Source organism: Octopus bimaculoides, chromosome Z, assembly GCF_046866305.1.
Source record: "Octopus bimaculoides isolate indiv1 chromosome Z, ASM4686630v1, whole genome shotgun sequence".
In the NCBI taxonomy this organism is placed as follows: Eukaryota; Metazoa; Mollusca; class Cephalopoda; order Octopoda; family Octopodidae; genus Octopus; species Octopus bimaculoides.
The window spans coordinates 34,430,176-34,574,354 of NC_142944.1; the positions used below are offsets into that span (position 1 = coordinate 34,430,176).

At 36.5% G+C, this 144,179-nt stretch overlaps 4 protein-coding genes across 13 annotated transcripts in view; 1 reads left to right on the top strand and 3 right to left on the bottom strand.

Moving 5' to 3' along the window:
• Positions 1 to 4,171: 4,171 nt before the first annotated feature.
• LOC106868888 (endonuclease V) lies at positions 4,172 to 53,720 on the bottom strand. The gene is made up of 9 exons (XM_014914346.3): positions 52,040 to 53,720; positions 46,718 to 46,762; positions 24,760 to 24,928; positions 21,618 to 21,752; positions 16,833 to 16,872; positions 15,200 to 15,312; positions 12,607 to 12,678; positions 10,930 to 11,058; positions 4,172 to 9,346 (listed from the first exon to the last, which is right to left on the bottom strand). Exons 1-9 carry the CDS (start codon positions 52,090 to 52,092, stop codon positions 9,299 to 9,301), a joined length of 804 nt encoding a protein of 267 aa, XP_014769832.1. The 5' UTR covers positions 52,093 to 53,720; the 3' UTR covers positions 4,172 to 9,298.
• A 465-nt stretch (positions 53,721 to 54,185) lies between these two features.
• Positions 54,186 to 82,926, top strand: LOC106868885 (uncharacterized). Of its 4 annotated transcripts, none has more exons than XM_014914337.3 (9): positions 54,186 to 54,868; positions 60,992 to 61,116; positions 62,511 to 62,652; positions 65,275 to 65,396; positions 67,915 to 68,022; positions 72,400 to 72,445; positions 74,890 to 74,950; positions 79,687 to 79,777; positions 82,777 to 82,926. In XM_014914337.3, exons 1-9 carry the CDS (start codon positions 54,754 to 54,756, stop codon positions 82,909 to 82,911), a joined length of 945 nt encoding a protein of 314 aa, XP_014769823.1. In that variant the 5' UTR covers positions 54,186 to 54,753; the 3' UTR covers positions 82,912 to 82,926. The 4 variants fall into 4 exon arrangements, with proteins under 4 accessions (XP_014769823.1, XP_089221300.1, XP_089221301.1 ...); XM_089365174.1 differs by lacking the exon at positions 54,186 to 54,868 and adding an exon at positions 56,931 to 57,207; XM_089365175.1 differs by lacking the exon at positions 54,186 to 54,868 and adding an exon at positions 57,494 to 57,750.
• Positions 82,927 to 98,084: 15,158 nt separating this feature from the next.
• LOC128249579 (uncharacterized) lies at positions 98,085 to 107,622 on the bottom strand. Its single transcript, XM_052973471.2, has 3 exons — positions 107,468 to 107,622; positions 99,908 to 100,216; positions 98,085 to 99,147 (listed from the first exon to the last, which is right to left on the bottom strand). Exons 1-3 carry the CDS (start codon positions 107,499 to 107,501, stop codon positions 98,972 to 98,974), a joined length of 519 nt encoding a protein of 172 aa, XP_052829431.1. The 5' UTR covers positions 107,502 to 107,622; the 3' UTR covers positions 98,085 to 98,971.
• Positions 107,623 to 122,300: 14,678 nt separating this feature from the next.
• Positions 122,301 to 144,179, bottom strand: part of LOC106868886 (uncharacterized) — a 113,158-nt gene continuing 91,279 nt past the window's right edge. For 3 of the 7 annotated variants that reach the window (XM_052973591.2, XM_052973593.2, XM_052973592.2), the window contains exon 10: positions 122,301 to 122,573. In XM_052973591.2, coding sequence (XP_052829551.1) covers positions 122,469 to 122,573 — 105 coding nt within the window. In that variant the 3' untranslated portion in view covers positions 122,301 to 122,468. Of the gene's footprint in view, positions 122,574 to 125,807; positions 125,947 to 130,286; positions 130,344 to 143,325; positions 143,375 to 144,179 lie in introns of those variants that run through there. The other 4 variants (XM_014914340.3, XM_089365176.1, XR_001409349.3 and 1 more) reach the window with 3 other exon arrangements.

Below are 144,179 nucleotides of genomic sequence, written 5' to 3' on the forward strand. Positions count from 1 at the left end.
CACACACACACACACACATACATCATATCTGACACCAAATTATTATGATAATTCAAGTGTTAAGTCACACTATTATTTCTTCCTCTCGTTTATATGTGTGTATATATATATATATATATATATAACTGAATGAAGAACCTATTTGTGGTTTGATAACATGTTGACTGCACACAGTGTATAGCTGCAGAGATTGAACCTATGCCAAATTTAGTAAAACTGCAAATCCTATTTGGTGCCCATTACCTGTGAAATAACTTGGCTTGAAAAATAGCATTCTGGGTGATTCAAGCACCAGTAAATTTTGTAGATACTCACTGGTACGACTACAATTAACCCTTTTATCACCATATTTTGTTTCAATGAATTTTGAAAATAATGAGGAGTTCAGAAAAATAACTTTGTCACTATTAAGCTAATGTTTGGATTGTAAATTAATATGGAATTTTGATGGGAAGTTTTAACTTAGACCAATTTATCTTTTACTTGCTTCAGTCATTAGACTGTGGTTCTGCTGAGGCACTGCTTGAAGATTTTTAGTCAAATGAAGTGACCCCAGTACTTTGTTTTTTCTTAAGCCTGGTACTTATTCTATCAGTGTCTTTTGCTGAACCGCTACATCAACATTAGTTGTCAGGCGATGATAGGGAACAAACTCAAACACACTCACACACATATAAATTAGGTCATCCCATAAACAATGTGATTTCTTCAATTGTATAAACTAAAAGTTGGAGGGATGTGGGATAAACTACCTGCATCAATTTACTATAAAAGCAGGTAGTAATTATACCTTGTACTTATTCTTAGTGTAAGTTATGGGGAGTGCAGTTCGATTTTAACAGTTATTATTTCAAAGATATAATGGAAGTGACAATGGAACAAATTCAACATATTTTGCTTTATGAGTTCAATAAAGGCAACAGAAAGTACAAGGAATATTAATGCAGTATATGGGGATTATACAATAAATGTAAGCTGGTGTCAACAGAGGTTCCAAAAATTCTGAGCCGGAAAATACAACCTAGAAGACAAGTCTCATCCTAGAAGATCTGTAGAGCTCGACGAGAATGTCCTGTAAACCCTGATGGAACAAATTCCCATTGTATCTGTTGAGGAACTAGTAGAGAAGCGTGAATTTGGTCATTTAACCATTCATCGATACCTGTGCTAGAAGAAAAATGATCATACTCTTTTACTTGTTTCAGTCATTTGACTGCGGCCAAGCTGGAGCACCGCCTTTAGTCGAACAAATCAACCCCAGGACTTATTCTTTGCAAGCCTAGTACTTTTCTATCGGTCTCTTTTTGCCGAACTGCTAAGTTACGGGGACGTAAACACACCAGCATCGGTTGTCAAGCAATGTTGGAGGGACAAACACACACACACACATATATACATATATACGACAGGCTTCTTTCAGTTTCCGTCTACCAAATCCACTCACAAGGTTTTTGTCGGCCCGAGGCTATAGTAGAAGACACTTGCCCAAGGTGCCACGCAGTGGGACTGAACCCGGAACCATGTGGTTGGTAAGTGAGCTACTTACCACACAGCCACTCCTGCGCCTAGTTTAGTTTCAAGACGAATTTTGTTCTTCCATCCAGATAATTCTTGGCTACGTACAGCGAGGATGACATTCCAAAGTCTGGACCAGTTTGAATGGGAAACGAATACCCCCACCCCATTACATTTGGCACATATTGCCCCATCTGATTATCATTTATTCCACAGTCTTCCTGCATCAATTTACTATAAAAGCAGGTAGTAATTATACCTTGTACTTATTCTTAGTGTAAGTTATGGGGAGTGCAGTCTTCAGAATCAGTTGGATGGAAAAAATGAGTTCTGTAAACAAGGTATAGCATGTTTGTTTATTTCTTGTTTGTTTGTTCTCTTTCTGTTATGTTTGGTCCCTTGTTCGTTGGCTTGCCGCTTCCTTGCGACTCCTGCTGCTGGTACCACCAGAGGGGACCTATAATATCATTCAAGGTACAAAGTTGCGTTTGGCCCTCTGGCTGATAACTGAGGAGAATTTGGTGTCCTTCTGTGTCTGTTTTCGCATTTATTGTATGTATTTTAACTTTTCATTTAATGGAACACCATGTACTCTTATTTTGTTTACAGTAAGTGTTTATATATATATATATATATATATATATATATATATACACACACACACGAGGATTCTTTCAGTTTCTGTTTATTAAATCTCCCCATAAGGCTTTATTTGAACTCAGGCTATAGTGGAGGACACTTGGCCCAAGGTGCTGTACAGTGTGACTGAACCAGACCACATGGTTGTGAAGAAAGCAGACGCTCCTATCTGGTGATAAATATAAACAAGGCCCTCAGGTTCTGCGTTGGAAGCTCAATCATTTGTACATTAAAATACATGGTGTAGTGGTCAGGATGTTCAGCTCATGATCATAAGGTCATAATTTCTATCCTCAGTGGTGTGTTGCATCCTTGAGCAAGACTCATTATTTCACGTTGCTCCAATCCAGGGGTTTTCAAACTTTTTGACTTGCGGACCCCTTTATATTTCAGGCTCTACCCTCTTATAAACGCTTATGAAATTTATACATAAATATTTGCTTAAAATAACATATATTTTTACATTTATTTATTTAACAGTATTTAACAAATAGGTTTATTGTCAATTAAAAGATTTCGATTAAAAAACATATATAAAATCAAATTCCCCATAAAAAGTATTTGCTGTTCACGGACCCCCTGTCTTGTCCGCGCGGACCCTCTGTGGTCCGGGGACCACAGTTTGAAAACCACTGCTCCAGTCCACTCATCTGATAAAAATGAGTTGTAGCTGTGATTCAAAAGGCACTCTGTGTCATGTTGAATCTCCCTGAGAACTATGTTTAGGGTATGTGTGTCTGTGGAGTGCTCAGCCACTTGCACATTAATTTCATGAGCAGGCTGTTACATTACTGGATCAGCTAGAACACTTGTCATCATAAATGCCTGAACATAAAACAAAATGCTAAACAGTATTTCTTACAGCTCATTACATTGAGTTGAAATCCTGCCATGGTTTACTTTATTTTTCATCCTTTGCAAGTCAATAGAATAAAGTAACAGTCAAAGACTAGAGTCTATGTAATAAACTTAAGTCCTCCTAATTAAAATTGTTTACCTTGTGCCAAAATTTGAAATCATTGTTATTTGTACAGAAGTAAAAAAATGAAAGTAAAAGGAAATAAAGAAAGCTTCTGACAATGCAGAAAGTCTTACAAAGAAACCTTTATATTTTGGGCACAAAGGCTTATCTTCAGGAGGAAGCAGTCCAAGAAATGTGTATTTACATCGATTTTGTTATTTTTAACTGCTGTCTTTGGGTTTGCAACAGCAGCAACTCTCCAACTATGCCTGAAATATAAAGAGTTTTTGTAAAACTTACTGCATTGTTAAAAGATTTCTTTATTTACCTTTTTTTTCATTTTCTACTTCTGTACTACAATGCTTCAAGCAAACTACAACACTCTTTGAAGTCTAATGTCGGCTCTATACCAATTAGATAATACAGTTCTATATTTGAGAGGTGAGGAATTATGCACATTATTTACGCTTGATGGATATTTGTCCTCATCTTGTTTGTTGTTAACACAATGTTTCGGCTGATATCCCTCCAGCCTTCATCAGGTGTCTTGGGGAAATTTCAAACCTAGGTTCTCATTCCTAAGGTATTTTTCAATGTTATTATTATCATTATTCAGGTCACTGTCTGGAATTGAACTTGGAATCTTGGGGTTAAGAGTGCGGGCAACTAATCCCATGATTCCGAGTTTGATTCCAGGCCATGACCTGAATAACAACAACAATAATAATAATAATAATAATAATAACATTGAAAAATATCTTAGGAATGAGAACCCAGGTTCGAAATTTCCCCAAGACACCTGATGAAGGCTGGAGGGTATATCAGCCAAAACGTGCTAACAAACAAGATGAGGACAAATATCCGTCAAATGTAAATAATGTACAATGCTCTTGTTATTTATAGAGTTTGTATTATTGTACCTGAAAATGCTGACTTGAACACCACTTTGATAATGGAGTCAGTAAAACAATCAGTGAAAACAAAAGATAAATTAAGCAATGTTAAATTTGTAGAAAAAACAGTAACATTTTAATGAAAAAATACAGAAAAACAATGACTTGTTAACAATTTTATTTGTATTAAAAAGATTAGTAAACTGCCTTTATTTTGAACAGAATGAGGAATTTAGTTAAATAATTTTGGTAGAAGGGGTATAATTTAAGTCACTTTAAAACAGAAATTTTGTATTATAGAACCAGGGATGGTTATGAAACTTGTCTTAAACAAACTTTGAAATGTAAATGATATCAAAATATATGTAAGCTCACCAGACATAAATATATAAAAAAAACACATTTCTGTTTGTTATTATTAGTAAAGCATTTTGAAAAATATATTCTGTTGTTCTGTTTTGCTACATATTTACACTCATTGGTGGATACAAAATTCAAGACTGTTGTGAACTACAATATAAAAAATATTCATCACAGGCCCTCTATTCCCTGTAATAATGATCTGAGAAGTAGTACTTATAATACATACTTGTAACTGAAAACTTCCAGTTAACTTAATATCTTTAAACTTATGATTATTTCATAATTTATAATGATAGTGAAATAGCAATCAGAAGAAGCCAGGCTTTTGTATGTTACAGTTTACCTGTTCGATAAAAATAACATGTACTCTTATTTAAGTTTGGTAGTTGAGAAGTCTCAACAAAAAAGGACAGAGATTGAATTTACAAACTTCATACAAATATGGTAGGGTTTCAAATATGTTATTATATAATAGTAACTTTTCTCTCTTGGGGCAACTAAAATCTAAAGAATAAACACGGGAGATAATTCCAATAAAAACTTTTTTGTTCCTTTGACATAATATAAAATACAGACTGGAATGAATCTGACTTTTTAAAACCAAGTTTTAACAACAGACATGTTTCTGTCTTATTAGGTCTTGTCAACAAAGAAATATTCTATTTAGCTAGCAAGTCTAATGTGTGTGTGTGTGTGTGTGTGTGTGAATGAGATCCAATGAGTAAGTTTCACTTTATACATATTGATATAAAAATGTACAGACAAAATTTTGAGTGTGTAACATAATTATTATACTATATAAAGAAATTTACGAAACAGCTATAATTATATGGTGATCATACAGAGATGATAAATTCAATGCTCATATATATATATATATATATATATATATATATATATATATATGATAATAATATTAGGGATAAAAATCCAAATTTACAGGTAAAAATTCAATTCACAGTATATAATTTAGAGAAAAGAACCACAGTTCCTGAACTCATCCATGAAAATCCACAGTCACATATAGAAAAATTTAATCAACTAAATACACTAAAAGGAACTATAATAAAATACAAAGTAATAATTATTAAAATAATAAAATGACTACATGTGTTTCATAACCAAATTTTCAAATAGAAAATAAAATAAAATAAAATCGATTAAAATAAATCGATCGAAAATCAATTCTATTAAAAAATATAGCTAATCTTCGGGTCAAAATACAACAACAATAATAATAAAATGAATGTATATATATCAACCAACAATAAATAACAAATGAATTTATATAAAAATACTTATTTAATCAATAAGTAAAAGTACTTATTTTAACAATAAATAAAAGAAAAATATTTAATGATATTATTCTTATCGAAGCTTTAGTTTAAACTAAAATTTAAACGTTATACTATTAGCATATCACTTATTAGAATATCAGCTAATAATATATAACAAATGAATTTCTATAAAAATACTTATTTTACCAATAAATAAAAATATGTATATATATATACATATATACATATATTTGATGTTATAAGAATTTTATAAAATTTCAAGAGAACATGAAATAACTCTTTTTTGGAATATCTCAAAACACACATAAGACTATAGATAATAGCTTCTAAATATTGGGGTTCAAAAAGTCCTTTTTGGATAGAAAAAAGGGTATGTGTGTGTGTGCTTATAAAAATATATAATATATATATATATATACAAAAGGAATGTTATGACATTGATTAGGAATATCTTCAAAATGGTTAAGGCAAATATCTCAATGGAAGGTTCTGCTTGCTAAAATCAAACTTTCCAGTTGGTAGCCATGGTCAAAGCATTTTATGAAATCTACTCAGACTGCTACCACAAGATGGATGAAATGTCAACCTCAGTACAAAAACAGAAATTCAAGTCTTTTAGACAAATTTTTATCCATATTAGATGAGGTGGTCGGTGGGTTGTTTATTTGCCGATGCAATTATTTTTTAACAACTGAACGTATGTTTCATCATTTAACCCTTTAGCATTTAAACTGGCTATATCAGGCCCAAATATTCTACTTTATGCTCAAACTAGCCATATTCAGCCTCTCACACTTAACTAGCAATGTTATATTCTACAAATAAACAATTACATCATTGAAATCTCAAAACTGAGATAATGCCTGATTAATTCAAAACAATGTGAATTAATAAGCAATGCATTTGACAGAATCTGAATGCTAAAGGGTTAATACTTAATTGTGAAAAAGATTGAAACAAACCATGGATTGCTGTTGTGTGTGTGTGTGTGTGTGTGTGTGTGTGTGCATGTGTGTGAGTGAGCATGCATGTGTGTGCGTGTGTGTGTATGTATCTGTGTGTGAAAGAGAGAGGTGGGCAGAGAGTCAAGAAACTAGAGCACATAGAGTTGTCTCATGTATTTAGTAGTATAATTAAAAACAATAAACAAATTTTTAGATCGGGTCAAATACGTCTGGGATACATCTGGTCTGTTAAAAAGCTATTTTCACTGCTGTTTGCCTTGGAGAAAAATAATGGCTTTAAGAAAAAGGGGTAAAACAGCAACAGTCATTTCAGAGTGCCCTCTTTGGATTAATATATGTATTTTGAACTGATTATGCTATCATCAGTATTCGGGACCAAACAGGACAGCACTGAAATGGCTGGAAATCTTGGCTTCCTTAGAGAGAAGCAGTAGAAATTATTCACCGACTGTATGTTGTGACCACCAGGCCAGAACAAAATAAATGACCTTTTTCCAGATCAAATATGTTCCAATCACATTTGAAGTGGCGTAAATGTTTGTTTATTTTACATTTGTTTAATGTCTATATTCAATTATATTAACCCAGTATTTGACTGGTACTTCATTTTATTGAGTTTGAGAAACTGCAAGGTATATTTAGCCCTAGTATGATTAATTAAAATAATATTCATTACTGACTAATAGACTCACTATATTATTATTTCTAGGCAACATTTTCAATGCAGGGAGCATTTAATACACTAACTTAACTAAAGCTATATATATTTTGTAACAATCTCACTGGCTAACTGTGACATCAGCATCTGTTCTGACACTGTTATTCTATATATCACTGATGAAGAGATGAGTCACAGCTATTTCTAGTTGTCAAACATCATTGATAAGACCAAGAAAATCACATGAACTGGTGGTCTCGGCACTGGAGTTGTGGGGATTTTATTTTCCCATGAGCAATATAAGCAGGGGTGCATTTTGTATCAAAAGCAAATATGAAAGTATAAATTGTTCTGACAGAACATCCATATTTCAGTGGGGATAAACTTAAGCTATGTACCATATCCAAGATCAACTAAACACTTTGGATCATATCTGCTTCAACTACAGCAACAGAAACTTCAAACACCTTTTTCCGATGAAGGTCATGCAGCTTTTGTCTCTTTTAACAATAAAAAGACACAAAGAGTATGCTTATCAAGAAATCTTTTGTCACACCAATTCCATTGCCATGACATGAACATCATGCCACTAGAGCTCTCACAATCACTTCAAATGCTAGGTTTCCCCATCTCTGGATCTCCCTCAACAAACACTCTTATACAACATTGCAAATACAGCATCTTAAAAAGTGGTCTTCTTCCTCAGAGCCAGAAAAAAAAATAAAACACCTCACCCCCACCAAAAACTACTAAATCTGTACCCACAATGGAATACTGCTCCAACATCCGGGTCAGTAGATACTGAAAACTGCATCTGAAAAATAGGTCATTTGACTTCAGTCACTCCCCAATAAACACTCTATCTTTTGGCCCATGGATATACTATGTCCTCTCTTTACCTTTTCTAACGCTACTACAATGGCCTCTGCTCTTAAGGCACTATCTAGTTTCACCTCCCACACACACTGAATCACCTTTCTTTCCAGGCCTCACCCAATCCTTCCTCCCCTGCCCCAGAATGTTCATCTCTTTGGAATATAAATTCTTTGCACATATTATTTTCCTGCAGCTGTGTACTTCAAAAACTGTCCAAGAAGGATGCTAAAGAAGCATCAGTTTTACCAGTCTGAAAGAACAGTGGAAGCCACAATCACAGCCTCTTTGCCCTGACCAAACAAATAATACAAAGATAAGCAATACAATGATAGTAGTAAGGTTGTCCAGTACCTTAAATTCACAGCCACTTACTATGATGTATAAAATAATTTTGTTTTAAAATACATGGTTGATTTTTATAAAAAAAAATCTTTTAAAATCATATTAAGAAAAATATTTGTTTATTTTTGTTTTTGTGTTTTTATAAGCTTATAAAAAAATAACAAAATTTTGGAATTGTATTTGATTGACAAGTAAGATGATCAGTGACCAATTTTTTAAACAGAAGCAATTACGAAATTATGGAAGGGTTATTTTAGCCATTTAAGACCAATTAATCGATGTTATATTCTCTTTCCATATATATTTCTTAATAATACTGTCTATTATAAATTGCAAAATAAACTTGCATCTCATTCCGTGGAATTATATCAGTGACCAGCCCAAAGAAATACAATGGAATTTTGACACTGCATAAAAGACAGTATCACCATCATCATTTAAGATCCATATTCCATGCTGACATGAGTTAGAAGGTTTGACATAATCCAATGAGCCAGAGGACTGTACCAAGCTCCAGTGTCAACTTGACATGGTTTCAATGGCTGGATGTCCTTCCTAATGCCAACCACTTTGCAGAAGGTACTGGGTGAGATTTTTTTGTGGCAGCAGCATTAATGAGGTTGCCAAGTAACTTGCAAGACTAGCAAAGTAAAAGCAACAAAAAAACCCTCGAAAGTATCTTTTATGAAATAAACATGGAATAAAATATGTTAGTTTTTTTCCCAGAAAAATGTTTTTTTTTTCTTTTAAAAAAATAATATTGTAGCAAACATTGATATTTCAGTTCATTATGAAGTCTGTGATTCTCTGATAATTTTTCTGGAATACTGGTCGGCCTTTAAAAGGAAAAAGAACAAAACAATTAAAATATTGCTTTTAAAACCTCCTCTTCTTTTTCCTCCACCGCCGCTGCCGCCTCCACTACTATCATCACTATTATTTAAATAATATTTATTACTTATTTTCTCTGAGATAATACTTGGTAAATCTGAGTTGAGAGCATTGCCAAAGGATATAGTGACATGCCTGTTATTACTAGAGATAAGTATGTTAATATCTCTGAAAAAATGAGAAGTTAATATGTGTCAAAGTCTAGTTTCATGGTGTTAAGCAAATGTGAGATAAGTGGCCACTCAACCAAAAGCAGCATTTCTCTAGATAATCTGGTACATTTTCCTAACAATTAAGTTAAAGGAAACATCATCATCATCACCATCGTTTTAACATCCACTTTTCCCTCCTTACATGGGTCAGATGAAATTTGTTGAGGCAAATTTTTCTGTTGCCAGGTGCTCTTCCTGTTACCCAACTGTTTATTTCCAAGCAAGGTAATATTTCTTCATAGCCAGAGACATTTTTCACAGAAGACTGGAAACAAACATCATCATTTGTGTGATAAGGAAGCTAGTTTGCAACCATCACATGATACCAAGACAAAGGTACACACAAATACACTCACACATTCTTTAATTCTTTTATTCTTTCACATGTTTCAGTCATTTGATTGCAGCCATGCTGGAGCACTGCCTTAAATGGTTTTAGTCAAACAAATCGACCCCAAGACTTGTTCTTTGTAAGCCTAGTACTTATTTCATTGGTCTTTTTTTGCTGAACTGCTAAGTTACAGAGACATAAACAGAAACAAAGACACACATATATAAATACATATATATTACAGGCTTCTTTCAGTTTCCATCTACCAAGCTTGCTCACAAGGCGCAGGAGTGGCTGTGTGGTAAGTAGCTTGCTTACCAACCACATAGTTCCGGGTTCAGTCCCACTGCATGGCACCTTGGGCAAGTGTCTTCTAATATAGCCTCGGGCCGACCAAAGCCTTGTGAGTGGATTTGGTAGATGGAAATTGAAAGAAGCTCGTCGTATATATGTATATATATATATATATATATATATATATATATATATATATATATATGTATGTGTGTATATGTTTGTGTGTATATGTTTGTGTGTCTGTGTTTATCCCCCCAACATCGCTTGACAACCGATGCTGGTGTGTTTACATCCCCGTAACTTAGCGGTTCGGCAAAAGAGACCGATAGAATAAGTACTAGGCTTCCAAAGAATAAGTCCTGGGGTCAATTTGCTCGACTAAAGGTGGTGCTCCAGCATGGCCGCAGTCAAATGACTGAAACAAGTAAAAGAGTAAAAGAGTAAAGAGTAAGGCTATAACTTTGTCATTATTAAGCTGATGTTTAGACCATGACCAACATGACCAACCTTCCATTCTAGAGTTTTTCAGGACTACATATTTTAATGTCTTTCCTGTATCAAAGAATATTGGGTGCTATTTGAAGGAGATTTAATTGCAATTCCTAACAGTTCATTATTTCATTATTTAATTTTTAGTTTTAACATTAAGTTACACTCTATATTAAAAGTTCTACTTTTCATCACTTACCATACGAACTGGTTCAGGTATTCTGTACTTACAACATTGCTTCACAAGCCATACTGCAGTTGATAGAGATACCTTATAACCTTGGGATATATAAATGGGTTTCTTGGAATCTTTCGTACTTTTAAGAGCCTAAATTAAAGCAATACAAAATCGATATTACAATGCAAAGTATTATATCTTCAAGTGGATCTAAAATTCACATATAAAAATACTAAGTGTTTTCAGCAGCATTGATATACATATATATATATATATATGTATGTATATATGCATACATGCATGCACACGCACGCATGCACGTACACACACACACAAACATACACGTATACATACACAGAGAGAAACCACTACTTGCAGGATGGAGGCAGTAAAAAAGACCTTCTTCTTGGTTATAGAGCAAGAGAGAGAGAGAGTAATTGTCCCATCTCAGTCTCACTGCATCCTCCAAGATGACATCAAGCCTCTGGAGATCTTCCTTAATCACATCCAGTCATCTAGTACAAGGCCTCTTCCAACTGGCAGTTGCTGCGTCGAACAAGAGTAAGAGGCCCTGGTAGGATGATCTGGTGGGAAGTAGAGAACATGTCTGTACTGATGCTTGTGGTGGATAGCTATGAGGTGGGAAGCTGTGGGGGTGATGCGAGCGCAGTTCATCATTGGAAACATGATGGTACCATCTGATGTTCCCAATGGTTCTCAGGGATTTGCTATCAAAGCAGTTGATCCTCTTTACCAGGGTCTTTTTGAGGGGGCCATGTTTCTTCTCCATGAGGAGCATGAAGAGAACTGATATGTTGTAGATACAGAGTTTTGACTTCCGAGAGATAGAGCAGTGGCACCAAAAGGGCTTCCATAGGGAGTACATAACTATGGCAGCCAGACCACATCTGTGATTGATTTCCATTACTGGTGTCTGTAGAGCCCAGGTAGATGTAGGAGCTGACAAACTCCATGACGTCAGGGTCAATATGGAGAGGAGGAGGGTTTGGACCATCGTCAACATGCATCAGCTTGGTCTTCACCCAATTCACCTGAAGGCCAAACTTTGGTGATTCTTCTCTGTAAATGATCAGTGCATCTCTGAGCTGGTTGATCAAGTCACTGAATAGGGTGGTATCATCTGCATACTCCAGGTCTGTAAGGTGGTAGTTCCCAAAGTTAATGTCAGACACTCACTCACAGACTTTGGTCATCAGATGATTGATGAGACAGCTGAAGAGGTCAGGGGCAGCTATACAGCTTTGTCTGATTCCACTGTTGATGGAAAACCAGCCGGAGCTTCCCATTCACCCACACACAACTCTTGGCACTGCTACAGAGCTGTTGGGACAAGGTGGTGATCTCGACAGACATGCTGACAAGCTTGAGAATTTTCTAGAGGGGTTCATGGTTGACCATGTCAAATGCTGCTTTAAGGTCAACAAAGGTAATGTAGAGGTAGTGATATTTGAAGAACTCCCAAGATCTTTCAATAATGAGACAAAGGGCAAAGATATGGTTGGCAGTAGATTGATTTAACACAAATGCAGCTTGTTGTAGGTGGCACCTGCTTCTAAGGGCAGGAAGAGCATGGCTAAGGATGAAAATAAAATGATAGATACGTTCAGTGTTCTAAATATGAGGATGAAGAATGGCAGGAAAAGTGAAAATAAATAACGAAGTAAATTAAAGACTTACATAAGCAATAGTTTTGTTGTCATGTTCTCGAACTAAAGGGAAACTATCTCCACCATCTTTCATGTTCTGTACCTGAAGAACACAGGAAATGAGTTGATAGCTATACTGTAATGTTGTGAATTCTAAGTGTGAGAGCAAGTATATATATGTGTGTGCAAATGCCAGTGTTTTAATGGTGGCAGCTGATGAAGGATATGTTCTCTATGTGGCCTGCGTGTTTTTTGTACCTTGTTTATCATTTTGTCTATGTTTTTTTGCAACGTCATGTACCCAGATATGTATCTATATGTACATGTAGATGAAGGTATGTACATACATGTACATATATATGCATATACTCATATATTGTTTATATATATATATATATACATACATACATATATATATACATATACATCTTATAGTAAAAATGGATACATAAGGGTGGAAAATCACAGGAACAATACCATATGTCCAACGTAAGATACAATATGTGTGTTCAATTATATGTATTCTTGGGTGGGATCAGTATATTTCTGGGGAAAAATGGAAAAACGACATTTGGGAATCTCTACTAGAAATATACCGATCCCACCCAAGAATATATATAATTGAACACACATATTGTATCTTACGTTGGACATATGGTATTGTTCCTGTGATTTTCCACCCTTATGTATCCATTTTTACTATAAGATGAATTCTAGCTCATGCTGAGCACTTCAACTCTAGGAAGGGCATCCAGCTGTAGAAACTCTGCCAAATTTAGATTGGAGCCTGGTGTTGCCATCCGGTTTCACCAGTCCTCAGTCAAATCGTCCAACCCATGCTAGCATGGAAAGCGGACGTTAAACGATGATGATGACACACACATACACACATTTGAGAACTCTGATGAGAAAATACATGATGAAAATATTAACCAGGCACCCTGTGAATTGATCACATACTGAAACAGTAAATTTATTTACATATCTTAAATTTCCTGAAGTCACTACACATTAAACTCCAATTGATAATACATTATCATTTATCTTATATGTGTACTAGTATGTGCCTGTTTTTGCAGTATGGTGTACATGTGTACAAAACAGGTGTGTCTGTTTGTGTGCATGCATGTGTAAATTTTGTAATAATTTAAATTTATTTACTTGTATATTCCATTCTACTGTTTATTTTTTCACTATGCTAATTTTTATTGTTTCAATTTTTGAATATGTATTCTAGAGTTAGTATACTGTATGTGTACATGTGTGCATGCATGCAAATGTGAATATATACAAATGCACATGTGTGTGTGTGTGTGTGTGTGTGTGTGTATGTGTATGAATGCATGTTTGTATGTTTCTTTTATTGAATAATACACATGTAAAGAATTTATTTACTTAAATATAAATGTCCAACAGAATGCAGCAAACATTTGGAATCTTTTTGCTGACACTATAACCACACTCATTTTATTTTCAAACAAATAATGAGCTTGGGTTAACCAATATCTTGTGAGTGGAATTTGGTAGACAGAAACTGCACAGAAGCCTATCATCATTCTTCTCTCTCTCTCTCTCTCTCTGTCCCCTTCGTTGATATATATTGGCAAAAGATGTAAACATGAACAAAAAAACTGAAGAACCAATGCTCTTTTAATGAAGTCCTCTGTAATATTTGTCATGCACTAAGTTACAAACACTCCCTTGTCACACTCACCATCAGAAATACAATATATCTAAAGCTGGGTTTCCCAATCAGGGGTGTTTCACACCTCTTGGGGGTGCAAGCAAGGCTGGATTTATAGGAGGTCAAAGAAGGTAACTGCCCTGGGCACCTTTATTCTTATACAAATTATTATTTTAAGGGGTGCAAGAACATATTAAAAGTTTTTAGGGGTGTGGGGCATAACAAAGGTTGGGAACCACTGATCTAAATAATGGGTTTTTGAAAATTTGTAATCAGCAGTACTTGTCCCCGGGTTCAGTTCCACTGCGTGGCACCTTGGGCAAGTGTCTTCTACTATAGCCTCGGGCCGACCAAAGCCTTGTGAGTGGATTTGGTAGATGGAAACTGAAAGAAGCCCGTCGTATATATCTATATATATATATATATGTGTGTGTATGTGTGTGTTTGTGTTTGTCCCCCTAGCATTGCTTGACAACCGATGCTGGTGTGTTTGTGTCCCCGTCACTTAGCGGTTCGGCAAAAGAGACCGATAGAATAAGTACTAGGCTTACAAAGAATAAGCCCCAGGGTCGATTTGCTCGACTAAAGGCGGTGCTCTAGCATGGCCGCAGTCAAATGACTGAAACAAGTAAAAGAGTAAAAGAGTAAGTGGTAATGTAAAAAAATATCATAAGTACTCAATAAGTTAACCAACTACCAAACAAATTTGACAGAAGTACTCATTGATCCTTTTTCAGCTTCAGAATTAAAATGTCATGGCAGAAAGGGAGACAGAAGTAGTAAAGACTTCATATATTAAAATTGTTTATTACATATCAATTGTGATCATCACAACTATCGATTTCTACTTAGTTTAATTAGTGCATAGAATTGTTAAAAATATCAAAACTAAGGGCAACTGACAATAAGTTAGAAAATGGAATTATTGAAAATTACAAACCTTTTCATAGAAACTGCTGTCCTTCTGAATTCCATGGCAATAAAAAAGAGATTTAGCAACACCAATACTAGGTATATCCAAGTCTATTCCAACATGGCAAGCTAAACCAAGATCTGAAAGGAAGAAAGATGGTTATCAATAGGGAGAGAGAGGGGGAAAGAAAGGGAGAGAGAGAGAAGGAAGGAAAGAGAGAGAGGAGAGAAAGAGAGGGACAGAAGGATATATATATATATATATATATATATATATATATATATATATAGAGAGAGAGAGAGAGAGAGAGAGAGAGAGAGAGAAACAGAGAGTGTGTAAAGGACATCTTACAGAGTACAGCTGGATGGAACAACTCTACAGAAAATAAGAATGGCTAAATCTTAACACTGATCAACTACTACTACAACTGATAACAAAAGCAATGATGATAATGATGATGATGATGATGGCAGTGGTGGCATAATGTGTTCCTGAGCCACACACTCAACCATCAAGTGTCCAGTCGATCTAATTGTAAGTAGGCATCACAGAATGTGGTATAGTTCACTATACTGTATCCATGACCAACACTCTTGTCAGCAGTCCAGTCTATCAAGCTGTAAGTAGGTACCACAGTGTGGTATAGTTCACTGTACAGTGTCAACAATCCAGTCTAGTTAGTTATAAATATGTATAGCAGGAATAGGTGGAGGCACATGGCCCAGTGATTAGAGCAGTGGACTTGTGATTAGAGCAGTGGACTCGTGATTAGAGCAGTGGACTCGTGATTAGAGCAGTGGACTCGTGATTAGAGCAGTGGACTCGTGATTAGAGCAGTGGACTCGTGGTTGAGGGATCGCGGGTTTGAATCTCAGACTGGGTAATGTGTGTATTTACGAGTGTAAAAATACTTAAGCTCCACATGGCTCCAGCAGAAGGTAATAGTGAACGTCTGCTGACTCTTTTGCCACAACTTTCTCTCACTCTTTCCTCTTGCAGCTCACCTATGACAGACTGACGTCCTGTTCAGGTGGGGAACCTATATGCCAATGAAACCAGGAAACCAGCCCTTATGAGCCAGGCATGGCTCGGGGAAGGAACAAACATACCAGTAATGGTATGTTTGTTACCAGTAATCATATAAATTTATATAATCCATCATCTTAAGTAGTGGTATTTCTATGAAATTCTCAGCTGATTCATTGCCTTGCATTGTAACTTTCAATGCCGCCAATAAAAATGTTTTCCTTTGATAGAATCAACCATTATCAGTAGGAAGATTTGCCTATCACTGACACTGCACCTAATACTACTATACTTTGTTTTGGTGTTAAGCACTGGTCTTATCTATCATTGTGATTTTATAGGAAGAATGCATGTAAGGAAAATAATTATTGATTTTAAAACTTTGGCACAAAACCAGTAATTTCAGGGGAAGGGGTAAGTCTGGTACTCATTTTATAGACCCTGAAAAGATGAAAGGTAAGAGTCGACCTTGACAGAATTTGAACTCAGAATGTGAAGACAGATGAAACACCACTAAACATTTCACCTGGTGTGTTAACAATTCAGCCAGCTCACTGCCTTAATAAGGAAAATAATTATTGATAATAATTTAAATTGATTGGTGACATGATGTTTTGAGGGGATTATTTCTTACCTCTTGGATGTAGAATACCATTTCCATCAATCATAAGAACCTGTTGAAGAAATATATAATGAGATTTTTGATAAATTCTAAAACTGTTAGTGTTAGATGTTGTTGTTGTTGATTATATTGTTGTTGCAATATATGTCACGTTAGGTGCACAGTTGACAAGAAAATTGCAGTATCATGGATATATGAAAGAACTACATCACTGACATACATTGTTGACCAATAGTAACAACTAGCGAGAGGTGCTTGTGACAAGGAACAATAAAAAAGAACATAACAGTGATGTCATTGTTACACAAATTTGGGTAGCACTGCAAATAACCTGATCAAAGTTACTTAAGGACAGCAAGTGAATTTTTCATTGATACTGTATGAAATGAAAAACCAATAACTTCTAGATGTGTGCATATGAGATAACAAAGAAGTTTCTATGTGGTTGTTGCTAACCTGTTAGAAATAGCAACCAAATCTCCCTCTGTGATTTATATGATTTGACAATGAGACAAGAAAATATTGATTTCAAATTTTGGCACAAGGCTAGGATTTTTGAAGGATGGATTATTGAGCTTGAAAGGATGAAAGGCAAAGTCAACCTTGGTGAAATTTGAACTCAGAACATAAAGATGGGTGAAATACAGGTATGTATTTTGTTCAGCATGCTAACAATTCAGCCAGCTCCCTGCCTTATGAGATAAGAAAATGTTGTGAAACACTATTTTTTGTTTTGCTCTTTTTAAAACAATTATATTGTCTCCATACCGAGATGGGAGTCTGTACATAGCAAGGCTAACGAGAGAAGGGTTCAGGTGGTATATCAGTCCAGGGATCAGATATTTAAGGGAGTGGCTGAATATCCAAGAATTGGTCTTGTGAATTTCTGATGGGTGAAAGAGGTCACCACCCACTTTGAAGGTAGAAGTCTCAAAGCAACCTCATTCTGCCTTGCAAAATTTCTCTTGGACTTTGGACGCCCTACTACATAGCCATTCAATCTGTTAGACGTAATAACAACCAAATATCTCTTAAAATACAGCTTGCAAACTTCAAAAAACAGGGAGGACAAATTGAATATAAAGTAATTCCATATATACAACACCTAAAATAAAAATGGTAAATTCAATGCAGGTATTCTATTAATTGTAGTTTTACTCAAACAGGATTGGTCTGATGCTAAACAACAACAACAACAGCAACAACGACAGCAGGAGCAGCACTGATACCCACTACTACTGCCACCGCCATTGTCATCATCATCAATCTCAGCCCTCGCCTGATGCCATACAGTTGCAAAACAAAATCCTCCCCCCACCACCACCACCTCACAGCCACACCTATGCTTATACAACTTATGCAGGTGCTCCAAGACATTGTTTTAAGTTAATTTATGAAATATTTATTTTGAGCTCAGCCTTAGAATAAATCAGTCCCAAAATTCCCCATTGATGTACTATAGTTAACACAGCTGTAATTGAGATGTTGTGGCATTCATTATTTACCAGGAGAGAAAATGTCATATTAAGGATGTCATGGATGTTGATGTTGTGACAGAGTCTTATCCACTTCCTGGATTGTTTCTCTGACATTCAGCTTATCTTGGAGCATCAACAGTGCATTGGTGAGAGAGAGAGAGAGAGAGAGAGTGTGTGTGTGTGTGTGTGTGTGTAAGTGCATATACATGTTAATGACTTAAGAAAAACAGCAAAGCCAATAAAATTTATGAAAGAAGGCAACATCTGGATGTTAGTTTTCTGTGGTGAATGTGAAACTTATACAAAAGAACACTGAAGCTTACACTAATCTCTCTCTGTGTCTTTCTCTCTCTGTGTCTTTCTCTCTCTGTGTCTTTCTCTCTCTGTGTCTTTCTCTCTCTGTGTCTTTCTCTCTCTGTGTCTTTCTCTTTCTCTTTCTCTCTGTCCTTCTCTCTGTCTTTCTCTCTGTCTCACACATACTGTTGACTATTCAATATATCACCGAAAACGGACAGTTATGTAACACTTTAACAAAACAACCCAGGGAATTACATTGAAAATATCATAATGTGACATTTTACAACCACATTTGCACAGAAAGAAAGAAAGAAAGAAAGAGAGTGAGTGAGACAGACAGACAGATACACATGCACTTCCACATATACATGTGGTGGTGGTGGTGGTGGTGGTGGGAGAGAGAGAGAGAGAGACAGGGAGAGAGGGAGAGAGAGAGAGTTAGTTATTCATTTCTTTCTTCAGTTGTCTGCACAAAGACCAATCAAACATTTATCTTTGCTTAATGTTTGAACATAGTTTACAGATAGTTATGAATTGCTTTGTACAATTGGTCAGTCGGCATTAACCATCATGAATCACCACTTGCTACCATCATCACTGCAACCACCACCATTGCCACCGCCACCAATAGTACAACATCTCCACCTTCACCACAACTCCACCTCGCCACCATCATAACCATCACCACTGCTGCTACAGATCCCTTTGATTACTATTCTATTCTGGTGGACTCCCATAACCTTTCAATGTTTAAAAACTAGTTTTATAGGTATTCTTTCAAAATTCCTATTTTGCTTTTCACACATTCACTTTATAGGTTTGCAAAGGATTCTCTGAGAGAACATGTTTCACTGACTGCAAACACGCTGAGCTATGTTGAGTATTAGAGTAAGTAACCTAGCTGTTTCTTGCAATACATATATATATATATATAGGCGCAGGAGTGGCTGTGTGGTAAGTAGCTTGCTTACCAACCACATGGTTCCGGGTTCAGTCCCACTGCGTGGCACCTTGGGCAAGTGTCTTATACTATAGCCTCGGGCTGACCAAAGCCTTGTGAGTGTATTTGGTAGACAGAAACTGAAAGAAGCCCGTCGTATATATGTATATATATATATATATTATTTAAAAGAGTTCCAACTCTGTCTGTTTTTTATGTTTTATTTATATTCTTATAAAATTAATGTGGGATATAGAATATGGAATATATAATATAAATAGTAAAATGAAATGAAGTATTGAATGTCTTATTGAATATATGAAATATTGAGTATTAAATATAGAGTATTAAATATATAAGGACTAGTATACTTTCCTGCCTCATGGCATTCATCAAGGTCCCATGTATCTGTCAAACAGGGACCTTGATGAATGCCATGAGGCAGGAAAGTATACTAGTCCTTATATATTTAATACTCTATATTTGATACTCAATATTTCATATATTCAATAAGACATTCAATACTTCATTTCATTTTACTATTTATATTATATATTCCATATTCTATATCCCGCATTAATTTTATAAGAATATAAATAAAACATAAAAAACAGAGTTGGAACTCTTTTAAATAATATATTCCTCTAAACACGATCATACAAAACCATTTTTTATATTTTTTAATTTTCATTTTTATTCACATATATATATAAATTTATATATATATATATATATATATATATATATATATATATATATATATATATATATATGTTCATATGATGATATCTCCACAATGTGTTGATGAGATAAACATGTAATCGCTACCAAAATAGCAAGAGATTTCTCCTCAAAGGTCTATAGTAGACTCTTTATGGATCGATCTCCTTGGCTATATATCTTGGTTATATATCTCATTTAAATTTTTGATATATATATATACATACGTATGTGTGTTTGTGTGTCTGTGTTTGTCCCCCTAGCATTGCTTGACAACCGATGCTGGTGCGTTTACGTCCCCGTAACTTAGTGGTTTGGCAAAAAGAGACCAATAGAATAAGTACTAGGCGTACAAAGTATAAGTCCTGGGGTCGATTTTCTCGACTAAAGGCGGTGCTCCAGCATGGCCACAGTCAAATGACTGAAACAAGTAAAGGAGTAAAGAGTATATGTCCAAAGAAAAATTTTCCCATGTACCTAAAATACTACTGTAGATCCCCAATCTATTATTTTGCTTGCATGAACCCCTTAAAGTTCTTTATGGACCCCTCAGAGGTCATATAAATCCCAGTTGAGAACCACTGTTCAGCTAATACACCAGGTAAAAGACGAGTAATTTTATGACTGGTGGGGGTAGGGGTGGGCATTAATCAATTACACTGCCCTCAGTAGTTAACTGGTACTTTATTTTATTACCCCCCCCCAAACCAAAGAAATGAAAAGTAAAAATAATCTTGACAGGATTTGAACTCAGAATGGAAGAAACACAATAGCAGCAACAGGAGGAGGAGAAGAAGAAGAAAAAGAACTTCAACAAGAACACAAACAACATTTATTCTCCATGTGACTAATATAATATGAAAAATTGCAACAATGGAAACACAAACAAGAGCCTCAACAATAAGAACAACAACAAAGACCATTATTCAGACAACACTAAGCTGGATTACACTAAAAGCTGAGCTGAGACCCCCTTCGGTCATGAATGACCATGGAATTGCACCTAGAAAGTTACTCTCCCAGGCACAAGTCCGGGCAAGTCGCCCATGCATACCAGCCTCCCCTATCCATGCCACAGTGTTATCCAAGGGAAAGGCAAAGGGGCCGATACAGCTTGGCACCTGTGAAGTCGCAACTCATTTCTACAGCTGAGTGAACCGGAGCAACGTGAAATAAAGTGTCTTGCTCAAGAACACAACATGCAACCCAGTCTGGGATTCGAACTCACAACCTCACGATTGTAAGCTCGACGCTCTAACCACTGAGCCATGCACCTTCACTCAATAAAAGCAACAACAACAAATAGACATATATCACATATAAACATCAAAGTTGGTTTTTGTCTGCGTGTTTTCAACTTACGTGTGGAAAAAAGGGCAGGTTTTCTTTTTTCATATCATTGAAAAGACTCTTAACACAAGGGCCTTCACGGAAGGCGAGGAAACTTGGGATATATTCCAGTAGATTATCAAAGTGTTTATATTTGGTGTAAACAACCTGAGGGAATATAAAAAGAGAAATAAAAGTGATAGACAAAGACATGGATGGTTGTGCAGTTAAGAAATTCACTTCACAACCACATGGTTTCAGGTTCAATCTCACAGCGTGACACCTTAAGGAAATGTCTTTTGTTGTAGTTCCAGGGCTGATGAAAGCCTCATGAATAGATTTGTTAGATGGCAGCTGAAAGAAACCTGTTGTGTGAGTGCATGTGTGTGTGTGTGTGTGTGTGTGTGTGTGCATGTGTGTGTGTGTGTGTGTGTGTGTGTGTGTATTGTAATTTTCATTTCATTTCAATTTCAGCCAGACTCCCATTCCTGTTGCAAAATGCTTATGAAATAAACTTATTGATTAAAAATGCACATGTATATTAATTTAGTATTAATATTTTAATGATAAGAATAATAATTATTATCAAATACTACAGCTCTCCTTCCGTGCCTGAACTAACTATATGGTGCATAGGCTTAGTTTACACTAGGGCTGTTCAGTGTACACCAGCAGCATCTTTCATATATTTAAAATACATTCCCAAATATCTTTTGTTTCCCTTGCTGATGCTCTTGAATCAACAACTTGCTCATTTGCAATTTCTTGAATCAACAACTAAGGTTTTTGTTATTATTATTCCAATGTGAATTAGTCAATGAATCTAGGATTCCCCCATTTCTTTCAATATCTAGTTGCTAAGGCCATATGTAATTTTCAATTCATTTCAGTTTCAGCCAGACTCCCATTCCTGTTGCAAAATGCTTATGAGATAAATTTATCGCTTAAAAATATACATGTATGTTAATTTAGTATTAATATTTTAATGATAAGAATAATAATTATTATTAAATACTATGGCTCTCCTTCCATGTCTGAACTAGCTAAGTATAAGAATAAGCTAAGAGGAAATAAAGAAATTCATAAACGTAACATAGGTTATTTAAATTTTTTTAATAATTATACTAATGACTGTGATAACACTAAAGATGATAATATATGGTTCATAGTCCCTTTTGGTAGAAATATTAAATCTAATTTGATTGCACAGTTTAGAGAGGTGATAAGTAAAATATTTCCCAAAGAATTCACACTATGGTAAAATTATTAATACACATAGCATTAGGCTTGGTTTCTCAAACACTATGAACTTAGCCCAAATAATTGCAGCTCATAATTTTAAAATACTTAAATCAAAGGGAATTGGGGAGGATAGTGATGAGAACCCTGATATGAATAATAATAATAATAATAATAATAATAATAATAATAATAATAATAATAATAATCATACTATGATTACAGTAATAGAGGTTAACCCCAGAAGACTGAAGTTTGAAGGCCCTAATGTGAGAATGAGGAATGTAGTTTATCAATATAAGGTAAAGACTCAGACAGATGTTAGCCTATACGTGGGGTGTTCTTCGGGACAAATCTGTGGAAGAATATCTAATCATTATAGTACCTTTAGAGATAGAAGTAAAATAGGGAGTACTAGTCTTAGTAAATTCATTTGAGAACTGAAGGAACAAAAAAAGCAATATTCGTTAGAATGGTCGATTATCGGGAAACCTTTCCCTTATGACAAAGGTAAGAGATATTGCTTGCTGTGTAATCTAGAATTATATTTTATATTATTCTCTAAGGGTAAGTTAGTAAATAAACTAACATACAATGCTTTCAGATGTAGCCATTATCTTAGACATACATTTTTCTGGTTTAAATAAATTATAAATTTCAGTATGATTGGGTATCATAGTATAATATTAGGTTTAAAGGCAGGGTATATTAATGTATAATTTACCAATAATTTACCAATACCAATAATATTAAAATTGTATTTGTGTATTTGCTAAAGTTTCTAGAGATAATATAATATAGATTTCTATCGGTTTAGAATTTATTACCAGGAATCAATAATTTGTAATACGTGAGTGTTTATAATTAATAATATTATGAGGGTTTTCTCCCTTACATGGACCTTTATTTAAGGAGGAATTTATTTAAGGAGGAATTTGAATATGAATAAGACTTAGAGATTATATTTTTGGTATTTACTTTTTACTTTTTACCCTGAGGATGTGTAAGGTAATTTACTTATTTAACTTGAATTGACAGTTAAATATAACCTTATACAGAAATGTTGACATAAGTAATAAACTTTTAATAATAATGGATATTAGCATCAAAACTCTCATTTAAATATATATATATATATATATATATATATATATATATATATATATATATATATATATATATATATATATATATATGGTGGTTGTCTACTCCTTATGCAGAGTTTGATCACCTCCTGTACCTACACCAAGAGCTGCAGATAAGTTCTGATCTTTGTGGATCTTAAAATGTCTTTTGAGGCCTCCATTAGATTTGCAAACTTTCAGACATACATTGCATTGAAAGGCATGCACAGACATATGGACTGATCTCAGGAATTTGGACCTCACAGAGGAAATGACTATGGACCAAGATGTCTGGCAATATATGTGTATGTATATATATATATATATACTGAGTTTACTTTGTGGTGTGTTTTGTTTCTTATATAATGATGGAATTAGAAAAGTCTAAGATAAAAAATATAAACTTGAATATAGCTGTGTTTTTAATGAAACTTGCACAAAAGAAAATGTGTTTCCTACATGTGTTTGTTTCTGTGTGTGCGTGTATTTATGGATGGATGTTTCTGTGTGTATGTGTGTGTCCTTGTCTTGATGTCACATGACGGTTGTAAATGGACAATGTTGTTCATTTCCAGTCTTTTCTTGAAAAACATGTGTGATCATGGAGAAATAATGCTTTACTTGGAAACAGTGACAGGAAGGGCATCTTGCTGTAGAAAATCTACCTCTTGGAAAAGTACAAGCATGGTGAAGTAAATGTTAAAATGATGATGATGATGAAGTGGAGGAGGAGAAAGAAAGGGAGATGATGATAATGATGATGATGATGATATTATCCACCAAAAGGGGGATAAATTCAAGGCTGAAATTACCTCTAATTCAGGAAATGTTACTACAGCCAAAGCAATACATGCTTTCCCATCATCTTGGAATGAAACATCAACGCCGCCAATGTAATAAGTACCATCCTTATTTTCTCTGATTTCCTGAAATATCTTGTCATCTTCCAATATGAGTTTTTCTCTGAGTAAATCCTCTTCTCTGAAGTAGAAAAATGATGTGAAATAATCTATCTCTAATGGAACTGACACATTGATTAATTTGAATTTCTGAATTAAGAATTGTTATAATTTTTATTGTCATTATTATTAAGGAGGTGAGCTGGCAGGATTGTTAGCACATCAGGCAAAATGTTTTGTGGTATTTAATCTGTCTTTATGTTCTAAATTCAAATTCTACCAAGGTTAACTTTGCCCTTCATCCTTTCGGGGTCAATAAAACAATTACCAGTTGAACACTAAGGTTAATGTAATTGATTTCGCCCCTCTTCCAAAATTGCTGACCTTATGCCAAAACTTGAAACCATTATTATTATTATTATTATTATTATTAATGCGGAAAAGTCAGTGGGCTTGCAACTAGGCACCTGGAGGGGCAAGTCCATGCCGTTGAACAGTGTCGTAGGGTGCTGGACAGACGGACCCGTTAAACTGCTCGGGGTCTGGTTCGGTCCGGACCTCCAGTTGGAGAAAAACTGGGAAGAAGTGACGAACAGGGTGGCCAATCTCACCCAGAAATGGGCTGAGAGGAAGCTCTCCTTGAAAGGTCGAGTGGAGGTGGCGAATGCGTACATCGCATCCGTCATCTATTACCGTTTGACCGTCGTCCCTTGTCCCGACCGCTGGTTAACCAAGATAGTACGCTTGCTCTTCAACTTTTTGTGGAAGGGTCAGGCACCACTGGTCAGGTGCTCCATCTGCTGTCAACAGCCGCTGAACGGAGGCCTTGGCATGCCATGGTTGCTGATGCGCAAACATGCGCTCAGGCTACGACATCTCAAGCATTTCCTGGACGGTGAACAGGTGTGGTCGCCTTTCGTCAGACGCGATTTTCCGCAGCTCGTTTCTTTAACAGAGCTGCAATCCTGGATCAAACGTAGACCGAGAAAGGGCGCTTGGCACCTCGAGTGCCGCCAAGCTCTCACTGCCCTCAGTCAGGCGGGCAGTGCGATCGGTAGTAGCTCCACTCTAGCTTTCTATAGAGGGTTAGTGGGAGAAAAGTGCGACGACGTTCTCGGGGAAACTCTAGGCGTCGAGGATAATCAGCTAAACAGTCTGTTCAGGAGAACTTTTGGGCCGGGGCCCATGGATAATTTCCAAAGGTCCCTCGCCTGGCAGTGCTACCGAGGTGCGCTACCTGTTCGAGATAAACTCTACCGACACGGAAGTGCCGTCAACCGGGCCTGCCCGAGGTGCGCTCAGGACGACGAAACCGTTCTGCACGCACTCGTCCAGTGCCCGAGCATTGCTGACCTGTGGGTCTATATCGAACAGCTACTGTCACATGTAGGACAGATCCGGCTATCAGCTGGATCCATCGTGAGAATTGACCCGCCGACCTCCTTTAACCAGGAGGGCAAGGCAATTTTCCTATGCCTAGTGGCTGTAGCGAAAGAGGTGATATGGTGGACCCGTTTGAAAGGGCTAAAGACAGACACTTTCCTCTTTGGCCAAGGCCTCATCAACTTTTTCAAGTTCTACTTGAAAAGGAAGATGAGAGTAGAGAGGGAAGTGCTGTCTCATAGCAAATTCTTTGAAAGATGGGTGACTGTTGCAAGAATGGCCAGTATAAACGGACCAATTCTGAGAATACACTTGTAGAAAAAAAAAAAAGAAAAAAAGAAAAAAAAGGTAATGTAAACGGAGAAAGGGCTCTATACCCCTTTCTTATTTTTCTGACCAGGCTCCCGTGGTTTTATGGGTTTTTCCACGTGTAACCTTTCCTTTTTCGAAGCGCCTCCCCCTTTGGGAGTTCTACTTATTTATTTATCTATTTATTTATTATATCTTTCTCCGTTTTCTTCCTCTGTTTAGATGAACTTTCCTACCTTTTCGGACAAAACCTTTTGTAACCTTCGTCCTGTCTTTGTCCTTATATGTTTTTAATTGATATTAGCCCTTGTGGCCAATAAAACGAATTACTTATTATTATTATTGTCACAATGCATCAAAACAATTTGAGTTGAAGTAAAAGAACAATAAAAGAACTATATCCTGTAACCAACAGACACATTTGTCCAATCCCAGGCAAGATCAAAACCATCAATATCCCCACAGCAACTTCATAGCAAAATCCATTCCTGGACTCAAATTACATTCACACATCCATCTCAAATAGATGTAGCTTCTTAGTTTGTTTTTTCTTTTAAAAGTTTTCTCTTTTTTCTTTTTCGCTATTACTCTTATAGAAGGATGGGTTGTATTCCATCTAATGTGACTCTACTCAGAAGGCTGTAATATCATTTGACAGGAACACGGTATAAAGAAATACATGGAACAAGGTAGTAACTTTAAATACCGTTAATGTGGCTACACATGTATATACATGCTGAATGATGACTGGAAATGGTTTGATGCATGGAAGCCATGGTCTTCTCCTGTGCATTGCCTCCTATCTGCTTGCTGGCGTGTGGTGTAAGAGAGAAACTAGATCACATCTTTACTGTCTGACGTCTTGGCGAGAAAAGAGGAAGAGATGAGTCTCTGAACCTTAATGTTGCTTATGCCCTCTATTGGCCAGCTTATTTAAACCTGCTGTCAGGGGAGGTAATTGTACCTACACTCTCTAACTTTAAATCCTCCCCTTCAAACATTCATACGTCGAAATTATTAAATTCAGAACAACCTACACTATTATAAAAAAACAACATGCAAGCAAGGGAAATAAAAACCAAAATCTTCACCAAAAGTGGGTTGGCTTCTGAGGGTTACATGTAGAAACCCTGCTAAAACCACCGCTTAAGAAGTCAAGTGTCCTCTCCCAGTTGTCCTTTAGTTGACCAAATCGATCCCAGTACTTAATCTATCAGTCACTCTTGCCAAACCGCTAAGTTGCACAGAGGGAATGATGAAGGGAGAGGAGAAAAAAAATAGTAATTCAGTGAAGGAGAAGTAGTGAGAGTAATAACCATGACTAAGAGGGAGTAAGAGAAAGTAATAACAATGGGAGAGGGGAAGTAGCAAAGAAGGCATCATGTATCTTCTACTATAATCATACTCTTGTGTATTTCTCTGTCACAACATATGAATGAGAAAGGAAGGGGTGATCTACTGATGGAAGTGGGATGGTGAAAAGTCAACGGTGAAACAAAAATCAAACAGCACTTCAACTTTGTGTGAGTATATGTGTGTGTGTGTGTTTAAAAAGGAGGAATATGAATGTGTGTGTGTGTTTGTGTAAAATATATTTATATATTTGTTTATTTAGAAAGATATATAGAAAATAGAATTACAGATACATGCGCATTTACACATACATATATATGTTGTACCTGTATTTCAAATGGCCAGCCTTGTCACACTGTGTCATGCTGAATATCCCCAAGAACTACGTTAAGGGTACACATGTCTGTGGAGTGCTCAGCCACTTGCACATTAATTTCACGAGCAGGCTGTTCTGTTGATCGGATCAACTGGAACCCTCGACGTTGTAAACGATGGAGTGCCAACAACAACATATATAGATATAAACAGACACACTTAAAAAGAAAGGAAGTGGGCTGTGACAAAGTATAGAAAACATAAACATATACATGTGCACACACACACACACTCACATAGAGTGGAAGTACTGTTTGATTTTTTTTTCACCTTTTTGTACCTTTTTTTTATATATAAATTACTACAATTAATCAGCATTTTTTGACAGCATGGGCCCAGCTAGTAATAATAATAATAAGGAGCACTCAGAACACTAACAACCAAGTTCAAAAAATATGTTGGAGAAATTGGAATTGACATGAGGGCAAAGCATGCCCCCAAAAAACTGCTCTAGGATTTTGAGATTGGTACATGGGTGTTGAGTATCTTCTATGATACTTAACAACTAAGTACCTAGTCTTATAATTTGTAGAAAGAGACTCTGTCAGATCTTTGACAACAGGATATTGTCTGCTCTCACAGAATTAACCAGAGCAAGTAAGATTGAGAGCTTTGAGAAATAAAATACAATAATTATGATGATGATAATTTCTAAACAACAACAACAACAATAATAATAATTAATTCGTCTTATTGGCCACAAGGGCTAATATCAATCAAAAACATGTAAGGACAAAGACAGGACGAAGGTTATAACAGGTTTTGTCCGAAAAGTAGAAAAACATTCATGTAAACAGAGGAAAAAATGGAGAAAGATATAACAAATAAAACTCCCAATAGGGGGAGGCACTTCGAAAAAGAAAAGGTTACACGTGGAAAAACCCATAAAACCACGGGAGCCTGGTCAGAAAAATAAGAAAGGGGTATCGAGCCCTTTCTCCTTTTACATTACCTTTTTTTCCTATAGGTGTATTCTCAGAATTGGTCCGTTTATATAGCTTCAAACTTTTAGCACAAGGCTAGTAATTTCAATGGTAGGGGGATAAGTCAATAATCTCGACTTCAATGCTTCAACTGAACCCAAAACCATATGGTTGGGTTTTAAACATCTCAACCACACAGCCACAACTGCACATTTATTTTAATCATAGATTAGATAATGTAAAAATATTTTAGTCTATTCCAAGGTAGTCTTTGTTTTGTTTATATAATTCAACTCATATCAAGGATGCTCTAAAGCAGTGGTTCTCAACCAGGGTCTATATGGTCCCTGGATGTCCATATAAGATTTTTGAGGTCCACACAACAAAATAGTAAACTGGGGATCCACAATATTATTTTAAGGACTCTTAGAAAAAATTTTGCTTTAGATGTATGTATTGGTATGTATTGCAACAAACAGATAGGTTTCTTCCTATAACATTTTACATAGTTCAACCTACACAAGTTAATGTTTGAAAAAGCAAAATAGGAATTTTGAAAGAAGAATCTATAAAACTAGTTTTTAAACATTGAATAGTTCCCTCAGAATAAAATTGTAATCAAAGAGGTGCACAGATAAAAAAAAAAAAATGTTGAGAATGCCTGCTCTAAAAATATAAATCTATCTCAAAACTTGACTGATAGGTGACTGGTAATAATGTCACAGTAATAAAATCTCAATTCTGACTAGGGAAAAAGTCACAATTAATTTATGGTGGCTGGTAATAAAATCACAGGAAAAAAAAAAAAAAAAAAAATTTATGGTGGCCAGTAATAAAGTCACAATTAATTTATGGGATCTGGACAAAGCCCCCACCCTGACAAAACCCCCTTGGACAACCTCCCACCCATCCCTGACAAACCCCTTATGAATTTTTTTCCTGTGACTTTATTACTGTGATCTTTATACCTGTGACTTTTTTTTAACGTGGATTTGGTTAAGTTTTACCGAACTTAAAACAGATGAACTGTAAAGTTGATATTGGTAGGATTTGAACTCAGAACATAAAAGATCATAAATAACTACCACAGGTATTTTTTTTTTTTTTGCAGTGCTCTCACAGCTGTACCAATCCTAAAAAACGACTTCTAATTATAATTCCTAAATAATTCATAAAAGTAAAATTATAATTATTCCAACCCTTAAATAATCATAAAAATAACACGATTTTAATTATTCAATCCCTATGTAATTATAAGCATAAATTAAAATTTTATAGGTCTGAGAGAATAGTTTAATTACTCCTCAAAATAGCTTCAATGTGATCCAGCATAGAACAAACAAAAATAGCAGGTGAAATTATGGGATTTCAAAAATTGGGTGACAGTAACCTATTTTTCCAAATAATTTGCAATAAAATCTAGGTGAATGGAAATGAACATATACAAAATATCTTTCATCTTTAGTCTTTTACTTGCTTACTTCACTGAATTGTGGTCATGCTGGGGCATCACTTTGAGAGCTTTAGTTGACCAGATCGATCCTAGTGCTTATTTTTTAAGTATTTATTGTATTGGTCTCTTTTGCTGAACAAAGTTATTGGACATAAACAAAGCAACACTGGCTGTCAAGTATTGTTGCCACAAATCTAAACACAAACACACATATGTACATGCATTAATGCTCATATATATATGTGTGTATGTATATATATATATATATATATATATATATATATATAGGCGCAAACGTGGCTGTGTGGTAAGAAGCTTCCTTCCCAATCACATGGTCCCACTGCATGGCACCTTGGGCGTCTTCCACTATATCTTCAGGCCAACCAAAGCTGTGTGAGAAGACCCGGCAAGCCAAGTGAGACCAAAATCCAAGGCCTCTGCAAGGGATGTAGCCAGCTCACTTACACGTAACGTTCCTTCATTGGACACTAAATTCCACTTGCGAAGACCTATTGAGGCAAGTGAAATCGAAATCAAACTAAATTTGTAGACTGGCACCCATGCCAACGTCTCTTTCATTGAACACTAAACTCAGCTTGCGAAGATCTGTTGGGGCAAGCAAAAGCGAAATCGTGATGACACCTGTACATGTGGAGCACTATGAGCACCGTTCAAGCGTGATCGTTGCCAGAGCACCAGCTGTCTGGCTTCTGTGCCGGTAGCATGTAAATAGCACCATTTAAGCCTGATCGTTACCAACGTCGCCTTCCTGGCACATGAAAAGACATTCGAGTGAGATCATTGCCAGCAGAGAGAGAGAGAGAGAGAGAGAGAGAGAGAGAGAGAGAGAGAGAGAGAGAGAGAGTAAAAATATGATGGAGGAAGTCCAGAGATCTATTACTTCTGTTGGCAACAAAAGGACTGGAAGGTAGGTTGTATGATTCTTGAGTATGAACGGCTGTACTCCATGGTAGTGAGATGTGGGCCCTGAATGCAGATGGCATGCATAGACTCCAGAGGAAGGAAGCTAGTATGCTTCAGTGGATATGCAACATTAGCATGCATGTACGACAAAGTGTGAACATGCTGAGAAGAAAAGTTGGGCATAAGAGGAATCAGATGCAATACGTAAGAGAGAAGACTATGTTGGTTTACACATATATGTATGGATGAAGACAGCTGTTTGAAGGCCAACTGCTGAAAGTGGATGGCACTCGTGGAAGAGAGAGACCCAAGAAGACATGAGATGAAGTAGTGAGGGCTGATCTCAAGATGCTGAGCTTCATTGAGAAGGTAGCAATGGACTGTGAGAAAACCCATGTGCCTCAGCAAAACTGAGTTCTGGAAGCACTGTGTGTTCCACCTATATGTAACTTAAAATTTTTCACACCTCCTACTCCAATAAACTAAACTATATCTCCCCCTCCCCACTCCTGCAGCCCAATCCTATCTTCCCTCTCCTACCTGCATTCATGTGAACTCTCTACTCATGCACCCTGGGCAATCCTGTACCATCCCATTTTGAGAGTATATCCTGGCACTTTGCCATCACCTCTCTCTCTCTCTCTCACTCTCGCTTTCTCTCTCTCCCTACATGTAACCATGTATCCATGTAACTCCTCTACAACAAAACACACATTTCTATCCCTCTGTCATACTCTAAATCTCTTATCACCTGGAACAAAGCCACCTCCTTCAATACCCACCACGACCCCCATCACAGGATCTTTGTCTTGCAAGTTAGTTGGTAACCTCACTGGTGCTGGTGCTATGCAAAAAGCAGCCAGTACACTCTGTAAAGTGGTTTGCACTAGGAAGGGCATCCAGTTGTAAAAATCATGCTAAAGCAGACCTCCTCACACTCTATTAAACTCCTCCCACTTCCCTGCAAGTAGGCCATTTCTCTCTTACTCTGACTGTCTCTCTGTCTTTTTCTCTAACTCTCGTCCACATTCTCTCCTTCTTTGTCCTACTAGGGTAACTAAATATCTCCTCTGTAACAAGATAGCTATCTTTGTTCCTCTATCATACTCTAGGTAAAAAAGCACTTGTGCTGGTGTCATGTAAAAGCACCCAGTACACTCTGTAAAGTGGTTGGCAAGAGGAAGGGCATCCAGCTGTAGAAGTCTTGCCAAAACAGATAACTGGAGCCTAGTTCAGATCTCTGGGTTGAAAGCTCTTGTCAAACCATCCAACCCATGCCAGCATGGAAACCAAGCATTAAATGATGATGATAATATATACATATATAAGATCAACTTCTTTTAGTTTACATCTACCAAATCCACGGAGTTACAGTAGAAGACACTTGTACAAGTGGAACTGAACCCAGAACCATATGGTTAGGAAAAAAGCTTCTTGTCACACAGCTATGCCTGCACCTATGTAGGCAGGAAATAAACAGATATAATTTTAGCAAAGATAAAGTATAACCATTTCAGTGAAGAAAAAAAGCTCATAAGAAAATTTTTTTTATCATATTTCATTTAAATAACATAACAGTTAATTAAACATGTTATTCTAAGCCATTTATTAACTGATCACCCACTACACTCTCGGAGTGGTTGGCATTAGGAAGGGCATCCAGCTGTAGAAACTCTGCCAAATCAGATTGGAGCCTGGTGTAGCCATCTGGTTCACCAGTCCTCAGTCAAATCGTCCAACCCATGTTAGGATGGAAAGCGGATGTTAAACGACAATGATGATGATGATGATGAATATATGAGTTGTACACAATGTCAATACTACATAATGGTATAAGGGAAAAAAATCATGTTTTATCTAATGTCTTAAATGATAGTTAAAACCCACCATCATCACCAAAAAAAATTTCTGAATCAATCACTTCTTTAAATTTTTTTGTGACTATTTGTGATTTCATTTTTTTTCAGTCTTTCTCTGTTGCCTTTTACTTGTTTCATTCATTGGATTACAGCCATGCTGGGGCATTGTTTTGTTTTGAGGATTTTAGTTGACATCAGTAGTAGTTTTTTTAAAAAGTCTAATACTGATTCTATCGGACTTTTTTGCTGAATTGCTAAGTTATGTGACATAAATAAAACCAACATCGGTTGTCAAGTGACAGTAGGACAAACCACATTTGAAAAAGACACACACACACCAGTCCTCAGTCAAATCGTCCAACCCATGCTAGCATGGAAAGCGGACGTTAAACGACAATGATGATGATGATGATATATATATATATATATATATATGTGGGGGGAGGAGTCACAAAAAACAAAAAAGACGAAGACAGGTGGTGTAGACAACAAACAGATGTATTAGTTTAATGCTTGGGAAGTGAAAAAGTCTTTAATGTTTCAAGCCTATGCTCTTCCACAGAAAGGAACAAGGAGAGAAAATAAAGAATGTGTAGTGGCTACAGAACTATTATGGCAATATATATAAATATATATATAAACACACACACACAATGCACTTCCACAAAGTTTCCATGTACCAAATTTACTCACAATTTGGTCATCCAAGGACCTTTAATAAGACACTTGCTCAAGGTGCCATGGAGTAGGACATAACTAAAATCACATGCTTGCAAAGCAAGTTTCTTAACCAGACAGTTATGCCTGCACATGTGACTCTTTTGTTTTAAATTTTGATATGAATTCAAAGTATTAACTATGCAAGCGTGGCTATGTAGTAAGAAGCTTGCTTCCTGACCAAATGATTCTGAGCTCAGTCCCACTGCATGGCACTTTGGGCTATAGTAGTGTCTACTACTGTAGCCTTGGGCCAACAAAGGCCTTATAAGTGCATTTGATAGATGGAAACTGAAAGAAGTCCATCGTGTATGTATATATGATGATGATGATATATATATATACACGATAGGCTTCTTTCAGTGCTCACTTTCCCTTCACTTTTCACTTCACTGTGTCCCTGCCATTTTTTCTCGTCCCTCCTTAATTCTTTTGTCCCTTTGCCTCTACCTGTCTCTCCTCTCTTCCAAAGGGACCAGCATTCGGCCAAGCCTAATCTTTCTTTCTTGGCCGGCCGTTGTCCGTGCAATATCGATATTCCTCCCTGTACTTGTGAAATCTTGTATCCCTGCTGTAAGGCTTTATTTCCACACACGCCAGCTTAATTTTATTCATCCTTAGTCGACAGACACCTCTTGTTACGTCCTGTTGTTATTTTTATTGTATTTATGTAACATTGTCAGTTTTTTTCCGTCCTTGTTTTTGTATACATTTGCTGCTTTCTTCCAAGGAATCTAATGCTCTTAGCTTAGTTTTTCCTTGGGGATGGCCAGATTGGAGCAATCTTGAGTACAACCAGCCGAAATTGCAAAGATAATCTGGAACTCAACTGAGGAAAGAAAACTTCGAATGACCCGTCCTTGTTTTCTTTGTATTGTCTATCTGGATGTTTTGTTGTCCCATTTTTGTATCACCTAACTGTCCGGATGTTTTGTGTTCTTGTCCCATTTTGTGTATATATATATAAATATATATATATATATATATAAATATATGTATATGTATATATTCTTTTACTTGTTTCAATCATTTGACTGTGGCCATGCTGGAGTACTGCCTTGAAAGGTTTTAGCCAAACAAATGGAACCCAGGACTTATCTTTTTAAGCTGAGTACATTATTCTATTGATTTCTTTTGCTGAACTGCTAAGTTACAGGGGTGTAATCACACCAACATCAGTCATCAAGCGGTGGGTTGGGGGAAAAACACAGACACAAGGACACACACATACGACAGGCTTCTTTCAGTTTCTGTCTACCAAATCCACTTGCAAGGCTTTGGTCGACCTGAGGCTATAGTAGAAGGTGCTTGCCCAAGACACCATGCAAAAAGACTTAACTCAGAACCATGTGGTTGGGAAGCAAGCTTTTTACCACACAGCCACACCAGCACCTGTATATGTATGTGTCTTTGTGTTTCTCCCCCAATGAAGGCAAACTTGCCAGTGCTGGTGTTACAAAAGAGCTACCCACTTGACAACCATACTGTAACTTAGTTCAGCAAAAGAAATTGATAGAATAAGTACCTGGCTTAAAGGTAGAAGAACTGGGGTCAATTCATTCAACTAAAAATTCAAGGTGGTGCCCCAGCATGAGTGACTGAAACAAGTAAAAGATAAAAGAAAAGATGCAAGAGGCCAAAATGACCACAATAACCAGGAATCCAGAGATACTTGTTGCTGTTGTTTTGCCATAGGTCAACCCTGATTGAGTAAATGTATAAGTAAATGCATTCTAGCCATGATCACTTCAGTTTTCATTTCAGACAGAATAGATCAAGCCATTATAACCTTCTCTAAAAACAATAAAATGTCATTTCAGATTTGGCATTAGGAAGGGCATCAAGCTGTGAAAACCATGCCAAAGCAGACAATGGAGTTCAACACAGTCCTCTGACTTGTCGCCTCCTATCAAACCATCTACCTTTTGCTGGCATGGAAGACATTAAACAATGCAATGGGCATGACAATTTGATAGAATTCAATAGGCTGGAAGATCATGTCTTCCTTCGATATCTTAGTTTTAGCATGGTTTCTATGGCTGAATATCCTACCTAACACTAGTTACATTACAGAGTGTACTGGGTGAATTTGTTTGTGGCACCAGCACTACAGATGACTTGCCGTCAATAAAAGAATACTCTCAAGTCTTGTGTTGTTGCCGCTTTAACTGATTACCAATTATTTCAAGAGTACTGGGTGTTTTTTTTGTAGTACCAGCACTGGTAAGTTTGCCTTCATTATCATCATCATCATCATCATCATCATTTAACATCTATTTTCCATGCTGGCATGGGTCAGATGATTTGACTGGAACTGGTAGACCAGAGACCTGCACCAGGTTCCAGTCTGATTTTGACATGGTTTCTACAGCTGGATCATCTTCCTAATGGCAACTACTCCAAGAATGTAATGGGTGCTTTTTACGTGCCACTGACACAAGTGCTATTTACATGTCATTGGCAACAGCCATGACTATGATTTCACGGGTGCCATTTACATGACACTGGCAATGGCCATGTCTACAGTTTCATTTGGCTTGATGAGTCTTCTCAAGCACAGCATATCACCAAAGGTCTCAGTCACTTGTCATCACCTCTGTGAGGCCCAATATTCAAAGATCATGCTTTACCACTTTGTCCCGCACCTCTGTGAAGCCTAACATTCGAAGATCATGCTACTGGCAACAGCTACAATTATGATTTGATGGGTGTCATTTACATGACACCAGCAACAGCCACTACTATGATTTCACTTGGCTTGACAAGTGTTCTCAAGCACAGCATATTGCCAAAGGTCTCAGTCACTAGTCATCACCTCCACAAGACCCAATATTCAAAGATCATGCTTCACCACCTCATTCCATGTCTTTCTGGGTCTACCTCTCGCATAGGTTCTCTCCACAGTTAGAGATTGGCACTTCTTTTACACAGCTGTTCTCGTCCATACACATCACATGACCAAATCAATGCAGTCGTCTCTCTTGCACACCAAATCTAATGCCTCTTACGCCCCACTTTTCTCTGAGGGCACTTACACTCTGTTGCTCATGCACACTGACATTGCACATCCAGCAAAGCATATTGGCTTCATTTTGGGCTGGACAAGTCATTAGGATCCAAGACAGTTCTCAATGGAGTTATTGAGAGAGGGTAGAAACACTGTTAGGGGAAGGGGTAATAGCATGGAGGCAAAAGTAGCATCAGGGTAAGAAAGGGTTAGAGGTAAAACAGTAGGGAAGTTGGAGGGGTCTAATGCTAGTCCTCATTATACAAAGATGAGTAGAATGGTATGTAAAGGAAAGATGGAAGTGAGTAGTGCAAAGGAGAAGGGAAAAGTATTTATCAAGGAATTAGTGAGAGAGGGTCAGGGCGATAAGGGTGATGAAGAAGCAGGATGAGGGAGAAGGATGAAGGGTTGAGTAGGAGAAGATGCAATGCTACCCTCATGTTATATATGGGTTGGTAAAATGGTGCAATATCATCATCCATTTTCCTTTCCAGGCATGGGTTTGATGGGTAACTTGCCACCTGTTACAGTTCCTTGTCATCAACTTCATGTGGTTCAGAGTCCTAAGGTCAACACTTCATCTAATATCTTTCTCAGTCTTGGTCTTCCATAGGCTTCTTTCACTTAGATTGCATGATAAAGATGACAATGATGATGATGATGATATAAGACATATAAAGCAAACATTCTCCACTGGAGGTATAATATCAGTTTTAGATTTTAGCACAAGTCCAGCAATTTTGGGGTATAGGGTAAGTCAATTACATCAACACCAAATCTCAACTGGTATGTATTTTATCAACCCTGAAAGGATGAAAAGCTAAGCTGACCTCAGTGGAATTTGAACTCAGAATGTAAAGATGGATGAAATGCTGCTGAGCATCTTGCCCAGTGTGCTAACAATGCTGCCAGCTTGCCACCTTATTTTTTAAATGTTGCCAGCAGGTGGCTACAAAAAATTGAACTCTGTATCTTTCAGATAGATACCAGCTGAGTGCTTTGTACCATTAAGCTGAGCAGCCCCTGACAACTGGAGGTATAATACCAGCAAGTATGAATGACAACACAGAAGCAAGCTGAGAGAGAAAATTGACAACGAGGAATTAGCTGTTGTATGCTTGAGATAAAACCTATATAGGTATGTTTATCTTTTATTCTTTTACATGTTTCAGTCATTAAACTACAGCCATGCTGGAGCACTACCTTGAAGGGTTTTAGTAGATTATATTGAACCCGGTAATTAATATAAACTTGGTACTTATTCTCTCAGTCTCTTTTCAATGGATCACTAAGTTACATGGATGTAAACAAACCAAAATTAGTTGTCAAGTGGTGAGAAACAAATACAAAAACATATACACACACTCTTTTCCTATACAGTCAGTCATTTCCTACTTTCCTCCAACTCCCATCCACCAAAATCATATGTATCTCTGTTCACTCCCTACCTCTTATCCACCATCCACAACAGCCACCTCTAAACCCTCTCAATCTCTACAGTTGTCACCTACTCTCTCTTACCTCCTTAATTGTAGCCATATTCAGTTGAAGGTGATGTTTTTGCAAGCTGCATGGTAACCTCACTAGTGCTGGTGCCACAAAAACGTATTCAGTATATGCTATTAAGTGATTGCCATTAGGAATAACATTCAGCCACAGGAAACCATTCCAAAATAGACATTGGAGCAGATCCTGTCAGACCATCTTACCCTTCCAACATGGAACCTAGGTGTTAAATGATATCTGTGTATCTGTCTATCTACACACACACACACACACACACATCACTATCATTTAATGTCCATTTTCCATGCTGCCATGGGTTGGAGAGTTTGACAGGATCTAAAAATATACATCATCATCATCATCATCATTTAACGTCCGCTTTCCATGGGTTGGACGATTGGACGATTTGACTGAAGACTGGTGAAACTGGATGGCAACACCAGGCTCCAATATATATATATATACTAGTGTGCATGAATGTCAGGACACAAATGAACTGAGAGAAAAAAAAATTGAAATAAGAGGGATCAAGTGTTGTATGCAGCAAGAAAGAAGACCGCATGTGATGTGTATGGAGATAGGCAATTGTATAAAAATGTGCCTCCCACTCAAAGTAAATGGAATCTGCAGATGGTGGCTTTGGAAGTGCTGAAGTCAGATTCTGACTGGTGTCAGTACTTTGGGAGAAGATCCACTTGCCTGTCTAGGTGTAATGAAATATGTTAAAATTATGTTAAATATTATCATCATCATCATCTTCATTTAATGTCTGCTTTCCACACTGGCATGGGTTAGACGGTTTGATTGGAACTGATAAGTCAGAAGGCTGCACCAGGTTTCAGTCTGATTTGGCATGGTTTCTATGGCTGGATTCCCTTCCTTACGTCAACTTCTCCAAGAGTGTAATGGGTGCTTTTTATGTGCCACTGGCATGGGTGCCATTTCATGATTCTAGCAACAATTTCACAGGTGCTATTTACATGACACTGACAATAGCCACAACTATGATTTCACTTGGCTTGACAAGTCTTCTCGAGCACAGCATATGGTGAAAGGTCTCAGTCACTCGACATTGCTTCCATTAGGCCTGACGTTTGAAGATCATGCTACCAGCAACAGCCATGATTACGATTTCACATGATTATGATTTCACATGACACTGGCAACGGCCACAACTACGAGTCTTCTCCTCAGGTACAGCATATCACCAAAGCTCTTGGTCACTTGTCATCATCTCCATTATGCCCAACATTCGAATATCATGCTTCACTACCTCGTTCCATGTCTTCCTGGGTCTGTATCTTCCACAGGTTCCCTCCACAATTAGAGATTGGTACTTCCTTACACAAGAGTCCTCATTCATACACATCATATGACCATACCAGTGCAGTCGTCTCTCTTGCTCACACCACATCTGATGCCTCTTAATCCCAGTTATTTTCTCAAGACATTTATGCTCTGTCATGCATGCACACTGACATTGCACATCCAGTGAAGCACACTAGACATATCTTTCAATAGACATATATATGTAGACATACACACACATATATGAGGGTGTGTGGCTTAGTGGTTAGGGGTATTTGACTCAGTCATAAGGTCGTGAACCTAATTCTTGGTAGTGTGTTGTATCCTTGAACAGGACACTTTATTTCACTTTGCTCCAGTCCACTCAGCTGGCAAAAATGAGCAGTATTTGTATTTTAAAAGGCCAGCCTTGCCACATTTTGTGTCATGCTGAATCTCCCAGAGAACTACATTTAAGGTATTCATGTCTGTGGGGTGCTCAGCCAGTTGCACATTAATTCGTGAATAGGTTGTTCTGTTGATCAGATCAACTAGAACACTCATTGTCACAACTCATGGAGTGCTAGTTTAAAGTTAAATACACACACACACACGCACACACACATACACACACAGGCATGTGTCACTTGGCATATATGCGAATCTCATCATCATCATCATTACTTTATATCCATCTTCCATGCTAGCATGGTTTGGACTGCCTTTACAATGGTATGATACATTTTGGACAATGAGCAAAAAAGAAGACAAAATAAGAGGGATAAGTTTCAACAAAGGTGGTTGTAATAGTTTAATACTTAAAAGGAAGGGAAAGAGTCTTGATGTTTCAGGTGCTAGTCCTTCATCAGAGAAAAAAGGAAAGAAAAGGAAGAATGGGAAAAAAATAGAGGAAAGGTGGTGGAAAAGAAGGAACAAAAATTGCGAGCAGGAATGCAGTTCTGTGGAGAGGAGTTGCAATGGGGCATCTATTAGGGAGGTTGGCTTATAGGGATGTATGTGTGGTATGTGGTTTCTTGGGTGTGTGTGTGAGGGTATGTGGAGATGTGCAAATGTGGCATGGTAGTGGTGTAGGATAGTGGGGAAGTATTGGAGGATGGTGTGATTGATGTGGCACTGGCATCAACCACTCTTGGATGGTGCTTTTTACATGCTACCGGCATGGGTGCCAGTCAGGTGGCACTGGCATCAGCCACAACAACAATTTCACTTGACTCAGCAGGTCTTCTCAAGTACAGAATATTGAGTGACAATTCAAGGATACTTTTAAATGGGCCAGTTATGCGACACTGGTATCGGCTACGGATACAATCTCACTTGGCTAGCTGAGCCTTCTCAAGCAGCTGGGTTATATATATATATATATATATATATATATATACGTAATGCAATGAAAAGACAAAGAAAATTCTTTAACACATTTTTTATTATAAATTACATGTTTCCATACTATCTCCCATTTACAACGCCAGTTTATGCGAAAATTCTAAAAGAAAAATTACGTGATATTCACAGCGTTAAGCATTGGAGAAGCATGTCCTCTGACTCGCATCAAAGGCGTGCTATTACAATACACACACATACACACATGTATCTACACATCATCATCATCATTTTATGTCTGTTGTCCAATTTGCCTGAAAACTGGTAAGCCGGGGAGCTGCACCAGGTTCCCATCTGATTTGGCAAGATTCCTAGTTGGATGCCCTGCCTAATGCCAACCACTCTGAGAGTGTAGTGGGTGTTTTTTATGTCCTACTGACATGGGTGTCATTGACCCGACACAGGCATTGGCCACGACTATGGTCTCCCTTGGCTTGACAGGTCTACACAAGCACAGTATATCAGCATAGATCTTGGTCACCTGTCACTGCCTCCACGAGGCCCAACACTCAAATGGTACTATTACATGTCACCAGCATGGGTACCAGTCAGACAGCACTGGCGTCAGCCACAACTATGATTTCACTTGACTTGACAGGTCTTCACAAGCACAGTATATAGCCCAACATTTGAAGGGTGCTTTTAATGGGCCAGTTACGTGACACTGGCATTGGTCACAACTACTGTCTCACATGACTTGACAGGTTCTCATGCACAGCATATTGCCAAGGGTTTCAGTTGCTTGTCATTGCCTCCTTGAGGCTCAACATTCAAAGATCATGTTTCACACATGTATATATTCATACATATACATATATATGCATACATGGTCTGATCAATAAGCTTCCGGCCTGTTGCCACAGTAATGAAGCCAAAGCACGCAAAGTGAAGCCACTTGGCACATATTGACCTTCAACTCTGCTGTGCATGCGCACTAAGTTTTAACATTCTAGCTCACTTCCGCAGTTTACAACAGTGCTTGAAAGGAAGGTGTGTAGCGTGTGATCATCATATTGATCATGACAGAGAAAGTTAAGCAGAGAATCTGCATCAAAATTTACCAAAAGCTTAGTGATACCTGCTCAGAGGCCTATGCAAAGTTTTCAAAAACTTTTCATCTTTCTCAACATAATGAAGGAGATCTTGTGCAACTGAAACCCGAGTGTCTTTTTGGTCAGCTGAAAACAATTTTGGAACAAACTTGGCACAGCAGAAATGAGCCAGAAAGCTAAAACTAGTGTGCATGCACAGCAGAGTTCAAGATCAATCTGTGCCAAGTGGCTTCACTCTGCATGCTTTAGCTTTATTACTATGGCAACGGTCCAGATACTTATTGATCAGACCTTGTATATACATACATAAATAGTCTCTTTAAACTTCCAGTCAACATATATTTCTGCTGCATGGATATCTTATGTAGTGTCTGTTTGCATCCTATTAATTTAGCTGCATTAAGATTTCATCCAGGTTAAACATATCCATGCAGCTTTATTCAAGGTGCTGCCACTAGTAGAGTTTGAAACGAGCTAAAATATAATGGTTTTGACACTCTTATAATTTAGGAAAGAGACATTTGTGTTGAGAGGAGAATGTAGCAGAGGTAGTAGGGAGAAATATATGGCTTTAAAATCCATTATCAGTTCATTTCAAGAGTAACCCTCAAGTTTAGAAGTAGTAATCAGAAAGGCTATGTACTAAATTAGGTCAGAGTATTTTTCGTCCACTAGCCTTAAGTAAACTAGACAGACAGATATCATTTCTGCAATAAATAAATACACTAAGAGTCATTAAGTCAGTTAGAACTTAAAAATATACAATACAAAGAATACATGTGCATATATATATATATATATATATATATACACTTTTTGGCTGACTGAGGTGGATTCGGTTATGTTTTCAGATCTGTGTCGATGTGGAATGTTACTTGTTCATGCTTGCACAGTTTGCTAGCATAGTCAAATTTACTGCTGGAATACCGTATTGATGAAGGAAATTGAGTATTTATCACTCATAATCCAGAAACGCGTCTACGGTTAATCTTCGGAATGGTTAGTTTTCATTGTTTTTTCTTCTTGTTTTTGCCTTTGTGAGTTACAAGTGATGCTATCTGTGGGAGTCTCAGCTTTTTTAGCTGCTATTTCTGAACTTCGGTATGTGGTGAAGCAAATATTTGCTGATCCCTTAATTATGTTTATAAATATATATGAGCTTTTAAATAAGTTCTCCACCAATAATGGTGCTTACATACCGATGGGCTTGGTAAAAATTATTAATTATTAATTGTTGATTTATTAATGAATTAATAAATTGATAATCCTTTACCCTTTTAATTTGTAATAATTATATATATATATATATATATATATATATATATATATATATATATATATATATATATATATATATATATATATATATATATATATATATATACATATATACATATATATACATAAACACATATATATTGCGCTTTTTCCTCTCTCTGTTTTTTTCTGTTCTCTCTCTCCATTTTTTCCTTCTCAGTCCTTTCTGTCAAAGAGCATAGGCTTGAAACAAAAGATTTTTCAATTATTCCTGAGTGTCAAAATGATAGACTTGCTTTTTGTTGTTCCTTCACCTGTCTCTGTCTTTTGTTTTCTTTAAGTTCAAACTATATATATATATATATAAAATGTGCATATGTGTGTGTGTGCATTTGCCTGTGTGTATGTGTGTGCACATGCATGCATCATTGTAGTGTATCATCTTCCTCATCATTATTGTTTTTACATCCACTTTTCCATGCTTACATGGATCACATGAATTTTGTTGAGGCAGATTTTCTATGGCAAGATGCTCTTCTTGTTGCCACCCACTTACCTGTTTTCCAGCAAGGTGATATTTTTCCCTGACACTGCTTGTATGATGTTGATGTTTGCTTACAACTGTTATCCGATATCGAGACATGGAGACACACATACAAAACCAGAGAACAAAGGGGGAAAATGAAGGAAATGATATTGCTAAATGAGGAGGGGTGCTGGTGATGATGATGTTTGTTGTTTGTAGTCATGGTACGGTTGGCAATGATGGCTATTACTTGCACTAAGCCACATGTGTTAAATGATAAGTATATTTTATAAATTTCAGTTCACAAAAATAAAGAAATTGTTGACTTTCAGCTCCTTATTACTAACAACCCCCACCACCACTACCAACACCATGACGACTGGCACCCAGGCCAACGTCGTCTCCCTCATTGGACACGAAACTCAGCTTGCGAAGACTTATTGGGGCAAGCGAAAGCGAAATCGGGATGGCACCTGTGCCCAGCATCGCCTTTATGGCACTTGTGCCGGCAGCATGTGTAAGGATTTTCGAGCGAGATCGTTGCCAGTGCCCCTGGACTGGCTCTTGTGCAGGTGGCACATAAAATACACCATTTCGAGCGTGGCCGTTGCCAGTATCACCTGACTGGCCTTCGTGCAGGTGACACGTAAAAGCACCTACTACACTCTCTGAGTGGTTGGCATTAGGAAGGGCATCCAGCTGTAGAAACTGCCAAATTAGATTGGAGCCTGGTGTAGCCATCCGGTTTCACCAGTCCTCAGTCAAATCGTCCAACCCATGCTAGCATGGAAAGCGGACGTTAAATGATGATGATGAAGATCATCATCACCAATTAACGTCCATTTTCCATGCTGGCATGGGTTGGACGGTTTGACTGAGGACTGGTAAAGCCAGGGTCTACACCAGGCTCCATTGTCTGTTCTGGCATAGTTTCTATGGCTGGATGACCTTCCTAATGCCAACCATTCCACAGAGTGCACCAGGAGATTTTTGTGTGGGACCAGTATCAATGCTTTTAACATGGCACTAGTACCACTGTTTTTTTTTATGTGGCACCAACATCAGTATCAATTCTGCTGTTTTGGATGGGTCTTGTGTGTACCCGTGCACAATTAAGTATCTAGACTGCTTCAACAACATCTCATTCTGTTCCTTTCCTTTTCTATTTTTCACTGTTATCACTTCAACTAACATTTGTTATGGTTTCTGTCTCTCTTTCCTTCATTATCTCTCTCTATATATATATCTGTCTGTCTGTCTCTATTTCGCTTGTCATTCACTGTCATCTCCACAATTACAATTATAATAACAACAATTGTATTCCAATTTTGGTACAAGGCCAGCAATTTCAAGGAGGCGGGGTAAGTCAATAACATCAGTTTCAGTGACAAACTGGAACATATTTTATTGATCCCGAAAGGATGAAAGGGTAAGTTAACCTTGGCAAAATCTGAATTTAGAATGTAAAGATGGATGAAATGCTTCTAAGCATTTTTCTGGTGTCCTAATGATTCTCCTTAATCTCTGCTTTCAGATCTTTATGTATTGCATGTATATATCTATGTACATCAGTATGAGTATAAATAAATATATACATACACACATACAAATTATATGTAATTTGTCATCATCATCACTTAACATCCATTTTCCATGCTAGCATAGGTTGAACAGTTTGACAGGATCTGACATATCCCACAGAACTGCATCATGCTCTAATATCTGCCTGGAATGGTTTATATGGCTGGATGGCATTCCTAATGCCACTCACAGTACAGAGTGTACTGGGTGCTTTTTTCATGACACCAACATTAGTGAAATCACCATGTAACATACAAGACCAAGATACCCTTTAATTGAGTGGTGCTAAAGTAGGAAGAATGGTAGCTTTATGCTAGAATATAAGAGGTTAAGATGTGAAAGAAGGGACCAAAAAAGAACAGGTTTCTTGATATAGAGCAGTAGTTCTTAATGTGCTTTGTAGCACCCCATTTTTTAAAATAATTGTCACGCCTAACGTCCACCTAAGTGGCAAGTGAGATATCATGACTAAACTAACTTAACATGGATGATAATTTATAAATTTTACTTTAAAAATGGATTGTATAAGCTTTTAACAGTGAAATGGTAAAAAAAAATTAATACAGACAGATGCATTGCAAGTTAATGACTTCCCCGTGCCTGATGAAATCTCATTTTATTTTGATAACCATTACTATTTTATCATGTATAATACAATTACTATTAAAATTTAGTATGTTAATTATGTTACCTCACCACCCCCTACAACATGCCCAGTGCCCCCTTGCAGTTGGTACTGCCCATTCTGAGAACTTCTGATGTAGAGGAACTATACAGCAGCTCAATTATAGAAGTGTGGTTGGAGTGGATTCTACTTGACCCTTGCAAGTAATGAAAAGTAGATGTTAAAAAAATGATGATGATGATTTTATACATAAATTTGGAAACAAAAACTGAATTTAAGAAATAAATTTTAATGAAATGATTATAATTCCATGGTGATAATAAACAAACTAACCTTATTAATTGTTTTATGATTGTTTTATAGCTGTTACTCTTTAACCTGTAAAAACAACAAAAAATTTAAAGTGGATCATCAATGGAATCAATAGAAAGATACTTAATTCAATAATATCCTCCATATTTTTTTTTATATTCACATCAGTTTAACCATCTATTACCATATTTCTGTTGAAATACACAGCTTTTGTTTCAATTACTTTTGAAAATAAAGAAGAATTTCATAAATTAACTTTTAACATGAAATTTTGATTGAAGGTTTTTTTTAAAATTTAGATCACTTTAAAACGGGGTTTGCTTTATAGAACTAAGGGGTCATCTTTACTTTTAGCATTTAAACTGGCCATATCTAGCCCAAATATTCAACCTGTTTTATGTTCAAACTGTCGAAATGTGGCCTCTTACACTTACCCTACAATGTCATTCTAAAAATATACAATCACATCATTGAAATCTCAAAGTTATAAAATAATTCAGGATTAATTCAAATCCATGTTAATTAATAAGCATTAAATTTGACAGAGTAATCTGAATGCTAAAGGGTTAAGTGGGGGTGCAGGCAATGTTTCCATGATGGCAATCTTGGATCTTTTTGCCGTACATCTTTTCTCACTGAGTATGTGAGTGCCATACTTATTTCTTCACTACCCACAAGGGGCCAAACAAAGGGTTAAGTCGATTACATCGACCCCCAGTACGTAACTGGCACTTAATTTATCGACCCCGAAAGGATGAAAGGCAAAGTCGACCTCGGCGGAATTTGAACTCAGAACGTAGCAGCAGACGAAATACCGCTAAGCATTTCGCCTGGCGTGCTAATGTTTCTGCCAGCTCACCTATGTGAGTGCCATACTTAGTCATATTTGACTAAACTACATATTTTTAACATCTTTATTATCTATCTCAACCACATATAACTATGTGACTATGTAACTACACTGCTTGACTATTTCTCTGTGCTTGTTATACTTCTTCTGCATACCTCTACCAGTTGAACAAATAAGGGAGCCACTATGTGGTTCATCAATTGCTGGAAACAGCAGTCAAATCTCCCTCAAATCACACCCTACCATCTTAAAAAAAAAAGACACATTGGATATTGTGGTCCTAGGTTCCTTGGACAAGAAAAAAATGGAATGATCATAGCTGGATCTTTGTTCATTGGTTTATTGGATCAGGGCTGTCCTATTGTGAAACAACAAGATCTAGCAATGTCTTTGACATTTATCAATTCTTCAACTTACCTGTACTTAATTTTTTTTTACTTGAGAATTAGTAATTTAATGGATCTTATTCAATGTAACTCATGGGCTGGTCACAGATGGAATGTCTTTAATGATACGTTGGTTGTATTAGGGTTGACCCAGAGCTAACGACAACTAATTAAAACTTTTACCATTTCAATATATGAAACCAAGACACTAAACTCCACTTGCGAAGACCTGTTGAGGCAAGTGAAATTGAAATCGAGTTAAATTGGACACTAAACTCCACTTGCGAAGACCTGTTGAGGCAAGTGATATCGAAGTTAAGTAAAATTTGACGACTGGCACCCATGCCAACGTCGTCTCCCTCATTGGACATGAAACTCAGCTTGCAAAGACTTATTGGGGCAAGCGAAAGCGAAATTGTGATGGCATCTGTGCCTAGCAACGCCTTTCTGGCACTTGTGCCTGCAGCATGTGTAAGGACTTTCGAGCGAGATCGTTGCCAGTGCCCCTGGACTGGCACATAAAATACACCATTTTCAGCATGGCCGTTGCCAGTACCGCCTGACTGGCCTTCGTAGGATTTTCGAGGAGATCGTTGCTAGTGCCCCTGGACTGGCTCTTGTGCGGGTGGCACGTAAAATACACCATTTTGAGCATGGCCGTTGCCAGTACCGCCTGACTGGCCTTTGTGCAAGTGACACGTAAAAGCACCCACTACACTCTCTGAGTGGTTGGCGTTAGGAATGGCATCCAGCTGTAGAAACTCTGCCAAATCAGATTGGAGCCTGGTGTCGCCTCCTGGTTTCACCAGTCCTCAGTCAAATCGTCCAACCAATGCTAGCATGGAAAGCGGATGTTAAACGACAATGATGATGATGACGATTAATATTTTAGTAATGTTAAACCTATTATATTTTTACAAACTGAAATTTTTGGCTTACATGCTCCACAATTTTTCAATTTATTTACATTATATTCTTTTATTTCTTTCAGTCACTTGACTGTGGTCATGCAGAAGTATCACCTTTGAGCAAATCAACCCCAGGACTTATTCTTTGTAAGTCTAGTACTTATTCTATCAGTCTCTTTTGTCGAATCACTAAGTTACAGGGACATAAACACACCAGCATCGGTTGTCAAGTAATGTTGGGGGACAAACACATACATATACATATATACAATGGGCTGCTTTCAGTTTCCATCTACCAAATTCACTCACAAGGCTTTGGTTGGCCCGAGGCTATAGTAGAAGACACTTGCCCAAGGTGCCACGCAATGGGACTGAACACAGAACCATGTGGTTGGTAAGCAAGCTACTTACCACACAGCCACACCTGCACCTATATATATATATATATATATATATATATATATATATATATATATATATATATATATGTTAAAAAATAACGTTGACCACTAACGTGGACAATTGATGCGCTAGAAATAGATCACATCTTGTGTCTATTAAAACCTAAATTGTTCTCAACATGAAATATAGCAGCATACCAAAAACGTGAGCGGGCAAGACATTTAAAATCACCTAAACAAGCATTATTAAACAGGAACTAGTTTTGGATTTAACAAATTCTTACCATTTGTCTATTCCTCATCAGCCTGATTTGTAATGAATCGTATTCATCAGAATCGTATACAGAGTTGCCCACCGCCATTGGTGGGCGTGCATATGGTTCTGCTAATTACAGCTTAATGGTAAAATTCAAAAGTCTTCGTTTTGGCGCGCTAATTCCAGGAATATATCCGCAGAAAATATTTACTGCGTCTTTTATATTCAGTATGAGAACATGGGCAATGGGTAAAATATTATTATAAAATCTGGTAATTAGTCATATATTAATTAATATCGACTAATTATCAGTAAGCCAGCACATCTAAAGAATCAAAGAGATTCAGAAATATTATCTGCAATCTCAGGGGATTAAGGTACATTTAAAAAAATAACGTTGACCACTAACATGGACAATTGATGCGCTAGAAATAGATCACATCTTGTGTCTATTAAAACCTAAATTGTTCTCAACATGAAATATAGCAGCATACCAAAAACGTGAGCGGGCAAGACATTTAAAATCACCTAAACAAGCATTATTAAACAGGAACTAGTTTCGGATTTAACAAATTCTTACCATTTGTCTATTCCTCATCAGCCTGATTTGTAATGAATCGTATTCATCAGAATCGTATACAGAGTTGCCCACCGCCATTGGTGGGCGTGCATATGGTTCTGCTAATTACAGCTTAATGGTAAAATTCAAAAGTCTTCGTTTTGGCGCGCTAATTCCAGGAATATATATATATATATGTATAGGCTGGGGGTACCTACTGTGAGTGCTAGTTACAATGTATAGTACCAACTTTTTATAACTGGAGGTAACACAGAAAACAGTGTGTGTATTCCTAATGTGGTCCAAAAGAGAAGAGTCAGTTTTAGCTTGGCTAAGCATGTACTTTCGCCAGAAGTCCCCAGAGTGAGAGCCAGCATTTGGAATGACTGTAAATGAATGCCTCTTCGGTTCAGTGGAGGTGTAGTGTGGTAGAATTTACTTGAAATGAGCAGTATTTGAGTAGTACTGTTAAAAGAAATGAGGTTAGCATAGTTCCACTGAAAGATGCTCTTCAAATTCCACTGAAGTCAACTTTGCCTTTCATCCTTTCGGGGTTGATGAAATAAAGTACCAGTTGAACACTGGAGTCAAATGTAATCATCTATCCCTTATTTTGTTTCTCTTTTACTCTTTTATTTGTTTCAGTCATTTGACTGTGGCCATGCTGGAGCACCGCCTTTAGTCAAGCAAATAGACCCCAGGACTTATTCTTTGTAAGCCTAGTACTTATTCTATCGGTCTCTTTTTGCCGAACCGCTAAGTTACGGGGACGTAAACACACCAGCATCGGTTGTCAAGCGATGTTGGTGGGACAAACACACACACACACACACACATATATATATATATATATATATATATATATATATATATATATATATACATATATACGACGGACTTCTTTCAGTTTTCGTCTACCAAATCCACTCACAAGGCTTTGGTCGGCCCGAGGCTATAGTAGAAGACACTTGCTGATCCAGGAACTATGTGGTTGGTAAGCAAGCTACTTACCACACACCCACTCCTACGCCTATGTGGACTCTCTGAGAGCTATCTTATCATCGGTGGACACCATATATGTACATGTAAAATTTTTGAAATAAAATGTTTGTTTGTAGTTTAGTAAAAACTAACAATGAAACAATTTCGTTATATTCATAACATAAATTCCAAATACACATCTTGAAAATTTCCATAAATACAAGTACCTCGTAATCATAACTATCATAAACTACAACTTATTTCATTATAACATAAACCTTAATATCATAGACTACTCTCTTTTACTTGTTTCAGTCATTTGACTGCGGCCATGCTGGAGCACCGCCTTTAGTCGATCAAATCGACCCCGGCACTTATTCTTTGTAAGCCTAGTACTTATTCTATCGGTCTCTTTTTGCCGAACCGCTAAGTGACGGGGACATAAACACACCAGCATCGGTTGTCAAGCAATGCTAGGGGGACAAACACAGACACACAAACATACACACACACACACACATATATGCATACATATATACGACGGGCTTCTTTCAGTTTCCGTCTACCAAATCCACTTACAAGGCTTTGGAGGTACAATTTATAAAAAAGTTGGCGATCATTCGATATAAGTGTCAAAGATTGCCTGTTGTTGAATAGATAACTTTAGGGATACGTCAAATAAAGTTAATATTCAATTGTGAAAGGAAATTCATTCTTGTAATTCTGTTTATTAGATAGAGTGTGTTTTCTTTGATTTTTTTTCCGTCTTCGGTTCAACTATTTTCCGGATTCCTACAGTTTAGATGTCGGAGATTACGAATACAGACAAAAACATTAAAGTGAAAAGAATTTGCGTTTTACTTGTGTTTGCCTTAAATAATAATTTAAAGTAAACAAATATTAGAAACAAACATTGGTTTAATAATTAATGTTATAAAGTTTGGGGCTAATGCAGTTTCGCAATTTTAGTAAAAAAGTAATTTAATAAACAAACAAATATACCTGACTTTTATAGCATATGAAATCAACATAATACCAGCGATGGCAAGTTCCATTTCTACAACAGTTTTCTTTAAAACAATCTCGATTCTAGTCGACTCATTACTTGTGTTCCACCTTAAGAGTTAAAACTTTTAACAAAACGTGTTATTTTGCAACTACTGGACATATCGAGTTAAATTTCATCATTATTTCTATAGAGTAACCTCCCTTCTTAATCATAATCCATGTTAGGAAAAAAACAAAACTAATAAAAATGAAAATTATACCTATTTGGGGATGTACTTGCATAGCAAGCGACCTGATCTGAGATCGTGTGCTGGAACGAAAACAATTGCAGCGTGGAAGATGTTTATAAGCCATTTATTTTTAAAAAATTAGTTACTGATTAATTGAATAATTAAAAGGGGCCTTTGATTTGAAAATAAAGTTACTTGATTGATTGGCATGAACTAGTGCTCTACAAAAGTATTGTCTCCTCTCTCAACTTTTTCAACCATTTCTAAAGTGAGAAGAAGAAAAAAAAATTTTAGAAATAAAAGCTGCATCTATTAGCAATGGATGTGTGAATGTAATTTGAGTCCAACAATGAGGACACTGATGATTTTAATTTTTGCCTGGGATTGGGAAAATGTGTCTGTTGATAGCAGGATATAACTCTTTTATTGTAATAAAGCTTTTAATAAAAGCATATAAATATTGTGTTGATAGAAAAAGTTGAAGGCAACCCATGGAACTTGAACCTACATCTCTTGTATACATGACAAACATTCTACCATTGTTTGCATTTGAAAGTACATTATTCAGCCTTAATAAATTGTAACAAAAACAGAAACAGAAACTTTGAAATGTGAACAAAATATACTTGGAGATTTCAAATATAAATATTTTATCTATATGCTTGGTACAGGAGAAACAAAATTGGTTGAAAGGTTACAGAAGTGACTCAAAGATAGAAAGTTTCATGTGTGACACCTGTAGTAACGCCGTGCGCATGCGTAGTCTCACGCATGCGTAGAATTAAACAACCAAGCGTTCCCGCTCAATTCATTCTCTTTCTTGCTGGCCAGCATAGAGCAATGGACGTGTCAAGAGTGTCTCTAACATTCGAACTCTGGAGACAGCCTCTTTACGTGTTAAGCTGTCTCTCTACATCTTTCGGACTTACGCTCGACAGCTCGCTCACACCTACATAACAACGTCCCAACAACAAAAGCTGTAACAACAAGAACTAAAGATGTATATATTTACCACCTAAATAAAGTGTTGTTTAAGTTGATAGTTTGGAGTTCAGCGTTCCGTTATATTCTTTAAGTTTATAGTAGGAAAGTCAGGTATACGTCTAAAGATGTATAACCCACTTTCTACTATACACTAAACAAACTAGCTCAGATTGACAAATGTCATGCATGAAATTCCACATTTTTGAGATATTTTTATAATTTTTCATTGATTCAAAAAACAAAAGTATATTATATATATATATATATATATATATATATATATGGAACACGGTGGTGAGAAAGGATCTTTGGACTGCTAGGCCTCACTGAGAAAATGACAAGGGACCAGATGTCATGATTTGCTGTACTTGATAAGATACGTCAAGCTAAGTAAAATTGCTGTCTTCCACACATACAGGTTTGTCTTTTCAGATGCTGATGCCACTCAAAAAGCATGGAAAGTGGACGTTAAATGATGATAGATAGCTACATATATATATAGAGAGAGAGAGAGAAAGAAAGTGTGTGTGTGTACTGCAGCTGTGAATCGGCTAACTCAAACCAATTTTGATTTTTAAAAAACATTTTTCACTTTCTGAATCTCTTATGCTCAAAATATAAAAATCCAAAGAATTTTTTTTATATATATGAATATATATATATATATATAGCTAGAAGTGAGGTTTTAACAATAGCCATTCTAAAACGAATAACTCCGATAAATTATTGAGTAATTGACGTTGAAAATAAAACTTTAGAAATAAATAACTTGAGTGATACAGGAAGAGTGAAAAAAAAAAAAACAGTCTGCCTTTGCAGAATATGAAAAAATGGAATTAAATATCGCAATTATTTCCCATCTCCGACCACATCGCTAATTCCATTTCGGCATTCGACCAAAATGAAATTATAGTTTCTTATAGTAAACATTGGTTGTTAACGTCGGCATGTTGTACGAGAAAGTCGAATTGTGTTGGGGACACATTTAGTCTTTTTTCTTTTTTTTTATCATGTTATTCACATCAAGGATGCATTATATAAAAATATTCAATCGATAACAGCACTGTTGACTATAGCGGCATTTGAACTCAGAACGAAAGGTACCAAAAAGCATTTTGCCTGATACTAAGCATTCTATTATGAGGCCGGTGCTCATTTTGTCAAATCTCCCATGATTTAAACTCACCCCTTTAAATGATGAAACAAAACATATCGTAAAGTAGTACACCCAAAGCGCCATCTTCAATAGTTATATGTGTCCAGGGGTCCTACATACGCAGCCACAGCGTGCCTATAGATTAGCATGGGACTCCTGGTACAGCCGTACTCTAAGACAGTACTAAGATCACCCAGAGCGATGCCATTGGCAAAGAAAGGTCATACATTTAAGAGGTGTGAAGTTGTGCGCATGCGCAAACGGCGTCGACTCTAAACTGCGAAAGTTGAATAACAATTATATCATATGTTTGGTTGCGAAGTACACGTGTTTCTGAAATGGACCTGCAACAAGCCACCGAAGAATTCAAGTCGCTCCTGTTGAAAATTGATAAGATGTATGTCGCTGATTTTATATCTTGGGTAGAAGACCACATCGAAGCGGCTGATAAAGGTAAAGAGAATGTATAGAATGATTTTGTTTTTAGGACAGGCTCGAAATTATTTATATTCGAAGTCCTTGCATTAAGAAACAATAAATAAATAAATGCCAAATGCTTGACTTCATAATATAAATTAACAATACCATTGATTAGCATATAGTTATATACAGGAATAATTGTATGGTGTGGTTGCCTTCATGGCAGCAACTCATAATTGTCTTGTAGAGTGAGATTTACAAATTACTAGTTGTTAATTGGGAAGTGTATGGCTGACGTGGGATGCTGTAGAAAATTTCTCCATTCTAAATTGGATCAGTCGTAGATGTTGGGTTAACCAGCAGAAATTGCTCTTTTTTTTTACGTGAAGAATATGGCATGTGAGATAAATTTAGTCAGCAACCTAAAGTGAAAGGCGTTCCAGCCATAACCTTTCCGTCCTTTATTCAGCGTATTTTTGATTACATATTTTAACATACTCTTTTACTCTTTTACTTGTTTCAGTCTTTTGACTGTGGCCATGCTGGAGCACCGCCTTTAGTCGAGCAAATCGACCCCAGGACTTATTCTTTGGAAGCCTAGTACTTATTCTATCGGTCCCTTTTGCCGAACCGCTAAGTTACGGGGACATAAACACACCAGCATCGGTTGTCAAGACATACAAACACATACATATATATATATATATACATATATACGACAGGCTTCTTTCAGTTTCTGTCTACCAAATCCACTCACAAGGCTTTGGTCGGCCCGAGGCTATAGTAGAAGACACTTGCCCAAGATGCCACGCAGTGGGACTGAACCCGGGACTATGTGGTTGGTAAGCAAGCTACTTACCACACAGCCACTCTGGCGAGTTGACTGCTATTTCTAACAATTCAAGTGACCGCGTTCATGTTTCCTCGCCGGCCTTAAGATATATATATACATGAAAATGTGGTAAACGTGTGGAGAATTGCGGCGTAAATTCTAAATATAGAATGTATACATTACATTGTGTTTGGTATTTACTTGATACATTGAAATGAAAACGTGATATTTACTATAGGGAATAAATATTTTATTTTAAAAGCACGTGTATTAGGAGCAGAGGAAACATTTACGTGTGGTTTATTATGTGGAATGTTGTAAAATGAAAAAAATATCAACAAATACCAGCAAATTCCATTTTATTCGTGACAGCTACTCCTATAGTCTCCAAATATTGAGATAGCTTATTATATAAGTAGCTGTAGTATTGAATTAGAAACAAAATTACAGAGTTGTTTCACTGGACTGTGGTTACGTTGGTGTGTTCTTGAAGGATTTAGTCGAACAGATCGACCTCAATACTTATTTTAAAGTTTGGTATTTATTGTATCGGACACTTTTACCAAACTACTAAGTTACTGGTACGTAAACAAGCCAGCACCGGTTGTCAAGCGGTGAATGCCACACGTGCGCGTGTGTATGTTTACACACTCATTCACAGCTGTCCGACGAGCGGTAACGTGAAACTAAGTAACAGTTTGTGAAGACTTTTTACTCTACCTTGTGTATTCAAGTACTATGTTTTCCATCTAGTTTTGCATTTGTGATTACGTTTGTGTGTGTGTGTATATATATATATATATATATATATATAATACAAATAATATGTGAGTATATGCATATATATACGTACATACATGTACATACCTACATCAACATGTATATATAGATGCATATCTGGGTACAGGACGTCACAAAAAAACGTGGACAAAATGAAAAACAACATAAACAGAGCACGGAATATATATAGAGAGAGGGGGGGAGATAGGCGGTCTTCTGCATAGTTTCCACTCTACCATGTTCACTCTTTAAGTGTTTATAAACCTGCTATTACTAGACATTTAGGCGGAGGTTAAAGGACGTGGACTGCACTCCACCTTTCAGGTCTTTTTTTTTTTTCCTACAGAAACCCACTTTTTCGGGTAAATTTTCAGATTAACACCCGCACGATTTTCACTAGGGTTTTAGGGTCAGGGTTAGGTTTACTGTTAGGGTTAGGGACGGAATTCCCTAACCCTAACCGTAACACCCTAGTGAAAATTGTGCGGGTGTTAATTTGAAAATTTACCCTTTTTCGACTGCGGAGATTCTGAATCTGCAAAAACAATCGGCATTTCAAAATTTAACCACCCACCATTTATCACTTTTTAAAGAAATTTTGTTTTGGCGAAATACGTTAAAGAATACGGAGATTATGATTCTGAAAAAAAAAAAAAAAAAATTTGTAAAATTTCAATTTTCCAAGAATGAATAAGTAAACACCAGCGCATCTGTGGCAGAAAGTGAACATGTCGTTGAGGGTCTTTTGGAATTAAGAGTGGTATGTAAAAATGAGTTTTTTTGTACACACACACGACAACAAAATGACATTTAAAATTTTTTTTTCTGTTTTGGTAATTCGTATTTAGAAAGTGGACCTTCGGTTTGGCTGTTGTTTCTAGCTTGTCGAATTAAAATTTTAAAAACGTGATTCGTCATATAGCTGCTGTTTCTAGCATGTCGAGTTTTCTGTTTAGATACTTTTTGTCTGCTATTTTAGTAGGGAGGGTAGGAGTGTTTATTTATTTATTTTTTTGGCACTGTCATGGTATTAGCTGTCAGAAGTGAAAGTAGAAAAATCTGACATGGAACGTTACTGCTGGTTTGAGTTGATTCTTTGGCTACTGACAGCTAATACCATGACTGGCCGGAGTGAGCTATCTGTCTGTCTGTCTCTCTCTCTCTATCTATCTATCTATCACTCGAAAGTTATTGGAACAAATTTGACACCTATATCCATGCGTTTGAAAACACACAGAGTATAAGGGTACTACTAAAGCAGAGTGGTCCCGAACGCGTAGTCGCGCGTCCGCGCTAGCTAGTCGTGAGTGGTCGATCCTATTATTTTTAAACTTCAAACTTCATTTGTTTTCTATTTTGATAAATTCTCTCTGTTGAAAATTATATTTTTATATTTTAAATAATTTGCAATTTCAGAAAATATATTTTTATATTAAATTTGCGTTTTCTAATTTGATAAATTCTACGGACACAAACAGAGGTGAACGAGTGATAGATAGATATATATATATATATAGAGAGAGAGATAGACAGACAGACAGACAGATAGATAGCTCCGGCTAGTCAGTAGCCAAAGAATCAACTCAAACCAGCAGTAACGTTCCTTGTCAGTTCTACTTTCAATTCTGACAGCTAATACCATGACTGCCTTTTTTTTTTTTTTTTTTCAGAATCATAATCTCTGTATTTTTCTACGTATTTCGCCCAAAAAATTTCTTTAAAAATTTCTTTGAAAAATTGGTTGTGAGGGGGGGGGGGGGGAGGATTAAATTTTGAAATGCTGATTTTTTTTTTTTTGCAGATTCGGAATTACCACAGTCGAAAAGATGGATTTCTGCAGAGAAAAAAATAATAAATAAATAACCGAAAAGGGGTGCGGTCCATAGAGTAATTTGTATAAATAACGTGATTTTAGCAGCACTACCCATTACTGATGCATTCAGGGAATATTTTAGAGTTTTCTATAATATGGAGCACATTGGTGGGTTTTGTAATATACAATTATGCAATACAGAATATATATAAATTTTAACCAACATCAGCTCGAAATATGAGGGGGGGGGGGGCAGTTCACTACTTTTAGTTGCTGAGTGGAACTCACAAGGATTTCAGCAGCTTTTAGCACAGTATTGAACTTGCAGCAGTGCTAAATATCATACATGCTACCAATAAATGTCCCAGTTCTTTTGGCTCTCTCTGTAACACACTTTTCTGTTTTTTTCTTTTTTCTTTTCTCCATGCTGAGAGTATCTGTAATCACTCCAACCATGCTAATTGTTTTAGTGCATGTTGGGTTTGTGTTCTTTGCTCTCAGCTTCAGTCTCCCCCCCCCCCCCCCCCACATACCTTTGCCATGTCCATGTTGAATCATATTTCTCCTACCTTCCTTATCAAATGTTTGAAATGCTTACACTGGTAGTACCATTGTATGGTCTCAAATTTGGATAAGTTTATATACTGGAGACAAATCCCGATGTTTTTTGAGTGAATAAACTTCATATGCACTCTTATAAAATACATAAAATGACAACCACATCAATGCTTTGTGATATTTAGTTAATGTATTTAGTAACTGCTACCGTTTGAATTTCTAGTTTAAATCCTACCGATGCCCATTTTACATTCCATCTTTTTGCAGTTGATAACCAAGTACTACTAGTGTTTTAATATCGTATTAAAACATCATAAATATGAATGAAATAATACTAGATTAATGATTTTTACCTTTAGACACAAGCATCTAGTTTCCTAGCTAAGAAAGGAGTGTCCGTGTGATCATTCTGTCTATCAAAAATAACATGTTTGGCTATGGAGAAATATTACCTTACTTGGAAAGAGGTGAAGAAATCCATTCACAAGGCTTTGGTTGGCCTAGGATTATAGTAGAAGACACCCAAGGTAGCAAGCAGTGGAACTGAACCCAAGACCATATGGTTAGGAAGCAAGCTGATTTACTACACACACAGCCATGTGTGTGGCTCACTCAAAGTGTCTTTACAAAACAGTAAACTCTTCCAATAACCATTTGCCTCTCTTCCTCTATTGATGCCACCTTCTCTCCACGAAGCCATCATCCTTGGTTCATAAAACCTCCAACACTGAGGTTAGCAGAGAGGTCAAATTGTTTGCCATCCTCAACTAAATATTCTTTACTTAAGACGGCAACAGAAAGAAATTTAGCTGCTATTTTTTGTAGATTATCCGATCACCTAGATATTTAAACATGAAATACAAATCTCTTACATGTTTCACTGAACAAGGCTGGCTTAGGGACCAATCAACTAATTGTAGTCCTGAGTGAGAAGGATTATAATTAAAAATATTCTAGCCAGGACTAACTTCTTTTAAGTGTGGGTTGCTATCTAGAAATTCATTATCCAGTGTGTGTGTCTCCCCCCATTATCAAGACAGTTCAATGTGATCAGAGAAAGACCCATAACCAGACAGACATGTTCTTCATGGATGATTGGAAAAGGACTCTGCATGACGGAGATACCCATTTGCAATTATCAGGTGATGTCAAGATCATGCACATGCACACACAATGGGCTTCTTTCATTCTCTCCAAGACTGCTATAGTTCTATGATACAATCTTCTTGTTTTAAAGTGATCTAAATTAAAACTGTCCATCAAAATTTCACATTATGTTCCAAACACTAGCTTAATAATGACATAGTTATTTTACTAAATTCTTCATTATTTTAAAAACTGAAATAAAGGCAGTATATTTTAACAGAAATATATTGCTTTTGTTATATAGTTAATGGTTGGTGATCTAAATTAAAACCTTCCATCCAAATTCCATGTTATTTTGTTCTAAACACAACCTTAACACTGACAAAGTTATTTTACTAAATTCTTCATCGTTTTAAAGATTGAATAAAACAATGGCAGTGTTTGTTTCAACAGAGCTAAGTTAGAAAAAAAGTTAGTGTTTATAATCATCACAAAAAGAATAAAAAATGATGTTACTTAGAAAAATTGGGTTTTAATTATAGAAAAAAATCTCTTCATAGTTTTGGTTTGAACCTGTAATTAATTTTTGATATGATGCCAAAGCTTAACAAATGAGGATGCTTCAAGTTTGCATGGATTATTGTATTCTATTAAAATCGAACATCATTTACATTTGACATATTTGTCCTCATTTTGTTTGTTGTTAACACAATGTTTCAGCTGATATGCCCTCCAGCCTTCATCAGGTGTCTTGGGAAAATTTCAAACCTGGGTTTTCATTCCTAAAGTATTTTGCAATGTTGTTGTTGTTGTTATTATTATTATTATTATTATTAATCTTGTTACTGCCTGGAATCGAACTCAGAATCTTGGGGTTAGTAGCTCGCGCGCTCTTAACCACTACGCCATATGTCCTCATCTTGTTTGTTGTGTTAACAACAAAAAAGATGAGGACAAATATCTGTCAAATGTAAATAATGTACATAATTCCTCATTTCTTAAATATAGAACTGTACTAAAATTGAGTTTTGAAGTTTTTATAACTTCCGATATTTCTTACCAGAAATGCGTATTTTGAATTTTATAGATGTTTATGACCAGCAAAATAATTCTATGGTAATTCTGGATAGCATTCGAGAAGATCTACGAAAAATTGTTCCTGTTAATGGTGTGATTCCTTCAGAAAGCATAATTCCTCCTGAAGTGGGTCCTGTAAGTGTTGTTGTTATTATTATTATTATTGTTAAAGCAGTGAGCTGACAGAATTGTTAGCATGCCAAGCAGAATGCTTGGTACCATTTTGCCCCTCTTTACATTTTTATTTCAAATTTCACTGAGGTCGACTTTGGAGGTCGATAAAATAAGTAGCAGTTTAGTACTGGGGTTGGTATAGTCAATTAGACACACCCCATTTGTTCACATTTTAGGCATTGTTCTTAAAGAAGAAAGATTTTCTAAGGCTGGATGCCTTCCTTTTACCAGTTCTCACATGCTTCCATGCAAAGTAATATTTCCCCATGGCCAGGCATTTTTTCACAGAAGGTTAGACAAAGAACATTATTTGGGAATACAATAGAGAGAGAAATGGCTTAATCCAAAGTGTTAAGAGGTTAAAGTATGATAGAGGGACAGAAACAAGTTTGTTGTTACAGGATAGATATATGACTACCCTGCATTATATAAAGGTAGGTGGAATTGGGATGGAACAGGAAAGAGGGATAAAAATAGTGGTGACAAGGTGTTAGGGAATAAAAGAGAGTGGGGACAAAATCAGGAAGATGAAAATATAGAGGTGACTAAGAGTGGAAGAGGGAATACAGAAAGGGTGAAGAGCAGCAGATGCTGGTGCCACATAAGAAGCATCCAATAGACTCTGGAGTGTTTGGCATTAGGAAGGGTATCCAGCAGTAGAAATTAAGCCAAAATGGAGCCTGGTGTGGCCCTTGGCCTTGTCAGTTCCTGTCACACCATCCATTTCATGCCAGCTTGGAAAATGAATGTTAAATGTTGATGATGATGCTGGTAAGATAGCAAGATGGGATGGGTAAGTAAAGGTTATAAGAGTGGCATGAGCAACATAATGGTGGCAGAGGTAGATGAAGTCAAGTATGGAAAGAGTGAATATATAATCAGTGGTATATTTGGTGGGGGTAGATGTTGATGGCAGGTATGAGATAGTGTTAAGAATGGGGTGTGGCTGTGAAGAGGATGTAGTTTAGATGACTGGTGACACAGAAAGGGTGATCAGTGGCGGGGCGGGGGAGTGGGAAAGCATGATTTTCAGAATAAGGAATGGATGTCAAAAGAAGTGTTTCAAGGAGCGGGGGTATATTAGCTTAATGGTACAGAGCACTCAACTGGTACCTGAGAGGTACAGAGTTTGATTCTCTGTACCTGCCTGCTGACAACTTTTTTTTCTGTCTTCTACAGGTAAATACCCAATCTTTCTTCACTGTTTTCACAGCTATACTGAATTTGAAATTTACTTTCTTATGTGTAAAATACTAACATACTCGGCGATTATAAAGTTTATTTGTAAAATGTTCACGCACACAAATACACACACATATATATATTATATTGACTGCGTAATTATATTTATCCAGAATGCTGATTGCACATCCCAGACAACAGCATATATAGATGCGTTTCTTTATGATGAAGAAGACATGAATTCTTTGGGAGAGGATGGAAAAATACATTTACATTACTGTAGTGATTGCTTCTCCAGGAATATTAAACCTTTAAGTAAGTAATTTATATATTTTTTCATCATCTCAACATTTGTTATATTTTCTCTTGCTTTGATTGTTATCAATCCTATTATTAAGGTTAAGGTGGTGAGCCGGCAGAGTCATTAGCATATTGGATGAAATGGTTAGTGGTATTTTGACTGTGGCTACGTTTTGAGTTCAAATTCCACTGCGGTTGATTTTGCCTTTCATCTTTTTGGGACTGAAACACTGGGGTCGATGTAATCAACTTGTCCCCTACCCACAAATTTCAGGCCTTGTTCCTTTGTTAGAAAGGATTATTATTATTATTATTAAGGTGGCGAGCTGGCACAATCATTAGCGCACTAGATAAAATGCTTAGCAGTATTTCTTTTGCCGTTACCTTCTGAGTTGAAATTCCGCTGAGGTTGACTTTGCCTTTCATTCTTTTGGGGGTCAATTAAATAAGTACCAGTTACACACTGGGGTCAACATAATCGACTTAATCCCTTCCCCCAAATTTGAGGCCTTGTGCTTTCAGTAGAAAGGATTATTATTATTCAGGCAGTAAGTTGGCAGAATTGTTATCACACCAGGCAAAATGTTTAATGGTATTTTGCCTGTTGATACGTTCAGAGTTCAAATTTCACCAAGGTTGACTTTGCATTTCATTCTTTCAGGGCTGATAAATTATGTACTAGTGAAACACTGGAGTTGATATAATCAACTAGTCCCCTCCCCCAAAATTTCAGGCCTTGTACCTTAGTAGAAAAGGTTATTATTATTAAGGATGCAAGTTGGCAGAATCCTTAGCACACCAGACAAAATGTTTAGCATCATTTTTGTTCATCTTCACGGTCTGAGTTCAAATTCTACTGTGATTAACTTTACTTTTCATCTTTTCTTTTCAAGGTCGATAAAATAAGTACCAGTTGAACACTGGGGACAATGTAATCAACTAGTGCCCTCCCTCCACAAATTTCAGGCCTTGTACCTGTAGTAGAAAGAATTATTTTTGCTGTTGTTTTTGTGATCATTCTTGTTAATCTTATTATTTCTTTTTTTTTTATTATCGTCATTATTATTACTGTTACTATTGCTAGAGTTATTATTATGGCAGAATTGTTAGCTTGGTGGATGAAATGCTTAGCATCATTTCATCTATCTTTGCATTCTGACTTCAAATTCTGCCAAAATTGACTTAGCCTTTCATTCTTTTGGGGTTCGACAAAGTACCAGTTGAACACTGAGGTCAATATAATTCCCCCTCAAAATTTCAAGTCTTCTGCCTATAGTAGAAAGGGTTATTATTGTGATTATCCCCATTAAGTTGGATACTGTTGCCAATGTTCACCTTGTTATTAATATAGTTTTTTTTTACCAGAGTTATAATTATTAAAATTATGCAAGTTGTAATGGCTGAACTTAAGTCTATATGAATTTGTTACAATTGATCATGTACTAGGTGTAGCTGAGCAAGATAGTTTAATTATGGACAAGTTAAATCTCAAGTGATACTTATGTTGTGGAGAGAAACTTGGTTTAATAATACTAAAGAATTGTTTCAGCAATTCAATAACATTTAAGTAGAAGGAAGGTGTATGCCAGAAATGCTTTCATTCTATTGTACCTACACCAACTTAAACAATACATTGCCTCTGGCCAATTCTTAGCAGGACTCTGCATCCCTGCGCCTAATGCTAGAGTTTAGTTCATCCTGAACACTCATTGTATGAACCTGTTTTCTATATGTACGACACAGACATAGCAGTGTGGTTAAAAAGCTTGCTTTTCAATCACATAGTTTCAGTCCCATTGTGTGACATCTTAGCCAAGTGTCTTCAATTATAGCCCTGGCCCAACTAAAAGCTTTGTGAGTGGATTTGTTATAATGAAAGAAACTTGACATATATCATATGTGTGTTGTATACATGTGTTAATACCTTGTCTTGACTTCGCATGAGAACTGTAAGCAGCTGTTATCATTATTCAAGCTATGTCATTTTCCAGTCTGCTATGAAAACCATGTCTGGCCAAGGGGAAATATTATATTGCCTTATTTGAAAACAGGTGATGGTTAGCGACAAGAAGGGTATCTGGCTATAGAAAATCTGCCTCAATGCATCCCGTCTAACCCATCATTAGAAGTGAATGGAATAAAGAAATGTGAGTCTATGTAGATCTGGCCTTGTTTGGTGTTGTCCTCAACACTCAACATGGCCTCTTTGCCTGAAATATATAAAGTAAACTTTCCCTTTTCACACTGTAAGAAGCTTTCCATCCTCATTATTTTGTTATAAGACTCTTTTTATTTTTTTATTTGACTGTTAAAGCAAAGACTGAGTTCAAGGTTGTCCATTAAGTTGTACACCTGATCAAGGTTTAATATCACGCTTGGTTGAACACACACTTAATTTCCTACTTCACAGTTGTATGTAGTGTTTAGACAGACTGACATATAAGCCTTTTAGTTGTAGAAAAAAAAAATTATCATTTTCTCCAACAAATAAGGCATTTCCATTATTGCAAGTAAGGGGAAAAATTTGATATAAAACAGTGGAAAGAAATTAAATCATTTTTACATATTTTCACAAAACATAATGAAATTTTTATATTAAATTTTTAATTGCATATTTTGTTTTTATTTCCTGAATAGCTCTGGTGACTCACTCTGCATCAACAGCACAAATCAGATATATATTTGATTTCTTACTGCCTGACATTTCTGGTAAAAATCTTCTTGACATTGGATCACGACTTGGTGCAATATTGTATGGTGTAAGTAAAAATATAATTTACTTCATAAGAATTTAGAAACTTCAAGAGAACATGAAATAGTTTGTTTTCAACATCTGAACTCAAAGTAGATTGTGCTATAAATACTAACATGTAAATATTGGGTTAAAAATCCCTTTGGGTAGAAAAATTGAAGGCTGCCTGTCCAATGGTAAGAATGTCTGTAATGTTTACAGATGTGGGTTCAGTGTCCCATAGGTAGCTTTCGACTTTCTTCTATCCAAAGAAATTTAACCCAATATTTATACACTATTATCTATAGCTTTAAACAAGTTCAATTTTTGTGAAGGCATTTGCTTATTAAAAAACAATTGAAGAAAAATGTTCCTTTTTAATTGAATGATAAATTTAGTCACTCCTTTGAACTATAATTATAATTATCAAGATCATTATGTTTCTACCACTGCTTCTTTATGGCTCTTTTATCAGATAACAAGCAAAATTGTCCCTCTGATAAATTTCTTTGGAATAGTTCACCTCAACAAAATACATTGAAGTTACTCATGTGTAATCTCTCTTTCTGTCTTTCTTTCTCTTCCTTTTTCTTAGTCAAAAGTACTTTTCTTCTAATGGTTTAAACCTTTTGTTACTATATTTGTGTTGACATACATTACTTTTGTTTCAATTAATTTTGAAAATATTGAAGAATCTAGAAAATAACATTGTCATTATTAAGCTGGTGTTTGGAACATAAATTAATACAAAAGTTTGATGAAAGATTTTAATTCAGATTACTTTTATAGCAGAAAATTTGTGTCATAGAACCAAGGGTAGTGTCAGGCAACTTGGTATGAAAAGGGTTAAGTGGTCATTTTAGACATGGGATTGTGTAACTTTAGCGCACTGTAGGTGCATCATGTTGCCATGCAAGTTTTGTGCATCATGTTGTCATGCAAGTTTTCTCTCATCTCAATGTGACACAATGTGCTAGTGGTTACAGGGGTGAAAACTTGTATGGTGACATGATGCACCTAAGCATGCTAAAGGTTAAATAATAACAGAGCCATTGTGAAGTTCTTGATTCTAGTTGGTATATAAGGCACAGACATGGTTGTGTGGTTGTGAAACTTGCCTTCAAACTATGTGGTTTTAGGTTCAGTGATGCTGCACAGTACATTGGGCAAGTGTCTCGTACTATAGCCCTGAACTGATCTAAGCCTTGTGGGAGAATGTAGTAGATGGAAACTGAAAGAAGCTCATTGTATGTGTATTTGTGGTTGTCTTCATGTTACACAATGGTTATGAATGGATATCACCATCACACAAATGATGTCATTTGCCTCCAGTCAGCATGAAAATAAAACATGGCTGGTCATGGGGAAATATTACCTTACTTGGAGAAGAAAAGTGGGTGTAGGCAATGTAAAGAACATCTGGCTGTAGAAAATCCACCTCAACAAATTCTAACTGAAGCAAGTATGGTATAGCAAACATTGATTACAATCATTGAACTAATTCAGTTTACAGAGAATACATCAAGCCTTGTGATGTATCAAGAGGCTGGAGTTTGCTTGAGTTTCTTTATGCCAGTCATTGAAGTGGCCCTTTTCTGGGTATGGTCTAGAGTATTTGAACATAGCAGCAGCATCATTTCGTATGTGAGAGCACTATTCCTTTGTGGGCCTCACCTGATGTCTGTAGAATGTCGATAGTTGTTGGGGTCTGATGTATCTTCTGAAATATGCAGAATTATAAATCTGTTCTCCAAGCTGAGCTAACCAAGAGGATACTTAGGGGTAGATCAAGAATGAGATAGTTAAACAATATCCATAGTCACAGTTGGCCAAGCTTGGAAATCCAGCTAGAAAGTCTAATGACAATTGCTTTTGATAGGACCCTATGGAAGAGGTACCTGGGGACTCTATCCTCAACAACCTTCCCATGAATAGAAGATGGATAGATGGGATAAATCTATTCAGTATTATGAATGAATGAAGGTGTCGAGATGGCAGAATTGTTAGCATGCTGGGCAAAATGCTTAGTTGCATTCCATTTATCTTTACATTCTGAGTTCAAATTCTTCTGAGGTTAACTTAGCCTTTCATCTTTTTGGGGGTCAGTAAAATAAGTACCAGTTGATCAATGGGATCGATCTTATTGACTTACCCACTTCCCCCAAAATTACTGGCCTTGTGCCAAAATGAAACGAATATTATGAATAGGCTACTATAGACTGAGTCAACTTGATTTGTTTGTCATAAAGTATTAGTATCATACTATTTTGTGTAATCTTTAATGGCTGTGATAAAAGACAAGTAAAATTTTATTGTTATATTTAGTAAGTAGTTTCCCCATCAAAGCAGTTTCTGGTTGTAGTTTGTGCTAGTTTCATTTTGAACTGATAAAATATAGATCTGATTTTTTTAGTTGCAAATATCAGATTTGTATTGGGGAGTATTATATCAAAGTAGATATAATACTGCTTGTATACAACAACCACATTGAACAATAAAGAAAGAAAATGGCTGCATATTAATTTTTCTTTTTATATTTTATACAGGCTTACCTTTTCACCAATGCAAATATTGAAGGAGTTGAAATAGACAAAACTCTGTGTCAGATACAAGAAAATATTATAAAGAAATATAAATTTGAAGACCGAATTAAGGTTTGCATCTGTGTAATATATTTTAAAGCAGCAGTTCAAGTTGCAGTTATAATTTGTTCAGCCTCTCTTTCTGCCTGTCTCTCTGTCTCTGCTTTTCTCTCTGTCTCACTCTTTCTCTCCATGCATTGTTCCTGTCTTAGAGGAATTAGTGATCATGGACTCCCACACCAAAGTGTGATGATTCATGATTTTTCTTGGGAAAGATTCAGCACTGGTTTGCCATTGTCATTGTTTTCTGCTGATTTATTTGCAGTTTACTCTTCTAGTTTCCTATTCTCCCAAGCTTACCCATGAGTACTCACAAAGCTTATGTACATATATCAGTCTAAGTACACTTAAAGTGTAACTACAATGCTAGTTTACAAATACTGCCATTACACTGTCGGGAACATTTCTGTTTTTGCTTATTGACCATTGTAATGAGTTTCATTATTTGAGACCTTGCTTTTTTGTTTCTTTGCTATATTTTTCTGTTCTTGTTACTGTACTTGTCTCACTTTTCTGTTTGTATTTGTCATTCATGTCTGCTCATTTCTACCCTAGCAGTGTCTATTGTTGACACCACCAAATTGAAGAATATTATCATAGGTGTTGAAATTCCAGTGATATTTGGTTGATGAATGATGTGGGGTTTGAGCTTGTTTACGTCTATCATGTGTATGCTTTCCTGTTATTCTGTATGTATTCCTGTACCAGATTTTTTATAACTAATTATTTAATCGTTTTATTACTAACTCGCCCATACACACTTGAAATAACCTATTCATATTTAAATGAGTATTTCAGTGCAAATCTCATTAGTACACTCATGAAAACGTAACCAATTGAGTTAGAGTATGTGACATTGTTTGACATGATATCTGACTTTTGAGAATTTTTGGAGATTTGGTCATGTGATGTAGATAGATGTAGACAGCTGCATAAAGACAAAGGACAAAGCACTGAAAGCTGATCTCAGGACACTGAGTCATATGAAGGAGATGGCAAAAGACTGAGATATCTGGTACCTTGATATACTCAAGAAGACTTGTCCACCACATCAGAATTGTTAATACTCCCCTTGCAGCTGAAGGAGTGTTTGCCTTGCAAGAGCCCCTTGTTGGTGCCATATCAAAAGCACCCATGCCAGTACCACGTAAAATTTACCCATGTCAGTGTTGCAAAAAAAACCTACCTGTGTTGGCACCATGTGAAGAGTACCTGTGCCAGTCCATGTACAAAGTACCCGTGTCAGGCCACATGCTAAGTATCCAGCACACTATGTAAAGTGGTTGGCATTAAGAATGGCATCCAGCCATAGAAACCAAGCCAAAACTGACTGGAACCTGGTGCAGTTCTCCAGCCTGCTGACTCTGGTAAAACTGTCCAATTCATGCCAGCATGGAAAATGGACATTAAATGGTGGTGGTGGTGATGATGGAAATAGAGTTTCCTAGAATTGCAAACCACTGGAGCAGTGATGAACCTTTTGGAGACCAGTACGTTTCCAGTATTATGATGAGGAACTAATTTTTAAAATTATCACAGTGCATGTAAGAAGAGACACTAGAAGTACATCAATAGATGGAGAACCAAACATCAATCCTTTTTTAAAATAAGACCCTCTCATTGACAGCATTCAAAATGCATATAAAACATTCTACAAAAACAAGGGGGATGCCTCTCTGCCAATGAGGATATGGTGGGCTATAAAGGTTTAGTACATTTCCAACACTATATATTCAGAAAGTCTACAAAATGGGGGATCAAAGTTTGGAAGATTTGTGAAGCAAATACTGGGTACTTCTGTGGGTTTGATTTTGATGCAGGGAAAAGAGATAAAATGCAAGCCAACATGGTCTACTGTTTGATGTAGTCTGGATTTTATTGCTTCCAGACAACAGCTTGGGCTGTATGTTATTTTTTTTTACCTATTTTCTAGTTTGGTCAAACTTGCAGCAGATTTAGAAGCTGCAAGTTGGAAAGGGATGCCATTGGATATAAAAAAAAAAATGAAGCTAAAATTAAAAGGAGATGAAATAATCCAATGGCAAAAAGGAAATTTGCTAGTGGCCACATACAGAGATAAGAGTCAAATCAATTTTCTATCTACTTGTGCACAACCACACAGACAAAAATGGCATCCCATTTGTGAACCTCGATTATAACAGGTACATGGGTGGTGTAGATCAACTGAATCAAATGAACTATTACCCATTTGGTAGACTGCATAATGGTGGCAGTACCTGGTTTCATATATATAGTAAATATGCATATTGTTAAAGCATTTATGCTATATACAAAATCAGGAGGGGCCTGAAAGTGATGCAGTCACTTGAAGTTCTGAGCAAATGTAACAACGTAGTTGATGGCAGGTTTTTCGTCCACAAAAATAACTGTTAAGAGAAAAGCTAAAGCCTGCTAGAAGCAGGCTTTAAATTCAGTCAATCTCCATAAATTAGAAAACATCTGGTGTTACAAAAGGTTGTTGAATGTCTTCTTTGAAAAAAGGATTACTCCCAGTGGACAGTCAATTGAAACAATGATGATGATATATATATCTACTACATATGTGGAAAATCGGTGTGTGTTTGTTTGTGGCATTGTTAGCTAACTCCTCCTACATCATTTTATTGATTTTCCTGAAACTTGACATGTGAGTAGAACTCATGTCTGGAAACCTCGTTGAAAAAAAATCGATATGGCCCCTGGAAGGGATCTTTATATCTACTTCATATAACTATTTTTTTTTATTTAATCACCCAAGGGAAATAATCCATAGAATCTGTACAATATTTTTTTTTAAACACTCAAGGGAAATAATCCATTTTATTGCTTATGTTTGATTACTTTGAATATTGATTTTTTTGTGTGTCCTATTTCTAATTTTTGCAGACAATATCACTTTTATGCTTGATTTGACATGAGCAGAACTCATGTCTGGAAACCTCATGAGATACTTAGATTGTTGAAAAAAATCGATAATATTACTAATATTACTTCCATATTACTAATATTTTATTTAAGCAACCCAAGGGAAATAACCCATACCACCTGCAGATTTTAGTGAAGCGATCGATATTTGATTCTCATGATCAGCTGACCTAATTCTGCATTTCACTACTCACAGTTTTGAACTGCTAAACATTATTATTGCACTTCCTTGATTTGAATCTTAAACCTTAAAGACTTCATTCATACATTTCTATACATACATACTTTTTTGAATGCCCATTACTCTGATAATTCTACATTTTTACAGTTACACTTTTTCCATGACAGTAGATAAATTTTTTATTCCACAATGTATTTGTAGGGGCTTCATGCAGGCATAGCATGGATTCGATCCTCGATTGCCAAATTTCACTTACCACTTCAACAGTGTTTTTCTCACAGTAAAACAATAGTTTTTTTCTGTGAATGACAGCAGTTATACATTTCCCAGATGCCTTCACTAAGCAGAATAATGTCTTTGCTGCTTGCCAACCTCCAACAACCTCTCTCACCAATCTCTGACAATCTTTCTCTCTCAACAACCTCCAAAAACCTCGCTCGCCAACCTCCAACAATCTCTCTCTCCTCCAGTTGACAGTTTTTTGTACTTTTTCGCGATGGAAAATACACCTTTTGTGGCAGTTATAACAAAATTATTTTCTTATATCAGAGTAATAAGGCGTTTCAATACAACATCTTTATCCCCGGGAATTACTGGGTACACCAGCTAGTATATATATATATATATATATATATATATATATGGTATGATAGGATGTTTATAAATATGTTTCTTTTCAAATTTACTTTGCTTTTATTTACTGTTTGCCCGTAAGTTTAACTTACCTATAAGGTGAGTGACAAATTTTGATCCGTTTGTTTTGTGAATCATTATTATACATGTTTTTGTGTATTTAACTATGCATATGAGTTTATTTCATTTTGTTGATGATAGGTGTATTTCATTCTACTTTACACCTATTAAACATTCTATGTTTAAATTTTGTTGTATACCCAATTGAATATTAGATAATGTTACATTTTCTGTAGTGATGTTTAAACAAAATTGAAATGATTTTACATTTAGTTGAATTTGCCAGTAATTTAATTCACTTTAAGGCAAGAGTTATGCAATAGATTTGGTTAAGAACCTTTTGGTAAACTGTGTTCCAAAAATCACATTTGTCAAATAAAAAAAAGTTAGCTGTTTTATGAAACCAGTTTGAATTCACGATTGTTAGAATTTAATTCCCGCACACAAGGGACGTATTTTGGTTAGGAATATAATAATGAAAGGATTAATGCTATGCATATTGATTTTTTTCTCCCATATAAACATTGTTATAATGTAAAACAAGATATTTTCATTGCTTTCTCATTTCTCATTATATTTGCTGTTAACAGATTTATCACGGAAATATTCTAAACAGAAGTGACCTTTTACAAAAAGGTATAGTAAATATCTTTTTTTTCCTTGTTTGATGAATTTCTTTTTTCATTTTTGTGTATGTTGTAATCAATATCACCACCACTTTCATAATCATTCTAAATCTGTTTTTTTCTTTTCTTTTTTATGTTTGCATGTCCTTTGTCATCTTCTTCTTCATAAGACAGACCCTCTTGATTTCAACTTTGCTTTCTTCTCTCATATATCTTTCTAGGAGTTTCTCTTCTGCAAGTTTCTTCCACACAGGTATCCTAATCAATTCTTTACCTGACTGCCATTCTACATACACATCATATGTTTCTGTTAATGCAGTTTCCTTGCTTATATTCCACATCTGATTCCTATTTATACCTAGTTTTTCTCTCAAATCATTTGTGCTCTGTTTTTCACATGTACACCTTAACATTACACTTCCAACAGAACATATTCATCCCATTCATGTCTTTGTTGTACATTTTCCAGTTGTTTTGTCTGTGTCTGTTTGCTTGTTTTGTGCTGTTTCTCCTCTCTCCTTCCCTCCCTCTATTTACATTTATTATATTCTTACAAGAGTAGTCACAGTGACTTTGAAGTTTGGGCCTGCTAGCCTTTTTCAGATGGACTGAAACTTTGAAGTCCCTGTCACTACTCTTGATGTAAAAATATAATAAATAGGCATAGGAGTGGCTGTGTGGTAAGTAGCTTACTTACAAACCACATGGTTCCGGGTTCAGTCCCACTGTGTGGCACCTTGGGCCGACCAAAGCCTTGTGAGTGGATTTGGTAGACGGAAACTGATAGAAGCCCGTCGTATATATATATATATATATATATATATATATATATATATCAATTAGAAAATGGAGGATAATATGCTGAACCCAATTACTTGCAGACAGTGTATCCCGTTGAATTCATTAATTTAATTCATAGCTAAAGTAACAAAAAAGGAAAAAAAACCAAAGTACAGGTGTTTATGACAAACCATGTTATTTTGCCAACCAGGTTTACATATAGAAGTACAAAGTACATAAGAAATTAGAGAATGAACAGAAGTTTAATCTTACAGCTGTTTCGGCCTAGCTTTCGGCCTGAGTGATTATCGGATGACATGTTGAAATGGAGTTACATGCATGAACCGCTAGGCCTCTTCAGAGATTCACAAAGGATTTCAGACAAATATAGAGCAAGAGGTAAAAACAGAGGTGTAGTAGAGACAAAACCAAAACAATAGCAAAAATAAGATAGAAATAAAAATAAAAAATAAAATTTAAATAAAAATTAAAATTACCCTTTGTGAATCTCTGAAGAGGCCTAGCGGTTTGGGCATGTAACCCCATTTCAACATGTCATCCGATAATCACTCCGGCAAGAACTATTCGGATAGAATGGGGCATGCTAAAGCTAGGCCAAAACAGCTGTAAGATTAAACTTCTGTTCATTCTCTAATTTCTTATGTACTTTGTACTTCTATCTGTAAACTCGGTTGGCAAAATAACATGGTTTGTCATAAACACCTGTACTTTGGGTTTTTTTCCTTTTTTGTCACTTTAGCTATGAATTAAATTAATGAATTCAATGGGATACACTGTCTGCAAGTAGTTGGGTTCAGCATATTATCCTCCATTTTCTAATTGATATACAAATTTGGGGTAAAACCTCCACTTTTACCCGCTCCCATTGATTGCACTTGGTATAACACTAGTGTAGCAATAATTGGGTACCCTCCCGGCAGTATACCGGATAGATACTATCCCTTAGTGGGTTGAACTCTCAACCCCTAACTCTCTTGCATTATATATATATGTATGTGTGTGTCTGTGTTTGTCCCCCAACATTGCTTGACAACCGATGGTGGTGTGTTTAAGTCCCCGTAACTTAGCGGTTCTGCAAAAGAGACCAATAGAATAAGTACTAGGCTTACAAAGAATAAGTCCTAGGGTCGATTTGCTCGACTAAAGGTGGTGCTCCAGCATGGCCACAGTCAAATGACTGAAACAAGTAAAAGAGTAAAAGACTATGTAGTCTACAAATAGTATTGAGTAACCTCCTAGTTAAATGTAAAAGTGTTTTTTTGTAACTTGACGTGTGTGTCATTACTCATTGCCTAATGTATATTTTTAACAATTACATGCACCTCTTCTCTCCTTTCTTTATTGCTCCCTATCTCTCATGACCACCTCACCTTTTTTTCTTCTCCATTGTCTCTCTCCTTGCCTTCCTCCCAATATGCCTGACCTCTGACCGCCTTTTCTCTTTCTTTAAATTTTCCCCATTACCTTTATTTATTCTTTTTTTTTTTTCCTGATGAAGGACTAGTGCTCGAAGCATCAAGACTCTTCCCCTCCTTTTTGAGCATTAAACTAGTTCAACATTTGTTAAAACTTGTTCTTCTTGTGTTGTCCTTAATTTTTTTGCTCATTGCCTAACACACACACACATATATATAAAGTCTATTTATTTTTCAGTTGATATAATCATTTTAAACAATGTCTTTGAGTTCTTCATGCCACTAAATATGCAGGTTTTGTAAGTATTTCTAATTTCATTTGTAAACAGAATTTTCTCATGAAAGTAAAGTCCAGTTATGTAAATGATTTTGTAATGTGTGTTAATTGTTACTAATTCCTCCCCAGTAGCCTAGTTTTGACTACAAGAGCCATTTGTTTCATTCCAACCATTTGCTGTTATCTCACAACATCTTAAACCTTTGTCCAAATCATTTTCATAAGTTTGTTCCAAATGGTCATGCTTATTTTCAGACTTTTAATTAGTCTTTGTTTCATACAGTCTGAGTTGTATAAAGCTTTCTTTTCAAAAGTCCTGGGTTACTCTGATGGTTGAAAAAAATTTTGGAATGTGTATCATATATGATGTACAGATACCAGGGAAATATGACAAGCAATGGGTTAAAAATAAAGTGTTGGGCCCTAATGCTACGTATCATCTCTAAGGTTATTAAGCCAAAAGGAAGTGTTGTTTGAAACCTGGCATACTATGTTAAATATTTTACTACCAATACTCTAAAGGTTTGAAATGAAAGAAAATATAATTGCTTCAGCAAATAAATTTATATTAAAGCACAAAAAGACATTTTCAGTTCTTCAAAGTTGCTATTCATCCATCAGTGATCAATAAAATAAAGTACCAGTCATGTATTGAAGTTGATATAATTGATTGTTTCCTCCTCCAAAAATGTATGTCTGATCTTATGCTTATTGTGCCTTGGCAGAGACACTAGTGCATCAGACAAAATACTTAGCAGCATGTTGTCCATCTTTATGTTCTGGGTTCAAATTCCACCACGGTCAACTTTGACTCTCATCCTTTTGGAATCGATAAAAAAGTACCAGTCAAATACTGAGTTCAATATAAATGGCTTTCCCCCTTTCCCTTAAAAATTATTAGTCCTGTGCCAAGATTTGAAACCATTGTTATTATTATTAATCGTCTGTCCTTACAATCTGAATTCAAGTTCTGCCAAGGTCGACTTTGCCTTTCATCCTTTCAGGGTTAATGAAATAAGTACCAGTTATGCACTGGGGTTCATGTATTCGACTAGCCCCTCCCCCACAATTTCAGGCCTTGTGCCTCTAACAGAAAGGATTATTATTAGTATAGTGAACTGGTAGAATTGTTAGCATGCTGGGCAAAATGCTTAGTGATATTTTGTCCATCCTTACATTCTGAGTTCAAATTCTGCTATGGTTGACTTTATCATCCTTTCAGGGACATTAAAATAAGTATCATAAAAAACCCATGTAATTTATGTACATTTTTTTGCAAAAACAAAAATACTCTTTAGGGAGTGTGTAAATTACATAAGTAGATCGTTTCCAGAATTTTTTTTTGTTGAAAAATGACATACAAATGTAAACATTTGTATGGGAAGTTGACTCATTTAATATCAGAATAGGTTTTTACAGAAAAAAGTATAATGAAGTTGACTTTTATTTACGCTGGATGGTATAATGCTAACTTTTTCTGTATAAATTTATTGAAACCATTAAATGGTTAACAACTTTTTGAAGTTTGACATTCATGCTGGTAATCATGGTCCAGGCCATATTTTACATTGCTTAGAATTTCTACCTATCACAATGGACCCCAATTTCCTTAAATAGATCAGTGTTTGTCCACTTAAGAAGTCTAGCTTGCATTTGCCTCCAGGAAGCTAATGCTTGCTTTTTCCACATTAGGACAATGAAATTCATCACCACTGACATCATCACTACTAGCTCTTAATTTCATCTAATGCTGACAACAACATCATAATTCATCCTTGCGCATGTAAACTCACTAAGTGAATATGACTTAGCGTTCCAACAGAAACCTACATTTACCTTATATGCTGTTTAATGTTGTTTCACATTCATGTTGAATTATGCAGCAATCTTGTGCTCCCTTCATAGAACACTTGTAATACATGTATTACCTGTTCTTTTAGTGTAGTAGATTTTTGCTATTCTTGTTTATGTCTCCTCACAGACGTGTATATTCTAACAAGTCACTTCATAAATTTCACACCCCTTTTGCTCAATAAACACTGAGTTAAACTTGCTAAGCTGTTTATTTTTTCCTTTCAGTTTTTAATGTTTATGTTAGCAGGTTACCAAACTATCAGTTTGGTCTCCTGGCTAAAATGGTAATGACAAATTTTTAAGTTTGCTTGACATTTTATAAGTGTGAAAGGGATTAAAATTTCGATACTTCATACCAAAGGTTCCAACAAGACAATTTCAACCAATCACAATTCTGTTTACATAATCAGTTTGATTGGTCACCTTCCTCTGTCGGTTGAGTAAAGTGTCATCCAAGCTGATGTTTATTGGTAATTAAACTTATTTTGCAACACTTGTGCATATTTATCAGCTTTGTTTTTGTTGCTAAGAATTATCAACAACTTTTCCTGTGATCGTGATTTGAGAAGACGTACAGCAGTATGCTAAAGATCAGACATAATCTTTTGCGGGCAAGAAATGTAAAATAAAGTTTATTATAAACAACACAAAACACTTTGTAATTTAATAGCTTTCAATATGATACATGTTAAACAGAAATTATTCTTATTTAATAAAAATTTAATAAAATCTAATCATAAGTAAGTGAAATTATGCTTAATACAACTAAACTGAAAACCTTTTCTCCCTGGCCATATTGGCAATTCTGAAAACTTTTGGGTGCAAATTTTACACAAGTAGAAGCTTTTTTAACAATTTTTATCCTGAAAATCACCTGCGTAAATTACACAGGTGAAATTACATGGTTTTTTACGGTACTTGTCAAGCATTGGAGTTGATGTAATCAACTAACCCTTCCCTCAAAATTCCAGGCCTGTGTCTATAATAGAAAGGATTATTATTATTTCATTTATGCTCAACAAATTAGACTGTTGGAAAAAATTCTTAACATCAGATTACACCAAGTAACCTTAGATGCCAAGAACATTCCTAAATATCCTAGCTCTCTCTAATAATACTGTTTTCAGGTGCTGCACTAAACTAAGTTTTATGACTATTTCCTCTAACTATCTATTCAAATCTTTAGGGAAAGTTCCTAATGCACTGATAACTACAGAGATACATTTTACCTGCACTTTCCATAGCCTTTGTAACTCAAGGGCTAGGTCCTGATATTTTGCTATTTGCTCTATACCTCTCATATCGACTTTCTCATCATTTGAAACTAAAGTCAATTCCCTGGTATTTTCTGTTCTCAAAATCTACACCTATTAATCAGGCTTCCTAGTTTCTATTTGACAATCTGACTGTTAAAATCCCACTTCTTACTTTCTAGCACTTTATTAGGTTCATGTTCACATCACTTATCAGTATGATTAAATTCTTGCTTTCTACGTAACTCCCAGTGGATCATTCTCCCTAGGTTGTCATCTCTTTTCTTGTATTCCTTCTGTGCCAGCATATTATATTCACTAACTACAAGTAACATTTTCCTTTGATTTACATAATCTACATTTGGGAGTCAACTTGATTTTTTTCTATCTTGGCTTTTATCCAGTTAGTCTTCAATGCCTGGTACTGTGCTGCTACAACTTTCAATCTCTCTTTTTAACCTCCTGTCTGCAACCATAACCATGTCTCACTATTACTATTTTCTGAAACTATCTTTGGAAATCTACCATGCAAAGTCTTCTCTTGCTAATCAGATAATTTTACTTCTTTTTTCTAGTTTTTAATTACATTTGACTTTTTGATTTCCCTATATGCTACTGTTACACTAGCAACACTTGATAAAATTTCTTCACTATTACTTACATAAGAGGCTATATCTGCTCTAGCTAACTCCACATAGTCTTCTACTAGTATTACATCTCTACCACCTTCCTTTCTAGGTAAATACAGCCTTGCTACTCCTGCTCTAGGATGAAGTCCTCCATTCATATTGAACCCCTTCCTAATTCTTCTGTCTAGATTTGATAATACAGATTTTATCCAATCTACAAAAGCTGCTGAATATCAAAGTAACGCTATGGCTCAAGTATTTACAACCTTCACTAGATTAAGTTTCTAAATTCTTTTAACCAATACTTTTGAACTAAATCTGGTCTTAGGCCATTCAAATTTGGCATTCTTATTAACTCTTTAGTCATTAATGTACTAGTTAGATTTAGATCTGGCTGCTTCTCACTAACTACTTCTTCCCTCACTTTCTTTAACCAGGCCACATCCTCATTATGATTAACTGCCTTATCTTAAATATCACTCCAAAACTTTCTAGCTTCTTACGTGTTAGACTTTTCGTCTTTAGTAGCTTCTTCTACATTATTTATTTGGTAATAAAGTCTCCTCTGGTCTGTCTCAAACAATGTTCTATTGAAGCTGATCTATTTTTTTTCTGATATTATTATTATTATTATTATTATCATTATTATTGTTGTTTAAGCTGGCAGAATTGTTAGCATGCTGGGCAAAATGCTTAGTGACATTTCATCTATCTTTACATTCTGAGCTCAAATTTTGCCAATGTTGGCTCTTTCATCATTTTGGCCTCACACACCTACCTTACATTGTCATGCTAAAACTAAAGTCACATCATTGAAATCTTGATGCTATGAGATAATGCATGATTAATTGAAAACAATATGAATAAATATGCATTACATTTGACAAAATAATCTGAATTGTAAAGGGTTAAATTTTACCTGATAAAGAATACACTTGTTAGTTAATATCATATTAGTTTATACTTTAGAGTTTTTCTTTCTTTATTTTTTTGCAACATTTAATATCTTCAATATTTTGCAGAATTTGGAACTTCCTCCATTCACATTTACAAAAGAGACGTGTTGTGTTGATCACACTCCCAAGTATTGAAGATTCATTAAAGAATTTAAAGGTAATTCTGAATTCCACTCCACCTCATTGTTTTTTGTTTTGTTTTTTTGTTGGGGGTGGCATTGTTACAGGCTAGATTAGAATAGCAATTTTCACAAGTAGACATTTCTATAAAAGTATGATTGATACTGAAAAATTACTGGTAATGTACTTAAAATAAGATACTGAATTTATTGAATAAAGTAGGTTAATGCAATTGAAAAAAATGCCATAGGTGCAAGCATGGCTGTGTGGTTAAGAAGTTTGCTATTCAGCCACATGGTTTCAGGTTCAGTCCCATTGTGCATCAGCAGCTGGCTAAGTTTCTTCTTCTGTAGTCTCGATAGAAAGGGAAACTTTACAAAACCTATTGTGCATGTGTGTGTGTGTGTATGTGTACATGTATACTCTTTTACTTGTTTCAGTCATTTGACTGTGGCCATGCTGGAGCACCGCCTTTAGTCGAGCAAATTGACCCCAGGACTTATTCTTTGTAAGCCTAGTACTTATTCTATCGGTCTCTTTTTGCTGAACCGCTAAGTTACGGGGATGTAAACACACCAGCATCAGTTGTCAAGCAATGTTGGGGGGACAAACACACATACATATATATATACGACAGGCTTCTTTCAGTTTCCGTCTACCAAATCCACTCACAAGGCTTTGGTCGGCCCGAGGCTATAGTAGAAGACACTTGCCCAAGGTGCCATGCAGTAGGACTGAACCCGGAACCATGTGGTTGGTAAGCAAGCTACTTACCACACAGCCACTCCTGCGCCTATGTATGTATATAATATATATATATATATATATATATATATATATATATATATATATATATATATATATATATCGTCATTTAAAATTTGTGCTCCATTGTGGCATGGGATGGATAGTTTGACAGGATTCAGTAGGTCCAAGGACTGCATTATGCTGTAATGTCTGCTTTGATATGGCTTCTACAGTTGGATGCGCTTCCTAATACCAACCACTTTACACAGTATATTGGATATCTTTTCTGTGCCACTGGCATTAGCAAGGTTGCCATGCTGTTTGCAAGACTACAAAACCAGTGGTGGGTACAGCTTCTTGTACAGGAGTTACATGGTTACTCATGTTAAGGAGAAAGAGAGAGAGAGTGAGAATGATCAGTAAGAGCTGCAAGTCCAGGAGGCTCCTAAAGTTATGAGGTGATCAGAAATGTGTTGGGACAGAGGAACTAGGAGTGTATAGGGGAGCAAAAACTGAAGTGGATAGGAGGAGATATATCATCATCATCATCATTGTTTAACGTCCACTTTCCATGCTAGCATGGGTTGGACGATTTGACTGAGGACTGGTGAAACCAGATGGCTACACCAGGCTCCAATCTGATTTGGCAGAGTTTCTACAGCTGGATGCCCTTCCTAACGGCAACCACTCCGAGAGTGTAGTGGGTGTTTTACGTGCTACCAGCACGAAGGCCAGTCAGGCGGTACTGGCGACGGCCACGCTCGAAATGGTGTATTTTATGTGCCACCTGCACAGGAGCCAGTCCATCGGCACTGGCAACGATCTCGCTCAAATGTCTTTTCACGTGCCAGGGGGGGGCGACATATATATATATATATATATATATATATATATATATATATGATTATCATTATTTTAACATCTATTTTTTCAAACTTGTATGAATCAGATGGTATTTGTTGAGGTAGATTTTCTATGGTCAGATAGATGCCTCTTGTCACAAACCTCACCTGTTTCCAAGCAAGGCCAGACATGTTTTCATAGAATATTGGAAACAAAGTACATCATTTACAACTATCATGTGTTGAAGCAAGGAGACAGTAGCATACATATACATATATATATATATATGATAGCTTCTTTCAATTTCAATCTACCAGATCCACTCACAAGTCCTTGGTTAAACCAAGGCTGTAGTAGAAAACACTTGGCAAAGGTGCTATGCAGTGGGACTGAACCCAGAACCATGTGGTTGGGAAGTAAACTTCTTACCGCACATCTCCCTGTCTCACTCTCTCTGTGTACATGTACAGAAAGAGGAAGAGATGGAGCTTGATAAAAAGGAGCAAGCCAAAACTTAAGTCCACTGTCAGCTTTCTTCTTATTAAAGTATAACAAATATAGTACTCTACTAAAAAGTATTGAGTAACCTTTCAGTTTAATAGTAAATTTTTTTTACATATAACTTGACATAAAACAAACACACATCTATCTATCTATCTATCTATCTATCTAGGGAGTGCACTTTAGCTGCTATTTCTGAACTTCGGTATGTGGTGAAGCAACTGTTGCTGATCCCTTAATTATGTTTATCTATCTATCTATCTATCTATCTATCTATCTATCTATATATATATATATATATATATATATATATATATATATATATATATATATATATAAATGTGCTTGTAAAAAGTTCTCAGTCCGCTCTGCCTAGTGGTTGGTGTTAAGGAAAGGCATCCAGATGTAAAAACCGTGCCAAATCTGACCCCGTCTGTCTTTGAGCAATGTAAAAAGCTCTCAGTCCACTCTGCTGGGTGGTTGGTGTTAGGAAGGGCATCCAACCATAAAAACTATGCCAAAACAGACACAGAAGTCTGATGCAGTCTTCTGCCTGGCCAGCTCCTGTCAAACTGTCCAACCCATGCCAGCATGGAAGGTGGACATTAAACAATGATGAGGAGGAGGTATGTCCATCTGAGAGAGTGTTTGCATCCTGTTATTGCATGAGCTATGGTCAGTATTCACTATTATCATTTCTTTGTTAGTACATCATCTAGTAGCTTTGCACTATTCAAGGTGTGTAGAAATTAAAATGGGTAAGAATTAACAGTAGGAAAATACATTTAGTTGTAAAGCAATGTTTCACTAATATGTATTCATCTAACCCAAGTTAGGATGGAAAAATTGGATATAAAATGAATGAATTAAATTTTAATAAAATTAATAATTTGCATTATATATTAGTTATTAACTATAACCAAATTTTCTTGTATTCTATTCTAGACAAACATCAACATCTCTGAATGGGTGAAAGAAATTGACACAAGTGAAATCCTTAACACAGCAAGCTATATTCTATTGAACAAAACACCAGCAGAAACTGATCTAGGAAACTTTCATATGTATGAAACTTTATAAAGAGTTTAAAATTTAGTTATAACTTGTTTTGTTGTTGTTTTTTACTAGTTTAATATCTTCATTTTATGGTTCTTACATTTGAAAATTTTTGTTTTTTGAAACATGGATTTAGGGAATTTCCAAAGTTGGCTTGCTTTTTTTTCCTTCTTTTTTTAGTGTTTTAGTTGGGGGAAAAAAAGCCAGCACCGAGGCTCTTCATTTATTTTTGAAACCTCCAAAACTATTGGGTGAAAGCAGAAGTTCTCTGTAGTCGGAAGACCTGTACTAAATGCTTGCATCAGATTGAAGTTTGCAAGATTCTCCCAATAACCAAGTAGTTGTTTTTGACCAGATGATAGATTAGGTCAACCACCTGTGAACTCATAACATAAAGAGTTGGAAGAAATACCCTGGACTAGTGCTTTATTTTATCAACTTTGAAATAATGAAAGGCATAGATGACTTCAGTGGGATTTAGAGCAGAGGGCCACAACAAATACTGCAAGTTATTTTCTACTACATTCTAACAACTCTACTTGATCACCTTTGGGAAATTGATAAAATAATTATCTTTTATCTTGTTTCAGTCATTAGACTGTGGCCATGCTGGAGTACCATCTTGAAGTCAAATGTATCGACCACAGTACTTATTTTTTAAAGCTTGGTATTTGTTGTCAGTTTCTTTCGTCAAACCACTAAGTTACGGGAACGTAAATGCACCAACACCAGTTGTCAAGAGATGGTGGTGGAACAAACACAGACACAAAGACACCCATATATATATATATATATATATATATATATATATATATATATATATATATATATATATATATATATATATATATATCATCAACAAGCTTCTTTCAGTTTCCATCTGCCAAATCCACTCAAGGATTTGGTCAGCCTAAAGCTATAGTAGAAAACACTTACCCTTGTAGTGAGACTACAAAAGTTCTTTGTTAAGAGCTGACTACTATGCCCAGCATTTGTTGAGGCTTTGAGTAAAGTGCCATAATCTAAAATCTGATGATTGCAAAGAAAGCTAGATGTAGAGATGCTGATGAACAAGGTATCCAGTGACCCAGTTCTCAGTCCTCCCTGCTTTTTTAATAGCTATCTAAACCAAGAAGAGTTTAAGACAAGATGTCTGCAAACATGGAAGCAAAGCCTAGAATCAAGAGGTCTTACAATAAAATTATTAAAGTCAAAAATTTAGTTAGCAAGGAAGAGAAAAACTATACTATGCAGAACAGGATTTGGTAGAAATTCCCTTCCATGAACCCAAGAAATTTAATGAAATCATAGGTGGGCTGATAGAAAAGAAAGACTTTGTATGTAACTCATACATAGTAATAGTTAACTGTCAGAACAGCCATGAAACAAATTCTTTCAAATACTTGAAGGGTTACCCAGAAGTAGTTGATAATTTTTCTTACCAAATTAGCAGTGGAAGGAGGTTGTTTCTGCTTTCTGAGTAGCCAGATAATGATGGAAGAAATTATTCTGAATTCTTGAAAAACTGCATTGTTGCCTGGTACCAAAATATATATGTATTGAATGCAATGAAATGAAGTGAGCATGCTTCACAGGGTATGTAATATTAGTATGTATGAATGATGGAGCACAAATGAGATGAGAGAAAAACTGAGGAATGGGATATAGTGTGCAAGAAAGAAAGGGAGCTAGTACAGAAATGTGGTGTGAATGGAGAATGGCAGTTGGATAGATATACAGAGCAATCCAAGTGAAAATAAACTATAAAAAGGAAGACAGTTGTGTGAAGATGTAGTTAAAGATGATCTGAGGAAGTTGAACTTGACTGAAAAGATGATAAAGGACTGCAACAAATGGCATGATGCTGTGTTCCAGAAGATTCATGCAATCCTAAGATGAACAAGAAATGGTGAAAGTTATAGCTGAATCATCATCATCGTTTAACATCCACTTTCCATGCTAGCATGGGTTGGACGATTTGACTGAGGACTGGTGAAACCAGGTGGCTACACCAGGCTCCAATCTGATTTGGCAGAGTTTCTACAGCTGGATGCCCTTCCTAACGCCAACCACTCCGAGAGTGTAGTGGGTGCTTTTACGTGCCACCAGCACAAGTGCCAGGAAGGCGATGCTGGGCACAGGTGCCATCACGATTTTGCTTTTACTTGCTCCAACAGGTCTTCGCAAGCCGAGTTTCGTGTCCAATGAAGGAGACGACGTTGGCATGGGTGCCAGTCGTCGAATTTAGTTCGATTTCAATTTCACTTGCCTCAAAAAGTCTTCGCAAACGGAGTTTAGTGTACAATGAAGGAATGTTATGCATAAGTGGGCTGGCTACACCCTTGGCAGAGGCCTTGGATTTAGGTCTCACTTGGCTTGCCGGGTCTTCTCACGAACAGCATATTTCCAAAAGTCTCGGTCAGAAGTCCTTGCCTCGGTGAGGCCTAATGTTCGAAGGTCTTGCCTCACCACCTCATCCCAGGTCTTCCACAGGTTCCCTCAACTGCTAGGGTGTGGCACTTTTTCACACAGCTATCCTCATCCATTCTTGCCACATGACCATACCAGTGCAATTGTCTCTATTGCACGCCACAACTCATACATCTTAGGTTCAACTTTTCTCTCAAGGTACTTACACTCTGTCTAGTATGCACACTGACATTACACATCCATTGGAGCATACTGACTTCATTCCTTGCGAGCCTACGCATGTCTTCAGCAGTCATGGCCCATGTTTCACTGCCATGAAGCATGGCTGTTCATACACATGCGTCATACAGTCTGCCTTTTACTCTGAGAGAGAGATCCTTTGTTACCAGCAGAAGTAAGAGCTCTCTGAACTTTGCCCAGGCTATTCTTATTGTAGCACCTACACTTTCAGCACACCCTCCCCCACTACTAACTTGGTCATCTAGATAGCGGAAGCTATCAACTACGTCTAGTTTTTCTCCCTGGAATGTGGCAGAAGTTGTTTTCTGCACATTTACAGTGTTTATAGCACCTGAACATCTGCTACATACAAAAACTAACTTCCTAGTTAACCTTCCTTTGATATTGTTGCATTTCTTATGTGTCCGTAGCTTGCACTGTGTACATCTTATAGAGTTTCTACCTACGCCTTTTCTACAGATTGAGCAGGGCCATCTACCTGAAGGGGTTTGTGTTTTTTCTACCTTCCTACTTATTAGGACTTTGGTTTTAGCTAGGTTGACTCTAAGGCCCTTCGATTCTAGTCCTTGCTTCCACACCTGAAACTTCTCTAGTTCTGATAGTGACTCAGCAATTAGTGCAAGGTCATCAGCATAGAGGAGCTCCCAGGGGCATCCTGTCTTGAATTCCTCTGTTATAGCCTGGAGGACTATGATAAATAGGAGGGGGCTGAAGACAGAACCTTGGTGGACTCCTACCTCTACTCGGAATTCTTCACTGTACTCATTGCCAACCCTCACCTTACTGACAGTGTCTCTGTAAATGGCTTGCACAGCTCTCACTGTAGCAAAATTAGAAAGGAAATTTCAGATGTGGAATCAAAGGGCCTTATGTTAATTTAGCAAAGACCAGAGCTGAAGTAAATGGGAAAACAGCTGGCACTTTACATATAAACTTTCACTTCCATAACACGGACCATATCTCCAAATCCACCACTGTATTTCTATGTAAACATAATGTGAACTACTACCTAAATTCACCCTTCCTGAAAACCTCCTCCTAAGAACGACTATATTACCTATCCACAATTGGACGAAATAACATGGATCTTGGAATACATCACGGGAAGTCCATAGCTTATTCCCCTTCCTATACCCAAATAATTTCAATAAGTTGTGCTGCACTAACATCCTCATGTTTGCTCAACAAATTCTTATTTGTTTATTGCCCACAAGGGGCTAAACATAGAGGAGACAAACAAGGACAGACAAACGGATTAAGTCCATTACATCGACCCAGTGTGTAACTGGTACTCAATTTATCGACCCCGAAAGGATGAAAGGCAAAGTCGACCTCGGCGGAATTTGAACTCAGAGCGTAACGGCAGACGAAATACCGCTAAGCATTTCGCCCTTATCACCACTATTTTATCTCTCTTTTCAACTCTACTCCAATTATTCCCACCAACTTTTCTATTATGTGAATATGGTATGACGTCAGTGTCTGGGGAGGCTGACCGGAAGGGCGAGTTGACCGGAAGGGGAAAAAGGGCAGAGGGAGCCTCGATCGGCATTCGTGCCCTTTTCGAACGGGGTTGTGGTCAGGACAAGACGTGTTAAGCGATGGTCTAGGTTTGGGAGAAGCAGCTGCTATTCCTGGTGTTCTTTGGGTCGGGGCAAGCTTCAAGGATCGGATACCGCAAGACAGACTCGCAGTTGATGAAAGGAAAACCAAGGTAAGGCGATTACATCTTCTCGCACGCATACACCACAGTGAATAGTTTTGTTGCTCTTTAACAGCAAGAAACCTGGTCTGTTCTGGCCTTGTCTTTTATATTTTACCTCTTATCTCTTTGCATAAAGCCACCCCTCACTCTCTTTACTGTAGTCCCCACTTAGTTGAAGGATTCATAGTTTTAGAGGCTGCATGGTATCCTCACTAGTTCTGGTGTCACTAGGAAAGATACTCCGTACACTCGGTAAAGTGGTTGACATTAGGAAGGGCATCCAGTTGTAGAAACCATGCCAAAGTAGACACTGATGCATAATACATATGTATGTATGTATGTATGTGTGTGTGTATATATATATATATATATATATATATATACAATTATGTGTTTAAAAGCCTCTTGTTCTCTCTCCCTTTCTCTACATGCACACACACATACATACATATATACAGGGTGCAATGGGTAATTTGTTGCCATTTTATATTTTTAATTTCGCTCATGCTCATTGTTTGTTTTTGATTTTGTCCACTACATAGTATAGTGGGGTCAGTTGGGCACCATCTGTGAAAAAAAACAGCACCATGGTGCAATTCACTCTACCAGAAATTTGGAAATGACATGCTGTACTGCTGTACACTAGAAGCTCCAATACAAACATTTCAGTGTTTGGGTGTCAATCTGAGGACATGTACTGAGAATGATAAAAATCAAACATCCAGTCAACATCATGGTATTTGGACTGATCACTAGTGATGACGTTGTTATGCCTCTGTTCATCTTCCCACATGGCCTCATACTCAACATGGAGGCCTACTGGTGAAGATAGTGCTGCCCTGGCTCGAGAGGGTGGCTGCTGGAGGACCCTATATCTAATAACTGGACTCTGCACCATGCCACACAAGCAGAAGAACTGTCATAACTGTCAGACAATTTCTGTGACCACATCACCCCTAACATCTAGCCACCTCACTCCCCCGACTGCAACCCCTTTGATTATTATGTGTGGGGCACAGTTGAACAAGAGATCAACAAAACTTCTTGTAACACCAAAGATGAACTGAAGGCAAGAATTACGGCAGCATCCACCAATTTCAACAAGGAGACTGTCCAGAAGAGTTAAAGGAGATTCCAAAATCGTCTGGAGGCTGTGGTTGAAGCCAATGGCGATTTTATTGAATAAATTTACACTTTGATATTTCAAGATATTTTTATGTAATCTTGGTAAATATATCTGTTAAAATGAGATGTCAGTGTTATTTTTATATTTGCATAATTTAGATGATAGTATACTTGCCGCACCCTGTATATATGTCTGTATGTATGAATGTGTGTATGTATATATATTTTTATATATTTTGAGAGAGAGAGAGATGTAAGCATAGATGCATGGTTAAAAAGTCTTCCCAACCACATTGTTTCAGGTTCAGTCCCACTGTGTGGTACCTTGGGTAAGCGCCTTCTGCTATAGCCTCAGGCTGACTAAAGCCTTGCGAGTGGATATGTGTTTCTTTCTTTCTCTCTATTGTAGCTGGAACAAGGAAGACATGTTCTTGCCTGTCTCCTGTCCAAGCTTGATTTACGCATTCACCACCACAACTGCGTTTAGGCTCAGCAGCCCTTTCTGTTTGTTTTCACTGTCCTGTTTGTGTTACCTATTTTGACCCTCAACAAAATCCCAAATTTTATTTAATTTGCTTTGCGGGAGCAACTGTTTTATCGAAAGCATATATTGTTGTTAAATGCTCAAAATATGAGACTAGAGAAACAGGCAACAACTGATGAAGGGTCGTTCTTTATGTTTGTTTTGTTTTCCATATGTGTTTTTCATTGTTTGAAAGAATAGCCCATGTTCCATGTACTCGTGCTTCATACTTTTCTGTTGTAAACGTTTCATGACGTCTTGTGCCCACATATCATCATCATTATCGTTTAACGTCCGCTTTCCATGCTAGCATGGGTTGGACGATTTGACTGAGGACTGGTGAGACCAGATGGCTACACCAGGCTCCAATCTGATTTGGCAGAGTTTCTACAGCTGGATGCCCTTCCTAACGCCAATCACTCAGAGAGTGTAGAGGGTGCTTTTACATGCCACCGGCATGAAGGCCAGTCAGGCGGTACTGGTGCCTATATATATACATATAGATGTAATTATGTACATATACGTACGTATATATGCATATATATATATATATATATATATATATATATATATATATATATATATATTTTTATATAGGCCTATGTGGTTAAAAATTTACTTTCTGATTTAAAGAAGCCCTTCATAATTATATATGTGTGTGTGTCTACATACACACTCACATGTGTTTCCATACTTAATACTGAGCAATAGTTATAAATGAGCATTTCTATTCTACCACTGGTGCTATTCACTCCTATCTTCCAGGGAAACATATCCAACCATATGGAAAATTATTTTGCTTGGAAGCAGGTGAATGTTGGCAACACTGAACACACAGGATTCCTTGAAGTAGGGTATTTATAATTCTAAATGAGCACATCACTTAGAAAATACTCAATTTAATTAACCAAGAATATATAATGCATCCTTCCACAAAGGAAAGGTGTGGCAGGGAAGACTCTATCAACTCATGAATATGATCTATGATATTATGAAAAAGAAAAAGAAAAAAAAAGGAAAATCTTTCTCATTTCCATTTGCAATAATACTAATGAAAAGAATTATTTCTGTTGTATGTCTTTTTGTCTGTGGAATTATGCATTCATAACATCTATGATGGAATGTATGGCTTCTGAAATTATAGCACATGTGGATTTTTGGCACATGGTGCTGCAACACTTAACTGTTTAAGAATTAAGCTATTGCACTCCAAATAGTGGTTTTGTATTTTACGTTGTGGTACCTAAATCAGCAGCATAGATTGATCATATTACTGTTGGGATGCGTCTATGCTCAATATGAGGAAAAGAAGTATGTAGGAATTCCATATTGTGCTTCCATTGTAAACAATAGATTTTGTAGGATTATAGTCAAACTGACACAGACAATAAACTTAACTGCTAAATCTTTGACAATCATTCAGTTATTAGAACTTGGTCTAACAGTTGTTTAATCTACAGGCATTAATTTGTAGAACACATGTAAAATACAATGCTCCATGAGAAGATGGTGGAAGTAAGGTTTAAAAGAAAAGAAGTAAGAAGCTTTACTCAAAGGGAGTAGATGCAATACAAAGATTGACATTAAGATTTATGAAGAAAATTACAATCTATCCATCAGTGGTTTTGTGAAAGATAAATGAGAACATATGATTAATTTTTCACAAAGAAACAATTTGCAAGCAACATTGTATTTCAAAAGCCTTTTATGAAACTGTTTGTGCAATCTGAGAATAAAGAAATCAATCAAATTTTGGTTCTTTCACAGACATGAATTTGTCTATTGGTATTTGATAATTACTCTTCTCCCAGAAAATCCAGTTATTTTTGTGGTTGAATATAGCTTTATCCTTCATTCGACTATAACCATCATCTTGCACTCAGAACTATTCATGAACAAGCAGGTAAAAATCTTTGCTGTGTTCAGCATAGACAGATTAGTCTTGACAGAATTCTATTCTCACATACTTAACCATATTCACTCTAATCTGCCTGAGATTGTGTGTGTGTGTGTGTGTGTGTGTGTGTGTGCGCGCGCGCGTTTATTTTTTATGGATTTTGTTTTTGTTTTTGTAGCCATGCAGATCCCTCTGCAGGAAACCTGCTCTGCTCCACCTCCCTCATACCATTCCTCTAATCCCTTAATATAAAGCTGAACCATGACCAACCCCAGGGCTTTTAGTCCTACAAACTACATGGCAACCTCAATAGTGTGTGTGGGAGGCTTGAAAAAAAGTACCCAGTCCGCACTGTAAAATGGTTGAAATTAGGATGGGGAATCCAGCCATAGAAACCATGCCAAAGCAGGCATTGGAGCTCCATGCAGTCATTGGATACACATGTTTCTTATTTCTTTATTGCCCACAAGGGGCTAAACATAGAGGGAACAAACAAGGACAGACAAAGAGATTAAGTCGATTACATCGACCCCAGTGTGTAACTGGTACTTAATTTATTGACCCCGAAAGGATGAAAGGCAAAGCCAACCTCGGCGGAATTTGAACACAGAACATAAAGACAGACGATATACCACTAAGCATTTCGCCCAGCGTGCTAACGTTTCTGCCAGTTCGCCGCCTTCTTGGATACATATGTTTCTGTCATGCCATGCAACCCATTCCAACATGGATGTTAAATGATGATGATGATGATGATGATGATGATGATGATGATGATGATGATGATGATGATGATGTGATAATGAGGCCTCTTGAATACCATTAAATAATGCTCTGTAATGTATTTATTCTGTTTAAAAAAAAAAAAAAAAAAAGATGGCAATGAATTTATCTGCAATAAATTACAGGTATTTGACTTGGTGCTGAATTTACTAACAATCTACTTGGCATGTTGATAAATTTACTGATAATGAATTGGTTTGTGATATAATTACTATGTTGTGATGAAAGTGCCATGCAGTAAAATTTACAGACAATGTATTTAATGTGATGTAATTAGCCTAATGAATTTACCACAGTGAATTAACCAGGTATCAGTTGTGACAGACTTAGATATCTCTAGAAGTCTCAATGAAGCGATTAGATTAACACTTGAATAAATCACAGGGATAATTCACGTGTCCATTAAATACCACTAATTTCTGGAGTGTTAAGTAGATAAAAATGTCATTCTTGATAGGAAAGCAGCAATCTGTCTCATGTTAATTTCTTTCTCCTCACTTGTTTTCTTTGTTTCTTTTCTAATTCACTTTTCACACTCTCCAAGATCAGCAATGATCAACACAATTGATGTTTAATCTGGATTTCTGTAAAAAGACATCTTTGAAGTAAACATGGATGGAAAGTGAATTCCAGGAAGAAAGAAATAGGAGAAGAGTATTCTTTATGAGGTCCTGTGATGTGAACTGTAATTACTGTAATTACTGTAATAAGTGAGGACAGGTGTGTTGTGCAAACAAGTGTCTCCTAATCTAGCTCTGGGTTGATCAAAGCCTTTTGATTAGATCTGGTTAACAAAGACTGATAATAGCCCATTATATATATCATTATCATCACCTTTGCACATGGACAAATGACTCGTATGTTCTCTCCATCAACCATGGACTTCATTCCAGCTTCTACATGGTCCTTCCCTCCTTTTTTTTTTCTGGACACGGTGTCAGTTTGGTATTCCATTTGTTATCTTTTCATCTAAATACATATCCTGCAAAAAACCATTTCAAACTTTTTATTTTCCAGATAATATCCATTAAACCTGTTGCTACTCTTATCCTGTTATTTCTCCACTTACCCATTTTGGTAATCTTTAGTTTTCTCCTTTCCACGATCTTTGTGTTGCTCTTAATTTATTTTCAATGGTCTTGTTTGTAGTCCATGTTTCTGATGCATGTATAAAGGCAAGCAGCACATACTGGTCGAAGACCTTTCTTTTTAGACACATAGACAAATTACTGCCTTTGGTAAATTATAGCCAAATTATTGTCAGATTACTGCCTTTGGCAAATTATAGCCTTTGGTAAATTGAATCACAATGATGTGATTCAATTTACCAACAGCTGTCCATTTTAATTGTATTTGTTGTTCAATTTCTTTGGTGTTTTTTCCCTTTAAGCTAATTATTTATCAAAGATAGGTGTTGGTGGTGGTGGTAGTGGTAGTGGTGGTGGTGGTGGTGGTGGTGGGGGTGATGGTGATGATGATGATAGGTGCATTAGTTTACATGTTCAACTATTTCATCATCTATTACTACATTTCTAGCTGTGATTAGATGGTTTGAGAGTATCTTTGTTTTATTAAAATTAATTCTGAGTTCACATTTCTTTTTCTTTCTTCTTTTAGTTCTCTGAGCACTTCTGTTGATTTTTTTTTTATTGCTCCTAGAAATTAGTACAACATCATCAGCAAATATGGGATGATTTAGCATGCTTCTATTTATATTTATTCCTTTATTTGACCAATATGTGTTTTTGCAAACCTTTTCTAATATAGACGTGAATAATTTGGGTGATATGGTATCTCCTTGTCTGACTCTTTTACCAATTTTGATATCAACCCTAAACAGTCAATTCTACAATTGTGGATTTTGAAAAAGCTTTTGATTCCCTAGAAATTGATGATATACAAAAAACACAGGAGGAAAAGGGAGTCAAAGGAGACTACATGAACTTGTTAGAGAATGTGTACACCAACTGTAGAACTACAGTTGTGTGTAATGGATATATATATATCATCATCATCATCATCATCATCGTTTAACGTCCGCTTTCCATGCTAGCATGGGTTGGACGATTTGACTGAGGACTGGTGAAACCGGATGGCAACACCATGCTCCAATCTAAATTTGGCAGAGTTTCTACAGCTGGATGCCCTTCCTAACGCCAACCACTTTAAATGAGAGCCCAAAACTGATCCATTGAAAATACTTTATTATAATAATGATAATGATGTACGTTATGATGTACAGTTGTATAACATCTCATGTCTTTTCAACTTGTTTTTTTGCATATTTTCATAGGTCAGCTACACTTTCAGCGCACCCACCCCCAAGTTAGTAGTGGGGGTGGGTGCGCTGAAAGTGTAGCTGCTAGAATAAGAATAGCCTGGGCAAAGTTTAGAGAGCTCTTACCCCTGCTGGCGACAAAGGGACTCTCACTCAGAGTAAAAGGCAGACTGTATGACGCATGCGTACGAACAACCATGCTACATGGCAGTGAAACATGGGCTGTAACTGCTGAGGACATACGTAAGCTCGCAAGGAATGAAGCCAGTATGCTCCGTTGGATGTGTAATGTCAATGTGAATACCCGTCAGAGTGTAAGTATCTTGAGAGAAAAGCTGAACATTAGAAGCATCAGTTGTGGCGTGCAAGAGAGACGATTGCGCTGGTATGGACATGTGGTGAGAATGGAGGAGGATAGCTGCGTGAAAAAGTGCCACACCCTAACAGTTGAGGGAACCCGTGGAAGAGGTAGGCCCAGGAAGACCTGGGCTGAGGTGGTGAGGCAAGACCTTCGTACATTGGGCCTCACCGAGGCGATGACTACGGACCGAGACCTTTGGAAATGTGCTGTGCGTGAGAAGACTCGGCAAGCCAAGTAAGATCGTTGCCAGTGCCCCTGGACTGGTTCTTGTGCGGGTGGCACATGAGATGCACCATTTTGAGTGTGGCCGTTGCCAGTACCGCCTGACTGGCTCCTGTAGGATTTTCGAGCGAGATCGTTGCCAGTGCCCCTGGACTGGCTTGTGCGGGTGGCACATAAAAGACACCATTTCGAGCGTGGCCGTTTTCGTGCGGGTGACACGTAAAAGCACCCACTACACTCTCTGAGTGGTTGGCGTTAGGAAGGGCATCCAGCTGTAGAAACTCTGCCAAATCAGACTGGAGCCTGGTGTTGCCATCCGGTTTCACCAGTCCTCAGTCAAATCGTCCAACCCATGCTAGCATGGAAAGCGGACGTTCAACGATGATGATGATGATGATGATGAACTATGAATGTTGTATATGAATGTTATCTATTTTTATTGTCTGCCTACTACTAATAAGGCCCTGAGGAGATGCAGTATCCCATATTTTATAATATGTATGAATCAATCTGGATATTGCATCAAAATAATCATAGGTCATTTTCATTATTATAATAAAGTATTTTCAATGGATCAGTTTTGGGCTCTCATTTAAATCGATATAAATACAAAAAGTCACTTGTGAGTATTTTGCTACGTTTGTTAACAGATACAATATTTTTGCCTAATTTTGGTATAAAAATATATATAAATACATATATATATATATATATATATATATCTGTTATACACAATTAAGGCAGTATTTAATTTTAAAAATCCATCTATTTATATATCAAGTATGGTATATAGATGGTTATTTTAAATTAATAATACCTCAGTTGCGTTTGTTGGATTTTTAATCAGCTGTGCCGCTTTTTGCAACATCAGTGAATGTTTAATTCACTTTCTCCTACGTTAGAGACAATGAATTCTCAGCATGTAGATGGCTGTGAGGAGGTGCCATTAAAAAGATCCCCAAAATGCCAAAATGCATCTGGCTCTCTAACTGGCTGCTGCTGGGATGAATTTTCATCTCTTTCTGATATTTACTGTATTTTTTAACACAGCATAAGAAATGTTATTTCTGGATAAATATGGCAGTAACAATATATATATATATATATATATATATATATATATATATATATATATATACATTAAGTTTGATACATAGATGGCTATGTATGTATGTTTGTATGTACAGGGGTTGGACAAAATAATGGAAGCACCTTAAAATTTCAAACAAATTTATTTTAATATGGGGTAGGACCGCCTTTGGCAGTAGTTACACCTTGAATTCTACAAGATATGAATTCGTACAAAGTTTGTATTGTTTCCAAAGTAATTTTTGTCCATTCTTCAGCTAAAACAGTCTCCAGTTCTTGTAGTGATGATGGTGGAGGATATCGACTCCTTACTTGTTTTTCTAAAATGTACCATAAATGTTCAATAATATTGAGATCTGGGGACTATGGTGGCCAGATAAGATGTTCAACTTCACTAGAATGTTCCTCATGCCATTCAGTAACAGTTTTAGCTGGGTGAATTGGTGCATTATTATCCTGAAAGATTGCGTTTCCCTCTGGAAACAGTTCCGCAACCATAGGATGAATTTGATCAGTTAAAATACTTAAATAGTCTTGACTATTAATTCTGCCATGAAGGGAAATCATTGGGCCAGTGGATTTCCAAGATATAGCCCCCCAGATCATCAGAGATCCTCCTCCATGTTTAACAGTTGGAAGAAGGCAGTCTGGGTCAAATGCTTCTTTTGGCTGTCTCTACACGTATACTTGACCAGTGGTCGGAAATAAGGTAAAAGATGATTCGTCCAAGAAAATAACATTCTTCTACTACTCTAGGGACCCATTCTGTAGGTTTTTACTCTACTCTAAGTGCTTTGCAATGTTTGTTTTTGAAAGTAGTGGTTTTCTGATTGCAGCCCTCCCATGAAATCCGGCTTTGTGCAGCTGCCAGTGAACAGTTTTTGTGGAAACTGGGTTCTCAAGGTGGTCATTAAGCTCTGCAGTAATTTTGGGAGCTGTACTTTTGTGTTCCTTTCTTACAATTCGTGTAAGAGTCCGATGGTCCCTTTCTGAAAGTTTTGGTTTTCTTCCGGAGTTTTGTTTCAGAGAGGAGGTTTTTCCCTCTTTCTAAAAGGCTGTCATTACTTTTGAGACAGTACTTCTTGATACACCAAACATTTTAGCTGTTTTCATTACGCTAGTACCTGCCATATGAGCACCAACAATTTAACCTCTTTGAAAGTCCAATAGATCTGTCATTTAATGAATTTTAATTACCTTTTTCTGACATTATCTGAAAAGAAACAGCAATTTTAGCAAAGGATATTAAGCAACACTAATAATAAATCAAAAGACATAAAAATAAACAAGCTTTTGATGGTTTAATAGATATTTCAAAATTATGATGCTATGATGCTAGGTGTTTCCATTATTTTGTCCAACCACTGTATGTATGTATGTATGTATGTATGTATGTAAGGTCACTCTTGCATGCTATTGGTAACATGTAACCCACTACGACCTGTTGTGTGGTTGGGTCGTCAGGGACTAAACTGGCAACCCCATCAAGCTTGCTTGTTGAGGAGGGTAATTGTTGGACACCCTGCAAGATGAAAAATAAGACCTGTCAATGGGCGGAAGATCTCATGAGCAGTCAACAGCCATCCAACAATATGTGTACATGTGTATGTGTGCATGTATGTTTATACAGGAACATGGAAATATCTGGCTGTGTCCAGGCTGTGGTTGGCCCATTGTGAATGAGAGGTTTCTCTGTTGTCACAGCATCTCTCTAGGAGAGAAAAACTCTGAGAGAAAACCTGCGACACTGACAATATTCGATGATGTAGACTAGTTCTTCTTTTCAAGTTTATGCTGCCCATGTTCAGAGAGTAGAATTGGATTTGTGCAAATCCTTTCCCAACAGTAAATAAAAAAAATCATCATGCACAGGCATCACTTGAAAAAAAGTAAGACCTGTCACAAAAATGGCTGGTTGTAGCCATTGCATGCATATGTGGGACTTTCGATCAGGTAATGGCAATACTTGAACACAAGTTTGCAACCATCATGCATGCATATGTATGTATGCATGTAATTGTAGACACGCTATATCTGAATAAAAAGACAGGATAGTCACAGCGGGGACACCTTCAAGTATACTCCTACTGCATGGGGGTTGTTGTTGGCACTCCATCACTTACAACGTCGAGGGTTCCAGTTGATCCGATCAACAGAACAGCCTGCTCGTGAAATTAACATGCAAGTGGCTGAACGCTCCACAGACACGTGTACCCTTAACGTAGTTCTCGGGGATATTCAGCGTGACACAGAGTGACAAGGCTGACCCTTTGAAATACATGTACAACAGAAAGAGGAAGAAATAGTGAGAGAAAGTTGTGGTAAAAGAGTACAGCAAGGTTCGCCACCATCCCCTGCCAGAGCCTCATGGAGCTTTAGGTGTTTTTGCTCAATAAACACTCACAACGCCCAGTCTGGTAAAACGAAATCGCGAGTCCTCTACCCTAACCACTGGGCCATTGCGCCTCCACTTCATGATGGTAGACCTGGGGTTAAACAACAACAACAACATATAAACTACTAAATAAATAACCAAAGACCGAATCATTTCATTCATTTATTTAAGTTTCCTTACATAAGATATTTAAAATATAATTATTTTTACATATGATAAAAGGGGACTGGCTAATTACATTAACTTAGTATTCCACTGGTATTGTATTTTACCAACCCTGGAAGGCTGAAAAGCAAAGCTGACCTTGGCAGGATTTGAAATCAAAATATAAAGAGCAGAAAGTAGTTGAGAAGAGGTGGTAGGATATCAGTTATCTCTGAGAAGCAGAGGTCATTATAATAGTGGTAGAAAAGACACAAGGGTGACAGGTATTATTAGTAACTTGATTGAGAAACATAATAATTCGTAGTATTAATTACCATTTGTGCTTAGTTAATTAACATTTTACAACTTATTAGTAAATTATCTGGACTACATAATAATTGCTGACATTAATTACTGTTTGGTTAATTGAACAACTATTACTGGTAGACTGATTGAGCTACATAATAGCTACTTTTATTAATTACTCTGAATGATTAATTGATTAATTAACATTGTACAGCTATTATTAATGTATTAATTAAGGTGGCCAATGAGCAAAATCATTACCACACAGCGCAGAATGCTCAGTGACATTTCTTCTAGCTCTTTATGTTCTGAGTTCAAATGTCAGTATAATCAACTTTGCTTTTCATTCTTTCAGAGGTCATTAAAATAAGTACCAGTTGAGCACTGGTGTTGCTGTAATCGACTAGACTCCCTCCTCTCAAAGTTGCTGGCCTTGTGCCAAAATTAGATAAAGATTATTAGTATATTGACTGAGTTACATGATAATTACTGATATCAATTACAATGTATAATCAATAACAATTAACTGCTAATATAGGTAGATTGACTGACAGATATTAATAACCATCTGTGGTTAATTAATTAATTAACATTGAACAGCTATTATTGGTAGAACACACTGTGGTCCAGGACATTGATTGTTGGTCATTGCTTGAATCATCTGGGAGAAAAATGTATTCAACTGATTTTGAATCAAAGTACACTGCTGGACATTGAATTGTGGAATGTTCGGTGGTAAATTAATCACCACACCTCGACCACCTGTATGGAGAGAGAGGGACAAAGATGAAACAGCATTAACCTTTTAACATTTAAATCAGCCATATCCAGTCAAAATATTCTTTCTGTTTTATGTTCAAACTAGCCAGGTCCTGCCTTTCATACCTACCCTACAATGTCAGTGCAAAATAAACAAACAATTGATTCATTAGTACAAGGAATTCTGGGACATCTGGTGTTTCAACATTGGATATGTCTCATCAGCCAGAAACCCCCCTCCCCTTTCCAGGACTAATGAATCTAACCAGAACCAATGGCCTTGGTTATAATTCCAGCAAACAAAACTGATTACTGATCTATGATGATATCTGCCAGCCAATAATGAATTGTCATATGCATGGTAAAAATCAAGAACCAAAATGATGACAAAACACAACAGTGATAAGTATATTCATGTTCAAATCAGCCGGACTGCATTAAGAATGACTATGTTAAGGTAGTTGTTGCTGCTGCTATTACTGCTGCTGTTGATGTTGTTATTGCTGCTACTGCTGCTGCTGTTGTTTTTGTTGTTATCCCATGACTGATCAGGCTTATTATCAAAGATATCCCAGCACTATGACCATTCTTTTTTTTTTTCAATGTTGGCCGGCTGTATTTTGAGGTAGATTTGATTTCTGTTTCTTGTTGATCAAACAACCAGCAAGAGGCTCTGTCATTGGCTAATTGACATTGTTGATAATGATGATGTTTATTAAGTAAACAGTGGTTGGGAAAAATAAAAAAGAAAGGAGGAATTTACCTTGTCCTGGTACTACTGGATTGAAATTGTTTGGTATTCCTGCACCGCCACCATTATTAGGTTGACATTGCCAAGCGCCTGGCTGAGGCTGAAAGTTCCGTCTTTGGTCATTGCAGAAGACATTAGCATCTGCATCGCATAGTGTGCGGGCATAGTCAAACTGCTGCCCTTCTGCACATCTGTCTCTTACAGGGAGGCAGTTGTTACAACGCCAGAACATAGTGCAGCCTGTACTGGCAAAATCTGGGAAAATTCCATTGGGTGCAGGACAAACAAAATTAGCCTGAGCCTTCACTTGGGCAAAATATCCTGCAAAAATATAGAATTAAAGAATATGGATTATGTATCTCTTTTACACTTTTACTCTTTTACTTGTTTCAGTCATTTGACTGCGGCCATGCTGTTGCACCACCTTTAGTCGAGCAAATCGACCCCAGGACTTATTCTTTGTAAGCCTAGTACTTATTCTATCGGTCTCTTTTTGCCGAACCGCTAAGTTACGGGGGACGTAAACACACTAGCATCAGTTGTCAAGCGATGGTGGGAGGACAAACACAGACACACAAACACATACACATGTATGTGTATGTACACATATATACATATATACGACAGGCTTCTTTCAGTTTCCGTCTACCAAATCCACTCACAAGGCTTTGGTCGGCCCGAGGCTATAAGTAGAAGACACTTGCCCAAGGTACCACGCAGTGGGACTGAACCTGGAACCAAGTGGTTGGTAAGCAAACTACTTACCACACAGCCACTCCTGCACCTATATATGTACTTAGGAATTTTTTTTTTAATTTTTCAACTTCTATTTAGATATTAAATGTTTTTTTCACAAATTTTCTTAGGAAATTATTTTAAGAATATAATCATCCATGCACATCATAAAAAATTAAGTTATGTCAAGCTATATCAACATCGTTATTGTCATCATTGTCACCACCACCACTATCATCATCCTCATCCTCATCTGTTCTTGGATTTCAAAAGTGTAACCTTCAAAATACGACATGACATATCACCCACATCTAAACACAAAAGATATTTTTAACATTTCAACACGAAGAATATTGGTAGAACATTACCATTAAAACTTCTACAAAATGATATAGGAATTTATAGGGACAGAAAATATGCTTATGTACAACAGTGGAGGTCATCCATCCAGCAGATGTGGATGATTCATTCAAAATTGGTGAGTTAGAATACATGAATGTACGACTACATTGAAGCCTACAGCTTCTCTTTGTAGATTATACATTTATATTTGTTAAAAAATATTAGCGAGAGAAGCAGTATTAATACCAAGAGATAATATTTATACCCACTTAAGCATGGGTGTTCTGTTAGAACAAACTATACTGTGAAAGATACCACGAGAGAATCTCTCATATTGTTTGTTTTAACAGAACATCCATGTTTAAGTGGGAATAAATATTACTTCTTGTTATTATTACTGCCTTTGTTGCCTATGAGTATTAGTTAACAAGCTCACTGGCTTAGTGTGACCCCAGTGTCTATTTGGGCACTGTTATTCTATATATTGCTGGCGGGGGAATAAATCATTACTATTTCTAGTGGTTGAGTGTCCATCACTGACAAAACCAAGCAAGGTTGAAATCATGTGATCTGGTGGTAAATATTTATCTCCCTGCTAAAGATATAAACAAGAATGCGTTTTGCACCAAAAGCCAATATGAGAGTTTCTCTTATGCTTACTAATGCAGTATAATTTTGTAGGGAAAGAAATCAATCCCAAAATTTATTCTTTGTAAGCCTAGTACTTACTCTATCAGTTGTTTTTGCTGAACTGCTAAGTTACAGGGATATAAACACACCAACATCAGTTGTCAAGCGATGGTGGTGTGACAAACACAGACATAACAACATAAATACACACACACACACACACACACGCATGATATACACATTATAATCATCATTTAACGTCTGTTGGCATGGGTTGGACGGTTTGGCTGAAAACTGGTAAGCTGGGGTGCTGCACTAGGTTCCCATCTGATTTAGTAAGATTTCTATGGTTGGATGCCCTTCCAAAAATGTAGTGGGTGTTTTTTACGTGCAACTGGCACAGATGCTATTGACCTGACACCAGCATTGGTCATGACTACAGTCTCACTTGGCTTTACAGGTCTACACAAGCACAGTATATCATCAAAAGTCACATGTCACTGCCTCCGTGAGGCCCAATACTTGAATGGTGTGTTTTATGTGCCTCCAGTAGGGGTGCCCGTCAGACAGCACTAGCATCAGTCACAACTATGATTTCACTCGGCTTGACAGGTCTTCACAAGCACAGCATATCACCCAAAATTTTAAGGGTGCTTTTAATGAGCCAGTTGCATTGACATCAGGTCTTCTCAAGCACAGCATATTGCCAAAGGTCTCTGTCACTTGTCATAACCTCTGTGAAGCTCAACATTCGAAGATCATGCTTCACTATCTTGTCCCATGTCTTCTTGGATCTACCTCTTCCACAGGTTCCCTCAGCCATTAGAGTGCAACACTTCTTCACACAGCTGTCCTCATCCATACATATCACATGACCATACCAGTGCAGTTGTCTCTCTTGCACACTACATCTGATGCCTCTTATGCCCAACTTTTTTCTCAGAGCATTTACACTCTCTTGTGTATGCACACTGACATTACACATGTCTTCAGCAGTCACAGCCCATGTTTCACTGCCGTGTAGCATGGCTGTTCATGCACAGGCATCACACAGTCTGATTTTCACTCTGAGAGAGAGGCCCTTTTTTACCAGCAGAGGTAGGAGCTCTCTGAACTTTGCCCAGCCTATTCTTATTCTAGCAGCTATGCTCTCGGAGCATCCACCCTCACTACTGACTTGGTCACCTAGGTAACAGAAGCTATCAACTACTTCTAGTTTTCCCCTCTAGCATGTGATGGATTCTATTTTCTGTACATTTTTAATGTTAATTGTACCTGTGCACTTTTCACACAAAAACTATCTTCCCTGTTAACCTTCCTCTGATATTGCTGCATGTGTGTGTGTGTATATATATATATATATATATATATATATATATATATACATGATGGGCTTCTTTCAGTTTCCACTCACAAAGTTTGGTTGGCCTAAGGCTATAGTAGAAGACACTTGCCCAAGGTGCCATGCAGTGGGACTGAACCCAGGACCATGTGGTTGGGAAGCAAGAGTCTTACCACACAGCCACACCTGCATCTATATAAGTGTTTAAGTTTAAAAAAACCAGCTCATAGCTGTCAGTCACAAGAGAATATGACCTGGTAACATGTACCATACATTTAGATATCCATGTTTTCATGAGCAGACATGGACACCTTCTTGGTTCTGACATATCCCTTGACTTGTTGAAAATGAGTACCAGCCACCAGCAGTCAAATAGGTTGGCATTCATTTTCAACCAAGTAACTGAAGCAACATGAAACGAAGCACCTTTTCCAAGGACACAACATTGCCCAATCCAAGAACTGAACCTATGACCTTATATGCATGAGCCCAACACCCTACCCACTGGACCACATACCCATAAGCAATAGTCTGAAAAAGCTTCTTTCTTTGTTTCTTCTAAAAAAAAAAAAGCCAACTACTGATTCAATATTTCTGTAGTGGACAACATGCCATGTGAAAAGCATCCAGTCTACACTGTAAAGTGGTTGGCATTAGGAAGGGTAACCAGCTGTAAAAACTGTGCCAAAACAGACCTTGCCAGTGCTGGTGCCACATAAAAAGTACCCTGCAAAGTGATTTGTGCAAGGAAGGGCATCCAGCCACAAAAACCATGCCAAAACTGACAATGAAACCTAGCATAGTCCTCTAGCTTACTAGCTCCTGTCAAACTGTCCAACCCATACCAGCATGGGAAATGGACGTTAAATGATGATGATGATATTAAACTTCTTTGATGTAAACACTGGCTTCATATGTTTATTTTACTAATCCCAGTGGGATGAAAGACAAAGCAAGCTAACTAACAGCTGTAGGGCTTTTAAATCAGGGTTAAGGTTAAGGTTAGAGTTAATGATAACATTATTTAATGAGTGGAGAATTAAAAAATGAACTAAACATAAATATGAAGCATGATAAAAAATATGATATTTAACAATGATTAATATTTTATTTATTCATTTTCATTTTCATTTCTTTTTTTTCTTTCCCCATGTTTCAAGCATGGGAAAATTTTTTAAATATATGGAAAACATATTAGTCATCTACTAATATATTTTCTTTCCCTGCCCACAGAATGATTTCTAGTTAGCTTTTTAATTCTCGTTATAAGTAACATGTTAACATTACCACTGTCGTTCTTGTTTAGCCCACAAGCACACATATGGCCAGAAAAATTTAAATATTGATAATCTCATTTTTTTCTCTCTTTTATCTCCAGTGTTTATTCACCGATGTGTGGAGGCGCAATGGCCCAGTGGTTAGGGCAGCAGACTCGCGGTCATAGGATCGCGGTTTCGATTCCCAGACCAGGTGTTGTGAGTGTTTATTGAGCGAAAACGCCTAAAGCTCCACGAGGCTCCGGCAGGGGATGGTGGCGAACCCTGCTGTACTCTTTCACCACAACTTTCTCTCACTCTTACTTTCTGTTTCTGTTGTGCCTGTAATTCAAAGGGTCAGCCTTGTCACACTGTGTCACGCTGAATATCCCCGAGAACTACGTTAAGGGTACACGTGTCTGTGGAGTGCTCAGCCACTTGCACATTAATTTCATGAGCAGGCTGTTCCGTTGATCGGATCAACTGGAACCCTCGACGTCGTAAGCAATGGAGTGAGTGCCAATAACAACAACAGTTAACCAATGTATACTTCTTTCTTTTATTAGCCTTTTAGAATTCATATTACTCTGCTGAATGTAATGTTTGTCTATTCACATTGTTCTTGAATCAATCATTAGTCATGTAGTTTCCAGATTTCAGTGATGCGATTGTTTATTTTCAGAATGACATTGTAAGGTAGGTGTTAGAGGTTGGATTAGGCTGATTTGAACATTAAACGGGTAGAATATTTTAGCTGGATATTCATTTATTCTTTTATGTGTTTCAGTTTTTTGACTGCAACCATGCTAGAGCACCACCTTAAAGGGTTTTTAGTTGAAGAAATTTACCCCGGGACTTATTCATAAGCCTAGTACTTATTCTATCGGTGTCTTTTGCTGAACTTGTAAGTTACAGGGACATAAAAACACCTGCATCAGTTATCAAGCAATAGTGGGGGTGGGGGGACAAACACAGACACACATAAATATATACATATGTGTATATGTATGTATATATACATATGTAGAGGGTTTCTTTCAGTTTCTGTTTACCAAATCCACACAGAAGGCTTTGGTCAGCCTGAGGCTATAGTAGAAGACACTTGCCCAAGATGCCACACAATGGGACTGAAACCAGAACCAAGTGGTTGGGAAGCAAGCTTCTTACCAGTCAGCCACACCTGTGCCTATGGTCAATTTAAATGCTAAAGGGTTAAGATTTGGATGAGATCTGACTGTTTTTTCTAGTAGTGCAAACAACCATGTAGGAACTTGTTTGTTGGCTCATTTTATTATATGAAATGGATGATATGACAATAATGATGACTTAAAAGCACATGTACCTCAGAAAGACTTCATACATGTACTAGTATCCACATGCCAAAAAACAAAGCATAAAATGGGACAGAGCCTTCTTTTGTAATATCATCAAAATTCCAAGCTCTTAACCCTTTAGTATTCAGATTTTTGTATCAAATACTTATTTATCAAATACTTTTGTATCAAATACTTATTTATCAAATACTTTTGTATCAAATACTTATTTATCAAATACTTATTTATCCACATTAATTTGAATTAATAATTAGTTATCTTGCAGCTTCAAGATTTCAATGATGAGATTCTTTATTTTTTAGACTGATATTGTGAGGTAGGTATGAGAGACTGGATCTGGTCTGTTTGAACATAAAGCAGGTAGAATATTTTGGCCAGATATGGTTGGTTTAAATGCAGGCCAAATATGGTTGGTTCAAAGGGGTAAGCCTATTGTTTCCCATTCAGACATCAGTATCTCTATATTATTTAATCTTGCTTTGCCTTGGGCCCTCAATTTCTAATGGAATTGTAGGAACACCATCAAAACATGCAGTATGTTTTGGACATTGAAAACTGGTGGAACCCATTCTTCTCTAGTCTGATCACAACTGATTTCTTCCAGAGAGAGGGGGGATGGGGAGGGATTAGAATGACAGAGAGTTAGAGGAAGAGAGAGGTGGGAGAAGAGTGAGGTGGGAGAAGAGTGAGATAGAGGAAGAGATAGAGAGAAAAGAGAGATGTATGGATAGAGAGAGACAGATAGACACATAGATGGCTAGACAGACAAAGAGACAGAAAATGAAAATCAACACCAGTACTGGTCTGTACGTATTAACACCTCACCCCCATAAAAAAGTGAATTGGTTAAGTGGGCCTCAGCAAAATTTAAAGCCAGTGCAAAGAGCCAGACCAAATACTGCTACATATTCTATCCAACACTATAACAATGGTAACCTGAGAGGGACACAAAGCCATCTTTGGGTGCTTGTTGGCTTGGGTGATGCATTTCTGTATACATTCCTCCTACTCAAAAAGGATTCATAAGTCTCCAGAGTACCTGTGCTATAGCACCCATGGTACATAGCTTACAATGGTACTGGTGGAACATTAACTCTCTGTTACCATGTTTCTGTGGGAATGCACTGCCTTTGTTTCAATTTATTTTGAAAATAATGAAGGATTTAGTAAAATAAATCAGTCATTATTGAGTTGACATTTAGAACTTAAATTAACGTGAAATTTTGATGGACAGGTTTGATTTAGATGACTTTAAAACAGGACATTTGTATCATAGAACCAGAAGGTAGTCACAGGCAGATTAGTACAAAAGGGTTAAAGGAGACAGCTAGGATTTTGAGATTGGTACTTGGATGTTGAATATCTCCCACAATAATTAACAATCAAGTATCAAAGCTTACAATGTGTGGAAAGAGGCCCAGTCCACTCTCACAGAATCTACCAGAGCAAACAAGACTGAGTGCACTGAGAAGTAAAGCAATGACAATTATAATAATGATGATGACGATGATGATGATGATGCTGAATTTATTGTATACAGTGCCTGGTGCACTACAAAGTGAAAGAAAGAGATTCAATTTTGCTATATATCACTTTAATCCAGAAAGCTTTTAGTCTGTTGCTTCATAACCATTGTTGTATGCAACACACTTTTAATCAATATGATTTTGAATTTGAAAAATAACAAAAAATAAGAAAGGAAAAGTAAGGAAAAAAAAAATCACCATCTTATTATTATCATACCAGTTTGATATAAGTTACAGTTTTACAAACAATATATCACCATATCAATATATAACAATGAACAGATTTCAGGATATCTTTTTCAACTTCAAAATGTAATAGAGGACGGAGAAGTAAATCAAGTGGACAGGTATTTTATCAAGAATATGTCTTAAAAATATAAAAGAGAAAAATATCACTGCAAACTTACCTGCCAGAAGCAGAAGCAATATTCTGACCTGCATACTAATGACACATTTACTGTAGATTACAGTGACTATTCTAAGGAAAATCACAAACTCCTCCAATTAAATACTGACTTAACAGGAAATGTGTTGGTTTCCTTGTTCGACTTACCTTTTTTCTGATGTTTTTACTACAAATAGCAAAAAGACTAAATCTTTCAGCAAACAACTTAACACGTTTCTCTCTTTCTTGAGTGTTTATTTAGGTGTTGAAGGTTACAAAAAGGGTAAAATACCAGGCTAAATACTTTAGTGTTGTTTAGTGTTTGTCCTTCTAAGATTCTGAGTTAAAAAATTGACAGGGTTAGCTGCAATAACAATTTCTAAGACCAACTGAATCAACTTAACTTTTCATATTACAACAAACTGGATGTCAGATCCAAAATTATTATTGTCAAGATTATCTCTGACAGTGAGGACAGATGACCCGAGAGAGCGGAGGTAGTGAGTGTACATAGGGCCATCTTCTGGCACTCATGGGTGCTATGCATCGATGCTGTATATTAAACAGAATGACATATCTGCCCACCAACAACCTAAGTACATTCTTTTGTGGACACCCATGATCTGAAGATGACACATCTAAATATACACACATAAATACAAAGTTCTACCTGTATGAATAAATTCTAAACAAAAGCACATCTTCAAATTTAATCGATAAAAATTCTCCACAACAGCTACCCATCACAACCTAACATACAACATAATTATCATTCAACAGAACTAGGGATCCATTAGAAAGGTTTAATTTAACAGAGACTACATAAAGCCAAGATGAACTCAAATGCATCACAGTTTGATGATGGCTTAGCTGGCTTAAACCTCAAAGTTACTGTGAATACTATTCTTGTTAAAGAATAATAAATTTGTACTTAACCAAATGTATTGAGTAATCCTTCAGTTTAATGTAAACTTGTTTTTATTATAGCATAGAAACAAACAAGAATATATGTATGTATATATATATATATATATATATATATATATATATATATATATATACAGAGATAACAGAAGTAAATATATATCCCATAAAACATCTTTTTATGTTTATTCTAACTAGTAAGGGTTTATATTTTTTATTAATTGACATTTTTATGTTTCAGGTTCTATATGTAACAGTTTAATCATGCCGTGTACAAAAGAAGCCTTGAAACTGTCTGAATATCGAAGCGGCCATATTGTGGGTCATTCTGAAGGTGGACATAATCAGTGTAAAATCGCAGAAAACCTAGGAAGAGGGAAACACTTGAATTAGACACCTGGGTTAAGGACATAGATGGGATGGAAGGTAGTTATAATGACAACACAAATCAGAATATACATAAACTGAATAATCCAGGCAGAAAAATGTGTAAGATAGATTACCACACAATGAATAAGAAAAAGAAAACAAACAGAATCTATCTGGTATAATGTTCCAATTGGGGTCCAAATAGATACTAATATTCCCTTAAAACTCTTCACAGCCCAAGACAAACATTTCCTTCCCTCAAGCAGGTATGAGTGATTGTTTAACTGGCACTCCATAAGATTGGCCTACTCTACTACTAGAAACCTAATGCAAATTATAGTGTCTTACAACACCCATAGATTAAAGGAATTAGAAAGCTTAAATTCAACAGACCTAGACTGGAATAGAATATGTAATAAAAACAGGAGCATGGACGATTGTATGACTATTACTAGTGATAGCAATGCCCATAACTATATTAAGAATAATAGCAATAGTAGGAAAGATTTTAGTTATTGGGCATAGCACACATCTTAAGGAAAGTATTATCTGTCTGAGGTCCTTATTGTGACTTGACAGATGACTAAAGGCTCTGGTGCATTTTTATCTACACTGTGTTATGAAGGAATAATAAAAATAACGGTAATGATAAAGATAATAATGACAATAGTAATAATAACTGTACAGGTAGCAACAATAGGAAGGACAGGGCCAGTTGTAACTGTAGAGGGGATAGGGAATGTGTTTTAAATAAATCATGCTTAGAAAAGAACATGGTGTATGAATGTGCAGTAATAACACAGAACAACTTACAAGTACATAGGATGCTGTACCATAACATTTAAGCTCTGATATTACAACTACATCTTGTCATTTAGGCACAAAAGTAAAGAAAATATGACATCACTTAGCAAGCTAATATTGCAACTTAGGGAGGAAAAAAACAGAATATGAGGGGAAATGGTCAATCCTTAGTAGAGCTAAACCATATGAAGTAGGTAGAAGTAGATGTGAACTTTGCCTAGAGGAGTCATTCCAAATCCTAACATCAGTGGGTAATCTTATTAACCATAGGCAGGAAATAATGATATTATATCAGCATTTTTAAAATAAATCATTCAGCAGGTTCCCTAGTTCAGGGGTTTTCAAACTGTGGTCCGCGGACAAGACAGGGGGTCCGTGGACAGCAAATACTTTTTATGGGAAATTTGATTTTATATATGTTTTTTAATCGAAATCTTTTAACTGACAATAAACCTATTTGTTAAATACAGTTAAATAAATAAATGTAAAAATATATGTTATTTTAAGCAAATATTTATGTATAAATTTCATAAGCGTTTATAACGGGGTCCCTAAGGTAAAGGGGTCCGCAAGTCAAAAAGTTTGAAAACCCCTGCCCTAGTTAACTTTACTAATATAGTGAGAGGTATAGCTTGGGATGGGTATGATGCCTAAGGGATGAATGTGAATTACCTTATAGTTTTCTAGATATAGATTTTCTATTTATTTTATTTAGTTTCATTTCACTATATTTTAAAGTCTTAAAAGTTTACATTAATTTGTTTTATATTATTTTGTTTTTCTTTTAAATATTGTTTGTATTTTATATATGCATATGTATGTACATATATATATTTCCATATTTAAAAATTTTTTGGAACTTTATTTTATTTTATTCTTTTAAGATTTTAATTTTTTTAGGCGTTTAATTTTTAACTTTAAATTTTTATTTTCTTTTCATTATTATTGTAATTCTTACCCTCTTATTATCATCCTATGATTATCATTTTTAAAAATAATTTTGTAACATTATTTTATTGTTATTTTATTATTATTATTGTTATGGGTTTTGTTGAGGTTGGTGTTGTGACTTCATCATAATGCTTTTAGTATCACCCATTATTCCACAAATTTAATGCTAAATTTAGAAATTTTAACTTTAGTTCAAATTTTAATCTGTAACCTTTTTATTGGTTTAAACTTTAAAACCCTTCTAATCAGGTTAATCTGAATTTACATTTGACTTTCAATAACTTTAACTTGACCTCATTCCATTTCGACCTAACATCTCTCAATGTATCAGTATTTATATGCTAGGTAAGAAGAGCATTCTCAACCTCTACACTACAACATGACTACTACTAATATTTCTTTATCTTCTAATATGATTCCCCTACTATGCTTGATAGCAACAATCACTAGATATTGATCATGAGTATAAATATTGACCAAGTCTTAGATTGACTATGTGTATAAAAATCCCTATCAAATTTCAACACAATAGTTGGAGAATACCTAATCTATATACAATGTTAATATGATAATGGGTGTTGAGTTGGCTACAAACGCTAACGTTTTATGACTGTCCCGCTTCCAAATTTTGGCAATACAATGCCCCTGCTTCTATTAAGTGACTCTTATGCCATCCCCATTGTAACCTGTCTTCCTTTGTTCCCTATCATCTTTCCATCTTCTTTTCCTCCCTCCCCCATGCAATAGTCATTCCTTCAGTGTTCTGCTTGTCATAACCAGAAATGGCTCTGATGAAAATAGCATTAATTTTCTTGGGTCGTTCAATTTTTCTCAATTGATCAATAGACCAATTGAAAAAATCTATCAGTAATGTACCTATAATGACTACCAAAAACAGCTGTAAGTCATATTCACTCCAATAAAGGAAAAAATATGTAATGACCATTATTTTAAACTTGTCTTTTGTATATCATTCTATACAATATTGTGATCAACCACAACCTTGGACCCTGGCATAGGAATACCAAGAGTTCTTCACTAATCTAAATAATATTGCTAGCCTGGTGGGCCAAGAGAGAGCTTATGAAGTATTTGTCCAGATTGATAATCCCTCATTATTAGCCTATCATCTTCATCCTCATTTAACATCCGCTTTCCATGCTGGCATGGGTTGGACAGTTTGACTGGGGACTGGTGAGCCAGATGGCTGCACCAGGCTCCAATCTGATTTGGCAGAGTTTCTACAGCTGGATGCCCTTCCTAATGCCAACCACTCCAAGAGTGTAGTGGGTGCTTTTACGTGCCTCCGGTACGAGGGCCAGTCAGGCAGTACTGATAACGGCCATGCTCAAATGGTGTATTTTACGTGCCACCTGCACAGGAGCCAGTCCAGCAGCACTGGCAATGCCCTCACTTGAATGTTGTTTTCCACGTACCACCAGCACAAGTGCCAGTAAGGCGGTGCTTTTTACGTGCCACCGGCACAGGGGTCAGTCAGCGGCCCTGGCAATGATCACGCTCTGATGGTCCTCTTAGTGTTCCTCTAGCACGGATGCCAGTCATGTGGTACTGTCATCGAATTTGATTTCAATTTCGATTTCATTTGCCTCAACAGGTCTTCACAAGCAGAGTTTAGTGTCCAATGAAAGAAAGGTATGTCTAAGTGGGCTGGTTACACCACTGGCATAGGCCACAGGTTATGGTCTCACTTGGCTTGTCGGGTCTTCTCAAGCAGAGCATATTTCCAAAGGTCTTGGTCACTAGTCATTGCCTCGGTGAGGCCTAATGTTCAAAGGTCATGCTTCACCATCTCATCCCACATCTTCCTAGGTATACCTCTTCCACAGTTTCCTCAGCCGCTGGGGTGTGACACTTTTTCACACAGCTATCCTCATCCAGTCGTACCACAAGACCATACCAGCACAATCATCTCTCTTGCACACCACATCTGATGCTTCTTAGGTTCAACTTTTCTCTCAAGGCACTTACACTCTGTCGAGTATGCACACTGACATTACACATTCAGCGGAGCATACTGGCTTCAGTCCTTGCAAGCTTACGCATGTCCTCAGAAGTTACAGCCCATGTTTCACTGCCATGTAGCATGGCTGTTCGTACACATGCACCATCATACAGTCTGCTTTTTACTCTGAGAGAGGGACCCTTTGTCACCAGCAGAGGTAAGAGCTCTCTGAACTTTGCCTAGGCTATTTTTATTCTAGTAGCTACACTTTCATTGCACCCTCCCCCGCTACTAACTTGGTCGCCTAGGTAACAGAAGCTATCAACTACTTCTAGTTTTTCTCCCTGGAATGTGGCAGAAGTTGTTCTCTGCACATTTTCAGTGTTTATTGCTCCGGAGCATCTGCCACATACAAAAACTATCTTCCCACTTAGCCTTCCTTTAATATTGCTGCACCTCTTATGTGTCCATAGCTTACACTGAGTAAATCTTATAGAGTTTCTACCCATACCTTTTCTACAGATCAAGCAGGGCCATCTAACTGAAGGGATTTGTGGTTTGTCTGCTTTTCTACTTATTAGGACCTTGGTTTTAGCTAGGTTGACTCTAAGGCCCTTCAATTTTAATCCTTCAATTTTAATGCTTCCACACCTGAAACTTCTCCTCTAGTTCTGATAGTGACTCAGCAATTAGAGCAAGGTCATCAGCATAGAGAAATGCCCAGGGGCATCCTGTCTTGAATTCCTCTGTTATTGCCTGGAGGACTTTGAATTAGAGGGGGCTGAGGACTGAACCTTGGTGGACCCTTACCTCTACCCGGAATTCTTCACTGTACTCGTTGCCAACCCTTAACTTACTGACATCGTCCCTGTACATGGCTTGCACAGCTCTCACTAACCATTCTTCTATCCCTAGTTTCCTCATTGACCACCAGATAAGGAATCGGTGGACCCTGTCAAGGGTGTTCTCTATGTCAATGAAAGCCAGGTACAGAGGTTTATCTTTGGCTAGGTATTTCTCCTGTAGCTGTCTTACTAGAAATATAGTATCAGTGGTGCTTTTCCCTGGCACGAACCCAAACTGCATCTCATCTAAATTGACTCTCTCCCTAATTAGTTGGGCTATGACCCTCTCCATGACCTTCATTACCTGATCCAACAACTTGATACCTCTGTAATTATTTGTATCTAAAGCGTCACCTTTACTTTTGTAGCAGTTGACTATGGTGCTGCTACACCAGTCATTGGGTATAACTCCTTCATGTATCACCTGGTTAACTATACAGGTGACTAGGCTATAGCTGACACTACTAGATATTTTGAGCATCTCAGCAGTGATTCCTGATGGGCCAGGGGCCTTCCCTGTCTTCATACTCTCAATTGTTTTATCTACCAAGGCACTGTCAATTCGGATAGCTGTCAATTGGATCCTTATCCACTTGTATGTTATTGCTGGTACTGAAATATTCTTGTCACCACTATTATGCTGTGCCTCTAATTATCTTTGACTTGTCTATTGTGCTATCACTGATAGCTCCTGAAGACAATGACTTGAAACGTCTACCTTGACGTTAACTCAAACTTGTATATATCATGTAAGTAACGCTGACTCCAGCTGAGTAAATTGTACAATGACCCTACTATTACTGACTGACTTTCGACAATGACTGACTGACTTTATAGTGACTGTGTAGGTGGTGTAGGTGGTGGTGGTTTTGGTGGTGGTGGTGATGGTGTCCTAATTTTATTTTGACAATTCACAAACCAGCAGTGATAAGTTGTTCAAATTGGGTCTATTGATCCTATTTAATAAATCCGACACACTAGAGAATGACAACAGCTGCCAACAATGTAATGGAAGAAAAGATTACTTTGCAGGTGAAATCAATGGAATTTGAGAGATTATTTGGATAAGCTGCATAAGCTTGATTTCTATCAAATAGACAAAATGCTGGTTGATTTTATAATAGGCATTGCAGTGATTTCCAATGTCTCTTTGGTCTTGGCATTCTATCTCTCTACGCTTAAGGTAATAAGAGTCTTTTACTTGACTCCAATTGACAAGCAGTGGTAAAAAATTCACAAGAGAGCTGAACAATAGAAAGTCTTCAGAAAAGAAATCTCACTCAGGCAAATGTCCTGGCCCTTAACTCCTTACATTCTAAGGTAGCCAAGCAACATCCAATTCCTGAGTTCTGGATGCCCTTCTGCTGACACTTTTTAGCCACTTAAATATTGGAGACTCGTGTATTTAAACTGCTTGGTGATTTCATCTAGTTGTGACTCTTCTCTGTTGACTCTGCTTTCAAACCTATACTTCAAGAAAAGATAATGCTGGTTGTCATGATAGCAGTGAAACGTCCATGCTGTCACATTGGCTCACTCAGAGTTACTTCTCTTGAGAGAAGATATAAGCTTTAGAGAAAAATCTTCTATACTCTAAGTGTGATTTCTTGCTCACACTTTACAATTCCATTTTCTGGACTATGGATCTTTTATATTGATTGTCTTAATGCTCACCTGCTAGCATAACCCCCCCCCCCCACACACACACACAACCCATTTCATTGTTTAGTGAGTTGTATGGTATCCTCACTATTACTGATGGCATGAGAAAAGCATCCAGTACACACTGTAAAGTGATTAGCATTATGAAGGACACTCAGTTACGGAAACCATATCAAAGTAGACAATGGTGCATGATGCAATCCTTGGACCCATAGGATCCTGTTAAATTATTCAACCCATATTCCATGCCAGTGTGGAACATAAGTATTAAATGATGATGTATTGTTTACATTTAAAATCCTCGATACACCAGTAACTATTGACCACAATACTCTAGGATGTTGTGGCACTTTGAACTGACTACTGAATTGAACCTTGAACCGGTTAATAATTTATTTGTCCTCAGAGTGATAAATAGAGTGGTTTTAATTGATCCAGGGTAGATAAAAGCCAAAGCTGACTACAATGGTTGAACTCAGAATGTACGAGATTGTTTGGTCTGGAGCAAAGCAGTAGAGATGCCTATATCCATACATTTTCTTGGCTCTCTGATCCTGTTGAGAATGTTGTATTCAATGTTTTTCTTGAACAACTGCAAGAAAAACATGGGCAGAAAGAAAGTTCCGGATGGTAAACATTCTGGGAAAGGAAGGAAGGAAGTAAAGAAAGACAGAATGTCTGGACAGAATGGTTAGTGCAGGATTGCTGAGGAGGATACATAGTGATTACTCAAGGGATGCCCCACTAGGAATTGTCTCATACAAGACTCTCAAGTGAGGATTCATTAAGAGAACATCAAAATCAAAGTAACAGTGGCTGCATCAGCTGCTCATTGGGGAAAAGCTGGGCAGCAAGAAACTTGATTATTCATATTGCAACAAACCGGGCATCAGATCCAAAATTATCATTGTCTCTGACAGAGAGAACAGATAGCCTGAGAGAGCAGAGGTGGGAGGTTGGACAAAGGGCCATCTTTCGGAGGAGGGAGGAGGCATGCAAGTGTATAATGCTCCCCTAATTTTCAGTTCAGAGACATATGGCTTATAGACATAAGCCTCTCACACTTAGTGTACCCCAACTTTCTTATACCATTTTCTAAAACCCATTTTCTATCACTGACAAGAAAGCCATGAAACTTCTCTGGCATATGAAGCAGCTTCCCACAGTTCCCACAATTCCCACAACATATTGCATCCCACAATTTTCAAACAGTTGTTTACCAAGAAGCTACCACAAATTCACTCAAAAGATATTGGCCACCAACAAATTGTCAACTTATATCAAAGAATTAGCAGTCAGTTGTGGTTCTCCTCTTCTCCTTCCCTACCTTCTTCTTCTTCTTCTTCTTCTTCTTCTTCTTCTTCTTCTTCTTCTTCTGTTTCTTCCCAACCTTCTCATTCTCTTCCTCCCCTTCTTCTTTTTCTTCCTCCTCCTCCCTCTTCTTCCTCCTCTGCCTCTTCCTCTCCCCTCCTCACTCTTCCTCCTTGTCCTCCCCTTCTTCCATGTTTCAACTTACGTATACACACACATACATGTATATATATATATATATATATATATATATATATATATATATATATATGCACATACACATGCACACACATATATGCGCATACAGTTTTTGTTGCATGACTATGAAAGCATAATGGATCAGGATGGCTAATCTTAAACAATCTGAATAAGAACATTAGTAAATATTTTATTCCCTGAGTATCAGTGGCCAGATAACAATACAACATACTCAGAGCAACGATAGGACTAATCAGATAATGAAGCGAGTTTTAAGGCCATTTTATCTACAAAATTTCTAACAGCACTATTAAAATCAATTCCTTTGACAATGCTTGATTCCACAATCAGTCTTGTTAAATCAACAAAGTCAGGTTAGTTACATGATAGACTTTAAAATGCTTTTGATACTTTTCAGTTTGCTGTAAAAGCTTCCTGCTGACGCTACTGTAGTTGGAATTATCAACAATATTCTTAAATCAGTGCAAACATTTGGAAATTTCGTGCAAAGATTATAGTCATTAAATAGATTTAGTAATTTGAAAGGCTTCAGTTCTAGTTGTACCAAAATTTGTTTTATGTTCTGGTAGAATGTGCTTTATTTCTGTTGTGAAATCTTCATTATTAACGTCAGCAGGATATTGATGTTGTCATCGAGGTTTTTCATCAGCGGTGGCTTTATCTCACATCCGAAAATTTAATTCTTTCTTTGCTGAACGCTTCTTTTATAGTGATGCCATTGATGACTCTGTAAAGCAATTCTTGCATAGAAGGGTCAATGGCATTGATTGCATGGTAATGTTGGTGGAAGACAAGGTTGATTTTGTCTAGTCTTTCTCTTCTCTTGCTTGATTCTTTCCTTTTCTCTTCTGGTGGTTTCAAAGTTTTTGATGTACTTATGTGATAAAATCTTCTGGTGTTTCTTTTTTTTTTAGTTCCCATTTAGTCACTGTTGGTATAGCCAACTATGTGTCATACATCATTGAATGACAATTTAACTGTAGAATTTGTCCGAAGATAACATCTCTTATGGATGTACAATGTTTAAAAACATAGTACATTTATTGGAAAGAGATGAAAATCATCCCAGCAGCAGTTACAGAGAACACCAGATGCATCTTAGCCTCTTTAGGCATTATCAAAAAGCCAGCCACATGTTTAGATGAAATTTGTCACTTCCAATATATGGGACAATAGTAAAAAATATTTCATAGGTGAGTACAGTGGTATGAGAAGGGATGTCAATGTAATATGAGTGTGGAGAACAATATTAATGTATGAAGAGTAGCTAACAAATTAAATGGTTCTGGATAGCAAGAAAGAGAATTGGGAGAGATGATGAGAAGTGGTGGTGAGAGGAGAAGGTTGGAGGAAGTGCCCATTTGTGTGCACATGTATGCACACACACACACACACACACACAAGAGGTGCTAAAAAGTTCCTGGCTTTGAGTAAAAGAAAATATAGGTGGATCAGTTAATTATGATGTTATTCAACATATTTCCTTCTCAGATTCACACACTTATTGCAGAATCATGTATTGCCACACGTATTGGTCCTTTGTTATCTTCACTATGATGCTCAGGGTTCTGAAGTCAGCCCTTACCATTTCAACCTAGTCTTTCAGGGTTTCTTTCATCCATATTCTCTAGCCACATTTAGTTATCAGCACTTCTTTATACCGCCATCCTCATCCATACACATTACATATCCATATATTCTAACCTTTCATCATCTGACACAAGATCCCCTTCTCCAATGCCCCCTCCTCTCTCAAAATTCCTTGTTTTGCAAGTTACTTGGTGACCACTTACAAAGCATCTAGTCCACACTGTGAAGTGGTTGGCATTTAGAAGGGCATCCAGCTGTAAAAACCATGCTGAAACTAACCTCACCTGTGCTGGTGCCATGTAAAAAGCACTCTCTTCACACTCTAAGGGTGGTTGGTGTTTGGAAGGGCATCCAGCTGTAAAACACCTTGCCAAAACAGACACAGCAACCTGGTGTAGTCTTCTACCTGGCTGGCTCCTGTCAAACTGTCGAACCTATGCCAGAATGGAAGGTGGACATTAAATGATGATGATGACACAGGAACAGTCTTCTTTGTTACACATTACATCTGATTCCTCTTATGTTCAATTTTTCTCTTGACACATTTATGTTGCAGTGTTCATGTACACTTTCATTGGACATCCAATGGAACATACTCACTTTATTTCTTTTCAGTCTTCTCGTGTTCTATGCGTTCAGACCCATGACTCATTGCTATACAGCGTTGCAGTTCTAACACAAGCATCATATTCTGTGGAAAAAGACCCTCCAAACTTTCTCCACCCCATTCCGACTCTGGTTACTATACTTTTGGAGCAACCACCACCCTTGCTGGCATCTCTTAAGTAACAAAAGCAATCAACTACTTCTAGTGAGCCAAGCATTTGAGGAAGTCTATTTCTGATGTGTTCATAAAATGTACTGCTCCAGCGCATCTACTGCACATGAAGCTTATATTCTCAGCTAGTCTGCCTGTGATTCCACTACATCTCTTGGGTGTCCAGAGTTTTATATTGGATAGAGTTCATGTAGTTTATACCTACTCTTTTTCTGCAAATTGCTTAAGGTCATTTTCTTGAAGGTACCAAAGTCTTATCTTCTTTCCAATTTACTTAAACCTTTACTAAAACCTTTGTCTCAATTCTTGGTTTAAAAACTTACCATACGGTTATGGGTTCAGTCCCTCCGTGCAACACTTTGGACAATTACCTTCTGCTATAGTCCTGGTATTGTGTGTGTGTGTGTGTGTGTGTGTGTGTGTGTGTGCGTCTGTCTGTCTGTCTCAGTGTGTCTGTGTATATTAGCACTTGGTTGTAGAAATATTTGGGTTGATATTTGAAGGAACAGTAAGCCCGGTGGGAGTGAGGGACGTCTGATCTTTATCAAGGCATCCCTGTTGGAGAAGGCTAACTAATAAAGAAAACCATATATAGTAATAATAACAATAATCCTTGGATAGGATTTATTAATTTATAAAACAGTAGGAGTTCAATCCATACATAAGGAAAATGAGTACACGATTATAAGAGGAAGGGGGACCATCAGTTGTAACTCTGCTGGGAGAACAGAAGTGTGTGAATTGAATGTTGGATTAAACCAAATAATTTCATCACTTACTTTTCCATTTCTTTTGTTAGTGTATTTGTTTCTTCTGTTTCTACCTGCCTTTCACTCTCTCTCCATTTCTATGTGTTCACATATATTTATATCTATTTTTCTGACTCTGACTCACTTTCTATCTTTCTCTCCCTTTCTCTTTCCCCCTCTCTTTTTCCATGTACATCTGTATACATAAATAGATACACACACAAGCACATATATGTAGATAGATGGATAAATACATACATACATAACGTCATACGTACATACGAACATACATACATACATACACACATAGATAGATAAATAGATACATACATACATACATACATATACACACACATACATAGACGGGTTGATATATGTGCCTGTCTATATGTGTGTGTGTGTGAGCATGTATGTATAGACATGCAAACACATATCTGCAGTGCATATAAACTCACACATACGCATACAGAGATATAATACATAAATACCTCTCTATTTCTCTCTCTCCCATTTTCTTTTCTCTTTTTTTTCCCCTTTCTCATGTGGTGTTTTTAGTTTTAAAGTTATAATCTTTCCGTATTGAGTACAGGCTTACCAGTCATTGGCAGTAAATGCCATTCTTTTGGACAGAGACTAATCTCTCACCTCTCCTTAATCCACCAACACTTCATGAATAGTTTTAAAAGAGAATTTTCTACAACATTTATGTGTCAAACATTATTTTTACTTGTATCAGTCACTGGATGGCAGCCATGCTGGGACACCACCTTGAAGGGTTTTAGTTGAACAAATCAACCTTAGTAATTATCTTTTCTGTCTATTCTTTTTCTATCTTCTTCGCCATACTGATATTTGTTCTATCTGTCTCTTTTACCAAACTACTAGGTTGCACGGACGTAAACAAACTAACACTGATTGTCAAGCACTGGTGGGGGACAAACACAGAAACACACACACACACACACGCACATGCACACACAAATTTACACACACTCAAACACACACATACTCAAACACATACACACACATTCAAACATGCACACACACATGTGCACACAAACACACATACAGACACATACACATACACTCAAACACACACAAACAAACACACACAAACACTCAAACACACAAACACACTCACATACACATACACACACAGATACATCAAACACACACACACACACACACATGATCTTCCACAGAGTTTATGGCAACTATTTTTAGAAGACACTGACGAAGGTGCCATGCAGTAGGACTGAACATAAAACCACAAGATTGCAAGGTGAGCCTCTTAACCCCACAGCTATTTGTCTATTATCTTTGCTTTTGTTTTAAACAACTACATTTTCCAAATATGTATCATCATTAATTTCATATAGGTGCAGACATAGATGTGTGGTAAGAAGCTTGCTTTCCAACCACATGGTTCTAAGTTCAGTCCCAATGCATGGTACCTTGAGCAAGTGTCTTCTACTACAGTCTCAGACTGACCAAAGCCTTGTGAGTGGATTTGGCAGATGGAAACTGAAAGAAGCCAGTTGTATACATTTATATCTGTGTGTGTGTGTGTGTGTGTGTGTGTGTGTGTGTGTGTGTGTGTGTGCGCACGTGCCTTTGTATGAATGATTGAATCTGTGTGGATGTGTAATCATAAATCAAACGATAATAGAAATACACACACACACACACACACACACACGTGTGTGTGTGTATTAAGGATACCATTGGTTTCAACTAAAGGAATACCTCAACAATTACCAAGTCTATCACATGGAATATTGGTGTCTGTCTCAATTTTAATCCAAAATGGAGATGAATGTTGATGTGCCATGTGATAGGCTATATAATTGTTGAGGTATTCCTTAACATGAAACCAATGGTAGCCTTAATATACAAATAAAGAATCTTTATCCACCAATGTGGTGTTGAGCACTTATTTTCACTGTTCAACATTTACATGTGACAAGGGACCGGGAGTTGTGGTGATTTGCTGTACTTGAGAAGATGCTTCAAGGTAAGTAAAATTGCTGTCGTTCATGCATACAGGCTTGTCCTTTACAGGCGCCAGTGCCATGTAAAATGCATTCACACCATTGCTGTATAAATGTGCCCATGCCAGTGGCACATAAAAAACACCCAGCACACTCTGTAAAGTGGTTGGCTTTAGGAAGGGCATTCAGTCATAGAAACTGTGCCAAAATAAACAATTTGACAGCTCTCAGGCTGGACAGCTCTCAGGCTGGACAGCTCTCAGGCTGGACAGCTCTCAGGCTGGACAGCTCTCAGGCTGGACAGCTCTCAGGCTGGACAGCTCTTGTCAAACCATCCAAACTATGCCAACATGAAAAATAAACGTTAAACAATGAGGATAATGATGATGACAATGATATACACACACATGTACATATAAAACAGGCTTCTTTCAGTTTCTGGCAACCAACTTCACTCACAAGGCATTGGTTGGCCTGGGGCTATAGTAAAAGACACCTGCCCAAGGTGTCACATAGTGGGACTGAATCTGAAACCATCTGGTTGCAAAGCAAACTTCTAAATCAATCATCTATGCTTGTACCTATGTATCTCAATGCACTAAGTAATTTACTAACAAAAAAGAATGATAGATTAAATAGAAAATCTGACAAATTAATCTGACAAATTAATTCAACACAAAGTAAAACAAAACAAATGACTTATGCTTTTTCAAAATAATTTATTAGCACCACCATAATTATATTTTTTATGAGATAGTGTTTTCTTTATTCTTTCCTTTTAAATGTTTCTGTATCATAGTGCCCAGGTGGCAAAAAGAAAAATCATCATGACAATCTTTATCATTATTATTATCGTTATTATCATAATTACAATTTTTGAAAAGAATAATTAGTATTGTTATTATTATCTGCAGTAGTAGTAGCAGCAGTAGTGGTAACAGCAGCAGCAGTAGTATTAGTTGAGATGAATTCCTGTGGAAATATGTTAAAAGCAATAATTCAATTCATATGAAACTATTATTGAAGCCAAAAGCACTGGCACCAAATCAAAACCCTGCAATAGTCATGTTAATATATAGTATAGTTCAAAGCAGTGACAATTAAATAGTTAATAAAAAACAACAGGCAACGTTACCTCAATTACTAATGGCCATTTTAAACTATTATGGCAAGTATATGAGATAACTTCAGACATGCTTCAGATTTATTAGACCTCTTCAGAGAAGCATAGACTTCATTGTATTTGCCAAAAGATGTTATGAAAGAATCACTAAGTAGACATGCAATATTATAAAAAGGAATAAATAAACAGAGCATAAAATAAATCTCTAAGATCATTTACTCAATATCATCCACAAGGAAATATAATAGTTAAGTTAATGTTAAAGTGGTCAGTACAGTGAACATTGGAAAGCAAATTAAAAATAACTATGCAGTGAAGAAAATACAACATTAGCAAATGGATAATATTATTTTAATGATCTTGGTAAGTAGGGCTAACAATTGTGGCATGTTTTAATACTTCACCATACTTGTTGGGAGAATCACCAAGTCAGTCATGTAGTTCAACCCACATGTGTTCTTTAGCATATTAGTTGGCAGTTGTACTTTAGTTATTTCAATCAGTTACATTTTTTATATTTTCCCAGGTGTATCTCTGTGTAATCTGTAGTCTTTCTCATCTTTTTCCTTCAGTTGATGTCCATTTCAATGTCCATTACATACCACTGATCTGGCTACTGCAGGATATGATCAGTTATATTCTTATGTTATATGTTTCTAAATATTGAAATGTGGTGCTCCAGGATCCAGTAATCTTTATGATGCTCCACAGAAACTCTCTCTCTCTTGAGGAATACTGTCAAATTCTTTTTAAAATTAATAGAATTTATCAACAATGCTAAGTGCTCGACTTACAAAGTCCAGACAATGGTATCCTTGATGATATTCTGTATTGTGAAAATTTCTTCACAGTATTATTGTTCTTGTTTGATCTCTGCCAGCTCTCATAATCTTGCATCAACAGTAGCACAAAGTTGCTAGAGCAGCACTCTACAAAAAGTCACCCACAATTGTTGTTCTGTTCTACACTTTCTAAATCTTGTCTTTTACTGGCACATTCCACTGAGTCTTTTCTCCCAACCAATTTTTTACAGGGTCTTCATATTAATTTCAGGAGTTGCTTCATCTTTTTTTCAAACTAAGCCTTCTTTCCTGTTCTGAAGCTTCTTTTTACATTGTGATCCAACAATTGGTTCTTTTCTATGGAGTATGTTCTTGATGCAGCTCTCTGCTGCTTTGTTTTCTTATTTTCCCCCCATCAATCAACACCTATGTTCTTAACCAAATTCAACTTTTTTGTTACACTTCTTTCTATCTCAAAGACTTTCTCGTATCCTACATTGTTTCTTATCACATCCCACTGTTCTTTAACATCACAGGCCGATTAGAAGGCCATCATGCATGTTTTTCAATGTCAGCTGGAACTGTGCTTTGACGTCATTTTTCAATTTTTCTCTTGCATATATTTCAATCATCTCCTGGATTTTCTTCAGCCATACTTGAACAACCACTTACATATAAAAGGAGGTGATTAGAGTAAACATCTGTTCCTTGAAAGGCTTGTAAATTGTGAAGCACTGATTTCAATTTTTAGTTCACAAATAGGTAATTGATTTCATTCTTGATATTTCCATCTGATTATTGCCTAATTTTCTCATGTATCTGTTTGTGAACAAACTAGGTATTTCCATTGCCCATGCTATTTTTGTTTGGATATAATTAACCCTTTAGCATATAAATAAGCCATACCCAGCCCAAATATTCTACCCGTTTCATGTCCAAACTGGACACATCTGGCATCTTACACTTACCCGACAATGTCACCACTCTAAAAATGAACAATCACATCATCAAAATCTCGAAACTACGAGATAATATACGATTAATTGAAAACAATGTGAATAAATAAACATTTCATTTGACAGAGTAATCTCAATGCTAAAGGGTTAATAGCTTTTCACTGTCATCAATTCTTAATTGAACTAATCCAATCACATATTCTAGTCCTCCTCTCTTCCCACTATTCTGTGAATCTAAGTCACTTGTCAGGAGGTTAATGTCCTAGTCAGGCATGTCACTAAGAACATCATGGCACTGTTTACAGGACATGACTTTACTTCATTTTCAGTTGGTACACAGACAACAGACATCTTAGTTTTTGTATGTTTTAGTTTGAATCTTGGAATCAAAATCCATTTTCAACAAGTTTTTAATGAATGTTCAACATTGTACAGCAGTTGTTGTCATTGCCATCATCATTTTAATGTCTACTTTACCATGCTTGCATGGTCCAGTCAAGAATATGTTGAGTAGAGTTTTCTAGAACCAGATGCTTTCCCTATTGCCAGTAAATACAAAAAAAAAAAAAAAAAAAAAAAAAATCATATTTTAAAATAATAACAAATCATTAGTGAAAATTACTCAGAGGTACTGTCTGCATGGAAAGCAATAGTTAAGATACATTTAATATATTTAATGTAGTAACCATTCAAAATCTAATTAGAAATAATCATGTTGTAAGAAATACATGATAACGATTACAGAGACAACATATTAACCATGTAAGTATCTAATGGTCTTTATTATTGTTATACATAATTTTAAATTAGCTCACTTTGGATACAACAATAACAACAACAAAAATAATAACAACAATGACCATGCAAATATGTGTGTTTGTGTGTGTGTGTGTGTGTTTGTGTGTGTGTGTATGTGTGCAACCATACAATATAATATATATTATATCTTTATATTACATGCACACATATATTTAGAATAAAAAGCAGAAAAGCATAAATTTCACATAAAATTATCATGGATTTCAACAACGTGAGCTCATATACACAGTGTATATATTATTTTGATCTTTTATACATTATCTATTTTTATACGAATGTGTGTGTGTGTGTGTGTGTGTGTGTGTGTGCTTGTGCATGCATGTACTCATGCATGTGTGTGTGTGTGTATGTGCATGTGCATGCATGTACTCATGCATGTGTGTGTGTGTGTGTGTGTGTGTGTGTGTGTACAAATGGGAGAGAGAGAGAGAGAGATGAAAAACTGGGGGAGCCATAATTTAAAGTAAAGTACTCAATAACGTTTGGTAGAGTGGAGATATTTGTTTAACCAGATGATGCTACTTACAAGATTTGTGTTTCTTTCAATTTTCAAAATCATCAGAGAGCCAATGCACATGAATATTAACAGCTTTCCTTCTTGCTGCCTGTACTATTATGCTTATATTCCATGATGGCATTATATCTGGTCAATTAAACTATTGTAACTGTAATGATAATTTGAAATTTGGGCCTTGAGTACTAGACTAATAAAATATATAATCCACAAGATTCCAGTGAAAAAGAAAACAACTCATAACTCACTTTTACTTGGATTAGAGTTATATTATCACAATCAGCAAAAACAAAACTGTCCATTAGACAACAAAACTGAGCAAGAATGCACACATGGAAGAGAGACTGATTTTTCCAGGAATGCACCATGTTGAATGCTACATTCATGTGCTAAAACGTCCATGTGCTAAAAAATATTTATTTTCTTATCCCTAACATCTTCCTGTCAACAAAAATTAAATTCCACTGCTATAGGACTTCTTGTGCAGATCTAAAATGATCCTGTTTGACTTCTGGTGTACTCAAGTTTGACTTGGGAAATCATTCTTTTGCATATATTCTTGTGATGAAGGTAAACTGAGTTCTTCCAGCAGAATGTCCAGGAGTATCTCACTTCTTTGAACTCTGTCATTCAGAATTATTTCCTTTTCACTTACTTGTTTTGTTCGGGTTTGATCATCCACTTGAATTTCATAAATAACTTTTCCATGTCACTTTTTAACTATACCAAGCAACTACACTAAACTTTCCTTTCTAAATTGCCACACCCATACTGGCTGTCTGGGATGGAAATATCTCTTGTACCTCTTGTAACTGTCATTTAACTCGTTATGCATTTTTTTACAATTATGTGGCAAAATAATCTCCATAATTGTTTGATTTTTGCAAAGTAATAGCCACAATTAAGCTTGCTGAAAATATTTTGGGTACTAGGTAGAGGATAAGAGTGGTCTTCTAAGGTTTCATTTAATCCAGTCAAAAAATCTGCACAGAGGCAAATAGAATCATTTGCTTCCCTAAGCACTGCTACTGGTTGTCTTATCCTAACAGAAACACAGCTGGGCTTGTAAGTGCCATCATCTGAGTAAACAAATATAGTTGTTCAACCCTTTAACACTCACAGATTACTCTGTCAAATGTAATGTTTATATAATCACATTATATTGAATTATGCATTATTTTGTAACCTCAAGATTCTGATGATGTGATTATTTTTAGAACGACATTGTAGGGTAGGTATGAGAAGGTTGATCTGGTCAATTAGGAGATAAAACAGGTAGAATATCTTGGCCAACATTACCATGAGCTGAACACTCTAACGCGAGTCCATACACCTTTGCAGTATATATATATATATATATATATATATAAGGGTCGTGTGTGTGTGTGTGTGTGCATGCATATATCATCAGCATTATCATTTTAAGATCCAAATATCTCTGCTTGCATGGGTTAGGCAAAAACTGTTGTGGTAGATTTTTTTACCACTGGACTCGCTTCTTCCTCTTGCCAACCCTTCCCTGTTTCCAAGCAAGGGAATATTTCCCCTAATCTGCCAAATAACAAACAGTACACAGAAAAAGCATGTTTCACAGAAGATTGTAAGCAAATAACACTGTTTACATGCATGGTGACTTTGTCTTCAATCAGCACACAAATTTCCTGACAAAGGGAAAAACACAAACACACAACACATACATGCTTACACTGGGTTGCACTAAAGGTAATGCAAAAAGCAGAAGTTATATTTTTATCTAATGATATAAACTGTTCAAATTGCATGTATTGATAGACTAAATCTCCCTCTATAGAAATTCTTTTTTTTGTTTGTTCTTCACAACTGGTACTCCATCAGTTATGCTGACAAATGTTCCAGTTGATTTAATCAATGGAACAGCCAGCAAGTGAAATTTACAGGCTAGTGACTGAGCACTCCATAAACATGTGTACCTTTAACATGGTTCTCAGAGAGATTCAACATGACACAGAATGTGACAAGGCTGGCCTTTTGAACTGAAAGTACTACATATTTTCTAATTTTTTTTTTCAGCTGACTGGACTGGAGCAATGTGAAATACAATGTCTTGCTCAGGTTCTTCAATGCAAGCAAGTTATGGGTTCCAAGCTGAGGCAACATGCTGTCATGATGAAGTTTTTGGTGAAAGAGGGATACAGGCTGTTCGACATTCACAGAAGGTTTTGGGTTGTTTGTGCCCAAATGAATGAAGTTTAACCCTTTGGCATGCAGGTTATTCTATCATATGCAATACTTATTTATTCACATTGTTTTGAATTAATTATACATTATCTCGTAGTTTTGAGATTTCAATGATGTGATTGTTTATTTTTAGAATGACATATTAGGGTGGGTATGAGTGGCCTGGTCTGGTCAGTTTGAATATAAAACAGGCACAATATTTGGCCCTGATAGGGCCATTTTGAATACTAAAGGGTAAAAGAAGGTGGGGGACTAGTATTGAAAACAAATCATGCAGTGGGAGACCAGGGACTGTGATCATTGACATGGAATGCCAGTGAATGGAAAAAAATTATTTGCATGGACAGTTGAGTCACTGTCAGTGACCTTGCTGCACAACAGGACAACTGTGGCCATAATACATAACAGAAGATAGGGAAGACTTTGTGTATCAGAAAGTATGTGCAAGGTAGGTTTATTGGCAGTTAACAACTGATTTGGAGGAAAAAAAGAGCAAAGGTCTGCTTTGTCTGCAAGAAGCATTTGAAACCAATGAAGACAGGTTTTTTTTTTACCCCCAATCTGGTGACAGAGGATGAAATGTGGACAAATTTTTGTGATCTGGAAATAAAAGCTCAGTCCATGGAATGGTGTCACACCTTTCCTGCAAAGCCTAAGAACTTCATAAGCCAGTAACAGGCAAAGAAAGTCATGGTGACTGTTTTGGGGGAAGACTAGGACATACATTCTTCTTGATATTCTGGAGTATGGCTGTACAGTAGAAAGTGAGTAGAACACTTAGACAGCTTGGAGAAGCCATTAGGAAGAAAGGTCCAAACAAGAATCCTAAACCAATTCACGTTCATCCTGATAATGTGACAACATATATCTTTGGCAACAAATGAAGCAATCAGCAAATAGGGTTGGTTGTTGGTCTCTCATCTGCCATACAGTCTGGATCTGGTGTCCTCTGACTTCCACTTTTACATTTCAATGAAGGGCAGTCTTTGGGGACAACAATTTGATGACAAAGAAGAGATGAAAGTGGTTGTGAAGAAGTGGGTGCAAAACAGAAAATATAAATTTTCTTTTCAAAGAGGATTAAAGAGTTGGGCTCAGTGATGACACAAATACATCATTTGTGATGGAGTACCATCACATAGAGGAAGAGACACTTTACCGTGTGTGACATGTGTAATTTGAACAATCTATGTCAGTTAATATAAAAGTTATGCTCACTTAAAACATTGGATTTTGTAGAACCTTCATATATATGTGTGTGTGCGTGCATATATATACATTTATAATATGCACACATACATAATTAAGTATATATATATATATATATATGTGTGTGTGTGTGTGTGTGTGTGTGTGTGTGTGTGTGTATGTATATAAATTGCCAATAGTTCTTATATCCGAAAAAGAAACACACTTTAAAGCATTAGAGTAGTAATACATCTTTTAGGAAATTCATTGTTATGGCTGTTCAGAGAGTAACCATTGGTTTTGCACCTATAAAGCTCTTAGTTGTATCAGTGACTTGTCAGACTCAACAAAAAAAAATAATAAAGTTGCCTATTTAGCTAAGTACTTTATAGGTGCAAAGCAATGGTCACTCTCTCACTGACCATAACAATCAAACTTCTAAAACATATACAGATGTAAAAATACATAATATATATATATATATATATACACACACACACACACACACACACACACACACACACACACATACATATCAGACAATATATTACTGATTATAGCATATAACTGGTCAGAATTTTATGGTTGGTTTGTGTTAATATTGCCACATGACAACACTTCAGACATGCTGGTTGCAAAAGTGCAAGGCTTGTTATGTGCTGGAGGACCAGATGTATGCTACATGAGTAATATATTGCTTGACAGAAGGTATGCACTTCTAGCCAGCATATCTAAAGAGTTGTCAATACTGTCTGGAGACAATTTTCCATGTGGAAAGAGATGGTAACATTTTGATCAGTTAGTTGTCTCACTCATGGACAACCAGCTGATATATATATATATATATATACATACATACATACATACATATATATATATATATATATATATATATATATATATATATATATATATATATATATATATATATATATATATATATATATATATATACACACACACACACACACATACACAGAAACACAGAAATGCATGCACACATAATGACACAAACATTACATATGTATAACATCTTTACACATATACAACACCATTACACAAATATTATGTATGCATATAACATACTGTAGTTTAAGTCAGTGCAATATTCTCAACCATATCTTTGTAATTGTTCAATAGGTTCTGTATCAAAAAATAAGTATAAATACATATATTATATCATATCACACACACACACACTCAAACACATATATATTCATTATATATATAATGAATACAAGGGCATATATAAATACATATTATATAATCATAAAAATCACACAAAAATACATACATGGGTAATTTGAAGAATACACTATACACACAACTTCATATAATTACAGACATAATACACACACATGCACGCACATGAACACACGTACACACACACACATACACATGAACACATTTACACACACACATGAACACATTCACACACACACATAAACACATACACACACAAGCACAGTGTCTGGAAGATGGAATTAAAATTTGTTTCAAGAAAAAAAAAACAGGTTGTTGTTCAGCATATCAATGCGATCCTTGTAGTAGGTTTCTGTTGAAGGGTCTATTTCATCATAACTAGGTCGTTACTAGGCAGCATAGCAATGGGTAACAATTAGCAATTTCCTATTAGACTGAATATGCTTTCATTAAGAACAATTTTGATCCATTTATGGGTAATTGTTTTCACTTTGAGCAATATTAGTTATTGTACAAGCATATCTATGTTATTGTCTGTGTGCATGCATTTATATGTACGTATGTATACACACACACACACACACACAACAATAGTGAATTGTCTTAAGTACCTGAGACGATAAACACATGAAACACAAAGAAAACCCAGCAACACATACTTCCTTAAAATACCCCATTTTAGTGAGAGGATAACTACAACCATCTGAAGAGCCATAAGAAGAGAAGGATTAGACATACAACTAACCCTCTCTGAGAAGACACTTAGCAAAGAAACAAGCAAGACACAGCAATCAATGCACACTAGCTAACTGCTCCACCACAGATTTATGCCAATGGGTAAATGTTGTATAGTGAATCCAATGTAGCAAATGCAACAATTTCCATGTTGGTAACACAAGGCCATTACATATTTGCATCAAAGAACATCTAAACACATGAGCCTCCTCCTTTAGAAAACATCTAGACAGATGCCAGAACACCAACAAAAACATAACAGTTACAATTAGGGCCAATGACAGAAATTTAGGAAATTTAAGTATTAAGGAGGCTATCCTCATAGAAAGACCAGGACCCCAAATTAACAACAGGTGTACCGGCAGTTTTTTTTTTTTTTCCAGTGTGCCAGGGACCAGTAATATTTCTTAATAATATTACTCTATACCGGAAACAATATATATAATGAATATAATAAAAGTTGACAATTTTTTATCTTTTATTTATTTTGTCAACAAATAATACAATATTACATAAGCATTTTATAAGTATTTTATGATGTTTCTTTCTTTTCTGGAAACTCGCTGCATACCGGTAGCTGATGTCTTGTAGACCGGTACCAGTCTGCAGATCACCACTTTGAGTAACTCTGCCTTAAAAGACATCTATTTCTCTATATGTCATGAGGAAATACAGTCACTCTCTCTCTCACATGCACATGCACACGTATATACACGTATATGCATATGTATTCATGTGTATATGAAAGATATGTGTGTGAGAGAGAGAGAGAGAGAGAGAGAGAGTGAGACGAAGTGTTTGTCACTGACACATACAGCACACATCTTCACTCACTCTCTCCCCTCTCTCTCAAGCACACACACACGCACACACACACATGTCCATTTCATATACATACATCTTTCAATTCCTCTTCTTTTTCACTTTCTGCTCTCACTTCAAAGCAAATATCACAGTTGCACTTTCTCTTCTCTTTCATTTTCTGTTCTCTTCAAAGCATAAAGAAATAAAATATTTTTACGGAAATTAATGAATACATTTGAAAACTGAGTTGCCGTTTTTGACATGTAGGTATCAAAAGATTCAGTAATCTTTTAGCTAACAAATAAACTTTAATTTCTTTCACATATTTGCATTACAAAACTTTAACATTATAATCTGTCTATAATTCAACTATCCTAAATGACGTTTTATACCACGATGACGTCACATTTTCTATATGATTGTGTACCTTAAAAGACATCCATTTCTCTTTATGTTATGAGGAAATACAGTCACTCACTTTCTCTCTCACATGCACATGCACACATACATACAAAAAAGATGTATGTATATGTATTTATGTACGTGTATATGAAAGATAATGTGTGTGTGTGTGTGTGTGTGTGAGTGAGTGAGAGAGAGAGAGAGTGAGTGAGTACCACTTACACATACATGCAAAAAAATACTCACATGACACAACCTTCACTCACTCTCTCTCTCTATCACACACACACACACATTATCTTTCATATACACGTCCATTTCATATACAGGTACATACATCTTTCATTTTTTCCCCTCTTTCATTTTCTGCTTTCACTTCAAAGCAAATGTTGCTTTTCACTTTCTCCTCTCTTTTAATTTCTGCTCTCTTCAGAAAATGAAAAAAAAAATTTACGGAAATTAATGAACAATCATATGATCCCATATGATTGACCACATGATTGAGTTGACAACTTTCCTGCTTCAAACGAAAGAATGCCATAAAATAACTTCTCTCTCTCTCTCTCTCTCTCTCTCTCTCTCTCACATACACACACACACACACACACACACGCTCTAGGTAAAACTTCTGTATGAACTATGTTATTTCTTGCTATGTGCACATGCAAAATTACAACTCAATTCCAATTGAAATCACCTATTTCCTATTGTGATTCATGTTTGTGATGAGTGTATTTAAAAACTTGATCTTTGATATAAATTTACCTGTTGTTTCAAGCATGTCCAAGGTGACATTTGCACCCCGCACTGATTTTTTCCTAAATTTCTTCTGATTCCTATGTTTTTAATATAGGAGATTAGGATTTTACACATGAAATACACATTCTCAATATTTTAATTTTCTCCCACTCCACCTCAATTTCTTCATTTTTTTTTTACTATTTTCGAGTTTTTTTCTTGGTAATCCACGAAAAAAAAAAAAAACAGAGAGCATGAATCTTTAAGAATTGTCTTCTTTCTTTTTTCTTAAAGAAACACTAAAATCTCTTTCCCAAACACCCACCCATCACCTCACCACTTTCAAAAAGCTACAAACTCCCAATGTTTCACTTTTAGCTGTTTGGAAAGTGGGGAAGTGTCTTCAGAAATAATGTTATTTACCTGTTGCTTGTAGCATGTCAGGTTTTCTGGCGGTGGTCTGGTATTTTTTATGTCTGATATTTCAGTACATTTCTATGCATGCGTGAAACATAGGACGAAAGTGAAACATTGGATGTTTGTAGCTTTTTGAAAGCAGGTAGGTGATGGGTGGGCGAGGTGGGGGAAGGAGCACTGAGTGGTTCTTTAAGAAAAATTAAATTCTAAAAAAAGATATACATTTCTCAGATTCGTAATCTCTGTATTTTTTTTACATGGATACAAAAAAAAAAAAAATTCATTAAAAAGTTACAAATTAAGAAATTGCGGTGGTGGTGGACTAAAATTTTGAAAACGCAATTTCTGAACAAAATCGTATTAAACCCCTATTATACGATGAAACAATACATAGTTTGTGCTCCTCTTTAAGAATAGAAAGCAATTTATTGCTAACACATGCAAATTGTACTCCCCCCCCCCCCTTCACTTTTAAACAAACAATAACTTCCATTACACTAGTAATCTAGTTCACTATATAACAGCTATGCTGGTTCTGCCCATAAGACAAGAACAAATAATACAATGTGGCTGTAGGTCATAACACCCAGGCAATGCTGGGATGTATTGCTAGTGTATATATAAATAGATATACACACACACACACACACACACACACATGCATGCATGTATGTATGTGTGTGTGTGTATATATATATATATATATATATATAGTTAAAAAAAACACAAAAACCAATAACAGATAGTGTTATTGGACGCTCGGGAAAGGAAGGAGAGAGAGTATGACGTTTTGGGCGGAGCCCTTCGTCGGAAAGACAGAAAGTTTGGAGAATGGAAAAACGGAGGAAGAGGAAAATGGCACCGATGCCCATGAGGTTATACATACATACACAGGGTGCAATGGGTAAATTGTATAATAATTTTATAATTTTAATTTCGCACAAGCGCATTGTTTGTTTTTAATTTTGTCGACTATACAGTATAGTAGGGTCAGTTAGGCACTGTCTGTGAGAAAAACAATTCACTCTGCCAGAAATTTGGAAATGACATGCTGTACTGCTTAGCATTCGTGCCACAATCTCCAATATGAGCACATGGGGAACACACGGAACAACCGTTGGCTTGATGTGTTCCCAAAACATGTAACGAGAGTAAAAATCAAATATCCAGTCAACATCATGGTGTTTGGAGTGATTACTAGTGATGGTGACATTATGCCTTCATTCATCTTCTCACGGCCTCAGACTCAACACAGAGGCCAACATCAAGTACCTGGAGGAGGTAGTGATACCTTGGTCAAGAGGGCGGCTGCTGGAAGACCCTATATTTGGCAACAGGACTCTGCACCATGCCACACAAGCACGAGAACCCAGTCACAGCTGTCAGACAATTTCTGCAGCCACATCACCCCTAACATCTGGCCACCTAACTACCCAGACTGCAACCCCCTTGATTATTATGTGTGAGGCGCTGTTGAGCGAGAGATCTTCAAAATTCCTTGTAACACCGAAGATGAACTGAAGGCAAGAATTATGGCAGCATTCACCAACTTAAACAAGGAGACTATCCAGAAGAGTTGCAGGGGATTTCAAAGTTGTCTGGAGGCTGTGGTTGAAGCCAATGGCGATTTTATTGAATAAATTTACTCTTTAATATTTCAAGATATTTTTATGTAATTTTGGTAAATATATCTGTTAAAATGAGATGTCAGTGTTATTTTCTTTTCTGCATAATTTAGACAACAATATATTCACCACACCTTATATATGTATATATATATAAGAACTTACTGTGGATAAGGCTGCGTGGCGTTCAATTATAAATAAATAAAAAATACACATTAAGTACAGGTCATCATCAACGAGTGAAAAATACATAAACACATGAGGTAAGTACAGGACAAAATACCAAAAGAAACTAACTCGCTTGTCAGTTGTCAACTGTTTTACTACTCCCTATTTCACTCTTTCAATGACAAGATAGGTAAACTTCATAAGACAGCAGCATCCAGAAATTTTAAAAATATAAAATTTGTGGAGAGTAACAAACAACAACAGAGTGAACATACAAACTAAACAATCAGCGAATAGAAACATTAATGGCCATTAGGCCAAGACGAATTGTAACGGATAATGCGCAGGGGAAATTTTTAAAGGAAATAGAATAAACAGAAGAGAAGAAAATAGTAGAAGACAAAAAATGTCGGGAGGCGAGAGAAATGACGTCCAGCGCGGTTGACGTCTTGTCTGGAGAAGACGGGCGAGAGAAATGGCCTGCAGAGGGGAAAGGAGACAAGAGAGAGGGTGAGGGAAAAGAAACGAAGGGAGAGAGGAGAAGGGAGAAGGATTGAAAGATAGTGGGGAGTGGAAGAAAGACAGGCAGGGGATAGCAAAGAAGGAAGGAAGAAACGGAAAATATAGACGATTATAAAGGGATAGAGAGAGAAAAAAAAAAAGAAAACAGAGTGTAGAGGCACAGAAATTATAAATAAACGTAAGAACTTACTGTGGACAAGGTTGCGCAGCGTTCGATTACAAATAAATAAAAAATACACATTAAGTACAGGACATCACGAATGAGTGAAAAATACGTAAACACACGAGAGATAAGTACAGGGCAAAATACGAATATACCTGATGGGCTTCTTTCAGAAGAAAAGAAACCAAATCCACTCACAAGGCATTTGTCAGCCAGCCCGAGGCTATAGCAGACGCTTTCCCAAGGTGCCATGCCCAGGACCATGTAGTTGGGAAGCAAGCTTGTTATCACACAGCCATGCTTGCACCTTATATATATATATATATATATATATATATATATATATATATATATATATATATATATATATAGGTATTAGGTCATCCCATAAGTTCTGTCCAAATTTTGAATCAAGAAAACAAGTGATCAAATGTCATATTTAATTGAAATTTAAATCATCAATATACTTTCCCTGATTATCTATGACTTCCTTCCATCTATTTACAAGCTTTTTAATCCCATCAACGTAAAACTCTTTCGGTTTCAAAGCGAAGAACTCTGAAATGTCAGTTTCGACCTCCTCCTGGCTTGCAAAAGTTTTGTCCCCCAAATGATTCTGTAAACTACGAAACAAATGGTAGTCTGAAGGAGCAAGGTCGGGAGAATAAAGTGGATGAGGAATTTTTTCCCAACCAAGCTCTTCAATCTTCTTTGATGTGATCTTTTCAGTGTGGGGGTCATGCATTGTCTTGATGAAACATCACTCCTTTTCGATTCACTAAAGCGGTCTTCTTTTCTTCAAAGCTTGGTTCAAACGCTGTAATTGCTGACAGTAGACTTGAGCATTGATTGTTGCATTAGGTGGTAACAATTCAAAGTGAATTACTCCTTTGCAATCCCACCAGATAGAGAGAAGAACCTTTTTCCCATGAAGTTCCCTTCTCGGTTGTGGTTGAGCTTTTTCTCTTTTACCAAGCCACTGTTTACGACGTTTAACATTTCGATACAAGATCCATTTTTCATCACCAGTCAAAAGTCTATCCAAAAAGGGTGAAATGAGTTCGCAATAATGGAGAGAAAAGCAGATGTCAACTCGGGATTTGCGGTTGCTTTCGGACTATTCTTAAGGCATCCATTTTTCAAGTTTAGAAAACTTTCCAAGTTGTTGAAGATGACGATGAACAGTTGTATGGTTTGAACTAAACTTTATTGCCAATTCTCCAACTGATAATGCAGGATTTTCTTCAAGTAATGTCTCAAGGAGCTTATCATCAAACTCAACTGGATGTCCTGTTCGATCTTCACCTTCAAGGCTGAAATCTCCACTTCTGAATTTTACAAACCATCTTCTGCAAGTTCTTTCATTCAAGCATTCTTACCCAAAAACTGAGTATATATTTCGAGTTACTTCGGCTGCAAAGTTTCCTTTTTGTACTCATAAAGCATTATGTGCCCTAAATTCTCTTTGGATACTTCCATGTTAGAAAGGGTTTTAATCAAAGATATTTTAATTCTATTATTCTGTAAAATAATATCTAATTAGTTTAAATGTACACAAATGCATAGAAACAATTTTAAATTCCATTAGACATTCTAAAATACTATTAAATTTCATTAATTTTTAAAAAGGTAAAATCGGACAGAACTAATGGGATGACCTGATATATATATATATATATATATATATATATATATATATATATATATATATATATATATATATATATATATATATGTATGTATATATATATATATATGTATATGTATATATTGTTGGGTTGTTCTAAGAGGTACTAAAATTGTCAACAACTGAACTGTCAGTTAAACACATTTGAAATCTGATGATTATTCTATGTATGAAAGCGCTAATTTAACTTTATGTTAAAATACCATAATAATAATAATAATAATACATACATATTGTTGTATTTCGGGATGGTCATTTTATTTATTATCATTTTTTTTTTTTGTGAAATAAACACATGCACTATTTTTTTTTTTTCACTTGTTTATTACTGTTATTTTATTAGTTTAATGCCTGTTCATTGTCCGTAAATCTTTTGTCACACATCTGTAACCTCTTCAGCAACACTTTTCATTTCCATATGGCAAAAAAAAAAAAAAATAAATAAAATGACCATCCCAAAATACAACAATATCTGTTTCAGCACACGATTTCACATCAGGAATCTTGCAAAATGAATTGATATATATATATATATATATATATATATATATATAGAGAGAGAGAGAGAGAGAGAGAGAGTAAATACCCCCCCCCCCCCCAAAAAAAAAACGAAGAACAAACACAAGGAAAAAACAACGCGAGGACGTGTTACATGCAAAGTTTTAGAAGACGCTCAGGGAAGGATATATATATATATATATATATATATATATATATATATATATATATGTAATATGATATGATATAATATAATATAATATAATATAATATAATATAATAAAGATACAATAAAATAGACACAATCACATCTTTAATTGTAGAATTTACCATAAATATGTTGATGTAACTGAAATGATCGTCAGCGTTGTATGGTAAATTCTGCAATTAAAGATGTGATTATCTCTATCTGTATTCTGTTGTCTGATACTCTGAATTTTTTCAAAATTCTTCTAAATGATATTTGGATCTACTTGTCATACAAAAGAAATTACCTTGGATGTTTATTCTACTTGCATTGATTGGTGTCCGATTGTTTGTTATAGTTGACCACATTCATTAAAAATTGAGTGCTTTATTGATATCTGCCAGGGTTTTTGAATCCCGTTTTTATTCTTATTATATAAATATATGTACGTGGTCTGATCAATAAGTATCCGGACTGTTGCCATAGTAAGGAAGCTAAAGCATGCAGAATGAAGCTGCTTGGAACAGATTGACCTTGAGCTATGTTGTGCATGCGCACTAAGTTTCAACGTACTAGCTTGCTTCAGCTGTCCACAGTATTGCTTGGAAGGAAGGTATATAGCGTGTGATCGTTTCATTGACCATGACAGAGAAAGTTGAGCAGAGAATCCGCATCAAATTTTGTCAAAAGCTTGGCAATACCCGCTCAGAGACCTACGCAAATATTTCAAAATGTTTTCATCATTCTCAACACAAGCAAGGAGAGATCTTGTGTGACTGAAACCCGTGTGTCTTTTTGGTCAGCTGAAAGCAGTTTTGGCACAAACTTAGCAGACACGCGTCTCATACCCAAATCTCCAGCGATAATGGACTGAACTGAACCGTAACTAATCTGCACATCCTCTGATAACTCACGGATGGTGATTCGATAATTTCCCCCTCACAGCTGCACACACATCTGTGATGTTTTTCTCAGTTGTGCTGGTTGCGGGTCTCCCAGAACGTTTGTTAATATTGACATTTTTTCGGCCATCTTGGAAACGTCTGAAACACTCGTACACTTGTATGCGGCTCATACACTCCTTTCCATATACTCTCTGCAACTTTGTGTAGGCCTCTGAGCAGGTATCGCTTTGACAACTTTCTCTGTCATGATCAATGCGACGATCACACGCTACACACCTTCCTACCAAGCACGGCTGTAAACAGCGGAAATGAACTAGAATGTTAAAACTTAGTGCACATGCACAGCAGAGTTCAAGGTCAATCTTTGCCAAGAGGTTTCACTCTGAGTGCTTTAGTTTCATTACTATTGCAACAGTCCGGATACTTATTGATCAGACAGCATATACATCTTCGTATATAATAAAACGTTTAGTGTGAACCTGTCGGTCATGCTGAAGGCAAAGAATAGTAAAACAACAGACAAAGAGGGAATGGGTGATAGGGAGAAATGTTAACGCAGGTGACAGCTTTTAAAGGTCTTGCTCCAAAGATGCTAGGGAAAGAAGAGTAAAACAACAGAGTGGCAGTGAGTGACAGTCAGAGGTGGCAGACTGTAGTGAACTCTCAATTCATGAGAATGAAAATGAAATCAAATTTTTATCGTAAATTTACTTATCAATTTCACACACACACACACACAAGAAAATAGGCATATATGTTATATTCAATAAAATGATTTCATTGATCATTGAAAATGTTAAGAGCATATGCACACACATTCATGCATGCACAGGCATAGATGTACATACATTGGCATGCATTAGATTGGAGCCTGGTGTAGCCATCCGGTTGCACCAGTCCTCAGTCAAATCGTCCAACCCATGCTAGCATGGAAAGCGGACGTTAAACGATGATGATGATATATATATATATATATGTACAAACATACACACGCACATACACATATATAGAAGAGTGTTCAGATTGTCTTTGCACAGGGGCCATCTGGACTCCTGCCTTCACCGTGAACAGGAATTAATCTTCTCTCTTCACTCCTTTGTGCTACATGGGCTCAACTCACCCTCTTCATCTGACTCCTCTCCTCTCTTGTTCTGACACCTATTTCCTCTCTTCACTCTTACCCACCTTCTCTCTTCATTGATACCCCTTCCATCCACCACATCCCGACTCCCCACTCCCACATACCCTACCCCAACATCTTCACCACCATATCATCACCCCACACCCAATCCCCACCCTCACATCCCAAACTGCATCTCATCTAAGCTCTCTCCCTAATTAGTTGGACTATGACCCTCTCCGTGACCTTCATTACCTGATCCAACAACTTGATACCTCTGTAATTATTTGTATCTAAAGCATCACCTTTACCTTTGCAGCAGTTGACTATGATGCTGCTACACCAGTCATTGGGTATGACTCCTTCGTGTATCACCTGGTTAACTATATGGGTGACTAGGCTATAGCCGACACCATCAAATATTTTGAGCATCTCTGTGGAGATTCCTGATGGGCTGGGGGCTTTCCCTGTCTTCATACCCTTAATTGCTTTATCTACCAAGGTACTGTCAATTAGGATAGCTGGCCCCTCTGTTGGGTCGGCATTTGGCAGACTCTCTTTCTTCCATTCATTCTTTCTATTTAGCAACCTTTCATAGTGGCATCTCCAAACCTCTCTCTTTGTAGCCTCGTTTAATGCAGGCAAACCATCATCCATGTGGACACATTTCTCTCCGACGGCATCACGATTCTCTCTCACACACTGTCTTGCAACACAAAATACCTCAAGTCTTTGGTTCTCACGGCACAGAACATTGGCAAATCTTTTCTTATCTGCTTCCCCTCTGGCTAAATAAACATGTCTCCTAGCTTCCCTTCTGGCAGTCTGATACAATTCCCTGCTACCACCATTCCTCCAGTCCTTCCAAGCCTGTTTCTTTTCCCTAATGGCTCTGTCAATAACATTGTTTGACCACCATGTTATCTTGGGTCAAGAGGGGATTTTGCACCATCTACATATCTGGTCAGTGGCCCTCAGCAGGTTGTCCTGTAGAAACCTGCAGTTGTCTTCCACATCATGTGATGCTATAGCCTCCTCTATTTCATCAAAAGCTTTGAGTAATATATGTATATATCAGTTGAATAAAGTTAAAACAAGGTCTGGTTTTCACATCTTTTATTATAGTATTTTAATATTAAAAAGATATATTTTGTAATGTTCATAAAAACGGTTTATTAAAATGTTGAAACCTGTTCTGAACAGAAATAACAACAATAATGTAACAACCAGTTAATGATTTGGATTGAAAAATATCTTTAACATATGAATATAAACAAATTACAGAAAACTCCCACCAACTGAAATAAAAACAATTGAAACCAAGTTTACTCACTCATAAAACCATTACATTTAAACAGCAAACTAATTGGTTAAAATAGAGACAGGATCGATGCCAGTAATATCGGTACACCCAGCAAACCATGAAGTATAAGTTGCATGCAGATTGGCCAAAACCAATTCCAAAAATTCAGCTTGCTGGAGCATTATAAGAGGTACTACACTTGTCAAGAACTCAACTGTCAGTTAAAAACATTTTGAAATCTGATGATTACTATGAACGTATGAAAGCACTAACTGAGCTTTATGAACATTACAAAATATATTTCTTTAATGTTAAAATACCATGATAAAAAACATGAAAACCAGACCATGTTTTAATTTTGTTCAACTGACATATTATTCTATACACATTCATACAAATTTGTAAAAATATATATATATATATATATATACACACACACAGATATAAATATATATATATATATATATATACACACACACACACACATATAAATATATATATATATATATATATATACATCATCATCATCATCATCATCATCGTTTAACGTCCGCTTTCCATGCTAGCATGGGTTGGACGATTTGACTGAGGACTGGTGAAACCGGATGGCAACACCAGGCTCCAATCTAAATTTGGCAGAGTTTCTACAGCTGGATGCCCTTCCTAACGCCAACCACTCAGAGAGTGTAGTAGGTGCTTTTACGTGTCACCTGCATGAAGGCCAGTCAGGCGATACTGGCAACGGCCACGCTCGAAATGGTGTCTTTTATGTGCCACCCGCACAAGCCAGTCCAGGGGCACTGGCAACGATCTCGCTCGAAAATCCTACGGGAGCCAGTCAGGCGGTACTGGCAACGGCCACGCTCAAAATGGTGCATCTCATGTGCCACCCGCACAAGAGCCAGTCCAGGGGCACTGGCAACAATCTTACTTGGCTTGCCGGGTCTTCTCCCGCACAGCACACTTCCAAAGGTCTCGGTCAGTAGTCATCGCCTAGGTGAGGCCCAATGTACGAAGGTCTTGCTTCACCACCTCAGCCCAGGTCTTCATGGGCCTACCTCTTCCACGGGTTCCCTCAACTGTTAGGGTGTGGCACTATATATATATATATATATATATATATATAGTTAAAAAAAACAACTAGACTACCTGTGACCTGTTGGATCACTGCAAAAGTCTGAGTTTCTCAGCAATACAGTTTTGTTTCAAGGATTTTATTTCTTTTTCATGTTATTTCACATGCTTTTAATGAATGTGACATCAAAATCACGCGTAAACAGCTCCTTTCCCCCAAAAGGAAAGATTTGGCTGCTACTTCTTGCATGCCCTGCTACCACGTAACAAGTATTTCAGGTCTTTTATCATAAATAGCTGTTATGTGGCAGCAGGACATGCTAGAAACAGCAGCCAAATCCTTGGAGGTAAGATATATTGAATGCAGTTGAAAAAAACCTATGGAAAAAATTATTTCACTGAGGTTACAAACAGGTCTTTTATGAAATATTTACCATATTTTTAAAGTCATTTTCATTCCACAATATTTTTTAGATATGCCAAAATAAAACTTTATAATGGTATTCACTTGAAAACAATTAAAAAGAACATTAAAATATTGTCTGTTTAAAGAAAGCTAAAATATAAATACTTACTGTACAAGCAACTTACATTTTTGAAATCACATTCACTTAAAATTATTCCTAAATGATTAAAATATTGTGTTTAACAAAAGCGAAAATAGAAACATTTACTGTAAAAAACAAATTGTATTTTTTTGTTGTCAAATCACTGTGTCTGATCGAAAGGTAGAGTTTCTCCTCTTTCAAGATGAAGTTATATTTGGAATATTTTCCCATTATGCACTGTTTTGGGTATTTATACCCCCGAACCCTGAATATCTCAATAAGTACTGGTCTGATTTACGCAAAACCTGTTTTATTCCATTCATATTAACATTTCAGGGCCAACTTAATTCATAGTATTTTCCTATTATGTGCCAGTTTGGTTGCGTAGCATTGCAAGCAAGTAAGCAAGATTGAACTTCACTTTTATTAGTATATGGATATATGACAGACTTCTTTCAGTTTCCATCTACCAAATCCACACATGGCCCAAGGCTACACCTTGTGGTAGTGTATAAATGTAAATCTATCCATATACATGAGTGTGTATGTGTGTGTGTGTGTGTGTGTGTATATATATATATATATATATATATATATATATATTTGTATGTACATACGTGTGTGTGTATAATATATATATATAAGAGGTAGGCCCATGAAGACCTGGGCTGAGGTGGTGAAGCAAGACCTTCGTACATTGGGCCTCACCTAGGCGATGACTACTGACCGAGACCTTTGGAAGTGTGCTGTGCGGGAGAAGACCCGGCAAGCCAAGTAAGATTGTTGCCAGTGCCCCTGGACTGGCTCTTGTGCGGGTGGCACATGAGATGCACCAGCATGACCGCAGCCACTTGGCTGAAACACATAAATAAATAAATAA

Excerpts from the sequence above, each read along its gene's own strand:
- LOC106868888 (XM_014914346.3), bottom strand. The coding sequence starts at position 52,092 with ATGGAACTTGCCATCGCTGGTATTATGTTGATTTCATATGCTATAAAA. Across the intron at positions 24,929-46,717 it reads ATCATAAAACAATTAATAAG|AGAAGAGGATTTACTCAGAG; the intron begins GTTAGTTTGTTT and ends TTTCTACTTCAG. Across the intron at positions 11,059-12,606 it reads ACAACAAAACTATTGCTTAT|GCTCTTAAAAGTACGAAAGA; the intron begins GTAAGTCTTTAA and ends GCTTTAATTTAG.
- LOC106868885 (XM_014914337.3), top strand. The coding sequence starts at position 54,754 with ATGGACCTGCAACAAGCCACCGAAGAATTCAAGTCGCTCCTGTTGAAA. Across the intron at positions 61,117-62,510 it reads TTCCTCCTGAAGTGGGTCCT|AATGCTGATTGCACATCCCA; the intron begins GTAAGTGTTGTT and ends ATATTTATCCAG. Across the intron at positions 65,397-67,914 it reads TTGGTGCAATATTGTATGGT|GCTTACCTTTTCACCAATGC; the intron begins GTAAGTAAAAAT and ends TATTTTATACAG.
- LOC128249579 (XM_052973471.2), bottom strand. The coding sequence starts at position 107,501 with ATGCAGGTCAGAATATTGCTTCTGCTTCTGGCAG. Across the intron at positions 100,217-107,467 it reads ATTGCTTCTGCTTCTGGCAG|GATATTTTGCCCAAGTGAAG; the intron begins GTAAGTTTGCAG and ends ATATTTTTGCAG. Across the intron at positions 99,148-99,907 it reads TCCAGTAGTACCAGGACAAG|GTGGTCGAGGTGTGGTGATT; the intron begins GTAAATTCCTCC and ends CTCTCCATACAG.